The sequence below is a fragment of the Erinaceus europaeus genome, chromosome 4 (assembly GCF_950295315.1).
Source record: "Erinaceus europaeus chromosome 4, mEriEur2.1, whole genome shotgun sequence".
Classification (NCBI taxonomy): Eukaryota; Metazoa; Chordata; class Mammalia; order Eulipotyphla; family Erinaceidae; genus Erinaceus; species Erinaceus europaeus.
Genome location: NC_080165.1, coordinates 33,865,237 through 34,009,415, shown reverse-complemented (window position 1 = coordinate 34,009,415; position 144,179 = coordinate 33,865,237).

Genomic DNA, 144,179 nt, shown 5'->3' with positions numbered 1-144,179 from the left:
CTTATTGTATTTTTTTTAACTAGCATGAATAATGTAGCTAATGATTCCCTTTCTCTATGGCATAATTACTGCTATGATGCACCTATTTTTCTATTCCTTAGCACATTCTCATGTTCTTGTTTAAATTAAGTCAATTTCTGATATGTTGTATTTATATATACATATATACATATATGTATATATATATATATATTTTTTTTTCTGTGCTGTGCTGGATATGGATCCCAGGGTCTTGAGCATGTTACCACTGAGTAACCTACTTGGCCCAGTTTTTCATCCCATATTTTAACCTCTCTTTCTCCTCTCTCTCTCTCTCTCTCTCTCTCTCACACACACACACACACAAACACAAACACAAACACACACACACACACACACACTGATGTATCTCTCTATTGTCCATATCTTTTTATCTTTCTTTTTCAGAGATTTAACCTAGACCTTCACACAGATATGGCATGCACTCTACTTGCCAAGTCATTTTCTCAACTGCCCTGTTGTATTGCTAAAGTTGAGTTTTTATTCATCAAAATATTCTGTTGAGGTTTCTAGAACCTCTAAAAGAATAGGAAAATGTCTTTCTTACTAAATACATTTATGCTGCTTCTACTTTCACTACTGTGTTACCAATTTATTTGCTACATTTTTATCTGTATTGAGCAATGGATACTTCGGAGTATACTTTTTGTTTTGTATTTATTTAAATTGTTGTTTTTTGTTGTTGTTGTTGTTGTGGTAGTTGTTGTCGTCGTTGTTGGATAGGACGGAGAGAAATGGAGAGGGGAGGGGAAGACAGAGGGGGGAGAGAAAGATAGACACCTGCAAACCTGCTTCACCGCCTGTGAAGTGACTCCCCTGCAGGTGGGGAGCCAGGGGCTAGAACCGGGATCATTTCACAGATCCTTGCGCTTTGCACCACGTGCACTTAACCGCTGCGCTACCACCTGACTCCCGTTATTTGTTTTTAATAAAGGAATTCACATAACAAGTTCTACTGTCTTTTAAATAAACTGATAACATATTCCTAGTGAGCATTTGCTAATAAACAATGGAGGAAGTACAGAGGTTGCTTACTGATGATGATGCATATCTGTGGTTTACCTATTAATGTGTGAACTAAAAAGTTCATAGCAAAATTTTACTTGATACAGTTATTCATATTTTATATGATATGGTAACTGACATTATATCCATGTTGTTGGGGGGAATTTATGCTATTTAACTAACCATACTAATAATAGATGTGCCTTCTGGAGCCTTGTAAAGTGGAGGATGAGTAGTTAATTGTGAAATATTAAATAACAATGCAATAGAACTTTAGAGACCGGATTAATGAGAATTGGATAGGGATTAAAGCATTCTTTTAGTACAACAGCATGAATACAGACAGGAAGGAGAGAAGGGACACAGCACAAGTGGTTAGCAAGTTAATTGAAATTTACCAAAATTACACTCTCACCAATTATTAAGAAGGAAGGAGACAGAATGTGACATTTAGGCAAGATTATAAACTGGAAAAAATTCTAATGAACTGAAAAATTATGATCAACAGATGCAGAAAGCCCATAAGTCTTTAAACTTGGTTTTGTATTGCATGCAATGTCTAAGTCTTTAGCAGATTTTGGACATCAGTTTCCTATTTTGTAAAGTTAGAATAATGGAAAGACATATCTCAATGGGTGGAAAAAAAGCCAATGTATGACCCAGGTTTTTATTATCATTATTATTTCTTTATTGGGGAATTAATGTTTTACGTTCGACAGTAAATACAATAGTTTGTACATGCATAACATTTCTCAGTTTTCCATATAACAATACAACCCCCACTAGGTCCTCTGTCATCCTTCTTGGACCTGTATTCTCCCCCCACCTCACCACCCCAGAGTCTTACTTTGAAGCATTATGCCAATTCCAGTTCAGGTTCCACGTGTGTTTTCTCTTCTGATCCTGTTTTTCAACTTGTGCCTGAGAGTGAGATCATCCCATATTCATCCTTCTGTTTCTGACTTATTTCACTTAACATGAATTTTTCAAGTTCCATGCAAGATCAGCTGAAAATGGTGAAATCAACATTTTTTAAAGCTGAGTAGTATTCCATTGTGTATGTATACCACAACTTGCTCAGCTACTCATCTGCTGTTGGACACCTGATGATCCAGGTTTAACCATAGTACCAGGGCAAACTCCAGTGTTATGGTGAGTCTCCTTTCTCTGAATGAAACACTGGCCTAAACGTGGTACAGTCATGAGGTCCTAAGTCTGAAGTAAATAAATAAATACATAAATAAGTTAATTAAATTAAAATGAAGGTAATTGTACTTAGTCTATATGGTTGTGCTTAAAGGTTTTTGGATGAGAGAAAGTATATGGTTGTGTCTACTTTGATATAAGAATAGGGCTGAACATCCTGTCACAGAAATGATAGGAGATTATCTCACATTTCAAGGATTGGAAGGCAGGGAGAGTAAATCCATAATACACATAATATTACTGAACAACCTAGTGAAGTCTGTGAAAAAGGCAATAGAGGATGGGAACTAATACAGATAGACTAGCACAGCACTACAAGAATTCTTTGGTAACTTCCTACAGGATGAATTAAAGAAGATGAATGTCTAGTAGGTAAAGGCATACAGATTTTGTTTATTGATCTCAGATTCAGGTCAAATCATTAAAGGTCTAGAGGTAGCCTAGAGAAAACATTTGGAGTTAAGAAGGTAAACACTGTGGAAGTTCAGAGTGTTCCATGCACTATACATATCTAATATAGTTCCATGAGTGAGACAATGATTAATAGTCATTCAAAAAGATATCCCATATAGAAATGAGACCTTGATAATCACAGGGATTTTCTTCGATTCCTGGTTAGCTAGGATTCCTGGTTAGCTAGGAATTCCTGGTTCAGAAGACAAGAAGTAAGGACATGTTTGTTACCAAAAACATGCCATCACAATGCTTTTATTTTTTATTTTTATTTTATTTTATTTTTTTAATTTTTTTTTTTATTTAAGAAAGGATTAATTAAGAAAACCATAGGGTAGGAGGGGTACAACTCCACACAATTCCCACCACCCAATCTCCATATCCCACGCTCTCCCCTGATAGCTTTCCCACTCTCTATCCCTCTGGGAGCATGGACCCAGGGTCATTGTGGGCTGTAGAAGGTGGAAGGTCTGGCTCGGTAATTGCTTCCCTGCTGAACATGGGCATTGACTGGTCGGTCCATACTCCCAGTCTGCCTCTCTCTTTCCCTAATAGGGTGGGTCTCTGGGAAAGCAGAGCTCCAACACATTGGTGGGGTCTTCAGTCCAGGGAAGCCTGGCCGGGATCCTGATGACATCTGGAACATGTTGACTGAAAAGAGAGTTAACATACGAAACCAAACAAATTGTTGAGCAATCATGGACCCAAAGCTTGGAATAGTGGAGAGGAAGTGTTAGGGGGGGTACTCACTGCAAACTCTAGTGTACTTCTGCTTTCAGGTATATATATTGCAGTACTTTATGGATACGTGTGAACATATGCTCTCTCTCAACAGAAACGATCATCATCTCTGGCATTATGCTATTCCACTGCAGAATACTGTGCCCCAGTATGGTTCCGTAGCCCCCATGTCCACTTGGTCGATTCCAAATTATATTCCTCCATGAGGATAACTTCTGGAACCATCCGTTCCACCCCGGTTCCATGGATGCCAGTTCTTAGCAACATCACCCCGCCAGATATTCGTCGGGATGCGGCATCATCTAAGTTCATTTCCCACGTCTACGCTCGACCGGAACTGCCAATATACGCGGATATCTTGGCCCACCCTGTCTAACGCTTGATGTCTCGTCATCCAATCTGGTCCCCTACGCCTACACTGAACTTCTCTGTTCCAGACTCTTGGAGGCAGAGTTGGCAGTCAGCTGAGGTAAAGAACAAACACCTCATCACAGACCCCTGCAAGCGTCAACCCGGCTTTGACCTAGCATGTTATGATTGGGCCCTCCTCAATCGCTATCAAACAGGCCATGGCCGGTGCACCGCTATGTTCCATCGCTGGGGAGCCAGAGACGACCCGAACTGCCCCTGTGGCTACAGACAGACTATGACCCACATAGTCAACGACTACCACCTCTCCAGATTCAAAGGAGGTCTTGAAACTTTACATCAGGCTCAACCTGACACTGTTGACTGGCTACGGAAGAAGGGCAAACACTAGTAGTAGTAGTATCTAGGTTTTGGGACTTTGTTAGAAAGTGAATCACCTATCATGGAATTAGAGTATACTATGAAAGGAAAGGTCTCACCCGAGTAATGAAGATGAAGGGTTGTCATTCCACGCGTGAAGTCTCTGGACACAGTCTAAAGTGAAGCATGTTGAGGTGGCAATCGTTGTGTTGGTTAGGTTGTGATCAGCAGATGCAATATTATTTGATATGGATTGGGAGAGGCATATGGGAAAGTGGGCCCTATCTAAGGGTTCCAGAACTGGGGGAAGTAGAGGCTCTATAGTGGACATGTGAGGTTCCTGCTGTCTTAGGGTTCCAAAAGACAATCGATAGTTAATGTTATCATCACATTATTTGGTAATTGGGTTAACTTTGAAAAGTCCTTTTGTTAGGGTATGCTGTACAGTACCCAGTATCTTGTATATAGCTGTGCTATTGGTTGCTTCTGACCTACTTGGTCTAGGCTTTTGAGAGATTCTGCATATCAATTATACTGCCTATATATTAAAAAGACTCAGTTTGTGTTTTAAAAACTTTGAGACATACAATTAATTTTCCCCCTCTTGTATTAATTAACTAGTGATTTCTATGACTACATTTTACTAGGAGTGTACATAAACACCATTCCCACCACCAAAAGACTGTGACGCATCCCTCCCACCCGCTCCCACCCCCCACTGGCCCAGGAAGATGCATGTCTACCCCTCACCACAGGGTTTTTACTTTGGTGCCCTACTTACAATTTGGTCAGGTCCTGCTTTTAGTTTCCCTTTCAGATCTTCTTACTCAACTTCTGTTGATGAGTGGGACCATCCCATAATCATCTTTATCTTTCTGACTTATCTCACCTAACATAATTCCTTCTAGCTCTGTCCAAGATGGGTCAGAGAAAGTGGGTTCATTGTTCTTAATAGCTGCATAGTATTCCATTGTGTATATATACCACAGCTTTCTCAGCCACTCATCTGTTGTTGGGCACCTGGGTTGCTTCCAGGTTTTAGCTATTATGAATTGTGCTGCTATGAACATAGGAGTATACACCTCTTTTTGGTTGGGTGTTATGGAGTCCTTGGGGTATAACCCCAGGAGAGGAATTACTGGATCATATGGAAGGTCCATGTCTAGCCTTGTGAGAATTTTCCAGACTGCTCTCCACAGAGACTGTACCAATTTACATTCCCACCAGCAATGTAAAAGGGTTCCACTGTCCCCACAACCTCTCCAGCATTTTTTGCTGCTGTCCTTTTTGATGTATGCCATTCTTACAGGAGTGAGGAGGTATCTTAGTGTTGTCTTAATTTGCATTTCTCTGACAATCAGTGACCTAGAGGAGTTTTTCCTATGTTTGTTAGCCTTTTGGATCTCCTCTGAGGTGAATGTTTTGTTCATACCCTCTCCCCATTTTTGGATGGGGTCATTTGCTTTTTTGGTGCTAAGTTTGCTGAGCTCTTTATATATTCTGGTGATTAGTTTCTTGTCTGATGTCTGGCATGTGAAGATCTTCTCCCATTCTGTGAGGGGTCTCTTTGTTTGTTTAATAGTTTCTTTGGATGTGCAGAAGCTTTTCAATTTGATGTAGTCCCATTAGTTTGTTTCTGCTTTAGTCTTCCTTGCAATTGTGTTTGATTCATCAAAGATGTCCTTGAGGTGTAGGTGGGAAACTGTTTTACCAATGTTTTTCTCTAAGTATTTGATTGTTTCTGTTCTGACATCTAGGTCTTTCATCCATTTGGAGTTGATTTTTGTTTCTGGTGAGATAAAGTGGTTCAGTTTCATTCTTCTGCATGTTACAACCCAGTTTTCCCAGCACCACTTATTAAAGAGAGCCTCCTTCTTCCATTTAATCTTTTGGGCCCCCTTATCAAAGATTAGATGTCCATAGGTGTGGGGATATATTTCTGGGCTTTCAATTCTGTCCCACTGGTCTGTGTGCCAATTTTTGTTCCAGTACCATGCTCTTTTGATGATGATGGCTTTATAATATAGTTTAAGGTCTGGGAGTGTGATGCCTCCATTTCTCAAGAAGGTTTTGGCAATTCTAGGTGCTTTCAGGTTCCAGATAAATTATTGTAGTGTTTCTTCTATTCCCCTAAAGAAGCTTGGTGGAACTTTGATGGGTATTGCATTAAATTTGTATATGGCTCTGGGGAGAATATTCTCTGGATTTCTGTGGTGTCAGTTGTGATATCTCCTCCACTGTTTACAATTCTATTAATTTGAGTCTTCTCTCTTTTTTGTTTGGTGAGTCTGGCTAGGGGTTTGTCAATTTTGTTTAATCTTTCAAAGAACCAACATTTGGCTTCATTGATCTTTTGTATGGTTCTTTTATTTTCAATGTTGTTTATTTCTGCTCTAACTTTAGTGATTTCTGTCCTTCTGGTTGCTTTGGGGTTCCTTTATTCCTCTTCCTTTAAGTCCTTGAGGTGTGCAGTAAGGTTGTTCATTTGAGCTTTTTCTTTGTGTTTAATATGTGATTGTATGGCTATCAGTTTCCCTCTCAGTACTGCTTTAGCTGTGTTGCAAATATTTTGATAGGTGGTGTCTTCATTTTCATTTGTTTCCAGGAACATTTGAATTTCCTGTTTGAGTGAATCTCTGACCCAGTGGTTCTTAAGGAGTATGTTGTTTAGTTTCCAAATTCTGTGACTGTTAATAATTTTCTGTTTGTTGTTAAATGCTAGTTTTACTCCACTGTGGTCTGAGAAGATACTTGGGATGATTTCAATGCTCTTGAATTTATTGATGCTGTCTTTGTGGCCTAACATGTGGTCTATCCTTGAGTATGTGTTATGTGGATGTGAAAAGAAGTTGTATTCCAGTTTTTTGGGGTGAAAGACTCTGAAAATGTCCAAGAGGTCTAGTCTGTCAATCTCTTCATTCAATTCTCTTGTATCTTTGTTGGTTTTCAGCTTTGTTGATCTGTCTAAGTGTTAGAGTGGGGTATTGAAGTCTCCCACTATTATTGTATTACTATTGATGTATTTTTGAAATTCTTTCAAAAGAAAGAATAGGTGCTTGATGTATTTAGATGGTCCCTCATTGGGTGCATAGATGTTAATAATTGTTAAGTCTTCTTGGCTGATTGATCCTCTAATCATTATGTAATGTCCTTGCCTATCTTTTATTACTTTACTTAATTTAAAATCTATCGTGTCTGAGATGAGAATGGCTGTTCCTGCCCTTTTTTGTTGTCCGTTAGCCTGTATGATAGTTTTCCATCCTTTCACTTTATGTCTGTGTTTATCTTGTTGTGACAGATGGAATTCTTGCAAGCAGCATATAGTTGGGTTATGTTTTCTGATCCATCCCCCCACTCTGTGTCTTTTGATGGGTGAATTCAAGCCATTGACATTTATTGATATTATGGGTTTAAAGTATTGTAGTGCTATTGTTCAAAAAATGTTTTTGTTTGCTCTGATATATTGCAAGTATTATAGTGATGTTCTTGTTTATAAGAGGTCTTCTAGAACCTCTTTCAGTGCCGATTTGATGATGGTTGCCTCCTTTAACTGTTGTTTGTCTAAGAAGGTTTAGATCCCTCCATCTAGTTTGAATGAAAGTCTAGCAGGATATATTATCCTTGGTTGAAACCCTTTTTCATTCAGGGCTCGAAAGATATCTTGCCATTCTCTTCTGGCTTTTAGAGTTTGAGTGGAGAAGTCTGCAGATAATCTTATGGGTTTCCCCCTGTATGTGACTTTTTGTTTCTCTCTTACAACCTTTAGGATCCTTTCTTTATCCTTACTCCTTCTCATTGTGACTATGTGTCTTGGTGTCTTCAGGTCTGGGTTGATTCTGTTTGGTACTCTCTGGGCCTCTTGAATCTTGATGTCTTTTCTGTTATTCAGGTCTGGGAAGTTTTCTTGTATTATTTCCTCTAGAATGTTTGCTTCCCCTTCCTCTCTTTCTTCCTCTGGCAGGCCAATTATACGAATGTTACTTCTTTTGAGATCATCCCATATGTCTCTGTTGTTGGTTTCAGTGTCTCTCAATCTCTTTTTAAGCTCTTTCACCTCTTTCTTCATTTTCTCTAACTCATCCTCTGTCTGACTAATTCTGTTTTCTGCTTCTGTTAGTCTGCTTTCCCTTGCCTCAGCTTCTTTCTTCATTACAGCTATTTCAGCTTTCAGTTCTCTAATTGCCTCAAGATAATCAGTATTTTCCTTGGGGTTCTCATCTGCTGTTTCCCTAATACTGCCATTCCTTTCCTCCAATATTGTTTTCATTTCTGTGATTAATAAGTTTATTATTGCTTGCATACTTTTCTTATCTATGATTACTTCTGGCTGATTTGTAGTTTCTTGTGGGCTCTTGTCTTCATTCATTGGAGTAGCAGTTTTATTTGTTTTTGATCTACCCATTTTTTTTTATTTATGTGTTTATGTTTTATGCTCTGTTGTTCCTCAGTTGTTGTGTCTTGAGTACAAGCAACACTGTACTAAATACCTGTATGACCATTGTATTCACCAACCTCAGGAATTACAATAGCAACTGAAGCAAGTATTGGAGCAGTTTAATCACTACCAGTTAGCCAAACAATGTCTGCAGTCCATGAAAAAATAGTAACCAAATCCCAGTGAAGAAGAAAGAGAAAAGTAAGAAGGGATAGCAAGAATAGACAGTTATGCAAATCTACTATCCACTGTATATTCTAGGGGTAACAAGAGGGGAAAGGGAAGTAGAGTAGATATACACACATAGAGAGTCCACTCTGGGTCAGATTTCTTCCCCAAAATAATTCACAAATTCAGAAAGGCAAAGAAGAAGGATGGAAGAAGTGTATGACAAGATAAAAAAAAAAGAAAAAAAAAAGAAAAAAAAACAAGAGAGAGAAAAGCAAAAAGATAATAAAAAGAGCTGTAATTAAAGAGCAGTGAAAAGAGAGGTTTCTTTTTGATTACTTTATTTTTAATTTAATTTAATTTAATTTTTTTAATTAGCTAGGAGGAGGAGGAAGGGCAGAATCTGTAGAGGAGGTAGGAGTAACGAGACAATTTCCTCCCACAATAGATAAGATGCCCACTACCCTAACAATGCAAGATACCCTAAGAGTTAATTCTGATCAACCTCTGGGGGAAGATATATGCCTTTATATAATATTAATAATAAAATAGAGCAGGGTAAAAAAAAAACCCTGTCCCAGATTACCTCATACCTCGTGATCAGAGGCAGCTGATTGTTAAGAAAAAGAAAGAAAAAATTTAAAAAAAAAACCTCAGGACTAGACAAGGATAGCTGAAATAGACAGTTATGCAAATCTACTATCCACTGTATATTCTAGGGGTAGCTAAAGGAGGAAGGGAAGTTGAGCAGAGATACTCACAGTGAGAGTCCACTCTGAGTCAGAATTCTTCCCCAAAATAATTCCCAAATGTGTTTCAGTGAATTCAGTGAAAGCACACTGTTTGGTGGTGTGGGGATGGGGCCTGTGGCTTTGGAAGCTGTAGAATTAAGGAAGAAAGGATGATAAGAATGAGAAAAAGAAAAAAAAAGAGAGAGAGAAAAAAAAGATAAGAAAAGAACAGTAATAAAAGAGCAGTGAAAGAGTTATTTATTTATTTTTAATTATTTAATTAGTTATGCGGGGTGGGGTTGGGGGGTTGGCTACTTAGAAAAAAGGTCAAAGGTTTCAGTAGGGAATAGACTTAGAATGAATGATACTCCCTGGTGGGACAGCAATCTTGGTAAAGAAAGAAGCTCAGCAGGGGATCCTGCTAGGAGCTGGTCCCCAGGGATTGGTTATGTGGGGGTTTGGGGGGAAGGGGAAAGAGGTACGCTTTGGGATTAATAATTTAAATAAAAAAAATTTTTCCCATTTTTTTCTACTCTATTTTTTAAGCCAAATTAAGTTATAGTCACCTCCTTGGTGTCACTGCTAGGACCCCTTATTGACTGGCCTACTAAAGACAGAAAATCCTACTGTTTCCAGAAGATGTGTTCAGAGCTCAAGCCACTAACAGCTTCTCAGTCCGCCATCGTCCGGGAATCTCCCTTCCCCTATTTTTTAATTTTTATTTAGTTTTTTCACAGTGCTTTTATACTTCAATATACTTGGCATTAACCTGAAATCTTGTGAAAATGCAGGCTTTAAAGTGATGTCTTGGAGTCTATTTCTAAAATCTTCCCAGGTTGACTATCTTTGAATAACAAATTACTGACTCTTCATTAATACCTTCAAGTTGCATAACCTATTTTTCTTCAAGTTCTATGGTTGTAGCTACAATTTGGACAGTCAAGGAAGAGAAATTCTTTTCTTGCACTGTAGTGTGATAGTCATAATTGAGTGACTATTTCTTCTTTTTTACTTATTTATTCCCTTTTGTTGCCCTTGTTTTATTGTTGTGGTTATTATTGTTGTTATTGATGTTGTCATTGTTGGATAAGACAGAGAGAAATGTATAGAGGAGGGGAAGACAGAGAGGGGGAGAGAAAGATAGACACCTGTAGACCTGCTTCATTGCTTGTGAAGCGAGTACCCTGCAGGTGAGGAACAGGAGGCTGGAACCGGCATCCTTATGCAGGTCCTTGCGCTTTGCGCCACGTGATTTTAACCCACTGCGCTTCCACCAAACTCCTGATTATTTCTTCTTGAAGTTGTTGTAGCTTGCCCAAGTTTTGCTTTCAAAAATGTTGCTGAATAAATTAGGTAGTTTATTGGGTATTCTAACCTCTTAAACATTCACTAATTTAATAGTTGGTAAATTTTAACCATTTTAATTTGCTTATGTGAAGCACATGGAACAATTTCATAAGCAATGGAGATAGGTTACTTGAGTTCAAATCCTTATGCTGAAGTTACTGTATGGTGTTCTTGCTAGAACTAAAATTCTTATGATTATTCTGTCTCTGTTTTCAAAATCTAAAGATTGATAGAACCTATGGGATATAAATGCTCTGAGAAACAAGACATATAAACACGTTAGAATAATACTTAGAAATGGTTGGAGATCAATAGGTATTAGAAATTCTACTTGTAGCTGTGAACTTGCTATTTGTGACCTTTATGCTCATTTGTTATTAAAAATGTCAATACTAATAAATAATTAGATGTCAAGAATGAAAGTAATCATTTAGATTTAAGATATCTGCTACTGGAACAACTATATAATTAACTAGATTTAAAAGAAGAGATTTTTTTTTTCAGACATGATGACCGCATGCAAGTGGTTATTGTGTTGGATGTTGCAGATTTAGATATTTGGTTGTAGGATGCTGTGGTGTTTGTTATGTGACAGAATCTGATTTACTAGTAGATTCAGTTAATTTTAATAGTGTCACCTGGTAACTGTCTTAACTTCCAGGTGAAATACTAAATGTTCATTTTCAAAGATGCTGCCATGTGTACCTTATTTATAAGAGATGCACTTTGAACTGATTTCATAAAGATGTGCTCGCAAATGTTCCTATTTAATTTCTTATGCAGGAGAAATACATGGACATATATTTTTTGTAGTTAATAGAAAGTTTTTGGTATACTCTGTGATAAGAAAAGAAAAAGAAAGGAACTGTTCATTTTCAAAATCAAGTATATAAACAAAACTTAGCAGCATATTTGTTATTCTCTGCAAAGTAGGAAGTGCATTTTTTAGGGAAATGACTTTGATTGTTTTTAAATGTGTCAGTAAGAATTGTTATCTACTTGGTACACAATTCCTAACTCTTCTAACTAATTAAGCATAATGCCCATTTCTGTGAATTATGCATTTCATAGAAAACTGGACAAATCATTATTATTAAGAATGGATTTTGTCTTAACTGTCTGAGAATGTCTGTATCCAATAAGATTAGAATTTTTACCTTTCCACTTAGAATGCATAATCCATTATGACAACAATGCAAATGCTGAATGTCATCTTTATGAACAAAAATTTTTTTCCCTTAAATCTGACTTCTATGTATTATATGGATACTGTTCCAATTTTTACATTTTTTAGACATTTATTTCCTTTTGTTGCCCTTGTTGTTTTATTGTTACAGTCATTGTTGTTGTTGTTACTGATGTCGTTGTTGTAGGATAGGAAAGAGAGAAATGGAGAGGTGGGGGGAAGACTCTGGGGGAGAAAAATAGACACCTGCAGACCTGCTTCACCGCTTGTGAAGTGACTCCCCTGCAGGTCTGGAGCTGGGGGCTCTAACTGGGATGCTTAAGATGGTCCTTGGGCTTTGTGCCACGTGCACTTAACCTGCTGCACTACCGCCCTACTGTTCCAATTTTTGTACTTTATTTGGCTTTTCTTTTTTCTAATAATTGTTAATAATTATTTATTGAGTAGAGACAAAGAAATTGAGAGGGAAGTGGAAGATGAGAGAGAGACACACAGAGAGAGAGAGAGACAGAGAGAGAGAGAGAGAGAGAGAAAAGACCTGAAACACTGCTTAACAGCGTGTAAAACTTTGCCATTATAGATGGGGGCTGGGGGGTTGACCCCTAGTCTTTGTGCATTGTAACTTCTACTCATTTGGGTGTGCCACCACCTGGTCACTTTTATTTGACTTTTCACTAGCTCAATCACATGTATTCTGAGAGAATCCTAGCTATCAAAATTTATTCATAGGAAAGACAGCAGTTGTATATATATATTTCTTCAGCAGGAATATAAAATTCATTGAGAAAGGTGATGACCTGAGATATCTTTAAAAGTATCTGGTAATCCATGGGAACTCACAAAGGATATAAAATAAAATCGGGAATAGAGCTGTCTTCTTCTCCCACTCACTTTGCTCATTTCTCTTCCTTCAGTTTGTGCTGAAGCTGCTGGTGGGGTTAATTCCTTGACTGTTCTGTCAAATGTTAGGCTCCCGTACACATACTTGTATATATATATGAACAACTGTTTTTTAATAACCTGCCAAGAAGCTATAATCTTCCATTGCAGTCCCCCTGGGATTTAATTAGAATGGTTTTCCACAGCCTGACATGTTTATGGGGCATAGGTAAAGAGACAGTTCATAAAACTGTCAATTTTCTGAGAAATTAAAGAAAAATTGGGCTGCTTAGTGCTTTGGCAATTCTTTGCTGCTGATACTAGCATTGCAAGCAATGAAATCAAAGGGAACATAACAAGATACTGATGCATTAGATATGGATGGGTTAAAAATAATGTACAAGGACATTTGTCAATTTGAATGCATAAAGAATCAAGCAGAGAAAGCAAAACATAAACAGGAGTAGCCCAACTTGGGGTGTTTGGAAACTAGGAGTTGAACACTGGACAACGGCATATTTGCATCTGGAAGATTTATAATTTTTCCTAATAGACATGATCAAGAAATGAATTCTAGGGAGGTTGTAGAGACTCCCTAAGGGAATGATAATGTGAAGAGCAGTACTTTGGGGTTTTGTCATTTAAACTATCTCTTCCTCCTTTAGGTTTAAGTTATTAATCTAACATAGACTTTGTATTGAGAATCAAGTCTGTTGAAACAAATGAGTCAAATATAGCATTTCAGAACTCCTTTCATGTATTATCAAAGATGCCCACTGACTTTTTTTTTGTTTTACCAGTCTTTGTAGGTTTGAATTTACTCTGGTTCTTCTGTAGCTGTTGGAAACAGGTATATACAGTCACCTGAGCACAGGGCACAGCACTCATGTACTTAACATTGCTAGAGGGTGAACTAATATTTAAAGTGAGTCTAATTTATCTTGGGGGATGCACTCAGCCATTTTCATGCAGTGTTCCACATAAATCTCTTTCTACATCCTGAAGTATGTATTATTAATATCATTTTATACATGGGAAAAAAGGCACACAGAGATTAAGCAATGTGTTCATACAACCAATGAAAGTCAACTATAGGATCAAGAAATCATTATTTGTTATCTTATTTAACATCATGTCATCTTTGAAAGAGTCTATAGAATATGTCCAAAATATGTAAGTTTGGGAGAAGAGGAAATTCAATTTTCAGTACAGACAAATAGCAGTAATTTGAATAACAATAATCATACTGTGTGTTCTGAATGCTGTCATATCAGAAAACCTCTGGCTTGGGTCTTCTAGAGATGGTTAGCTTCTGGGACTTGTGAAATGGTTTAGGAGCATAGAAGCCAATGTAACTGTGAAGTTCTCTTTTGTTCACAGAAAGCACCATCACTACTCTCCCTACCACTTGGGAGAAGCTAGGAATATTTAATTTTTAATTTAAATTTTTAAAAATATTTATTTATTTATCGTCCCTTTTGTTGCCCTTGTGGTTTTCATTGTTGTAGTTATTATTGCTGCTGTTATTGATGTCATTGTTGTTGGATAAGACAGAGAGAAATGGAGAGAAGAGGGGAAGACAGAGAGGAGGGAGAGAAAGATAGACAACTGCAGACATGGCTCACTGCTTGTGAAATGAGTCCCCTGCAGGTGGGGAGCCAGGGGCCAAACCGGGATTCTTATACAGGTCCTTGTTCTTTGTGCCACGTATGCTTAACCTGCTGCACTACTGCCCAACTCCCTAATTTTTAATTTTTATATTGTTTTTGAGAGGTTCCAGAGGATGAACTCAGAACTTTGAATATATGTGATAGTGTTTAGTGGTATCTTGGGCCCAATTTTATCTTTAATTCAGAGAGAGTAAAAGAGAGAAGGAAAGACATTGAAAGTGAAGGAGAAAGAGGGTGAGAGAAGAGAGAGTGAAGGAGAGGGACAGGGAAGAAGAGGGAGAAGGAGAGGGACATAGGACTGCTCAGCTCTGGTTTATGGTGGTACTGAGGACTGAACCTTTTACTTGTAAGCCTCAGGCCTGGAAGTCTGGCGTGCTACCTTTCTTTTACACTAATTCTTTGTTATAATGAGATAATGATTTCAAAGAAGGGGTTTAACCAATATGGTTGGATGAAACTATGTGCTAGTTTCTCTGTTGCTTCACCAGATGTTTCTATACAATGATAGTTTAGTTCTGAGCCATTTCACTTATGTATTGATGCCCTTGTTATTGTAGACAGAAAACTCACACAGCATTGTAAATTTTAATATGAGAAACAAGTAAGTAGTGCTGACAAAAGACATAAAACCGTTGAAGTGTATTCATTAATTCTAAAGGTATTTCCTGTGACAGAAATCTAGTGAAAGATTAGGAAAAGAAGTTTCAGATCTACAGGGATGCAGAGGTTACAGAGGCTCCTAAGCTGAATATGGGCCCCAGATCAGATCAAATCGATGGGGTTTACAGTCAACAATATTTATACAACTTTCCCATATTTGGGAGCTACACTCTTCCCTGATCCAACTTTCTAGCCCTTTTTCCAGTCATGACATAATATTCCTAGACAATAACCCTGGGTCCATGCTCCCAGAGGGATAAAGAATAGGAAAGCTATCAGGGGAGGGGATGGGATATGGAATTGTGTGGCATTGTACCGCTCTTACCCTATGGTTTCCAGTGTTTCTTTTTTATAAATAAAAATTTTTTTAAAAAGTTTTTTTGAAGGAACATTTGTCAAATTCTATAGCAAAATATGGTTTTGCACAAAAGTCAACTAGAGTACTATATTGCATTAGGGCCGTGACTAATTCACTATGGCCATAGCATACATTTTTAGTATCAACAACTTTGCAAGACTTTACAATAAAAAATGTCAACATTGGTATCGTCTTCAGAGTTAAAATTTTAAATGCCATATAATTATAGTATATGTAAAATAACCATTAATGCAATGCTATACTTAAAATCTTGTGACAGTAATGATAGTTTAGTATGCAGTAACTCCTTCCATCAGAGAGTCTAAAAGTGATTCACAATAATTTGCTAATTAAAATTCTTGACAGTTCCCCAAGCATATGCTAGAAAAGATATTCAGAATTCAATCCTCAGTGAACAGTCTAGCCCTTAATTTAAACTATTGAAGAATCAATAAGTGATGGGGAGAGGGAAATTGAATGTGCTGAATGATAAAAAGTATTGTTACTTGGTCATTTCCAGCAAAAGTCAGAGAGTACACTTGTCCAGATGCTGAAGGACAAGTGGCAACTGCATTTAATGCTTTTAGATACTTACCTTTAGAGAATAAAGAATCAAATTCTTTCAATGAACTGTTTTGGCATTTATAAGTGATACAAGGGTGGAGGGTGTACAACTACCCTTTGTCATGATTCCTGAACAAAGCAGAATGTGATGCTAGATATACAATTGTATCTGACCCACTTACCGTTCTAAATTACAACACATTTTATTATTATATATAATACATACCCTCCCAAACCAGATTAGATTTACAGTGTCTATAACTAACTTGCTTCAAAGACAATATAGATATCTATGCAGAAGAAATGCTGCCATTGTTCCTTCACACCCTATAGACACTTCTCTTCCAGAAAAGTTGGTTAGCTTCTTAGAATTACTTAAGATGAAAAGCTGGTGAAAGTTATAAACTGGTCATATATTTTATTTACTAATTTTAATTATTTCCCTTTATTAGGGAGTTAGTGTATTACAGTACAGTTTTTGACACATGGGCAGAATTTCTCATCTCAGTTGACAGGTGTGTGCAAAACACTCCCCTCCTAACTTGGGTTATTTTATACCATCATTACCCAGAGCCCACAACTGAACCTCACCCATCCCCTCATTCTCCAGAGTTCTTTGCTTTGTTTTGGTGCAATACACCAAACCTATACCAATTTTACTTTCCATGTTCCTTTTCTGTTCTTGTTTCTCAATTTCCAATATTTTTGTTATTATTATTATTATTATTATTATTATTATTTTACCAGAGTACTGCTCAGTTCTGACTTATGGTGGTATGAAGGATTAAACCTAGGACTCTGGAGCCTCAGGCACGAGGGGGTCTTTTTGCATAACCATTATACTATCTACCTTCCACCCAAGTTCCAATACTTTAATTTGTTTTGAAAAAAGTAGTATAAAATCTTAGAAATCTTGCTTTTTCACATGTATTTTGACTAGAGCTATTATTATGGGAAACTAATGTCTTCCTGATTGCCTTTGTATTACCTTCAAGAAAATGATCATTGCGCTATTAGGTGTAAGGATACGATATTTTAAATTCTGCACTTGAAATTTTCTATAAGGTATAACTAAGTTATCTATAAGGCATAACTTTCAAAGAGTTGAATTTAGCATACTTACAATAAGCAATACTGGTCTTACACAGTAGTCATGGCATAAAAGTACACAGGTGTATTTCATATACTAGAATAACTATTACGTGAGCATATAGAAAATACACATTTGGTACACCCAATTAACATTTTGTTGCTTTGTTTTATTTCCTTTTCTAAAAGATGAGATTACAAAATTTGTCTTGTTGGGGACCAGGTGTTAGAACACCTGGTTCAAGCCCCTGGTCCTCACCTGCAGGGGGAAAGCTTCCTGAATGATGAAGTAGAGTTGTAGGGGTCTCTTCTTCTTCTTCTTCTCCTTCTCCTTCTCCTTCTCCTTCTCCTTCTCCTTCTCCTTCTCCTTCTCCTTCTCCTTCTCCTTCTCCTTCTCCTTCTCCTTCTCCTTCTCCTCCTCCTCCTCCTCCTCCTCCTCCTCCTCCTCCTCCTCCTTCTCCTTCTCCTTCTCCTTCTTCTTCTTCTCCTCCTCTCTATCGCCTCAATTTCTCTGTCTCTACCCAATGATAAATTAAATTAAATTTAAATTTAAATCATCTTGTCTTTCTACTTTCACTTTTATCTCAACTTTTTGTGTACCTGAGACTTCTAAAATATATCTCATCTCCTCAAAATATTACATTTATTTTCATGTTTTATTTTGTTGTTTTCCTTTATATTTGGTTTATCCATGCATTTTAATTTTTCAAAAACCAGTAACATTGTTACTACTAGGAAGAATATCAGAAGGATTTGATTCTGATTTTGTGAGATTTGTCTTTTGGAAATTATAATGTTAATCATTTTAGATTACTAAATTAGTGATTATTAAATCACGTTTTGGCATATATATATAGTCATAAATTAAGTAAATTAAGGAGCTACTCTGTCCTAGTCCAGGTTTCTAGTTATATTCTCCACTCTGAATACATCTTCAAAGACAATATTCTTAGTCTACATCCATGATAACTACCAAGCTCAAGCAAAAATTACAAAAGTCATGGGCCCCTAAGAATACTCCTAAAATAGACTTCCTAGCTTCTGACCATCCTAAAATACCTAGTCTAATCTGCTCTATTTGTACTTTCTAATTCTTGTTTGTTAAGCTTTTTGACCTGATTTATTTATTAGTTGCCTTTCAGACACCAAGTTGCAGATGTGACTATGATTCCATACTGACTTCCCTGGGTAGATGACCTCAACGTTGTGTCCTGGAACATACCTTCTCCAGAGTCCACTAGAGAAAGATAGAAACAGTCTGGGAGTATGGCTCAATCTGCCAATGCCCATGCCCAACAGAGAAACTATTATAGAAGCCAGAACAACCACCTTCTGCACCCCAAAAAGAACTTTGATCCATACTCCCAGAGGGGTAAAGGATAAGGGAAGAATACCAAAGGGCTCTAAATCCCAATCCCATCAAGACCGAGAAACAGAGGAAAAAGAAGACATACAGAAGTGGTAAGTATGACTTAGAAAAGAAGAGACGGCAGGCTCATAGAAAAAAAAATAGGTAAAAATATAGATAGTTACAGAAATAATAGTCAACCTATATCTGTGACCATCAGAGAATCAGTGCAGTTTCCAAAGGAGCGAATGGGGAATACAAGACTGGTGGTGGGAATGGTGTGTGATTGTATCCCTGTTATCTTGTAATTTTGTAAACCAATTTTAAGTCACTCGAAAAAAAGTAAAAGTATGTAAATGACTACACTTCCTTTCTTGTTATATGTACATGCATGCATGTATATTATTTAAATACTGTATTCTTGCTATTTACGTTGTCTCTTATAACACTATTATAGTCTATGTCGTACAGTGAAAGTGAAGAATGGATCATCATAGGCAGACAAAGAATAGAATGGAAAAGAATGAAGTTAAGCAGAGGTGTGCCAAAGGTCACCAAAGTAATACAGAATATTGATTCAGATCAAAGAATTCCGGGATTTATTTGACAGTGTTTAATAAGAAGCAGCTGCACAGAGAAGTTTTCCATAATAATTTACCCTTCTTTTGACTTGCATAGTGCTGATATCCAAAGGATTCTGATAATTGATAATTCCCCTTCCTGATTCCTTTATCCTGTTCAATTCAGGAGATATGATACAATACAATGTGTCACTAAAAGTGGATTGAAGTGTCATTCTCCATAAACTCTGGGCTTTAGGATCCTAGGTGAAAGCAGATTTTTGGTGGAGAAGAAATAGTGCTGCCTTTCCTTCACTTCCCACGGCTTTTGTAGATGGAAAACAATGAATTCAGAATTCTCAAGTCAGCCAGGCCATCTTCTGAGAGAGCTTTGCCTCAGGCACCTGTATATTGCCACATGAGAGCTATATTTCATCTGTTCTCAAAGGTTTGCAGCAAAATGGCCACATTTTAGACCTGAGACATTCACCAAATATCCAACCTTACCAGCTTCTACTATTCATAAGAAGAAATCTATCAAAAATTTCTAGAATTTATTGCTAAAATGACTTTCTGTTTCATGAGTTACTGATGATATGAAGCCTTGTTTTGTCAACTATCCAAGAAAAGTAATACATTTAAGTCATTATCTAGTAGTAAATAAAATCATTGACAGGTCATTGGAGGAACTCTAAATTACCAGAAGGTGATTCTTAGAGAATATAAGAAAACTTATGTCAGAGATTATAAGGAACAGGAAAACAAATGCTGTAGTTAACAAAAAGTAATTATTTGGCTTAACCATCACTACTGATTAATTATCTGAAATTTAAAAGCTGTAGATTCTGGTGATTGTCATTGACATACAGGGTAGAATTAAGCCATGACACTTGCTGATCATGGTGGACAACTCTTCCACATCACGAACCTCACTGACATTAAGAGAAAGATTAAGTGAACAGCTCAAACCCTTCAAATTCCCCACATTCCTTCTTTCCTAGAATGTCACTTATGTATTTTCTCCCACAGATTTTGTCTTCTCTCCTGTTTCAGAAACATATTGTCCTTTCTTTGCATTTAGTTGAGAATAAACATGCAAAGTGCCCTGGCCTTATCCTCTCCTTAGTGTTGGTGTCTGTCTCCAGAAGTAACTTTTTTCTGTATTTAATTTCTCTTCTGCTTCCCATGAAAGACTAGCAAACTTCACTCCATTTGAATCTCCTATCAACTTTGTGACCTTTGAAAAATAATTTTAACATAGTATTACATAGGAAATACCTTGTCTATCTCTTCTTATACACACTTATGTTCAAGTAGAATGGAATGATGAAGCCTCTGACACGTGATTTATCATGTTTGAAGATTCTAAGCTACGTTCCTACAAACTGGTGAATTTAGAGTCTCAGTTAAATCTGCTTGGTTTGGTTTTTTAAACGTTACCTTTTAGCCAGCTTTCTAAGTTCACTTAGGAGATAGATAGATACTGTCAAGTTTTCTTTGTAATGATATTGGAACTAACTGACCAGTGACGATGTAGGTACAGCACAATAGTTAAAGTCTAGGTATAGCCTACTCTAAAAAGCATAGAAAAAGAAAATTTTTTATAAAAAGCAAACACTGACAAAACCATAGGATAAGAGGGGTACAACTCCACACAATTCTCATCATCAGAACTCTGTACCCCCTCCCCTCCTCTCATATCTTTCCTAATCTTTATCCCTCTGGGAGTATGGGCCCAGGGTCATTATGGGGTACAGAAGGTGGATGGTCTGGCTTTGTAATTATTTCCCCGTTGGCAAGTCGATCCATACTCCCAGCCTGTCTCTCTTTTTCCCTAGTCAGGCAGAGGGCTCTGGGGAAGCAGGGCTCCAGGACACATTGGTGGGGTTGTCTGCCCAGGGAAGTCCAGCTGGCATCATGTTAGCATCTGGAACCTGGTGGCTGAAGGAAGAGTTTAGCATATAAAGCCAAATAATTTGTTGACTAATAGTTAGTAGTCCTATTTTAGTTATATTCCAAATGGCTCATGACTTTACTAGTTTTTTCCTGAGTCTGACCTCTGATATGCAGGTGAATCCAACTTATTGTCTAGGGAGATGATTTCTTGGCTGGAAAAGGGGCTAGGAAGCTGGGTCAGGGAAGAGAGTAGCTCTCAAATATGGGAAAGGTATATAAATACTGTTCACTGTAAGCCCCATCGATTTGATCTGGTCTGGGGCTTATATTCAGCTTAGGAGCCTATGTAACCTCTGCATCCCTGTAGGTTTGAGCTCACATTCTGTGGTCATGAGCAGCAACGGTCCAAATTGCCCCAATTTCAGGACCCATTTTCCTCAGATGGTAGATAGAGTATGTTGTCCATCCTCCCTTCACAGGATGGAACATTTTTTACCATTGTTGATCCACATTGAAGGCAAAGTTCTATGGGGATCCCCAAAGGGGTCTATTATGTTGTTCCTGATGGATATGACCACTGACAATGGAGAGAGGGAGCTATTCGCTGTCTAGACCCATCATCTCAGGGAACCTCAGGACTCCCTTACTAGGGCCCCAGCTGATGGGGTGGCCTGATAGTGACTAAAGATTTATCATTAACTTTGACAGTCTCTATTTAGCTTTTGTAGTCCTTACTTTGATAAGGCTAGCTTTGGAGTTACCGAAGGAAGTGTAATAGGAAGTAGGTGAGTTTTGTTTGCTTTTGACAGAATCTGGACTTCACACCTAATTTTTTCATTCAGATAGAGTTAGCAACTGGCTAGGAGTGGGTGAAAAGTGACCTAAAAGCACTAGCATCTTTGAATAGCAGTTCCCATATTTACCGCAAAGCATTCAAAAGAGTAAGGATTACAATCTGGACTTTCAAGACTTTTTAAAAGATTGAAAGTAAGTGATGATGTGAAATATTCTCACTGTTTTAACATAACGCTATAGTGATACAGTGAGGTACTTATATGTAGGTATACGGTTCATAAATTCTTCCAAACATGCAAGTGGGTGTTGAGGTAGATAATTTTAAAAAGAAGTCTTATCTAAGTGGATATAACTGGAGACTACTGTCATTTAATTCTTAGAAAGGTTTGACCCAGAATAGTTACCTCATTCAAATAGAAATAATAGAAAAGTTAACTACATAGGATTTAGGCAAGATACTGTGTGTTGAGAGAAAAATAACAACATTCTCTAAACTGAGAAGAAAATAAACTAGAATAAATTGTTGTTGAATTGATGAAATATAATACATAATATTCCAAAATGAATTTTTTATTGTATATATAGGTAAGACTGTAAATATTAATTAAACATTGACATGTTGGGGTAGTTTCAAATAGGTTCCCTCAGGTACCTGTTCATTTTCATCAGTGTTATTTTAATGCAGTGCAGGAGACTGACCTAGGACCTCACACATGTACTTGCTTCCTGAATCCCTACTTGCTTTCTATCACTGGTTTATTAAAACAATTTCTTTGAAAGCTAGCAATGGTTATAAAGGAAAGATAATTAAAAAAATATTTATTCATTTATTCCCTTTTGTTGCCCTTGTTTTATTGTTGTTGTTGATGTTGTTGTTGTTGGATAGAACAGAGAAATGGAGGGCTGACAGGAAGACAGAGAGGGGGAGAGAAAGACAGACACCTGCAGACTTGCTTCATCGGTTGTGAAGTGACTCTCCTGCAGGTGGGGAACCAAGGCCTTGAACCAGAATCCTTCGCTGGTACTTGCACTTTGCGCTACCTGGGCTTAACCAGCTATGCTATTGTTCAACTCCCAAAGAAAAGATAATTTTAATGAAAAGTTTAATTTTTTTCTTGGCAAATATCTATTTTATTACTATGAGCTGAGGAGACACACAGTTGGAATATTAATTCCACCCACTCATTTAGTCATCCAGTGGTCTACTCATCTATTCCAATATCCCTTTACCAAGAGTTCATAATTGTTTCACATAGTGGAAAGAAAATCAATCAGTCTTGGAGTCATACATCTAATAGTGAAATGACATTCTGACTCATGCTGGCTATGTGATCATGGAAAAAAAAAATTCCAGTTGACACCTATGAACCTTACAATTTTCAAGTGAGCTCTCACATCCTTTAGGTTGGCTGGCCAATTCACAAATGTATGAAGGACAATTAATACATTTTTCTCCAACAATATGCCATGAGAATAGTCAAACACAAAGATTGTCTGGATCACTTTCAACTCTGCATGGTTTGATTCACGATTTTGTCCTGACCTCAGTTGGAACATTGTGAGAATACAGAATTCAAAAGACCTTAGTCATAATCTGTCCAGCTTCTTTATGTTATAGATGAGAACATTTTCATCAAGAAAGAGTAAAAGAGACTTGTCTTCAAGTAAAACTGTCAAATTGTAATTCATTATGTTACTTGTACCTTTTTTTTGCACTTGGTCATTTTCTTTATTTCACAATAAAAATACATTCACTTATCTGTTTTTAGGAAATTGCCTTTCTTGACATTCAACATTCAAGACTAGTATATTTGTTACTAATCTGATTTTTCTTTCCTATTCTTTATCTCAAGATGCTGAAAAAAATCTCTTTTTAGTAAATGAATCAATTAATTTAAAGAAATGCCTATATAAATTTCCAAAGTAGACTCTATGGAACTTTATAAGTAATTATAAGTATTATTGAAGGACACAAAATATGAATAGCATATACTACCAGAAATTTTTATAATGGAAATAATTTACTAGAGAAATTGAGAAAAAAAAATTCCTGTACATTTAAAAATGCAACATAAAATTGTAATAAGAAATTGTTTTTGATTTTCAAATAGAGGAATACATCAGTAGGACAGACATATTCTAGAAAGATATCATGACTACAGTAAAAATTGCATTTTAAATAAGTGGAGGATATCAAAGTAAATGATATTACATATATGGATAACAATTCAGAACATTGGCATTGAATATACAAAAGATTGCTAATATACTATTAAAATAAAGAGAAAATAGTGCAAAAATCACTTCTGTATATATAATGAATATTCCAAGCATGTGTGCATTTAAAATGGTTTGTGTGTGTAAGTGTATATAAATATACGTGTGAGGTCAAGAAAATAATTCATCAAAGTGAGAGGAAAAGTTTTTTTTTAACTTTTACATATCTATTTTAAAATTTAAATAGTCCAATTGTTTTTATATTATAAAAATAGCAGTCTAAAATTTAAAAACAGTTAAAGCTTCTTCATATTATACATTTTCTAACAATTTTTGGCAGTTAGTGTTGTGCCATAAACTAAATCCTATTTAAATCAGGCAAGGAAACGTAGTTTTTGAAGAGTTGGATGTCTTCCGTTCAAAACAGTTGCAATCATTTCTTAGTCACTCTAATTCTTAGGTTTAGGACCTGGTACATCTGGCTTTCTTTATTTGCGCTTCTATCTGTTTACCCATGCTAGCTCCTAGGCCTGATGTAGATTAGCCTCATCATGCTGTCACGTTAACTTCTGAGGCATGCGCTTTGTTATGACTTTGTTAGCTGCTTCTGCTTAAACTTTGCAATGAAGGAAAGGTTACCACAGATAAAACAAATTCTGGAGATTAGAAGGCCAGTGATTTCCCTATGACCTAGTTAAACATTAGTTCTGATGTGTAAATATATTTATTTTCTGTCATGTTATATGTCTAAACTGCTATGGGTAAATAACACGGTAGCTTACAGAAACATAGCAATTAAAAGTTAAAGGAAACACTTGTGAAAGGCAGTATTTAAAATGCTTTTTGTGCATTTACTTAATCTTCACAATAATTCTATGATTTTGACTTACTCTTGAGGAAACAATAGCCTCAAAGGTGAGTAACTACCCCAAATTCATAGTGACCTATGGTCTCAAGCACTGGTATAAAGGGAGTAGGTGGTGGTGCACCTAATTGAGCACGTGTGTTGCAATGTACAAGGACCAAGATTCAAGCCTCCCGATTCCTAACCTGCCAGGGGAAAGTTTTCCAAGTGGTGAAGGTGTCTCTATCTCCCTTCTATCTTCCTCATTCCCCTCGATTTCTCTCTCTTCCTAGCCAATAAATAAATAAAATATTAAAAGATAAATACTGGTATTAAAATTGCAGCTCAAAACTCATATTTGTGACTTTTACCTAAAGTATATTCTTGTATATGCTTCCTCATGATCACATGTGCATGAGAAAAAGAGGGAGAAAATCAGAGTATAACTCTGACACATGTAATGCTAGGGATCAAACTTGGGACTTCATTTTTAAAAAATTTTTATTTATAAAAAGGAAACAATGACAAAACCACAGGATAAGAGGGGTACAACTCTACACAATCCCCACCACTAGAACCCCGTATTACATCCCCTCCCCTGATAACTTTCTTATTCCTTAACCCTCTGGGAGTATGGACCCAGGTTCATTATGGGGTATACAAGGTGGAAGGTCTGGCTTCTGTAATTGCTTCCCTGCTGAACATGGGTGTTGACAGGTTGATCCATACTCCCTGCCTGTCTCTCTCTTTCCCTGGTGGGGCAGGACTCTGGGGAAGCTGGGCTCTAGGACACAGTGGTGGGGTCATTTACACAGGGAAGTCTGGTTGGCATCATGCTAGCATCTGAAAAAAGGGTTAACATATAAAGCCAAACAAGTTGTTGACTAATCATGAACCTAAAGGCTGGAATAGTGCAGATGAAGAGTTGGGGGTTCTCCATTTTGTAGATAGTTAGTAGACCTACTTTTTTATATTTATTTTCCCTTTTGTTGCCCTTGTTGTTTTTTATTGTTGTTGTAGTTATTGTTGTTATTGATGTAGTCTTTGTATATGACAGAGAGAAATGGGGAAAGTAGGGTAAGACAGAGAGGAGGAGAGAAAGATAGATACTTGCAGACTTCCTTCACCGCCTGTGAAGTGATTCCCCTGAAAGTGGTGAGTAGGCCTACTTTTCAAAGATCCACACTCTAGTCATTGTGCCACCAACTAGGCCATTAATTTTCTAAACATACTGGAAGCTGTAAATAAATTAAGTGCTTGGACACCTTAAATATTTCTAATATCTTTACTGGTTTTTTTTTTTATTTGGTTGTCAAAAGAGATGCACTAAAGTAGCTACAAATAGGCGTGCCATCTGATTTATCAATTTTGTGAAATGTTATTGTGACTATTGTAAGTAATTTGAGGTCTTAATATTTGTTGTTTTAAATTGATATTGTTGTTATTTCTCTGGAAGAAAAAGCATGCACACACATACACACAAACAAAGAGAGTGAGAGTGAGAGAGAGAAAGAGAAAGTGAGAGGAAAGGGGAACTAAAGCAAGTACTAGTATTAGAATTGCAGCACAGCACTTTTAATTCTGAGACTTCTTTAATTAGAAACTTAATGAGGATGTGAGGGCTATCTGGCTGCGACATCTGTCACCCCACTGATCGCCAGGGTTGATTCAGCTGATTTGGCTGGCTAGGCGGGTGTCTCCTTCCTCCCTCACCGCTCCATGTGAGTTCCTCCTGAAGCTGCACGCTCGGTCGAAAGGACGACCTTCCCCGAATAGAGACGGACCAGTCTTCCGTCAAAGGTATACGAGTAGCTGTGCTCCCCTGCTAGAACCTCCAAACAAGCTCTCAAGAAACTTACTGAATAGTCCTGTATATACTTTATCAAATTTTTTATTTATAAAAAGGAAACACTTACAAAATCATAGGATAAGAGGGGTACAACTCCACACAATTCCCACCACCAGAACTCCATATCCGATCCCCTCTCCTGATAGCTTTCCTATTCTTTATCCCTCTGGGAGTATGGACCCAAGGTCATTGTGGGATACAGAAAGTGGAAGGTGTGGCTTCTGTAATTGCTTCCCCACTGAACATGGGCATTGACAGGTCGATCCATACCCCCAACCTGCCTCTCTCTTTCCCTAGTGGGGCGGGATTCTGGGGAAGCAGATCTCCAGGACACGTTGGTGGGTTTGTCTGCCCAGGGAAGTCTGTTTGGTATCATGGTAGCATCTGAAATCTGGTGGCTGAAAAGAGAGTCAACATACAAAGCCAAAGAAATTGTTGATTAATCATGAACTGAAAAGCTGGAATAGTGCAGATTCCTCACTCACTCCAAAGCTAACCTCATCAAAACATGGACTGCAAAAGCTGAATAAGGGCAAGAGACTGGCACACTTTAACTATAAATCTTTAGTCACTATCAGGCCACCCCATCAGCTGGGGCTCTAGTCTGGGAATCTGAGATTCCCAAACAGACATAATGGGCCTAGACCTCGAATAAATCTCTCTCTCCCTGTTACCAGTCATCTCTAATCAAGAACAACACAATAGACCCCTTTGTGGGCCCCCATAACCTTCAACTTGGATCAACAACAGTAGAGAATGTTCCATCCTTTGAAAGGAGGATGGACAACATACTCTTATACCTGAGGAAGATAGGCCTTGATTTGGGCAGCTTGGGAAGTTCCTACTCATGGCCACATAATGTGAGCTCAGATCTACAGGGGGATGCAGAGGTCACATAGGCTCCTAAGCTGTATACGGGCTCCAGACCAGATCAAATCGAGTGTGTTTACAGTCAATAATATTTATACATCTTTCCCATATCTGGGAGCTACTATCTTCCTTGATCCAGCTTTCTTAACCTTTTCCCAGCCATGATAGCATCTCCCCAGACAATAAGTTTGATCTACCTGAATATCAGATTTCAGGCTCTGGGGGAAAAAAAAATTAGTATAGCCATAAGCCCTTTGGAATATAACTAAAATATGTCTACTAGCTATCTACAAAACAGAGACCCCACAACTCTTTATCTGTACTTTATCATATCTTTATAAATGTTTTCTTATGCTCAGATATGCATATGTACTGTGAATCCACATTTGGTCACTGCTGACCACTATTTATTTTTTTAACTCAAGCCCGGGTGCTTTGGATTAGCTCATAGTTTAGTTGGCACTAATTTAAAAACCTTTAGGTGATTTTGAGCCAAGGGTCTACTGGTTTAGAATTAGATATCACAATGCATATTTCAAGCACTTTTTTATATTTAATGATTCTAACTTAGTGGTAGGAATGAGTTGTGGTATAAGTATTTTAAATTCATTTAAATTTAATCTATAATGCAAACTTAAATTTACTAGATTCCATTTCAGATGAACAAACTGAAAAATTCATTAAAAATATCTGTTGTTAGTTAATATAATTTGGCTTTGCTAACTTAAAAGATATATATATATATCTTATATATATATATATATATATATATATGAAAACATATATATATATATATATATGAAAACAAGTGATGGATTTTGGTATTTTTTTTGTTATCAATGCTCTTTTGAAAATTAATATAAGTACCTATGTAAAAGAACCAGAGGTAATATTGAAATAAATTCAGGAATTTTGAGAAAAGCTGTGTTTTTTTTCCATCCAGTATTCTGGGGGTTACTTGTATTTAAAAGGACAGATTCCTTTTTACTTTGTGAACTACAAAATGGAGACCCCCCACCTCAACTCTTCATCTGCACTATTCCAGCCTTAAGATTCATGACTAGTCAACAATTTGTTTGGCTCTGTATGTTAACTCTTCTTTTAGCCACCAGGTTACAAATCCTAATATGATGCCAATCAGACTTCCTTGAGCAGACGACCCCACCAATGTGTCCTGGAGCCCCACTTCCCCAGAACCCTTCCCCACTAGGCAAAGAGAGAGACAGGCTGGGAGCATGGATCAACCTGCCAATGCCCATGTTCATTGGGGAAGCAATTACAGAAGCCAGACCTTCCACCTTCTGTACCCCATAATGACCATGGGCCCATACTCCAGGAGGGATAAGGATTAGGAGTAGGAAAGCTATCAGGAGAGGGGATGTGATACTGAGTTCTGGTGGTGGAAATTGTGTGGAGTTGTACCCCTCTTATCCTATGGCTTTGTCAATGTTTCCTTTTTATAAATAAATTTTTTTAAAAAGTTAAGTAGCAATTAAACATGATGGTATGTATATCACACAAAGACTAGCAAGAGTAGTTGCTTATCATTATTTCCAGAAACATAGACCAGATTTAAAAATTATATATTTTTAATTTTCTTAGTATCTTTATTTATTTATTGGATAGAGACAGCCATAAATCTGGAGGGAAGGAGGTGACAGAGGAGAGAGACACCCAAAAACTTTCCCCCTGCAGTTGGGAGGGGGCTCAAACCTGGGTCCTTGTGCACTGTAACCTGTGCACGCAAACAGGTGTATCTCCACCTGGCCCCATATACCAGATTTTAATGAATTATGTATATTCTTATACAAATTTGAAATACCGAATACTGCTTCTCCACCATAATACAATCGGTGAAGTGGGAAAACCACTACATTTCTCTTTGTTTCCTAGCTGGAGACCAAAGAGATTATATGATGTGATTTAAACTCAACATTTTGGGGCTGGGTGGTGGTGTATTTAATTGAACATATATATTACAGTGCACAGGGACCTAGATTCAAGTCCCTACCCCCATCTGCCGGGCTAATGTTGCGGGCCGGAGAGATGATCCAGGAACCAAGCCATGGCAGTATTCATGCGGGAGCCCCAGAGTCAGGCGTGAGTGCAGCGGGTTAAGCCACATGGAGCCAGCCACAGTGGCCAGCATCCACCTCCTGGTCTGCATGCCTGACCGCCTCTAGGTTGGGACTCTGAAGAGAGAGAAACCAGAAACGGAAATGGCTTTTATAATACCATAAGTGGGAGGGGCTGGAAATGGTAGGGGCTTCCCTAGCAACCGTTGCCATGGATTCAGTTGGTGGGAATTTAGCTATACCCTGCGGGGACTTAGGAAGGAGACCTTTAGTTATACGTAAGACAAAGCAGAAGATTGGTATGTACATAATAATACTAGCATAGTAATAGGGTGGTGTGTGGGCCCTGTCAAGCTCGACCACATCTGCACAATTTCCCAGCATCTCCCCCTTTCCTTTTATCTAATGTCCATAGTATCAGGAAATTTAGGGAGAAGCAGGTTTAGCAAAGCTGTCAGCCCGAAAGGAAGATGTATTTTTGTGGGGCAGGGAAGACTCTCATGGCCACCAACCTTGTGAGATTTATGTGTCTCTCCTTTTGCTCAACCCCTCTGTAGAGAGAGAAAGAGACTTACCTGGAGGGACTCATCTCTCAGGTTAAGGTCTGCCAGGTTTCACCACTTCCCCACAAATTCTCTGCATCTTGCCCTATCTTCTTATCTAATTGCCATATTTAAATGGGTCAATGTCTGTAAAAGACTCTATCTCTGACAGGAATAGCAGTGCAAAGGTGAACAGAAACCTTTTGGGCAGAAACCTAAATGATATCATGCAGGTGTTTTCAAAAGAACTGGAACAAGACAGGGAGGAACAAGGAGCAGAGCAGCAAGAGCTTGTGTGGTGTCAAAGGGCAGGCCTGGTGGGCTGAGGGGTCTATCTGATGGGCAGAGAGGGTAGAGCCTAACAGCGAAGGGGCATTTCCTGCCTCTGAGGAGCAGGGTCTGATGGCAAGGGGGGGTTCTTGCTCCCAAGGAGCAGGGCCTGCAGGCGAGGGGGCTTGTGGCCTGCCAGGTGAAGGGGCTATTCAGCGTTGTAGAGTCCCAAGACAGCTGGCTTAAAATCCATGTACTGCTGCAGTCGGTCCTTGAGAAGCCCAGAAGCATAAAGGGAGTGTCCAAGAGGTGTACCACCAAGTCTGATAGAAGCGTCAGTCCAATGCCAACAACCAGGGGAAGAAATGCCACATGTCTATCTCAATGTGGGAGGATAGCCACTGGAATTTTGGTTTTCTGTAGAGAGTGAGCTTAAACTGCCAAAAGGTGACATGTGAAGTAGAAGCAGGAAGGGCAGACAGTGATGGGCGAGAGAAAGGCAGTAGGAAAGTTCTGTCCTTTGGAGTCTGTGAATCAGGTTCTCCAGATGGTGTCAGGTCACAACATGGGTTTTTGGGGGAGGGGGTGCTGTAGTCGTGCCATCTTGTGGGCGATGTCAGAGGGCAAGGGTCCAAATGGATTTCCGGGGATCCCTGTGAAAGAAACACATACAAATTTGCTTCCCATGGTTAGCAGGGTGTCTGGTTCAAATGTTTATAGATATTAAAAGAATTTGAATGTAGTTAGTGCCTTAGCCAACTGAATATTGTGGGGATGTATTCCCCTTTTTTCTTTACTTAATTGGGCCTAGGTGTTTGGTGGGCCTTCTCAACAACCGTTTGTCTTTGGGGGTTGTAAGAGATATCTGTGGTATGGGTGATGATATAAAGGGGAAAAGCCTTTAAATTGTTGGCTGAGAAAGGCAGGCCTATAGTGGCAAAACGAGATACACCAGTTAAGTGTAGAAAAAAATATGTGAATGTTGCTGTTAATTTACATAGGTTGTATATGGCAGGACTTCTATATAGTTTAATACCTTACTGTATGAGCAGATGCTTCTTCATGTGAAGGCTTAACATAGCTGTAAACATTTATTTGTAAAAAAAAAAAAAACTTGTAACAAATTAGAAGTTTACTGTAATTGATAACTCGATGATTGAGAAGGTATATTTTAAAAGGTGTATTCATCTTTAACACTTGACATATTTGTGAATATGAGTTTCATGATAACTTGCTGTTGGTACTCAATGTAGATTCTTTGATAAAGTGACTTCATATACACAGTCATAAAGAGTTTTATTTTTGTTAATGAAAAACATTCTCATCTGTGAGAAGATGAGAGTATGTTAAGATCTCAGATAAAATTAAGCCCACCTTCTCATAAGCAATATAATACCAAAAGGAAAATAAAATATAGACATTGAACAGAAGTGGAATAAACAAAATTTAATAAAAAATAGAAATAGTAAACATTTACAATTTTTGTTTAAAACTGCTTACTCAGCCTCATTCAGTCCATTAACAGAGAAAGAGAAAAAGCCATGTCTAGTCGTGTCTAATTCAATCATTCGTTTCATTAAGATGTGGAATGTTTGCATTTTCCACTTTGGAAGCATAAAGTTCAATGGGCATTCAACACACCAAAATGATTATTTAATATATCCTTAAATATCCTCCACCAACACAGATTTGAACATAGAAACCCTTATCCATGGGCAAGAGACTGGCATACTTTAATTATGACTCCTTAGTCACTATCAGGCCACTCCAACAGCTGAGGCTCTATTTTGGGAGTCCTGAGACTTTCTTCAAATATTAATAACTTCACATCTCTATTTTCTATGGCATTATTTCCTATCCATATGTACCTATAATGATTGACTATTGCTTAAAAGTGCTTGTATACTTAAAACATGTACCTTTAAGATTTGAAGGTATTATATATATATACATATATATATGAATTTTCAGGAAACAAATCTATATTAAATTAAATTTTTCCACATTGTTTCCATCTCTGTACAATATGCTATTTCTGTCTTTTCTAACCAAAACACACACACACACACGGTTTTGGCAATATAGCTATGATTTTAGTACCTGTGTTTTTTGCTTTTATTTATTTATTTATTTGCAGCTAGCTCACTCAGTACAACTTAATGTTTTGAACCATAGATTTCATAAATTGTATTTTCTTATCTTTTTCTAAGATCAATTCTAGATTTTTTTCTTTTCATGCTTTTAATATATTTATTTACTTGTATATTTAAAGAGAGAGAGAATACACAACCATAGCACTATTCAACTCTGATATGTATGGTGCTGAGAACTGAACCTGGGACCTCACACATGTAAGTCCTATAATTCTACAACTGAATTATACCCCCCACCACCAACCTATCTTTGTTTAACTTTTGGTTTTTCCTTCTTGTGCCGCTTGAATTTCTCTTCTCTATTCTTTAATTTCTGTTGTTGCAAGCTTTAAACAATGTTCTCTAGCTCTTACTCTCTGTCCAGATTTCCAAATGTGGCAGATACAGGAAGAGAAGTGTTGGGTGACTGAATTAATAGATTCATTGACAAGGAAGGGTTCCAAGGCCTGGTAATTCATCTGCTGCTTTTCTCCTTCCTGAGTGTGGTCTAGATAACTCTGTCAAATTTGGGGAGATACTTAGGAAATAGCTATTCTATTAAAGTTTATTTTATTCTATAGAACATAGATTTTGAGAGGGATGGTATTTGATAGAATCAGAGAGAGAGTCACCAACAGTCTTGCTTCACCACTCATGAAGGATCTCCTCTGCAGGTGGGGATCAAAGACTTAAACCTGGTTCCTCTTCACTTTTCAATCATTCTAAATCCACTGTGTCAGATAAAGTAAGGACTACAAAATCTGGATAAGGGCAAGAGACCAGTGTACTTTAATGAAGGTCTACCAGGCAAACCCATCATCCGAAGACCTAGTCAGGGAATCTTGGGTTTCCCACATAGATATGATTGGCCTAGACTCCTAACAGACCCTTCTCTACACCATCACTTGTTATTTACATCAGGAACAATGTCATAATCCCTCTTGTGAGCTTCTATTAAAGCAAATTAACTCTATACAAGGATAGATTTTTCAAGTCCTTAGGAACCTTGAAATGTGAATTTATTCAGGGATGGAATTTCAGATATCTCTCCTTCTCTGGCCCGATGACAGTTTTCTGAGGATGAGGGGATTGGAACTCATTCAGTGACTCTAGAATCATAGTCTAAGGAAGATATCAGAGTTACCTCAGCCTTATCTTTTCACAATTTTCAATCAAAATTAACCTCAAAACATATTATATGTGGGGTGCTACTTTTCTTAGAAGTTTCCTGATACTGTGGAAATAAGCAAGCTTATGCAATCTTGCTTATTTTCTTCTTAATTCTAAAGAGAAATCTTAGACTAAATCTGTGCTATTCTAATATCTTCTTCAAAAGACATCCCCCCTTAAAAAAAAAAAAAACTTCTGGTTCTCTGTGTAAGTGACCCTAATACAAAAGTCACAGGCACAAAAGAGACATAGATAAAAGACTAGGTTCCAAAGTTCCATTAATTACACTCATTTTTATAATGATGGATTTTTCAAACTTTGTTAATAAGAAAGCTGAGCATTGTGAGGTACGAAACACTTTTTTTTTCTGTTTGTTAACAAACAAATTCTCAAATTTTGGAATTAAGTGAGCACCAAGAAGTAGCTAGTGTTAGGGTGTTACCCTTATGAGTACCACATCCCATGGAACACAGTAGAATGTTCCATGTATATCTGACAAGGGGGCCAAGAATACTCTCCTGAGGAATTCAACTTCATATCAGAGGAGGTAAAGTGGATATAAGAAAAATACCATGTGTGTGGAGAGTATGAGGAAAGGTCATATATTTCAGAAAAGAATATTGTTTACAAGGAGTGTTAATAGGTTTCAGGGGAAATGTTAATTTTTTTTTCCTGGATGAAATAGCTACTGCTAGTTTTTAATGGTTAATCATTCATTCCTGAATTTTTATATTAAGCATTTTATATTACTTTATTGACTTAACTTTTATGCTCTTCTTCATCTTGACAGTAAAGAATGACCAGGCAATACGCCTTGAAAATTGGAGGCCATTTGCAGCTGCTCTCTGTTGGGGAAAGTGAATAATAGGGTGCCCTCAAGGAATTTCAAAGGTATCACTCAACAGAAACTTTTGTGTCTGAAGAAAACTAGATCATTTTATCATGGTAGGCATACTGATATGTTTGCTTTAATAAAATGCCATATTTCTGCCTTTAATCTCTTGTCAACCAGCTATTAAAAAGCCCCAAAGTGCATGCGTGCAGCACATGTAAACACTTGTGGTTTTGAGGTTCCCACAGAACATACTAATAAAGCATGTAATTTGTGTTTTGTGCACAGGCTGTAATAATTTATTGAGTGGTAGAAAGAAGCTAGAAAAAGATTTTCTTTAACTTTAGCCAGCAAGTCAATTTAATTTTAGGGCTCTACGCAGAGGTGCATGTATACACATGTTCATATAGCAAAATCATACTTAGCTTTATTACAGGAGAGGAACAGAATGGATACTTATTTTACATACACTAAATGCATATGTCAAATATTCTAATGGTGCTCCTTTAAGATAGTCAACAAAGAGGCTCAACTAGTTTTTGTGCACACAGACACTCGCATGTGTTTGTAACACACCAGCATTGCTTGGCAGAAGGCAGATAGAAACAAATAAAGTAAATTAAGATGAATATGCTACTAACAGCTTGTTTTAACTATGAATATTAACCCTTCATCCTCAGCACGAGAGGGGCAAAATAACCTTTTGCTCCTGTTTTAATATGTTAAAAAAAAAAAAGGTAGAGTCATCTATTAATGTAAGAAGCTCCTTGTGGAGGCTAGGCAGTGGTGCACCTAGTTAAGTGCAAATATTACAGTGCACAAGGAGTCAGGTTCAAGCCCTGCAGGTGGAAAACTTCACAGGTGGTGTAACAAGGTTACAGGTATCTCTGTATCTCTTTCTTACTCTATCGCCCCCCCACACACACTCAATTTCTGTCTCTGTCCAATCATAAATAAATAAAAATAAAAACTTTAAAAAGAAGCTCCTTGTGTGATGATAGTCTCTAACATCTTTGCTTCAGTTTCTGGTTTGTCTGTTTATGTGGTAGATCCTTGGGAGGTTCAGGACATGAGCTCATTTTTGCGGCCCTACAGCTTCCTCTGAGATACCAGCACACACATAATCAGTGCAGACCACTTGAATGACAGGACCTTGAGCATATGGAGGAAAGGAGGGTACTATTGTATGCATTTTTAAAAAACATTGTAGAAAAGTAGTTTGGTGGTTAAATCACAGTTTTTCTTTTATTATGTAATACAAACAAAAATAAATTCAGGTTAAGAGAAAAGTGCCTGAATCCAGGGTAAGTGAGTGTTAGGAACTTTATATTTCCAAAAGGTGCAAGACTGATCTCTTTTAAAAGAATTCATGTACCTTTTTTTTTTTGTGCTGTGCACATGCACACACTAGTGTGTGTGTGTGTGTGTGTGTGTGTGTGTGTGTGTGTGTGTGTGTGTGGAATGGAATTAGAGAATACTATGAAAGGAAAGGTCTCACCCAAGTGATGAAGATAAAGAGTTGTCATTCCACACCTGAAGTCTCTGGACACAGTCTGAAGTGAAGCATGCTGGGGTGGCACTCCTTGCATTGATTAGGTTGCGATCGGCAGATGCAATATTGTTTGATATGAATTGAGAAGCATGCAGGTAAGTGGGCCCCACCCTAAGGTTCCAGGACTGGGGGAAATATAGGCTCTATAGTGAGAATGTGAGGTTCTTGCTGACTTGGGGTTCAAGAAGATAATGGATAGTTACTATTATCATCACATTATTTGGTAATTGGGTTAACTTTGAAAAGTCCCTTTGTTAGGGTTTGCTGTATAATATCCAGCATCTTGTATATAGCTGTGCCACCGGTTGCTTCTGATCTCTAGGCTTTTGAGAGAGTCAACATATTAAAGACTCAGCCTATGTATTAAAAACGACTCAGTCTGTGTTTTAAAAAGTTCTAAACATAAGATCAATTTTTTCCCTCTCATATTAATTAAATAGTGGTTTACATGACTACACTTTAATAGGAGTGTACATAAACACCATTCCCACCACCAAAAGACTGTGTCCCATGCCACCCACTCCACCCTCCACCACCCCAGGAAGCTGAATGTCCACCCACCCCCTCACTACAGGGTTTTTACTTTGGTGCCCTACTCTTGATTTAATCAGATCCTGCTTTTAGTTTCCCTTTCTGATGTTCTTTCTCAACTTCTCTTGATGAGTGGGATCATCCCATACTCATCTTTATCTTTCTGACTTAGATCATTTAACATAATTACTTCTAGCTCCATCCAAGATGGGTCATATAAGGTGGGTTCATTGTTCTTAATAGCTGCATAGTATTCCATTGTGTATATATACCACAGCTTTCTCAGCCACTCAGTTGTTGTTGGGCACCTGGGTTGCTTCTAGGTTTGAGCTATTATGAATTGTGCTGCTATGAACATAGGTGTACACATATCTTTTTGATTGGGCATTAAGGAATCCTTGGGGTATATCCCCCGGAGAGGAATTACCAGGTCATATGGAAGGTCTATGTCTAGCTTTGTGAGAGTTCTCCAGACTGCTGTCCAGAGAGGCTGGACCAATTTACCTTCCCACCAGCAGTGAAGAAGGGTTCCTCTGTCCCCACAGCATCTCCAACATTTGTTACTGCTGTCCTTTTTGATGTATGCCATTCTCACAGGGGTGAGGTGATATCTCAATGTTGTCTTTATTTGCATTTCTCTGACAATCAGTAACCTAGAGCAGTTTTTCATATGTTTGTTAGCCTTTTGGATCACCTCTGAAGTGAATGTCTTGTTTATATCCTCTGCCATTTTTGGATGGGGTCATTTGCTTTTTTTGTTGCTAAGTTTGCTGAGCTCTTTATATATTTTGGTGATTAGTTTCTTGTCTGATGTATGGCATGTGAAGATCTTCTCCCATTCTGTGAGGGGTCTCTTTGTTAGATAGTTTCTTTGGCTGTGCAGAAGCTTTTCAATTTGATGTAGTCCCATTGGTTTGTTTCTGCTTTAGTCTTCCTTGCAATTGGGTTTGTTTCATCAAAGATACCCTTGAGGTTTAGGTGCAAAAGTGTTCCACCAATGTTTTCCTCTAGGTATTTGATAGTTTCTGGTCTAACATCCAGGTACTTGATTTGGAGTTGATTTTTGTTTCTGGTGAGATATGGTGGTTCAATTTCATGCTTCTGCATGTTTCAACCCAGTTTTCCCAGCACCATTTATTGAAGAGAGCCTACTTCCTCCATTTAATACTTTTGGCCCCGTTATCAAAGATTAGATGTCTATAGGTGTGGGGGGTTAGTTCTGGGCATTCAATTCTGTTCCACTGGTCGGTGTGCCAATTTTTGTTCTAGTACCAGGCAGTTTTGATGATGATGGCTTATTATAATATAGTTTGAAATTTGGGAGTGTGATGCCTCCATTTTTGTTTCTTTTCCTCAAGATGGTTTTGGCAATTCTAGGTGTTTTCTGGTCCCAGATAAATGATTGCGGTTTTTGTTCTATTCTCTTAAAGAAGCTTGGTGGAACGTTGATGGGTATCACATTAAATTTGTATATGGCTCTGGGGAGAATATTCATTTTGATGATATTTATTCTTCTGATCCATGAGCATGGGATGTCTTTCCATTTCTTGATAACAGTTTATATTTCCTTGAATAGTGACTCATAGTTTTCAGTATACAGGACTTTCACTTCTTTGGTCAGCTTTATTCCTAGGTATTTTATTTATTTTGCTGCAACAGTGAATGGGAGTAATTTCTGGATGTATTCTTCTTCAGATTTAGTGTTTGCATAAAGAAATGCCACTGATTTTTGTACATTGATTTTGTAGCCTGACACCTTGCTATATTGCCTAATAACTTCTAGTAGTTTTCTGCTGGATTCTTTAGCTTTTTTTTTTTTTATGTATACTATCATATCATCTGCAAATAGTGAGAGTTTGACTTCTTCCCTTTCAATTTGTATTCCTTTGATTTCTTTCTTTTGCCTGATTGCTATGGCAAGAACTTCCAATACTATGTTGAAGAGGAATGGTGATAGTGGGCAGCCCTGTCTAGTCCCTGATCTGAGGGGAAATGCTTTCAACTTCTGTCCATTGAGTATGATGTTGGCTGTTGGTTTGCTATATATGGATTCCACTATCTTTAGGAATTTTGCATATATTTCCATTTTTGTAGAGTTTTGAGCATGAATGGGTGTTGGACTTTGTCAAAGGCTTTCTCTGCATCTTTTGAGATAATCATGTGGTTTTTGGCTTTGCTTTTATTGATGTGGTGAATGATATTGATTGACTTATGGGTGTTGAACCAACCTTGCATTCCTGGGATAAATCCCACTTGGTTGTGTTGAACAATCTTTTTGATATACTGCTGTATCTGGTTGGCTAAGCTCTTGTTTAATATTTTGGCATCTATGTTCATCAGAGATATTGGTCTGTAGTTTTCCTTTTTTGTTGTGTCTCTATCTGCTTTTGGTATCAGGGTGATGTTGACTTCATAGAATGTGGAAGGGAGTGTTCCTGTTTCTTAGACTTTATGGAAAGAAAAACTTTAGAAGTATGGGTATTAACTGTTTCCTGAAGGTTTTGTAGAATTCGTTTGTGAAGCCATCTGGTCCAGGACTTTTGTTTTTGGGAAGAGTCTTAATAACTGTTTTGATTTCTTTGTCTGTGATTGATGTATTTAGGTTTTGTAGTTCTTCCTGGTTCAGTTTTGGAAGGGCACATGTTTCTAGAAATTCTTCCATTTCTTCCAGATGTTCTAGCTTGGTGGCATATAATTCTTCATAGAAGTTTCGCATGATTTACTGGATTTCTGTGGTATCAGTTGTGCTATCTCCTCTATCGTTTACAATTCTATTAATTTGAGTCTTCTCCCTCTTTTGTTTTGTGAGTCTGGATAGGGGTTTGTAATTTTTGTTTAATCTTTCAAAAGAACCAACATTTGGCTTCATTGATCTTTTGTATGGTTCTCTTATTTTCGATGTTGTTTATTTCTGCTCTAATTTTAGTGATTTCTGTCCTTCTGGTTGCTTTAGGGCTCCTCTTTCTCTAAGTCCTTAAGGTGTGCAGTAAGGTCATTTATTTGAGGTTTTTATTGTTGTTTAATATGTGATTGTATGGCTATGAGTTTCCCTCTCAATCCTGCTTCAGCTGTGTCCCAAATATTTTGATAGCTTGTGTCTTCATTTTCATTTTTATCCAGAAATATTTGAATTTCTTGCTTGTTTCTCTGATCCAGTGGTTCTTAAGTAGTATGTTGTTGAGTTTCCAAATTCTGGGACTTTTAGTAATTTTCTGTTTGTTGTTGAATGTTAGCTTTACTCCACTGTGGTGAAAGAAGATACTTGGGATGATTTCAATGCTCATGCATTTGTTGATACTGTCTTTGTGGCTTAATATGTGGTCTATCCTAAAGGATGTGCTGTGTGGATTTGAAAAGAATGTGTATTCCAGTATTTTGGGATGAAGGGCTCTGAAAATGTCCAGAAGATATAGTCTGTCCATCTCTTCATTTAATTCTCTTGTTTCTTTGTTTATTCTTTGATTTTTTGTTCTGTCTAAGTGTAAGAGTGGGGTGTTAGTCTCCCACTATTATTGTATTATTATTGATGTATTATTGGAATTCTTTGAGTAGGTTCTTGATGTATTTAGATGGTCCCTCATTGGGTGGATAGATGTTAATAATTGTTAAGTCTTCTTGGCAGATTGATCCTCTAATAATTATGTAATATCCTTGTCTATCTTTTATTACTTTATTTAATTTAAAATCTATTGTGTCAGAGATGAGAATGGCTGTTCATACCTTTTTTGTGTGGTCCATTAGCCTGTATGAAAGTTTTCCATCCTTTCACTTTAATTCTGTGTTTATCTTGTTGGGTCAAGCAGCATATGGTTGGGTTATGTTTTCTGATCCATCCTCCCACTCTGTGCCTTTTGATGGTTGAGTTTAAGCCATTGACATTTACTAATATTATGTATTTAATGTATTGTAGTGCCATTATTCAAAAATTTTTTATTTGCTTTGATATATTGCAAGTATTATAGTGATGTCCTTATTTATAAGAGGTCTTTTAGAACCTCTTTCAGGGAAAGTTTGGTGATGGTTGCCTCCATTAGCTGTTGTCTGTCTAAGAAGGTTTTGATCCCTCCATCTAGTTTGAATGAAAGTCTAGCAGGATATATTATCATTGGTTGAAACCCTTTTTCATTCAGGGCTCTATAGATACCTTGCCATTCTCTTCTGGCTTTTAGAGTTTGAGTGCAGAAGTCTCCTGATAGACTGACGGGTTTTCCCCTGTATGTGACTTTTTGTTTCTCTCTTGAAGCATTTAGGGTCCTTTCTTTATTCTTATTTATTTTCATTATAACTATGATGTGTGTTGGTGTCTTTAGGTCTGGACTGATTTTGTTTGGGACTCTCTGGGCCTCTTGAATCTTAATGTCCTTTCTGTTGTTCAGGTCTGGGAAGTTTTCTTCTATAATTTCCTCTAGAATGTTTACTTCCCCTTCCCCTCTTTCTTCTTCTTGCAGGCCAATAATATTAATGTTACTAATTTTGAGATCATCTCACATGTCTCTGTTGTTGTTTTCAGTGTCTCTCAATATCTTTTTGAGCTCTTTTACCTCTTTTTTAGTTTTCTATATCTCATCTTCTGTCTGGCTAATTCTGCTTTCTGCCTCTGTTAGTCTGCTTTCCCTTCCCTCAGCTTCTTTCTTCAGTTCAGTTATTTCAGCTTTCAATTCTCTAATATCCTTCAGGTAGTTATTATTTTCCTTGAGGGTCTCATATGTTGTTTCCATAATACTGCTAGCCCATTCCTCCAAAGTCTTTTTCTTTTCTGTGATTAATAAGTTTATTATTGCTTGCATACTTTTCTTATATATGGTTACTTCTGGCTGATTTGTAGTTTTTTCTGGGCTCTTGTCTTCATTTATTGTAGTAGCAGTTTTATTTGCTCTTGATCTAACCATTTTTTCTACTAATCTGTTCTTTTTTTATTTTTATGTACTGTTGTTCCTCAGTTGTTGTGTTTTGAGTACAAGACATGCTGTACTAAATACCTTTATAATAAATGCAATCACCAACCTCAGAAATTACAATAGTACCTGTATCAAGGATTGAACAGTTTAACCAATACCGTTTGGCCTAACAATGTCTGCAGTCCAAGAAAAAATAGCAACCAAATCAAATGAAAAAGAAAGAGAAAGGAAAAAAGGGATTGCAAGAACAATTATGCAAATCTACTGTCCACTGTCAATTCTAGGGGTAGTAATAGGAGAAAGGGAAGTACAGCAGAGACACACACAGAGGGAGTCCACTCTGAGTCAGATTTCTTCCCCCAAATAATTCACAAATCAGTATCAGTGAATTCAGAAAGCAGAGGAATAAGGAAGGAATAAAGGAAGACAGGGGGAAAAAAGAGAGAGAGATAGAAAAGAAAAAAGAAAATAAAAAAACAGTAAAAAAATAAGAGCAGTTAAAGGAGAGTTTATTTATTTATTTATTTAGCTAGGAGGAGTGAGAAGGTGGAGAGTGGATAGATGAGGTAGGAAGAGTGAAAAAGTTCCTCTCACAATGGATATGACGCCCAGTCACCTAGCAATGGAAAATAGACTAAGAGTTAATTTTGGTCAACCGGAGGGGGGGTTGGCAATGGGACCACGTGTATATATAATAGTAATAGTAAAATAGAACAGAGTAAAAAGCCCTGACACTGGGTCTGCAGCTTGGATGGCTCCTGATTAGCTCAGAAACCCTGAGCTGAGACAACCAATTTGAAAAAAAAAAAACTTCCAGGCAGTCTTTCCCAGGCGGGGTGAGGCTTTGCTTGGTCAGATATTTGTCACTCCAATTGGGCCTAAGTCACTTATGCAGAAAAAAAAAAGAGCCAAGGGATTCAGAAAGGAACAGGATTGGAATGACACCCCTGATAAGCCAGGAATCATGGTAAAGAAAAAAGGTCATCCGGGAGCCTGCTAGCAGCAGGTCCCCACCCCCGGGTCTCGTTGTGGGGGGGGGGGTTTGAGGTTCAGAAATAATCAAGAAATTTCCTTTCTTTTTTCTCTATTTTCTAACCCATCCTGTTGAAGGCCAGGATGCTACCCTTTCCAGCAATTTTTGTCAGAGTTCACCCCAGCAGCTGCTTCCAAGTTGTCCTCTTGGCTCCGCCCCCCATGAAGTGTCTTTTAATTGAGTCAACTTCTTTAAGCACACACTAAGTTAGAGAGGGTGACAAATAGATATAAGTATATCAGAATCAAAACAAAGAAATTTCCCAAGGCTCACCTAAAATTTGCAACTCTTTCAAATTTATTTTATTTAAAAGTGATCAAGACAACTATTGAAACATTTTTTATGAAGATGAGCAAATTTTAAGATGACAAAAGTTAATCAATTTAAATCATCAAGTATAGATTACAACTTAAATTATGATTAAAGTCAAATCAGTATTGAGGGTATTATTTTTTGGGGGACTGTCTTAAACAATAATATCAATCACTATGATTATAGTTATTTCAAGTAATTCATTTAAATTTATTATAATATGTTGATAACTAATGCAATGTTCACAACCCAGAAATCACAAGACACAACCTAAATTGAGAACATTAAATCTACTCATCTCTGCCTAAATGTAAGGCCAGCAGAAACTAAAGTTTTTTGCTCAATAAAATCAATAGAGGAAAGATAATACTTTCTTTTCTGATTCTCTCAAAATATGCAGGAATTTCTTTGTTATAAAAGCTAGAATTTGCTGGTGTATAAATCAGAGATACAGAAAGGTCACAAGCTCAGACTCTGTAAGAATTGGGGGTGTCAGGAGTTGTGAATCCCCTTTCAGTAACCTTTGATCTCTGGTAAGAACTTGTGAAATTGATATGTGTGTATGTGGGGGGGGGGGGGTCATGAGCTACTACAATTCTTAAAAGGTTGTGAACTATTTAGATAGTAATTGAAGAAGTCTCAGCTACATCTTGCTAAAAGTGACCTCTGAAATCAAAATTTAACTGTCCTCTATAGGCACATTGTAATTAACATTTATTCACTTGCCTCTCAAACTTGAAAGTAATCATGGTTTTCTGAATGAACATGTGAGAATCACCATCGGCTGCCAATATGGGGGATGTGACTGGTTCAAAAATATGAATACATTCAAGAGCAAGGTCCCCTACATTTGGATATTTAAAAATTTATTCATTGCTTTATATGCCCTTGGTTGGTTAAATAAATATTTGCTGAGGGGCAGAATGAGTGAATATGAATGAAGATCCAGAAATCTAGAGATTGTAGCATAAAAGAAGTAACCGTAGGGGCTGGGTGGTGGCACACCTGGTTGAATGAGCATATCACAATGTGCAAGGACCCAAGTGCAAGCCCCTGGGCTCTACCTGCAGGGACAAAGCTTTGTGAGTGGTGAAGCTTGGTGTCTGTCTGTCTCTCCCTCTCTATCTCTACATTCTTCTCAATTTCTGGCTGTCTCTATCCAATAAATAAATATAGACAATGAAAAATAAAATGGAAATATTAAGTTTGTTTGAACACTAAAGAAAAATTATTTTGGATAGTAGTGATTGTATAATGAACACATTAAATAAAAGCTTTGCCTTTGTGGCTATTATATTCTAATAACGAAACTTCATCATAATATTGATTTATTTCAAACTAAATTCCCAGGTAGCTGGGGAAAAAAAAAAACTTCTACTTTTTTTTTCTTTCTTTTAGATTCCGAGGTTACCTTTGCCCTTTATTAGAATGCTTTTAAGGTTAACTTTGGTGGGTGGTTCTCAGCTGGAGGCCTCTCCAAGTCTGATGTACACATTGTTCCTATTGTTAAGCATCTCTAGGCTACAACCTCAGAAAATGAGTTTTTCTTTTAGCACGAACAAGTTAAAGCTAAAGACAAAGAACACTCTTCAACTTTTTCTTTATTTTTTAATATTTTATTTGATTTGATAGAAGCAGAAGGAAAGGAGAGACAGAGAAGATGCAGAGAGAGAGAGAGAGAGAGAGAGAGAGAGAGAGAAACCTGTAGCACTATTTCACCACTAATGAAGCTTTTCAACAGGCTTGAACCTGGGTCATACACACACTGAAGCAGTTGAGCTCCAGCCCAGCGCCAACTGTTTTTAATTTAAAAAAAAATTTTTTTTATTAGCTTTACTTATTGGATAGAGACAGCCAGAAATTGAAAGGGAGGGGATTATAGAGAGGGAGAAAGACAGAGAGACATCTGCACCACAACTTAACCACTTGCAAAGCTTTTCCCCTGCAGGTGGGGCCCGGGGACTTGAACTGGGGTCCTTGCTCATTGTAACATGTGTGCACAACCAGGTGCACCCCCCCCCAACTATTTTTTCTTAAAGTTTTCTTTCTGAGTACAAATGTTCACAATTTAGCATAGCCCACTGGTCATTGTATGGGAACCTTGTGCTCTCACTGGCTTCCTGTGAAAATTTCTGAGAGTTATAGCAAGTACTAATTGCTTCCCCAAATCTTTTATTACTACTATTTTTAATTTTTTTATGGTGGGGCTGGGAATTTGACCTGAGGCCTTTGGTGCTTCAGGCATGAAAGTCTTTTGCATAATCATTTATGTTATTTGCCCAGCCATTTTCTTTCTTCCTTTTTTTCTTTCCTGCCAGGGCACTACTCAGCTCTACTCTTTAATGGTGATGCTTGGGTTTGAACCTGGAACCTTAGACAGCTTTTATTTTTCTATCAAGATATTTGCTGTCTCAAACTGGTGCTAGGGATTTCACTATTTGTATTACTAAGAGGGGATAAGTCAAGTGATCTGGATCTGGGGTTCAAACTTAAAGGGAAAGATTCCAGAAAAGCATCCATATTAAATATTGGTCTTCGACAAAAACACCTTCAGGATGAGAGAAATCAAGGTGTAGTATTGGAATTAGGACATGCCATATGGTGGGAAGGGGGACTTCTGACCTCAGAGGAGTACTTCATCTACATCAGGCCCTAAGCTGCTAAACAAATCCTACAGAGTAGGGACTGAGCATTAGGATATGTCAGAGAGAAAACCAACAAAACTGGAGAATTGTAAAACAGCTGTGAACTGTACGAGGTAACAGGAAACCCATCTCAAAGGGTCCTAATGAACACAACTCTGACTCCAGGCACCTGTGCTAAAAAGTTTGAAGTTACACAAAGTTTAGTACAGGGTTATTTTGTCTGTGCATCAACCTAAAGAAAAAACTGGATTAACAGCCCCGGGCGCTGGACCAAAATACTGATGATGGTTAGTATCTGAGCATGGATTGTATCCTGGAAATGTTCTCAGAGATGTATCTGCATCAACTTTTGTCATCCTAAAAATAACTAAGAGTTGAGTCTTTTTACCAGAACACAGCTCACTCTATTCTAGTTTATGCCAGTGGGTGTAGGGAGACTGAACCTGGAACCTGGAGCCTCAGACATGAAAGTCCTTTTGTATTTTTTTTTCTTACAAGATCTCTGTTTAACTCTGGATATGGTGGTATTGGGGTTTGAACTTGGAACCCTTGGTGCCACAGGCATGAAGGTCTTTCTGTAAAACTGCTGTGTTATCTCCCAGAGAGCTGGGTTTTCTTAGGACTTCTATTTTATAAACAAGGCAATAGAAATACAGAGAGGATAAGTAATTTACCTAGGGCCACACAGCTTAACATGGCAGACATGATTTGCAATACTTAATGTAATATTAATAGTTATTGAGTTCATAAGATTTTAAGATCACAGGGGTATAGTTCCACACAGCACCCAAAAATATGTGTCCACCCCCAACTCCTAATAACCATTATGTGTCCCAAAAGTCTTAGAGACAGCTTGACTACTCACCCTCCTCTCCACTCTCTCCCCGACACTGCCCCTCCCCCAACCTTTTCTTAGGTAGACGTAATTTTAATCTGGGGGGAAGAGAGAAATGACATGTTTTGCTAGAATCTGAGAAACATGGTGGTGGGTGTAAAGGATTTTTTTTTTTTCTTCTTTTTTTGCTCTGAAACTAGCTTCAGGGGATATTGAAATGGCTTGCAATTCAGAGCAACTTTACTCCTTTACTGATAGGTAAATGGCTTCACATTGTTCTGTAAACAAAGGAGTAACAAAATTGGAAGCTGCTTATCAGTGAATTTCAGAAGAGGATGAGGAGCAAGGAGACCACCTTGAAAGAAGTCCTCAAGAAGATCAAACAGTAGCACTGCCCAAGTGTTGCCACTTAGCACTTCAGGAGATAATTCTCTTTGTTGTATAATTTCGGAAACTAACTCAGAGAAGCTTAGCATTTTTCATAAGGTCACACAGTGACACAGAAAATTCCAGTGTATTTCTGATAAATTTCAAAGGCTCTACTTTTCTCCAAATAATAGACTAGAAAAAGGAGGTGAGGGGTGGATTTGAAGCATCACTCATGTTTATTATTATTATTATTATTATTATTATTATTATTATTATTAATTTAATAAAGGAGACATTAACAAAACCATAGGATAAGAGGGGTACAATTCTATACAGTTCCCACCACCAGATCTCTGTATCCCCTCCTCTCCCCTGATAGCTGTCCTATTCTTTATCCCTCTGGGAGTATGGACCCAAGGTGATTATGGGATGCAGAAGGTGGAAGGTCTGCTTCTGTAATTGCTTCACCACATAGGACCTTGCCCTCAACTTGGATCAAGAATAGTAGAGAATGTTCCATCCTCCTAAGGGAGGATGAACAACATACTCTATGCTACACCTGAGGAAGATGGGTCCTGAAATTGGGGCAGCTTGGAATGTTCCTACTCATGACCACAGAATGTGAGCTCACATCTACAAGGATGAAGAGGTCACATAGGCTCCTAAGCTGAATATGGGTCCCCAGACCAGATCAAATCAATGGGGTTTACAGTCAACAATATTTATACCCCTTCTCCATATTAGGGAGCTACTCTCTTCCCTGATCCAGCTTTCTGGTCCTTCTCCAGCCATGACATCACCTCCCCAGATAATAACTTGGATCCACCTGCATATCAGATTTCAGGCTCAGAAAAAAAAAAAAAACTAGTATAGCTACAGGCCCTTTTAAATGTAACTAAAATATGCCTACTAGCTATCTACAAAATAGAGGACCCCCCAACACTTCATCTGCACAATTCCAGCGTTTAGATACATGATTGTTCAACAATTTGTTTGTCTTTGTATGTTAACTCTCTTTTCAGCCACCAGGTTCCAGATGCTATTAGGATGCGACCAGATTTCCCTGGACAGACAACTCCACCAATCTGTCCTGGAGCTCTGCTTTCCCAGAGCTCCAACCCACTATGGAAAGAGAGAGACATGGATCTATCACCCATGTTTTTTTAAAAAGGAACATCTATAGAAAATGTTAAATTCTTAAAATGGTATTCTCTTGAATAATTTGAATTAAATACTTTTCAGAACACGGTTACCTGACATTCCATCTATCATTTTACAACTACAAAGTAGTATGTCAGAGATCCAGTTGTTAAACTGTGATTTGTTTTAGATAGAGATAGAAAAGGGGGAGAAAGAGACAGAGATACAGAGAGAGTTGGGGAGAAAGAATAGCATCAATGCTTTCATCAATTCAGTGGGGGCTGGGCTTGAATTTTGGACAGGAATATGGAAGAATGGAACACTATTTTGAACTATTTTGCTAGCACTATTCAGATATTTTAACTTTATGTCTTTGCCATTAAAAAAAAAAATAGGGCAGGGACCAGGCTTTGGCACACATGGTTAAGTGTACACATTACAACATGCAAGGACCAGGGTTCAAGTCTCTGGTTCACACCTGCAGGGGCAAATCTTCACTAGTGGTAAAACAGGGTTTTAGGTGTTTCTCTGTCTCTTTCCTTATCTGTCTCCCCCAACCCTCTCAATTTCTACTTATCTGTATCAAATGATGAATAAATAAAAATTTTAAAAAATCAGGCCAGAGGAAAATCCTAAGTGAGCAAACTATCCCAAATTCTTAGAAGTACTTTGAAAACAGACTTTTATTCCTATAGATTCACTATAACAGTAGCATGAACCCCTGCTGCATGAACATAGTCTTGGTACCTCACACACAACTGGAAATGTGTCATCTGTGAGACTATTGGAAGTCTAGTCTTGCCAGATGTAAAAACGGAGTGATGATCTGGGAAAGTAGACTAATAAATTTGATTAAGTCAAGCAAAGGAGAACACATGGCATCTGATGCCCTGAACTTGCTGCTCAAAGCATATTATGAAAGTTTCCCTAAAGGTACATAAGCTTCTGATAGAAATGTATATATCTGTGGCTATCCCAAAAGGCCCTCCTGAATTAACCACTGATGTGCAATGGGATTGCTATTCAAAGCCATGAATCTGAGAGGCCAAGAACGTAGTGTAGTCATGAACACGATAAAGCCATAATGCTCCCATTCAGGGTGAACTTGAGCCTGCAGAAACTCTACACACTTGCCTGTATTTTATGGGGCACGAATTCATTATGGCATAAAGACTGTAGAAGGTTTCTATAAATAGAGTTCAATTCTCCTTCCCTCCTGTCTCCCAATAGTTGGAACTTTAAGGCGACTCCTTTCTCATTGCAGCTCTATGAAAGGTAAAAGGTAGATTCTTATCTTTCACCAGGGAACATTTGGGGGTATATAAATACCATCCAAGTGTGTTGCTTGATGCTGGAGCTGTGGTAGCATTCTGTATTTAATTGGTGCTTGGGGTGTAAGTGTTGTGTGATTTCTGGTGGAGCTATTACATTGTTTTAAGGTCAATTTTTATAAATCTCCCCCACCCTATATTATAGCAGAAAAGCGAGCTGCAGAAATGAGAGAACACCTGTGGTGCTATCGTTCAGACAATCTGAAGAGGGTCATGAGAGCATTTCCAGTACCAACAGAGGAATGTCAGAGAGCAGAGTAGCTTCCTTTGACTAAGCAGAGTCCCAAGCACAAGGACTTGGTCCTGTAACCTAGAGCACACAGCTACATATGAACAAGCCCATTCACCTAACTATAAGCACCTGATGAGTTGAAAACTTAGGTTACAGAAATATCTCCACATGCATGTTTAAAGCAATTTTACTCATAATTGATAAAAGCTTTCAAGCAGCCAGGTTGTCCTCCATCAGGTATGCGGACAAATAATCTGCAGTACATTAGGCAATGGACTGTTATTCAGCACTAGAATAGTGTAAACTATTAAGCCATGCAGATACATGGAGAAAGTTAAATCCCCTAATTGAGTGGAAGAGGCTACATCATTCTAAAAACTGCCAAAGCTATGGAGAGAGAAAAGGCATAAGTAAGTAGATGTCAGGGGTGGGGTGCAGAGGAAATAAACAGCACATAGAAGATTTTAATGTGAGTGAAAAGTGTTCTTTGTGTAGTTGCAATAGTGAACACTGTTGACAAAAAATACACCACCAAGAAGCAAACCTATTTCCAGCTATGCATTTTTGGAACTAATGATGATGTGCATTGAATGCAGCAAATGCACCCTTCTGGTGAGGGGTACTGAAATGGTGAAGGCCCTACTTCTGCAGGGGCAGGGCATATATAGATACTTCTTTCTGCTCAGTTTTGCTATAAATCTGAAATGCCTCTAAAAATGAAGTTTATGACTTACTAAACTTACTAAAAACTGAGGGGGGAAATCACAGGAGAATGAACTAGTGATACACTTAACCACCAGGATGGATCTCCAGGGCATTGTTCTGAGTGGAAAAGGTAATTTCAAAAGGTCACAGACTTCAGGGTTTCATTTATATAACGATATGCAGTATGCTTGAAAAGTTGGAGTTACAAAAATAAGTATTAAGGGCTGTCCAGAATTAGGGATATTGGTATGAGATCTGGCTACAACTATAAACAGTACAGGAAGACTGACTTTGGTGAGTGAACAATTCTGCCTGTTGACTGCACTTGTCATAGGAATCTACACTCATAACGGAACAACACACACATACACAATGTCAATTTCCTGATTTCAATCTTGTATAATACTTAGACATTCTTATGTAAAAAACAAAAAGGGTGACATGCACATGGTAATGTATAGCATTGGTTCTGCTGACTCTATAATTAATTCAAAATAAAAGAAATAAAATAGTAAAGCAAAACTGTTCTAAGTTTTACATGGAGGTGAGTTGTGTAGGAAAGAATGGCTTTCATCTTTTCTAGGTTTTTTGAATTGTCTAATAAGATAGCTATAAGATAGATTAATGAGAGTAAAATATAATTTTAATTTTATAAGTATGGGTGACCCTAGTGAAGGGAGTAAGCAGTACATTTAACATTTACATCATTTTTAGACAAAGAAGAATTTAAAAGAAAAAACTTGTTTGGATTTGTAGCATGGTGAAGAAATAACCAAGTCTGCTTAGACATCCTTTTTTGCCCTGTATCTCCCTATAAAAGTGCCTTCTGCCCTTCCTTTAGGATAAGTTGGGGGTGATACTTCCTGTCACACACAAGTTTCATCTTTTGCTTCCAAGGGTAAAGGGTTGTTGCAGTGTTCCTTTTGATTGGCTGCTTTTAAAAGTAACTTTAGTTTAAAATAATCAATATGCCAAGATGGCATTTGGCATGGGTGTCACCCTGCTCTGCATCCCATCATTCAGAAAAGTTTCTGGAATTGTGGTGGGCATCTGAGGGCATGTTTAGAGGAGGAAAATTTGGTACCCTGGTGTGTGTGGGGGGGTCTTAGGTAACTCTAGTAAACTGCACATTAAGCCAAGTCTAGGTGTCTTTTTAGTGGAATGTGTTACATTCATACCACTCCTAGAGGCATCATATTCTCAGACTGGCCCTACTTGTGGGTAGATTGCTATTTGAAATAGTGGTGGCTACAACCCTATGTTTTCTCCCTATTCAAAGGGCTGCTTCTTTATACCCTTCCTTTCTCTCTTTCTTTCCTTCTTTCTTTTTTCTTCCATCACTCTCCTCCCTTCACTCCTCTATCCTCCTTTATCTCCTCCTACTCTTTTGTCTTTGAAGAGGCTAGTTTTATCTCATTTTCACAGATAATCAAATATGAAGTTCATTTTACCGGATAATAACGATGAACTTCAAAAGGCAATTGTTTCTGGTTGGGATTCCCAGAATGGCATAAATCCAACTGGATATTAAAAATTTGAAGAAGAAACTAAAAATGAAATGTCAGCACCCATTACACAGAAAGCAAATGAAGGCATCTTATAGACATAATTATTAACTAAACAAAGAAAGGCCAGAGCAGTGCTCAGAGAGTTTATGTTTGAAGTAGTAGATAATCCTTTAATTGCCACTTCTCAAGAAAGTTCTGTGTGTATGTGGGAGAAAGCGTTATTTAAATCATAGAACATTACACATCAAAGCTGTTCCTGTCAAGAATGTTTAGCTGCTTTAAACATATTCAAAAAGGAAAAAAAAAAAAAGACTTGGAACTAGGAATTCAGCCAAAGTCGGAAGAAAGAAAAAGAAACTTTATCTTTGTGTTTTCAAGTCCATCCTTTTCCCGTCAAGAGAAAACATAGTCCTTTGTTGAGTTAAAACACAAGGGCACCTGTATTGCAGCTGTCTCATTGTTGATCTCTCTGACATAATTCAGTTCTACCATTTGCCTCCCAAAAATCTCACACGATTCCACATCAGACATTTTTAAATGACAAGCTTCTGAACGTGAAATACGTCAAAATGTGTTCTCTGCTTCTCCACCTCCCAATCTGGTGCTTGAACAGTTCTGAATGGATTGGTCTTCCTGAAGACACCCTATACAAGCTGTGAGCACTCACATGTGCAAGTGTGTGCAGAATCTTCATACTGTATGTAGTTTTCCTTCCCTGCTAGTCATTTTTCTCCTGACATATGTATCTACTCCTCCACTCCACTGTATCCAGGCTCTTAGTTCTCTTGTTTTGGCAATAACAAAATTCCACTGATGGAACAACTTGTTAAGAATGACTTCATTAATTCTTTTAATAAGAAAGTGCCTGCTGCTTCCTTTTTTAAAAAATAAATTGAAAGACAGAGTGGCAGAATGATGGCACACCCAGTTAAGTGCCCATGTTACAAAGTGCAATCATCAGGGTAAAGTTTCTGGTTCTCATCTTCGGGGTGGGGGTGGGGGGGATGGAGAAGCTTCAAATGTGGTGAAATTTAATCATAATTTAAAAAAAAAAACTTTAAAAGTAAGTAAGAGAAGCTGAAATTAAAATGTAGCAAGCTTAGCTTTCATTCTCAAATGAAATGGTCATATTCAAGGTGAGGATAAAATTTGACAGCTTCACATAACCGGCACATAGAAATCCCTGAGAGGAAAGGGAAGAGTGGCAAACTCCATTAATTGGAAAGGAAATCGATCCTACATGAACGGCCATTAAAATTCACTGCTGGAAATAATAGCTAATTTTCAAGATTTTGACGTTCAGAAGGAAAACTGCAGCACTGTAGAAATGCTGTGTTGCCTGACACATGGAGGACATTTATCAGGCTACTGTTTGATGGAATGCAGCTTTGGATATTTTACCGAGGGATCTAATTTATTGGATTTACATATATGTCAGTCACATAAGGGAGATATATAAAAGCATGTTTAGCAAATATTCCTGGAGTTAGTACCTTGATTTGCTGTCTTGTAAAGGATCAGGGATGGCATGGCATGGCATGGCATGTCTTTGAACGTTGCGATTTGACATGCATTTTTAATATGATATGTTTCATAAAGGTCTTGCAGAGTGGTTACATTTTGTTAGTAATGGTCCTCTTTCTCAACCCCCCCAGAGGAGTCTTTATTCTGGGAAAAGAGAATCTAGGCATCCCTGGGTACTATTTAGGAGAGATGACTGCATGAACATCTACTCCATTGTCAGTTCAAGTTAAGATATTTTATGGTGCTGTCAAATTTTGGTCAATAGCAAATAACTTATTGTCATAGTCTATTACAATAACAAGTAAATATTTGTCAATAACAATTCAAAGAATAGCTTATCCATCCTGAGTTTCTGTGTGAGTGAAGCTAAATCAAATGTCTATAAAGAGAAGAAACGGAGAGAATGTCCTCAGATTCAGTCTGGTTATGGAAGGCATTTGATATCTCCATCAATGAGAAGATTCATGCTTCTTTCTTTCTTTTTTTATTTATGAAATGGAAATATTTCATTATTCAAAGTTCTTTTTTGATGTTATGCAAAAACAAAAAAAGCATGAAGTACAATGGAGTAAATATTTTGTCAAATAACATAAAGGAGAAAAAATTTTACAGCACATTTTTAATATTTATCCTACGTAGAGACTTTTCATAGTATGATTATTTTTTCAAAGTAAATTTTATGAAGTTTACATTGCTTTTAGTTTAGTTGTAAGGGATAGAGTAGGCAGTTCACTGACACTAATATTTTAAGTGTTGATTTGATTTCTTTCTTTCCATTTGCCATAATTATATCAATATGCTCTCTTCTATGACTACCTTTTATAGTAGTGATAAGCTCTCCCCATCATTTCTTCCAATTTCCTTTACAATGACTCCTTTTATAGTGTCATTTTAAGACCTTTGCTCATCTGAGCATTCTCCTATGAATAAAATTCTCCTATGAAAATAATCATAGTTTCTATTTGCACCAGAACATCATATTCCAAATGTATTTTGGCCACTGTAAACTTTACTTACTCAAGTATTAAAATTGTAAAATAAAATTGCCCTATTTTTTGTTCATGATATTTAACATAGATTCCGGAGCACTAATGATGTGAACACTAGACAGAGTCAAGGCCAGGGGGTGGTGGACCAGGTTAAGGAAGTGCAAGGACCCGTGAAAAGATTTCGGTTTGAGCCCCCTGGTCCCCACCTGTGTGTATGGGGGTTACTTCAGGGTCAGTGAAGCAGATCTGCAGGTGTGTCTTTCTCTCTCCCTCTCTATCTTCCCCTATCCCTTCAATTTCTCCTAGTCCTGTCCAAAAAATAAATAAATAAATAAATGGTGCAGGAGCAGTAGATTCCTAGTGCAGAAACTGAGCCCCAGCAATAACCTTGGAGGCGAGAGAGAGAGAGAGAGAGAGAGAGAGAGAGATGCAAGCCATGTATCTTTTTCTTCCTTCTTTCCTCTTTCTTTCTTTCTTTCTTTCTTTCTTTCTTTCTTTCTTTCCTTCTCTCTCTCTCTCTTTCTTTCATTCATTCATTCATTCATTCATTCATTCATTCATTCATTCACCCTTTCTTTTAATGTCTGGACCATAGGCCAGCAAGAAACTCTAGAATATGGAGTCAAGCAAAAGTTCTATTATGAGAACCAGCATGTGGGTGCAGGGGATAAGTGGAACTCATAAACCAGGCGAAATTATTGTTGAGGACATCCTAAATCTGAAAATAGAACTCTGTGAGTCGGGGGTAACTAAAGAGACTATAAAGAGCTAGGACACATGAAGCCTGAAGTTTACTCAGTACCTGCAAGATAACTATTACCAAATTCTTAACCACTCTTTACTTTTCTCACTACTTTGCTGATGGTGAGCATAAATGTAGATTGTAAATGAAATTTTGGCACAAGAAAGTCTCTTCTCCACTCACATACAAAAGGATTGGCCAAATACTTGTAATTGTGAACACAAAGATTTTTCAAAAAACAGTATTGAGAACTGATAGCATGCCACTGCTTTTTTTTTTTTTTTTTTTTTTCCTTCCAGGGTTATTGCTGGGCTCGGTGCCTGCACCATGAATCCACCGCTCCTGGAGGCCATTTTTTCCCCTTTTTTTTGTTGTAGCTTCGTTGTGGTTATTATTATTGCCATAGTTGATGTCGTTCGTTGTTGGATAGGACAGAGAGAAATGGAGAGAGGAGGGGAAGACAGAGAGGGGGAGAGAAAGACAGACACCTGCAGACCTGCTTCACCGCCTGTGAAGCGACTCCCCTGCAGGTGGGGAGCCGGGGGCTCGAACCGGGATCCTTACGCCGGTCCCTGCGCTTTGCGCCACATGCGCTTAACCCACTGCACCACCGCCCGACCCCCCGCCACTGCTTTCTATAGTTAATGTTTAGAATGCTTATTATTAAAACCAGCCATTATGATGTATTTTCTATTCTTTTGAATGTTCATCTTCCTTTTAATTTTTCATTATTGGTGCTGAAGCTTCACCACTACAAACCAGTTTTTTCACCTAAAAAAAGAGACAGGAAGAGGTGGGAGGATACCACAGCATCAACTGCTGTAATATTCCTAATAGTGATATGCTGAGGGCCCAACCATGGTTGCACACATAACACTGCAAGTGCCACCCCAGGTGAGGTACCTCTCCAACTTGTGGGTGTCAATGTATTTAATCCTGCTAGTAAATCTATGAACTAAGTATCTTATGATCTTTAGCTAAAGTGTGGTTGGTCACGTGAAGCTCAGAGGAGTTAAGTTGCTGTCAATGTCCAATGTCCAGTAGTTACTCAGTCTTGGATCTGAAACCTAGAGCATTTTTCATTACAGATACCTCTATTTTGAAAGGTAGTCTTCTTCTATCTCTTGCTGGGTGTTTCTTTGAAAACCTGATCCTTTAAGGCAATAGGTAAGTCCATCTTCACAGTGGAGATAAGCCTACTCTTTCAACAACAGGTTCAGGTTCTGCTAGATAAAGTTGAGTCTCTCAGAATAGTTGTGAGGGTTTTTTTTTTTTTTCTTCTGCTATTGTTTTTTTAGAAAACAACCTTTTCTGGATGGCTTGATACTTGCAGGTATGGTTCCTACAGAAGAGGAATGTCAGGTTTGAGACCAGAATGTGGTTAATATATTATCACTTTAATGTTTGCTTCTTATAGTAGTTTAAGAGAAATAACTGATGCTCGAACGGTCTATTTCTTTTAAAGTTATTTATTTACGGCTAGTAAAATATCTCACTTGGACAGTGTTCTGTTTTGCCTTGTGTACAATCCACCCCCCAATGGAGGAAGATTTGATGCTGTGGTCTCTCTCTCTCTGACTCTTCTGTCTCTATAAAAATATCTTCTAACCAGAGAGAGTGTGACAGAACTGGAATACCACTCTGGCATATGTGAAGTTAGCTATGGAACTTTGTAACTGATGCAAGCAAGTATCAAGCACTACCCATCATCCACCCCTCATACTGCTTGTCTGTTTCTTTAAGAAGTTTGTTTTAGAGAGGGCTAGAGAGAAAAGTGATTTTGCAAAGAAAATCTCACGCGTGAAGCTCCAAAAGAAGTATTTTTAGGGGCCACGTGGTAGCACACTGGGTTAAGGGCAATGGTTCAAAGCAAGGACCAGAGTAAGGATCCTGGTTAGAGCCCCTGGCTTCCCACCTGCATGGGGACCGGCTTCACAGGTGGTAAAGCAGGTCTTCAGGTGTCTTTCTCTCCCCCTCTCTGTCTTCCCTTTCTTTCTCAATTTCTCTCTGTCTTATCCAACAACAACAACAACAGCAATAACAACAACGACAATAGCAACAACAACAACAAAATGGAAAAAATGGCTGCCAGGAGCAGTGGATTCATAGTGCAGGCATCGAGCCCCAGCAATAAACCTGGAGGCAAAAAAAAAACAAACAACGTTGTTCTAAAGTAGTTATCATCATTGTCTTCTTTAGGGATTTGATTTTTCCTGTAACTGACTTATATCAAATATATTTTTTTAAGTAAAAAGAAATGCTAAACTTAAAATAGAATTCTTTATGCCAAACTTCATTGAGACTTTAAATATAAACTAGACAGGCTTTCAACCCCTTTCATAGTGGAATTTTAAACTGGTCTTTCCAGGGCAGCACTAGTAAAGCATGCTCATGTTGAGGCACTCCAGAAGGAAAGAATTTACCTAAAACATATATATTTTTTCTATTTGCTAGTAGCCTTCTCTCTCTCTTTTTCTGACTATAAAAACCTGCCATTTGTACAGCTCCCTGCAGCTCCTTTCAAATTCCCAAATGGGCTGCTTTTTTCAAATTCAGGAATCACTTAATAAAGTCAACTAATATATATATATATATATATATATATATATATATATATATATATATATATACACATACATATATATCTAGGGAGATAGCGTAATGGTTATGCAAAAGGACCTTCACGCCTTAGGCACCAAAGGTCTCAGGTTCAAAGCCTAGCATTACCATAAATCAGAGCTGAGCAGTACTCTGTTAAGAAACAATAATGATATAAGTAATAATGCATTTTAAATAAAAAATAATAACATCAGTTAGATTTTAAAAAGAAACTTAGATCTTCACTATTTATCACACCCCCTTTTTATCTTTATAGACTTTAATTTACATGACAAATTTTCCCCACAAAAATAACTTATCCACTGATTTGAATGTCTTATTACTCAAGAAGCTCTTAAAAGAAGGCATGATAGTAATGATTGTTAATGATAAAACTAATAGGAATTAATAATAGCGCTATTTTTTTCAGAAGAAATGAGTAGGCAAAGAGTCTAAACTTTTGTTGTGCTTGCTCTTTTCTTTCTTTTGACTCTGTGACTCTGCCTGTGCCCATGTTTATTGAGCTGCATAGAATGCCAGGACAGCATTTGTGAAGAGGGATTTATTTAACTCTGGGTGAGTGGTACAAATGCAATAATGTGGTCCAACTCTTGTTTAATTTTGAAGGCTTTCTCCTAGACAACATTGCTCATAATGGACGGTTCAAGCCAAATTATCCATTATTGTTCCCAAAGTTTACAATTAAACTATCGATCAAAACTGGCAGTGATTCCTCCAGCAGTCTGCGCATGGAAGCCACTGAATTGCCTCTGAACCTCTGTATGCAGTCAGGAGGGACTGATGCAAACAGAGGGCTGACAGATGACAGACAGACATACACTCACATACACATACACATCAACCCCTAACACACACACACACACACACACACACACACACACACACACACACACACACACACACACACACGCTTCCCAGAGATAAAGACTTCTTCAGTAATTTTCCTGGAGCTGAGAAGCTGACTGCCACTGAGGGTCCATGGTGCTAGTGTGGGGCTTAATAGTCAGAGGTCCCCGCAATTTGTGACCCCAATCCCTGGCTGTAAAAATTGGAGTTGAACAGGTTTGGCTCCATGGGGAACTAACCACAGCTTTTAGATTCCTTCAGACACCGCTGAATGCATCTTTTCTGGGTAATTCCACAATAAAATGACTGTTATTTATCATTACAAACCTCTTTATCATTTAGTCAATAACAGGCCTCTCTCTTTCACACACACACACACACACACACACACACACACACACACACACACACACACTCCCTTTCTCTCTGTCTCTCCCCCTTTTTCCTGCAGTGTGCTCAGAGTCAGAAATCGGTATTAGTCTCCCCAGGCCTGAGGGCAGGAGATGTCAAAACGGAATCATGATCCACCCTGGCTTCCTGGCTAAATTGTGTATGAAGGCCCCAGGCGAAGGTGCACATGCTCATTATTTGAAGCAGAGATTTTTTTTTTTGCACCTTCTTTTTCAGTTTTGCTTTTCTTTATTTCTTCTCCATATTGAAGTATGTAATACATACACGCATGACTCAGAAGACATGGATGAGACACAAGTCAATGAGTGCTTAGCATGATGTCTACATGTGTTTTACAGTCAGGAAATAAAACATGGATTGTCTTGAAAACAAAAAAAGAACAGTGGATACCTTCTATGTTTTTTGATTGCAGGAAACATAAAAGAGCCTTCCTTATTCATGACCAGGTGTCAGAAAGAGATGACACAGAAAGGAGAGTCAACCTCCATGGCAAGAGATTTTGTTCAGACTGGTCATTCTGTTGTGCTTGCAGGGAAGAAGAAAGAAGTTCCTGCACTGGACAGGTTAGAGGGTTTCCCTTTAGTGTCTTGAGTGTAGGATTCCCAGAGGATCCCCCTCCTTTACAGCAGCACTTTAATCAGGAGGGATGTGGAGGGAAAGTTTTATAAACCTAAACTTAACATATGCTATTGGTGAGTGGGTAGGTGGGTGAGTGGGTTGGATTGGGAACTTGTGTCTTTCAAAACCACCTGTCCCAAGCAGGGTCTGAAGCATGGTATGGTCACACAAAGTACAAATTGGTGACCTTGGATCTCCTTTCCACTCAAGTGCTTGGTCTCGGTCTCTCTCTCTCTCTCTCTCTCTCTCTCTTTTTCTCTCTCTGCACCAGATAGAAATAGCATATTGAAAGCTATGAACTTGCTCATCTTGTGCTCAGATAACTTATTCACTGCACTTTCTGAGTGCCTGTGACAGTCTCTATTCTTCAGATGTAAGGACTAGCAGCAAGGCAAGATGGACTCAGGAGAAACTTGTAATGACTGCACTTGCAGAGACTCATGTCCAACAGTTTCATTTACAATGGGTCAATTTATAAATGAAGAAACACAATTTCATGTATCTACGTTGCTAAACTTGATTATTTCCCCCCTGTATATCTAATTCCTGGAGGAAATAACATCCAAAGCATAGAGACTGATATTTTTAGATCTGAAAACATGTTAGAGAGAAAGTATTCAATAAATACTCCTATTTTACAGGGAAAAGATTAAAAACTTTAAAAAAGAATGCAAAGAGTGAAAAACAAAGAAAGAATCATATTATAGGCACACTCAGATAGGCATTGCAGTGTAGGGACTGAAGCTTGGATTCATGCTCATACTTCCTGCACTTTTGACATAGAATTTTTTTTTTCCTCCAGGGACATCACTAGAGCTCAGTGCCTGTACTACGAATCCATTGCTCCTGTGGACATATTTCCCTCCCCCCAATTTACTGGATAGTACAGAGATAAATGGAGAGAGAAGGGGAAGACAGAGAGGGGGAGAGAAAGATAGACACCTGCAGACCTGCTTCACCACTTGTGAAGCAACACCCCTGCAGGTGGGGAGCTGGAGGCTCCAATTGGGATTTTGCTCAGGTCACTTACCTGGTGTGACACCACCCAGCTCCTATCATTCTTATCTTTTCTACAGATAAAACTATAATTTTTAATGATTTACTGTCATCATTTATTCATATGTGCTCTTAAAAATGAGGAAGATTCAGGGAGTCCTGCAATTCCCACACAGACATGATGGGCCTAGACTTCAAATAGATCCCTCTTGCCACCATCACTGGTCATCTCCATCAGGAACAACATAATGGATCCCTTTGGTGGCCCCTATAAGACCTTGCCCTAATGTGGATCAACAATGGTAGGGAATATTCCATTCTCCGAAGGGGGGGTTGGACGCATACTCTACTTACTTCCTGAGGAAGATGGGTCCTGAAATAAGTGCATCTGGAATGTTCCTAGCCATGACCACAGAATGCAAGCTTAGACCTACAGGGATGCAGAGGTTACATAGGCTTATGTGATGAATATGAACCCCAGATCAGATCGATGGGGTTTACAGTTAACAATATTTATATATTTCCCCATATTTGGGAGCTACTCTCTTCCCTGATCCAGTTTTCTAGTCCGTTCTCCAACTATAACACCATCTTCCCAGACAATAACCCGGGTCCATCTTTATATTAGGTGTTGGGCACAGGCAAAAACTAGTAAAGTCATGGGCCATTGGAATATACCTATAATAGACCTACTAGCTTTTTCCAAAGTGAAGACCTCAAATCTTCATCTACAATATTCTAGTCTTTACATTAATGATTAGTCAACAACCTGTTATGTCATTTATTGCCTCCAAGGTTATTTCTGGGGCTGGATGCCTGCATTATGAATCCACTCCCCTGGATGCCATATTTTCCTTTTTATTGCCCTTGTTATCATTGTTCTTGTTATTGCTCTCATTGTTGTTGGATAGGACAGAAAGAAATTGAGAGAGAAGGGAAGACAGAAAGGGGAAAGAAGGATAGACACCTGCAGAACTGCTTCACTACTTGTGAAGCGAACACTCTGCAGGTGGGGAGCTGGGGCCTAGATCCCAGATCCTTATGCTGGTCCTTGCAATTTGTGCCATGTGCACTTAACCTACTTCTCTACCGCATGGCCCCCTCTGCTTTATATCTTAATTCTTTTTCAGCCACCAGGTTCCAGATGATACCATGATTCCAACCTGACTTCCTTGGGCAGAATACCCAAGGAAGTCAGGTTGTTCTGGAGCCCTGCCTCCCCAAAGCCCTGCTTTAGTAGGCAAAGAGAGAGACAGACTGGGAGTATGGATTGAGCTACCAATGCCCATGTTCAGTGGAGAAGCAATTACTGAAGTCAGACTTTCCACTTCCTGCACCCCACAATGATCCTGGGTCCACATTCTCAGAGGGAGAAAGAATAGGGAAGCTATCAAGGGAGGGGATTGGATACAGTGGTCTGGTGGTGGGACTTGTGTGGTAATATACCTCTTTTATCCTAAGTTCTTGTCAGTGTTTCCATTTTATAAATAAAAATAAAAAACTGAGGCTAAGAGAGGTTCTGGAGTGAGAGCAAGGTCAAATAATTCCTCTAATTTGAGGGGCCAGGCAGTAGTGCACCTGGTTTGGGACACACGTTACAGTGCACAATGACCTGGTTTCAAGCCCCTAGTCCCCATCTGCCAGGGGAAAGCTTCACGTGTGATGAGAAAGGGATGCAGTTGTCTCTTTGTCTCTTTCCCTCTCTATCTCCCCCTCTCCTCTCAAGTTTTAAAAATATTTATTTATTATTTATTTCCTTTTGTTTCCCTTGTTGTTTTATTGTTGTTGTAGTTATTGTTGTTGTTATTGATGTCATTGTTGGATAAAACAGAGAAAAATGGAGAGAGAAGGGGAAGACAGAGAGGGGGAGAGAAAGATAGACACCTGCAGACCTGCTTCACCACTTGTGAAGAGACTCCTTTCCAGGTGGGGAGCCTGGGGCTCGAACTGGGATCCTTACGCTGGTCCTTGCACTTTGCGCCACCTGCGCTTAACCCACTGCGTTACCACCCGACTCCCTCTCCTCCCAATTTTTCTATGTCTCTACCCAATAATAAATAAAAATATAAAAATGTTTTTTAAAATATGAGGAAGTTGCAAAGGTTTATGATGACTCAGTTGAGTTCAACTAAGCGATGGGATATACTTATATATGTATATTTGTATATCTATAATCTACTATGTATATAAACATTTGATATAAAACTGCTTCTACACAGCATCCTACTCCCAAATATTTCTGTTAAGAACATGAACAGAGTTGAAATAGTCACATTAATTTTGCTCTTGCTTGATGTATTTGTGAATTATTCTGTGAAAACTCCAGGTCAGAGCAAGAGTTCTGAATTTTAGTTTGCAAGGCAGAAGAATCAGTTTTGAAAAACATTGCTCTTACACTAGATCTTATGAATCTTTAAGTTTATACCAACAAGGAACTTCCAGTTTCTTAGAAAATGGTGTGAAGTCAAACATATCTTCCCCCGCCCCCACTTTTTCATCAGACTACAAAATAGCCCACTATAAGCATATTCATCCATCCCAGGAAAGAGCTCAACACATTTTTCAACTGGACATCTGAAGTCACAGAAGTGGGCATGAAATCTGAGAAAGAAATTAAGGAGTAGGATTTCACATTCTTCTTCAGAGTTAAAGGTTACTTAGATTCTTCATGATTTTAAAATGTTTGCATGTAGATTTTACATTACATACATATATAAAAGATTTATATATGTTTACTAAAGCTGGAAATTTCCCAGAATGGAATAATTATATGCTTTAGTAGGTACAGCTACTGTACTTATGATCATTGTTTTAGGAAAAATATATATAGTCACTTGTTGCAAAATCTATGTCTCCTCTGGGTTCTAGAAGTTGGGCTTGGCCATCTGAATTTTTGAAAAATGATTAATTAACAGTCATAAGATGCATGCACTAGACATTTGAGAACACACTGTATATTTTTGGTAATTCTCTTGCATGTTCTTTCTGCCATGAAAACAGTGTGTCCCAAATAGGAACTATTCCTTCAGCCTAGAGCCTTAAGCTGCTTGGAGATGAACCACAAAAACCTCAGCTTCAACATCTGACATGAAAAACAAATAGTTGCTAAAGATAGCTCAAGTTACGAGTTCATTTTTTTTTCTTGTAGCAAAGATTATTAACATACTTATTAGTATTTATTTTTCAAAAGGATAACTAGATTTGTAAGGAACAGAGACACACACTAAAACATTTTAAAGGTCATTATCACCCAAACACAGGTGACCTTTGCTAATGTGTTTATGCAGTTTGGAAAATTCACACTGACCAGAGGAATATAATCTCAGCTTATAACTTAATTATAATATGTCAATAGGTCCATGTTATAGTATTTCTTTACATATGTTATGTGACAGATTTATATCACTGGAAAATAGGCTCTCTTGCTTTTATATATGATTTGCTTGACAACTCTAGGTGTGGTCAATATTTGAAGTAGTAAGTTATGAAGGATAATTATTCACAAATGGATATTTTATAATATTTATTATTAACTTTTTAAAACTGAGTATGCCTCCAATGCTTTTAATATCTATATTGGGAAACATGTTTCTTTACAGAGAAGCCGAAACTTGCTATGTTGATGTTGTCTTGACTTAACTTCCTATAAACTAAAATAAATTTCCATTCCACCATGAATGGAATGACATTGCTTGCTTTGTTTTTGGCCTTAAACTTTATTCCAAAAGATGGATATCTTTAGAAAACTTTCACTAAGCTTCCAAAACTAACTCATACATACAGATCTTTGTGATAGGCTTGAAAATGTCAGACTAATAGAAAATCTTTCCCTTTTTCCTGCATTACTTTCTTTCACTCTTTGTATCTTGATTTATATGAGATATGCAATTACTGAGGATTAATTTTCCTTCTCCATATATGTTGCTATATGCATACAAAGAGTTATATTCATGATTCATCACATAATATATGTGAAGAACCCAGTGCCTGGTGCTGGTGTGCAAAAATAACTGAGGACTGTTTAAGAACCAAACTGTGCATTTTTGAAACTGGGCCTGGTTTACAAGCATTCTACATACAAGACTAACTAGCTTGCTAGATACCTAACAATCTACCTAGTCATACTAACAGACAAATAGATGATATATAGAAATATATTTATGTATAAAATAAGCATGTATTTATTTGTACTTTCATATAGGTAAATAGAGTTTTAGACATAAATAGGTAGAATTTTAAATGAGAAAAAAATGTCTCCCCTTGTCTTTGGCTGTGTTAAGTCCAGATCTTATACTTACTTCCAAGTGTCATCATAATTGATAAAAGATTCTTCCTAGTATAGACTATTGTAATTTTAGACATATAGTTCAGTTTATATCATTGGCAACATACAGTTTTGTATGCATATAACATCACTCTATGTTCACTGTAACATCTTTAAGGAAAATAGCTATGTCTTAATATATATGAATCTAAATTTTTAAAAAATATTTATTTTATTTATTTATTCCCTTTGTTGCCCTTGTTGTTTTATTGTTGCAGTTATTATTGTTGTTGTTGTCATTGTTGTTGGATAGGACAGAGAGAAATGGAGAGAGGAGGGGAGGACAGAGAGGAGGAGAGAAAGCTAGACACCTGCAGACCTGCTTCACCGCCTGTGAAGCGACTCCCCTGCAGGTGGGGAGCCGGGGTTCGAACCGGGATCCTTATGCCAGTCCTTGTGCTTTGCGCCACCTGCGCTTAACGCGCTGCGCTACAGCCCGACTCCCGAATCTAAATTTTTGTACATTTCTTGGCTACAACTGGGATTTAATTGATAATTCATTACAATATTGTATAGTTATTATATTTGGCCAATCACAGATACAAAGAAATTAGGAAACAACTATAGGAACTAGCAACTTGATTATTTGAAGTTTTAAAGAAAAACAGATCAATGAAATGATTGAGTTTATAATTTGTTGCTTTAGGAGACAAATACAAAGGTATAGTTTAGCCAGGTATATAAAAACAGAGTTTTCTAAAATAAAGACTTTCTATTTACTCTTTAAGTATTGGCAATAACCAAGCTCAATTCAGAAAGTGGATTCCTAGACTGTTGCAGATCAAACTATGTCCCTCATATCATTTCCCCACATGATTTGAGCTGCCATTTTCTAACTGAAGAGATTACAAATTATAAATTCACTTAGATGAATCATGTTTTATATGACTTGGAGTCACTCATTCCTAGAGTCTCCCTTACTTGGCAACTGTTCATACATATTTGTGAGATAAAAGGATAGAAAACACTTTAAGAATAAAGAAAGATCTGTAACATGACTCACATGTGTAACCGGAAGGAGCTTAATATCATAAGATCATGAGAAGGTAATGTCTTCCAAAAAAAAAAAAAGGTCATAGAAGTGCTTGAATATAAAGGTGTAGATTTAGTGAGAGGAAGGTTCTGAGTTTGATTATGAACTTTAGTTGCTAAGGGAGAAGATGAATGATAGACATTTACGGTATGGGTATGGAGTTAGAAGAGTGTTTTGGGTCATAAATATACTGCAACACTCACTGGTTCTGTTATTATTAAGTTATTTTACTACCTTAAATCTTAGAGTCTTATTTGTAAAATGAAAATATGTAAGTATATCTAGCTTTTAGATATAAAAACCAACTATCTCTTAAAGATTATATATTCTCATAATCCCACAATACTATGGGGATGTTCTCAAAGTCCCACAAGTTCCTTTTACTACTAGTTTCTTTGTCATTAAAATTGTTTTCATTATTAGTTTTTATTCTAGTGAGAATTGTTTCAGTAAGGTATGTGTAGGGTTATGTCATAGTGGTTAAATTGATTAGGACTTGTGACTAAAATGTTCTATAACTTCTGGAAAATTGAGAAATTATCATTTTTATTAATGTTACCAAAGTAAAGTATTTTTCTTTCTTTTAGGTGAGAATAATGATTATTTTGATACACTGAGAAGATGGAACCAGAAAAGTAGAAGGTGACATTCAGGGATAAGATTCACTGAAAGAAGTATGTAGGGTGGGGGCTATGAAGGAAGGAAATAACTCAAGTACATCTCAAGGGAGATGTTTTATATAGGAAGGAAGGTGTTCTTCTCTGTGATAGTGGGTTAAAGAGGTTGAGATTGGGGTAAGGAAATAAGGACAACTTAACTTCATGTACTCAACAATTAAAAAAGTGATTCAAACTTTCTTACTTATCAGTGTTGCAAATATAGATTATTTTCATTACTAATGTAGGAAATTAGTCATGCTTTGCTTTTTAAAAAGACTTGAACACAGTTGATAATCTAAATAAATATGAAGCAAAAGGAACACCAGTTGATATTTTTACCTTTTATTAGTGAGGTACCTGAGAGACTTAAAGAAAGAATAAAATATTCCACTAGATGGAGAAAAAAGATTTGACTTGCCCTTGACGATGAAAAGCTTATGCAGGCACTGTGTCTGCTTTATAAATCCATTATGTTTCTGGACTAGATAGTTTCTAACACTGGGTTCTTTCATTACTTGGTCTAAGTCACTTTGGCATCTATATAGTCTCTGACTTTTAGATTTTGTATATTACTTTTCTCTCCTCTAATAGGAATTTTATTTCTTCAAAAATCTTTCCTGAGCTTCTGGACTTTATCTATTGGCAATGTGTAGTGATCTTGGATTCATTTCTAAAGAACCTAAACCTTGACTGCTCATATGACTAGAACTTGATGGACTGGCCTTCAGTCTCTTTGGAAGAGTGGGGTCAGTTTTAATGACAGTTATCTTATTTTATTCACAGTTAAGTAATTTTGGAAACTGAATTAGGATCTAAGTCTCCTAAGGCCACTGGGAACTGAGATATATATCACCTTAAATTGCACAGATACGTTCTTGTATCAGTCAGGTTGAAGGGAAAGAACAATGAAAAACACGGTCATTTAAAAATTCTCCAGTTTGAGTAGGACTTGGGTGAACCTGAGTAGAATGGTCTGAGCAATTATCCAGTCTCTCTGGATTCATTTACAATTTGCTTCTTCTAAAGAGAAACAGTCTTTACCGACTTGTCCTTTTAAATTTTGACTTCCTTGCTGACATCATCATGAGAGATTTGTACTCTCTGAGAAGTGCAGACTTATTGCAGCTGTTGCCCTGTAAAGGTTTTTTTAAGGGAAGCCAGGCAGTGGCACACCCAGTTAATCAGATATATCACCATCCACAAGGACCAGGGTTCAAGCCCTCGCTCCCCACCTGCAGGGGTACACTTCATTTCAGTGAGGCAGGTCTGAAGGTGTCTTTCTCTTGTCTATCTCCCCTCCCCTCTCAACTTCTTTCTGTCCTGTCATATAAAAATAGGAAGAAAAATAATAATGAAAAAAAAAATGGCCACCGGGAGCAGTGGATTCGTCATGTAGGCACCGAGTCCCAGAAATAAATCTGAGGGCAATAAATAAATAAATAAATAAATATTTGACAAGTACTACTCTAGAAGACACATTAGCTCACACTCAGGTACCGCTTGAAGCAACTCAGAGGCTCCATGATCAAAGTGGCACCACTTCAATCCTACCCTTGATATTCTCAGTGGGCATTGGAATCACTGCAAAAATCAGATACTATTGGTCACACAACATTTTATACTGCTTATCTATAAAAATTATTCATTTATCAGGATCATCTAGAACAAGACAGAAGAAGGTTAAACAGATTTTGGAATCAAATGCACACCATGACAGCTTTCTTCCACTGGAGTTTTAATTAAATCCCATAGGAGTTAGAAGCCTGGGAACAGAATCTAGTCTAAAAGCTGAAACAAAATACCCTCATGCACAAGTAGAGTTAGAGCAAGGAGGAACTCAGGATTTTATAAGCATTATAACAAAACCAAGAAATTGTAAGTTTGCATTTATGTGGCAAAAGCTCTATATGCACTCTAGAGTAGCACGTTTCCTCATGCCTAGAGATGGTGTCCACATTTTAGGATACCTACTTGTATTGAACTGTGTGTGTGTGTGTGTGTGTGTGTGTGTGTTTCAGGTATGACTTAGATAACCAGTCCCATCCAAGATCAGAGTTCCTGGAAAAAGAAAAAAACTAAAAAAATCCGTAAATCTATTTGAGTATTTTGCTAAAACAAAAGTTCATTTGTAGTTCAGATTTGACTCTGCTCCAAATGCTCTTTTCACTCCTACATTCAAAGTCATTTCTTGTTTCTTTCCCAGCAAAGTTAGAACAAGGGCTTTTAAAATACTTTTTATGTTTATTTATTTATTTTCCCTTTTGTTGCCGTTGTTATTTTCATTGTTGTTGTAGTTATTATTGTTGTAGTTATTATTGATGTCGTTGTTGTTGGATAGGACAAAGAGAAATGGAGAGAGGAGGGGAAGACAGAAAGGGGGAGAGAAAAACAGACACCTGCAGACCTGCTTCACCGCCTGTGAAGCAATGGCCCTGCAGGTGGGGAGCTGGGGGCTCAAACTGGGATTCTTACGCTGTTCCTTGCCCTTTGTGCCACGTGCGCTTAACACGCTGCACTACTGCCCGACTCCCTGAGCAAGAATTTTTATATTGCTAAGTCCATATTCTTTTGTTTGATCAAATTTGTAAAATAAATGTTTATATATCTTTTCTGCTTAGAAAATTATGTTGGAAAACTTAGAAAATTTGATAATCCCAAGAACTACTTAAAATAAATAAGAATCCCACATTCGAAATAGCAAATTTATTATACACTTGGAGATAAATACGATACATTTTTCTTATGAAAACAATCTGAGTTAATTTCATTTTAATCCATTGTTTTAAGTGCTGACAGTATCTTATCCATGTACGATCTTCAGTTTCTTCAATAAATTGATTACTAGTGACTATTTAGAAACTTTAATATCTTTACATTAACTATGGTGAATACCCTAGTAAATTAATCTTATTTACATATCTGATTAGTTTCTTAAGTCATTCAAGTTGCTACATATGTATGACAGCTTATTTTTTTATTTAATTTTTTGTATGACTGTTTTTTAAACAATGTAATGGCTAAGATTTGGAATTTAAAATCAAACCATTACAGTAAACATGTGTACCAAAAGATAAACTCAGAAATATTTATATTAATATGAGAAACCTGCTCAAATTCAAATTGTTTGAGATTCTGATGGGTCATCTTTAGAAACACTTCATAATTAATAAAGTGTAGATATTATTCAATTGTATTATATATAACATACCGATGCATAATTACAATTAATAACAAGGTTATTATTATTTAATTAATACTCTTTAAAAACATAGGGAACTTAAATTTTTTCATAGATATGTCATTCAAAAATCTATCACTTCGTTTATCAGGGGCTCCTAATTTATGTCATTCTTTTTTATCTATTGGCTTAAGCTACTATTTTATTGGTTGATTTTATATTATTTGGTACACAACTCTGAAGCAGAGATGCTAGATTTTACCAGTAGAAATTCACACTTACCAGTGAAATTAGAATTTCAGAAACAAACAACTACCATGTTGAAGCCTTAATATGCTGTATTTTAGACATTTTTTTTTAACTGCTGTGGTTTCATTGAAACTTCTTCCCATCTGTGTGATTATACTGCTTCTGAAAGATTCATTTCTGTGTTTTTCTTCAGCTAGTGATTGAAACATTGAAGTGAGAGTCAGAAAAAATTTAGTTGTTCCAACACTTGTGAACTCTCACTCTTGAATGGTGCCCCTGTGTGGTAACCTAGGGCTCAAACCTGGGTACTTGAGCACGGTAAAGTGTTCATTGGACACTGGACATTGTGAACAAATAACTACCCATCAACATTTTAGACTTTTAGTACAAAAAAAATTTTTTTTATTTTAAACTTTAAATGTAATCAGACAGAATTGATTTCACATGATAATCTTTTTGGGATTTGCACACTTTAATTGAGACTGTGCTCAGCCAGCTTTTAGAATGATGTCCTAGAGATACAGCAGGCCTAGAGAATGTGCTGTAATGCAGAACAGTGCTCTATTTTAACCTCCTTTTTAAAAAAATTATTTGCCCCTTTTTTTGTTGCCCTGTTTTTTTTATTGTTGTTGTAGTTATTGTTGTTGATGTTGTCGCTGTTGGATAGGACAGAGAAATGGAGAGAGGAGGGGAAGACAGAAAGGGGGAGAGAAAGACACCTACAGACCTGCTTCACCACCTGTGAAGCTACCCCCTTGCAGGTGGGGAGCCGCGTGCTCGAGCCTGGATCCTTACGCAGGTCCTTGTACTTCTCTCCACATATATGCTTAACCCGCTGCACTACTGCCCGAACCCCCCTCTAACCTCCTTTTTACTCATTGACATTTATCTATCACATTTTCCGAGTTATTGATATTGTTACTTTTTAATGTGGAGGGTACACTCATTCATTTTTGTTTGCCTTCCCTTGCTTTAAAATTTTTCCTCCTCCTTCTTCCCCTTCTCCTTGTCTTCATCATCATCGTCTTCTTTTTTTTTTTTTTGTTTGATAGGACAGAGAGGATTGAGATGGAAGCAGGAGGCAGAAATAAGGAAAGAAATATAGACACTTGCAGACCTAGTTCACTGCTTATGAAACAACTCTCCCCACAGGTGGGGAGCCTGGGGACTGGAATCAGGTTCCTTGAGCAATTCCTTGTGCTTCATACTATGTAAGCTTTACCCAGCCTAACAATGCGCTACCCCTAACTTTCTACTTCTTTACCTCACCATACTGCAAAAATCTTTCTAAACCTGTCTTAAAATAGTGAATAATTTCCAAGAAAAAATTAGTTAAAATATGTATGTGTAGGTCTCAACTTACAGGTATGCTTTGCTAATACACACAAAATGTTACAATGATAGAAAAAGCAAAGACTGCTGGAGAGGGTAAGTAGTGCCTATTGTGGAATAGTCAGAAGAATGAAACAATATATTTATTATAAAAGTATCTGAGGTCAACAAACATTTCTCCTCCTTCACTGGCATAACTATAAATGGAATGTGCACTGTTTCATGGGTTATATTTATCACATACACTTTAATACCAATACCAACAAGATCTTCTCTGGCAGCAATACCATGCTAGATCCACTGGAAATCTATAGCTCCTATGATGTCTCCATATGATCTTCCCAGCATCTCTCCATCAAAGACAGGATGTGCTTCTAAGTTAGAAACTGTATTGGAGCCAACGTCACTATAATCACCCAGACTATTGTTCCACTCACTGAACCTAGAGAATTGTTAAAAGAAAGCTACTTTTTTTTTTTTTTTAATCTTTGGCATCATATGATTGATAGTACTGCTTTGGATATGGAAATCTTGCTTCCAACTGGAAGATTTTTTCTTTTGTCTGAAGCAAAATAATGAAGTGATAAACATTCAAGAGAAGCAGGACTCAAATAGATGACTAGATGTAATTCAAATTGAATGATTGGAATTTCTCAGCTTATAAATCAATTGATCTGATAATAAAAAAGTTACCTGATAACATGAACAAAAGGTCAACAGGAATTTATTAAATTTAGAAACCAATGGAGAATTTTAAACTACTTAAAGGTAACAGATAAAGAAAATATAATAGGCATCAATTTATAATTTTAATGGCATTTAATATTTTTCTGGTTATATATTTTATACATTAACATTTTAAAATAAAAAAGTACAAATGTCAGGGGATTGGGCAGTAGTGCACCAGGTTAAGCGAACATAGCACATAGCACAAGGAGGAGATGGGAAACAGAGCTCTGGTGGTGGGAGTTGTGTAGAATTGTACCCCTATTATCCTATGGTCTTGTCAGTGTTTCCATTTTATAAATAACAAAAATTAAATGGTATCATATGCCTCTTACAGTAATGTATAGAGAATACAATATCAAAACACTTCCTATTTCATTGATCTTTCATTTTATAATTATAGGACATAAGAATACATTAAATTTTGTTCTAGCTTCATGGGTAAATTTCTTTAGTATATAAATATACACAGTGTCACTGAAATAGCTCACTTGATAGTATACTGCTTTGCCATGTGCACAGCCGAAGTTTGAACCTGACACCTACAACATTGAAGGAAACTTTCGGTCTGTGGTCTCTCTCTCTCTCTCTGCCTTTCTTCTTCTCTGTCTCTGTGTCTTCATCTCAGTAATAAGCAAGCAAACAAAAATATACATAAATATACAAAATTGTTATTGACTATACTTATTATGTGAGCTGCCTTTTATGATGCTTGGTCTTTCACTTTGAAAACACCAGTGATTTTTAATTTCTTAAAATGTAATTTTAAGATGGTTGCAAAGAAACAATTTGCATTCTTATAGAATTCAACCTGCTTTTACTCCTGTTGTGTGTGACAAAAAAAAAAGTTCTGACCAAAGAGCCACTTCTTTTTCTGCTTTCAATGATGAAAAGATGCAAGTATTAACTCCTTAATTTATGATAGGTAAAAAACAAAACAAGCAAACAAACAAAAAAAAAACCACCCATTCAAGAGGTATCTGTTATATAAAAGCTAATGAGGAAGCATACTTTTTATTTTCCTTTCTATTTGGAAGGAAATTTCCTAGACAAATAAGTAAATAGGAGAAAACAAACAAACCACCTAACTAAACATACAATAACAATACATACAATAATACACCTCGCCATTGCAACTGGCAACTTGGGGTCCCCAAGTAGTATGGCGATGCGTTTTGTTTAATTTTAGTTTTAAAGTTGATTTACATGTATTGGTAAATAGTTTACAGAATTGCAAAACCAGGCCATATATATATATATATATATGTTTCCCAACACCTACTGCCTAGCATATCTGAGGTACTCAGTGATGAATGAGTTGAAAAATTGAGAGAAAAATTGAAACCATGGTTTCAGAGAAATGGAAAAAAACATTTGGGAGATCTAAGAATCTGAAAAGGAAGAGGAACAAAAAAGAGAAGCAGAAAGGTGACAGGGAATCTTCACAGTTTCGCCTAAAGCCAACTCTATTCTCAAGTTTTAACAAGATTTTCTTTCATTGTCCAAATTCTTAGGATTCTACTTCTAATATTTTTTTTTGTTTTGTTTTGTGTAAATAGTTTCCACTTGGGAGAGGGAGGAAATTCACTTGAATAACAATGAAGAGACTGTAATAGAAGATGGTTTGGCTCAGGCTCTACTCTGTAATGTACTTATTCTCCCATGGGATCATCCTTATAAATTATTCCATATCTTTCCTCTGTCCTGTTTATAATATAACTTTTGTCACAAATAAACAGTTTTTAAACATCAAAGATTTCCATCTCTATCAGTCTGTTTACTTATTTATTTATTTTGACAAAAAGTAGCTATGTGAAGGTTGTATTCACTGCTACAGAGCTTAAAAAATTGGAAAGAGTCCTCACATGAGAAATGCGATATCAAATCTAAAAAAAAAAAAATCAGAATTGACGTTACAAGTCAGTTCTGAGGGAAGGTAAAAAAAAAAAAAAAAAAAAAAAAAGGCCTAGCTATTACAGGCCAGTATCTCAGAATGCTTCTGGGAGAACTCTCCTCTTCTCTCTCCTTCTCTCTCTCTCCCTCTCTCTCTCTTTCTCTCTCTCTCCCTCCCTCCATCTCTCTCTTTATTTTTCTTATTAGTGATTTAATAATGATTGCTAATAATGAGGGATAAAAGGTATACAATTCCCACCACCAGAGTTTTGTATTCCTTCCCCTCCATTGGAAGCTTCCCTATTCTTTATTCCTCTAGGAATATGGACCAAAGATCTTCATGGGGTGCAGGAGGTGAGAAATCTGGCTTCTATAATTGCTTCTCCTCTGAATATGAGCATTGACAGGTTGATCCATACCCCCAGCTTGCTTCTATCTTTCTCTACTGGGGCAGAGCTCTGGGGAGGTGGGGTTCAAGGAGATGAAGCTGTCTGTCCAAGGAAGTCAGTTTGGCATCTTGGTAGCATTTGCAACTTGGTGGCTAAAAAACATTAAGATATGAAGGAGATCAACTTATTTAATAATCAGGAACCTAAAGGTAAGAAAGAGTATATAGTAGATGTGATTTGGTGTCTTCGTGTTGGAAGAAGCCAGCAAGTCTATTTTAGGTATATCATGATGGGCCCATGACTTCACTAATTTTTGCCTGAGCTTGACAGCTAATGAGCAGGTGGGCTAGAAGTATTGTCTGGGAGGACTGTGACAGTTAAGAATAGGACTAGAAAGCTGGATCACAGTAGAGAGTAGCTCCCAAATACGGGAAAAGTATATAAAGACTGTTAACTGTAGACCCTATTGATCTGACCCAAGGTCCATGCCTATTCATATTTAGCACAGGAGCCTTTGTAACCTCTGCACCCCTGTCAGTCTGAGCTCATATTCCATAGTCACAGCTTAGGAACATTCTAGGCTGCACTCACTTCAGGATCTGTCTTCCTAGAGTGGCAAAATATGTTTACCCAGCCTCCCTTTGGAGAGTAGGGCAGTTTCTACCATTGTTGTTCTACATTGAGGGCAAGGTCCTGTAAGGCCCACAGAGGGTTTATGATGTTGTTCCTGTTGTAGATGACTAGTGATGACAAAGAGAAGGACCTGTTAGAGGTCTAGGTCAATAATATCTATGTAGAAGTCCCAGGATTCCCTGACTAGGGCCTCGGATGATGGGATGACTTGGTAGTGACCAATAAAGCCATCATTAAAGTGTGCTGGTCTCTTGTCCTTATCCACCCTTTGTAGTCCTTGCTTTATCTAACAGGGTTAAACTTACAGTAATTGAGGAAAGTAAAATTGTTTTGGAAAACACTTTGTTGGAATTAAAGGCTATGGAGAAACAACCTTTCCTAGCACAACCCCACTCGTATGTGTATATCATGAAAGAACCTAAGCTATTCCTTATCTACATGAGAGGAACTTTGGATAAGACTGGGATGTGTGAGGAAATTGCCCTCAGAACACAAACGGAAAAGGACCCTATTAAAATCTAAGGTCTAGTGTTTGAAGGAAATAGGAACTAGGAAGCCTGAGAACACTAGACCTTTCACTGAGTACTGATTCTGTTCCAGTACATTTTGAATGTATTACTATTTTTAATCCTCTACTAATCCTTTGATTTTTGTTTCCATTTTATAAACAAAGTAAGGCACACAAAGCATAAGCAAGTTATTGCACATGGTATATTTGAAATTGTGTATTATGGGTTCAAACAAACCATAATCTAGCAACTTGTTTTTAAACCACTATACTTACTGTATTGCAGTGAGTCAGCAATAAAAATCTTGGAACAACATCCATTCTCCCATTTTGCCTGTGCTGGTCATTTCAACTCTTTTACTTGTTTATGTATTTATTTATCATCTTTAACTTTTTTATTGAGGGGAGCTTTACAGTGTAATCACTGTCACATGCATATAATTTCATTATGTACCCAATCCCCTCTTCTACCCCTTCCTACAACCCTTTCCCTAGAGTTCCTTGCTTTGATGCCCAGTTCATGTTTCACTTTGTTTTCTTCTTCCCTGTTCTTAATTATTAGATTCCACTTATAATTGAGATCCGTCCTTCTCTTTCTGGCTCATCTCACTTAGCATGATGTCTTCCAATTTAATACAAAATGATGCAAAGGAGATGGTTTCACCATTTTTAACAGTGCAATAGTATTCCATCCTATATATATGCCATATTTTTTAGTCACTCATCTGTTGTTGGACATCTGGGTTGCTTCCAAATTTTGGCAATTACAAATTGTGTTGCTGTGAACATGAATATACAGAGATCTCTTCTGATAGGTGTTTCCTTTGGATAAATCCCTAGGAAAGAATTTGCTGAGTCATATGGAAGGTCTATTTCTAGTGTTCTGAGAAATCTCCAGACTATCTTTCACAAGGGTTGTACCAATTTACACTCCCACCAGCAATGCAGGAGTATATCTTTTACTCCACATCCTCTCTTAATACTTGTTACTGGCTTTTCTAATATTCTAATTATATTCTCACAGGTGTAAGGTGGTATCTCATTCTTGTCTTTGAATTTCTCTGATAATAAGTGACTTTGGGCACTTTTTCATGTGTCTGTTGACCCTCTGAATCTCTACTTAAAAAAATTTTTTTTTGACTCAAAGGTTATTCCTGGGGCCCAGTGCCTGCATTATGAATTCACTGCTCTTGGAGGCCATTTTTCCCATTTTTGTTTTAGGTGGGGAGTTGAGGGCTGGAAACGGGATTTTTATACCAGTCTTTGTGCTTTGTTCCATGAAGGCTTAACCCAGTGCTACCACCTGGTCCCCTAGATCTCTTCTCATGTAACACTTAAGTACCTGTCCTCACCCCATTTTCTTTTTTAAAAAAATTATTATTATTATTTTAATTTGTAAAATGGAAACATTGGCAAGACCATAGGACATGAAGATGGACCCAGGTTATTGTCTGGGGAGATGGTGTCATAGTTGGAAAAAGGACTAGAAAGCTGGATCAGGGAAGAGAGTAGATCCCAAATATGGGAAATTATATAAATATTGTTAACTGTAAACCCCATAAACTTGATCTGGGGCCCATATTCAGCACAGGAGCCTATGTAACTTCTGCATTCCAGTAGGTCTGGGCTTACATTCTGTGGTCACAGCTAGGAACATTCCAGGCTACACTAATTTCAGGACCCATCTTCCTTGGGTAGTAGGTAGAGTATGTTGTCCAACCTCCCTTCAGAGAATGAAGCATTCCCTACCACTGTTGATCCACATTGAGGACAATGTCCTGTAGGGGTCTCCAAAGGTGTACATTATGTTGTTCCTGATGGAGATGACCAGTGACAGTGGCAAGAGGGATCTGTTAGAGGTCTAGGCCCATCATGTCTATGTGGAAACTCCAGGGCTCCCTGAATAGGGCCACAGGTGATTTTTATGAGATTGTTAGTTTTATTGGTGTTAATTTTACTGAATTTTTAAATGAATTTTGGTTATTAGCCCCTTCTTTGAAGTATGCTATATAAAGATCTCCCATGGTGTAGGATATCTTTATGTTAGTTTGGTGATGCCCTTTGCTATGCAGAAGATTTCAGTTTGATGAAGTCCCATTGATTTGATTTTGTTTTTGTTTTCTTTGCTGCTGGATTTGAATCTCTGAAGATCTTCTTGAAGCATAGGTCATAAAGTGTTCTGCCAATGTTTTCTTCTAAGTATTTGATAGTTTCTGGTCTAATATCCATGTCAACTCCACTTGGAGTTGACTTTTGTACTTGGTCATATGTGGTGGTCCAATTTCATTGATTTTCATATTTAATTTTTTATATATTTTTAAATATTTATTTATTTATTCCCTTTTGTTGCCCTTGTTGTTTTATCATTGTAGTTATTATTGATGCCATTGTTGTTGGATAGGACAAAGAGAAATGGAGAGAAGAGGGAAAGACAGAGAGGGGGAGAGAAAGATAGTCACCTGCAGACCTGATTCACCACTTGTGAAGAGACTCCCCTGCAAGTGGGGAGCTGGGGGCTCGAACAGGGGTTCTTAACACTGGTCCTTGTGCTTTGTGCCACATGTGCTTACCCCGCTGCGCTACCACCTGACTCCCTCATTTTCATATTTCAATTCAGTTTCCCCTCATCACTTGTTGAAGAGACTCATGTTCTGGGCCCCTTAGTAAAACATGAGTTGCCCATAGACATAGGGACTTAATTCTCAGCTTTCAATTCTGTTTCACTGATCTGTGTGTCTGTTTTGATTATAGAAGCTTTGTAGTGTAGTTGAGTTCAATAAATGTGATGCTTTCAGTCTTGTTCTTTTCCCTCAAGATTGATTGATTTCGCAATACTATGACTTTTCTCTCTCTCTCTCACTGGCTCCAGATAAACTTTTGTGGTTTTGCTCTATCTTTTTGAAGAAATTTGGTTATATCTTGATGGGGATAGCATTAATTATGTATATAGCACAGGGTAGGACAGTAATTTTGATGATAATTCTTTCAATCCACAAGCATGGACTATATTTTCTGTTTTTAATATTTATTTATTTCCTTTTTTTGCCCTTGTTTTTTTTATTGTTGTAGTTATTGTTATTGTTGTTGTTGTTATTGGGTAGGACAGAGAGAAATGGAGAAAGGAGGGGAAGATAGAGGGGGAGAGAAAGAGAGACACCTGCAGACCTACTTCACCACCTGTGAAGTGACTCCCCTGCAGGTGGGGAGACAGGGGCTGGAACAGGGATCCTTGCTCTGGTCCTTGCGCTTTGCACCATGTGTGCTTAACCTACTGCTCTACCATTTGACTCCCGGAATATACTTTCATTTCTTTGTATTTCTTTCACCTTTCTTAGAGAATGATTCACAGTTTTCAATATATAAGTCTTTGGCATCCTTTGTTAACATTATTCTTAAGTATCTCATGGTTTTTGCTGCTATAGTAAAGAGGATAATTTCTGGATGCCTTCCTCTAATTTAGTGTTCACATAGAGGAATACCACTGATTTTTGTATATTGATTCTATAGCCTGTTCCCTTACTGAATTGTTCAGTAATTCCCAGGAAGCTTTTTTTCTGTAATCTTTAGGTTCTCTCTCTCTCTCTCTCTCTCTCTCTATATATATATATATATATATGTATATTTATATATATATAGTCATATAATCTGCAAATATTGACAGTTCAACTTCGTCATGTCTGATCTGAATGCCTTTAATTCTTTTCTCTTGCTGAATTGTTCTAACACTGTATCTAATAAGAATGGTGCCTTGTATTTGACTGAAGAGGAAACGTTTTTAGCTTCTCATCTTTGAGTATGATGTTAGCTGTAGGTTGCTGTATACAGACTCAATGAGTTTGAGGAATTTCCCATCTATTCTCATTTTTTTAAAAATTTCTTGATCATGGATGCGTGTTGGATCTTGTCTAAAGATTTTTCTGCATCTATTGAAATAGACATGTAGTTTTTGTTTTTCACTTGTTGATATGGTGAATCACATTTATTGATTTACATATGTTGAACCAGTCTTGCGTCCTTGAAATAAAGCCTACTTGGCTATGGTGTACAATCTTCTGATTGTATTGCTCTATCTAATTAGCCAGATTCTTGATACATATCTTAATGTCTATGTTCATCAAGGATATTGATCTGTAGTTCTTTTTTCAACTATTTTATTTTTAAAATAATGTTTATTTGACCTGTGAGATATCTCACCTGGAACTCTGTCTGCTTTATCATGCTTGTGATCCATGCTTGAATTTGGTCACCACTAAATGGGTGTGAGGGGGCTTTAGGGCTGTGGTCTCTCTCTGTCTCTCTCTCTCTCTGAGAAATGAAAAATTTGGTATAGAGTGATGAATTTCTGCTGACAAGACAATAATTACCTTGTAAAGTATACTGATTATACACCTTGAAGTATAACCTCTAGAAAATATTTATACAAGATTAAATTTCTATAAAGTATATAGCACAATATTTAATACCTTTATTCTAATGTTGACAGTGATTCAATGATAGCATTATTCATGCTGATTATGATGTTGATAGTGGTAATGATGGTGGGGGTGGAGGTTTTGATAGCATGAATGATGGGTGTAGTGCTAATATTTGATATTTTTGGTAGTGCTGCTGGTGGTACTGACTATGATAGTGATAATGATGATAATTTTAGTGATAATAGTGATAGCACTTTCTATAACTTCTCTTAAGAAGAATTTTCTTACCTTGGGGACAATAAGCAGGTCTGCCTATGTCTACCTTTGTCTCCCCCATCTCAGTTTCTCTGTGTTCTATCAAATAAAAAGTGGCTGCTTGGAGTGGTGGATCTATAGTGCTGACACAGAGCTATAGCAATAATGCTGGTGGCAATTAAAAAAAAAAAGAAGCAAAGAAAGAATGAAGGAAAGAGGGAAGAAAAGTGAGGAGAAAAGAAGGGAGGAAAATTAAATTTCTTATCCCAAGGGCTAGTACACCATTCTCTGTGCTCCTTCACCTATCTCAGTCAGAATATCACATCCTTAGGGAAGCAAATCTGATCTCTCAAACTAGATGAAGTGTCACTATTACAATTGCTGTTTACAAACACCATGTACTATTCATGTATGATATTTCTAGAAAATATAGCACAGTTTGTATTTATAGAATATTTTGCAAAAATTTTCCCAAGCTCGACTGTGGTCCAGTACATTCAGCATTACTTCTGTGTGCCAACAGCTTAGTGCTATGCCTGGCTAGATTGCAGTCCTTGGAAAGATAACTTGTTGCATGAACAAATTGATAACAAAAATAGCCATGTCTATCCAACTGAAATAATCCTAGTTAATGGCAGACATGGTCTTTCGCACTTAATTCATCAAATTGGAACAAGTGCCATTTATTTATTTATTTATTGCAATTTAAACAGCAGCCTCAATGCAACAGTCATTTTAAATAAAAGACAGCACATCTTGCCAAGTCTATGTAAATAGTCTCAGATGAAATCAAGTACATTGTAAAAAGATACTTGAGAAAAAGTTTATTGTAAAAGAAAAACAAAACAATGATGGAATGAAGAAAAATAACTCAAACATCTTTTGATTTTGCTCTTTTGGGTTTGTTTCTGCAGAAGGAAGGGTCTCTGGGTAATGAGGGTGTCTGAGTGATGGTGGGGCTTTGCTGGGCATCACTGAATTCGTAGATGCCTTACTGTCTTAGGCCACCGTTCTGTGTAGGACAAGAAAGGCCCATAAAGATGACATGTTTGTTTGGTGGCTCCCTGTTGGGCTCCAATGTATTACCTGGATCTAATTATCTCATCTCCAGCTGACAGAGGGGTTTCCATGGAACCTTTCCATCACTACTGCCTCAGTCCAGCTTCCAGGGGGCTGTCTAATAGCTTGATATATTTTTGGATCCCCTGCTCATTGGATGAACAAGCTGAAGCAAATCATGTATTGACCTCAAAGCATTTATAAACTATAGAACATTATATTCTCATCAGAGCCATAGGGGAAGTAAACCATAGTTTCTCTGCTGTGAAACATGGTTTTGCTTATGCACTGTGTTACCGGGGTTGTACCTAAACAATAATACATCATTTGTGGCACATGTCGCCTTCTTTATTGAAAGGCAAAACAAAGAGTTGAGGACAAAAATCATTACTTCTTTAGCAATTTTTCACAAAATGCTTTTCTTTTGTACTTGACACACAGATGGGACATTGTACTGCAAGGAAAATGATGTATGGCAGCGTGACAAATTTCATTTCCTTTCTAAAACCAGAATCAGAAGGATGCACAAATTTTGGAAAGTTGGATTCCTTCCTTCCTTCCTTCCATCCTTCCATCCTTCCATCCTTCTATCTTTCTTTCATCCTTCCTTTCTTTCTTTCTTTCTTTCTTTCTTTCCTCCTCTTTCTTTCTTTCTTTCTTTCCTCCTCTTTCTTTTTTTCTTTCCTCGTCTTTCTTTCTTTCTTTCTTTCTTTCTTTCTTTCTTTCTTTCTTTCTTTCTCTCCTTCCTTTCTTCTTGTCTTTCCTTGATAATTAAACTTTTAAAAGATATTTCATGGTGAAAAGAACTATAACGTTTCTCCCTGAGAAAGCATTTGTAGACTTTAATAATCTTTACAGACATTATCCAAAATGTTTAAATGAAAATTTTCTTACTGCTAAACTGGCACACAAAGGGTTTCTGTATCATCTTGAAAATTGTCACCCACAGCAGAGACTGGAGTTCACAGAGTGAAGCAATCCCAGTAAGAACTAAAGAGCAAACAATGGGGCTGAGTAAGTTTCTCAGAGCCCAGGAAGTTTTCTGCATGCACGTTTTGCATGACTAAACAGTAACACACTTGCTTTCAGTTCTTGCTCTCACTTCTCTGTTCTTCCATAAATTTTTGCTCCATACTATCCTTAAACACAGTCTCAAAATTTCCTCTCACTGCTTGCTTCTGAGTCATGGTACAACTCCTACAATGTGAAGAAGCTCTCAGCCTCATCTCAATGACATGGGATGCAAAGATCCAAGTCTTGGGGAGCACTCTTTGGTTCATACATCCTCATGAACTTTCTACTATTATTAGAAATCCTGACTAACATCTGCCAGTGACTGAACTACTGATTTGCTCCCTCTCAAGGTCTCCCTCATTGTCTTATTATGTGACTTTAAAGCATCTATAGCTGCGATAATATATAGAATCATTCTTTCTGAAGACATATTTGAATGTTACTAGGATCTTTGTGCTCTTTACCCATTGTTTCCTATATAGTGCTAGACATTTTTTTAGTATTTTATTTATTTATTTAGAGCAGAGACTGATACTGATAAATTGATTTTAAAAAGTGAAATTGATAAAAAAAAAAAACAGGGCAATAAAAAGGGAGTGGGAAAGAAACACCTGCAGCATTGTGTCACCACTGGTAAAACGTTCCCCCCCATGAAGGAATGCACTGCGGCCTTGAGGTTCAACCGTTGTGCACTTTAATGTGTGTGTTCTTCCAGGTGTGCCAGTACTCAACCCCTAGACATTTCTTTGAAAATAAATGGGTAACTTTTTATATAGATTTAAGTAACATCTGGTTATATTTAGTTAAATGTCTAAACTCTGGGATGTGTCAGTACCTTTATCTTTAGAATATTTATTTCTTTGCTTATTCACTTATTATGAGACAATACAGAGAAGGCAGAGAGAGAGAGATTAGATTAGAGCGAGGGAGGGGGAGAGAGACTAATCAGCTCTGGCTTAAGGTGATGCTGAGGAGTATACATACAGATTGGTTGTATGGGGAGGTGGGATGGTTTTTGGTTAACAGAAGATTATTTTTGGACTTTATAGCAATGTGCTAGCATTCATGGATCTCCATGTGGTGCTGTGGTTTGATCCCAGGTTCTAATACATTCTCATGGTGCATCCCGTGAGTACCCATTCACTGGGGAAACTGACGATCCTTCCTAGCAGACTGAATCCACATGGATCCCAGTCACTTTCAAAGCCAGCAACAAGCAGCTCCTGACAGCTTTCAACCTGATGCTGTTGACTGGCTACGGAAGAAGGGCCAACGCTAGAAGAAGAAGAATACATTACAAGCTAAGTATTCTACCACATAGAAGACTATGGGATTGCCGGGATAGCCTGAGGGTGCTTCTTCCCGAGAAAGTGCTCTCTGGGTTGGAGAGAACTCGACTGGAGCCAACCTAGGCTGCTGCATGGGAGAGGGATCAGGAACTCGTGCCGGGCTAGCATCGCAGGAAAGAGACTCTGGGACTCTTGGAGCCGGAAAGCAATTCCAAGTGTGTTTAATCAGAAGAGCAGCTATATTTATACTCTCTAAGTAGGGTGGAAACAGGATGTGAAGTAGAGAGGGTGGAGCAAAAAGAGAGTGGTGGAAAATGGTGTGACTTGGAGAGAGGGCGGAGCAAAAAGACAGAGTGAACCAGTGGGGATTAAACCAACGCCCTGCAGGCAGGGCAGTTCTTAGGTAACTGGTTATGTAAATAGACCACAGAGTTAAGCATGGGGAAGCTGCCCAACATGGGATGGGAGTCAATGTTATCAGGTATCAACTGTTGGCAACTAGTGATCTTCCTTGAGCTGAGTGAGTAGTGACTATCCAAAATCCTGGCTAAAACTGACTTGGGATAACCTTAGACTTATAAAAAGAAAATATATGCCTGCAATGGGGACACTTCATAAGTGGTGAAGCAGGTCTTCAGGTGTCTATCTTTCTCTCCCCTTTTCTATCTCCCTCTCCCCTCTCAATTTCTCTCTGTCCTATCCAATTAAAAAAAAGATAAAAAGAACAAAAATAGTCAGCAGCCATGGATTCATAGTGCTGGCACCAAGCTGCAGCAATAACCCTGGAAGCAAAAAAAAAAAAAAAAGAAAAGAAAATGTCTGGTGAAAAACAACAAACAAAACCATATATATAATCTATTTTTATCTGTGTTCTGACGAATATTTCTAGATGATATGTTTTAGGCATTGAAGATACATTGACCACCTAAACATTCTGTATTATCTTTCTCAAGATTTTTTGTTCAAGTATGCAAAGTTTATCTTCCATGTCTATTTATTCTGGTGTCACAGACCATTGAGGTCAGGCATCTTGCCTCCTCTGCTCATTAAAGCTCTCAAGCCCTTATCAGCACAAGTTGGAATGCATTATTTTCTTGGCTCAGTTATTTGGAAGTGCCTCTAGCACCTGAGTGGTCAATTGTGCTAAATATAGCCTCTACTTAATTCCTCCAGGAAGATGCCTATAAAGTCACTGCAACTTTTCTCCTTCTTCTTCCCCTCCTCCTCCTCCTCCTCCTCCTCCTCCTCCTCCTCCTCCTTTTTCTTCTTCTTTTTCTGTTTCAAGGTCCCAAATCCAATTTTATCTTTGTCATCTAGATTTATTGCTTCCAAATGTTGCTTTCAGTACAACATCATTGGTTAAAATAAATAAATACTATGATTAAGAGTATATTTATAGATTAATCTGAATTTTTACCTTGGATAAACCAACTATTATATTTATAAAGTAGATGAAAATGCTAAGAACCTTGATCAAGAAACACATGCAGTAGAAACTGTTGCTTCATCTCTTCTTTGAGATATTAAATGTGAACTTTTCTTGCCTTGCTCGTGGTCCAGTTCTGGAGCAGTACATGGTTCAGTTAAAACAAAATATATGGCTATTGTTCTTTTATTTATCAGTTAGTAAAAAATTAAACCCATTAGGACTATAGCATTTAGATGAGAAAATTATATTTTTTTAATGTCACACTCAAAACCACTTCTCTTTTAATCAACATCTGCTCTGTGTTTAGCTGCCTATAAAATCTGGTGCCCTGTTGACAGTGGAAGATGAAAACAAACAAACAGGAAAACTACAAAAGACATGGCATTAACATCAAAGTCAAATGTCCCTGCTCTCTTTCTTTGGCATTTGAAAAACGTCTTTATTTTGACCCTAAACAATTGGATTTTCTCTCCACCGATCTTGATCTTGGAACACTGGATTAAGAAGACTTGCATGTGAGCTGAATTTTGAGAGTAAAAAGAGATGGGAAGGGAAAATGTAACTGTCTGAACACATGAAATTATTTGCAATTGTAAACAGTCCTTTATAGTTTGTAACAATCAGAGAAAAATGCCATGTTTGCTTGTGGATTAACCCACACCCATTCCCTGGAATGACAGATAAGAAGTAGAAGGCAGACTGACACTACCATAGTTCAATAATCTTGCAAATAGAGTATTTAAAGTGTGGGATTTATAAAGAGTGGAGAGGTTTTTTTTTTCTATAATTACTGAATTTAGGAAAATTATTACGTTTTTAACTGAAAATGGAGATCTAGATATTTCAAAATATTTTATGACTAATTCTGGGTATACACACAAAAAAACAAAATGAAAGGAATATGTGTGATGATTCAATTTAGAAGACTACTAATTATTAGTGGATTATTGATATAACTTTGTTACAAGGGAGGGCATCTCCTAATGCTTCTTGAAATGATTTGTTACGTGTTTGTTAAATAACCAAACATCATCTACTATTAGCCAGATAGTATGAGATCTGCTGTCAGTAAAAAGAGGACAAAGAATAGCTTCTGGTCTAGTGGTGGGAACTGCAAAGCTGTAACCCCTCTTAGCCTATGGTTTTGTCAGTGTTTCCTTTTCATAAATAAAAAATTGAAGAAAAAAAAAAGAATAGCTTCTGACATGAATGAAGCTAGTGAGAGAAAATCAACTCATCAGTATTACTAAAGATAATGGCAACAAAAAGGTTGTCATGCAGGCTAGGGAACACCTTCTTTCCTAGGTGAGAGAGTTCACAGAAGGTGAACTCACCACATGATTGGGAGAACTCACCACATGATTCTTCTCACCATATGATTGGGAGGCACATATATGAGGTATGGCATAATAAGTTAGCTAATACTGACAATGAAACATTTATTTATTTATTTATTTATTTATTTATTTAGGTCACCATTGGGGACTTATTGCTCTGGGCCAACTTTTCAAATCAAGAGAGAGAAATACAACAAAGGTGGACACCACTGCACCAAACCTTCCTCCTTTGTGATAAGGATCAGACTTGATACTGGGTCTCATGAATGACAAAGCAGGAACACTATGCAAATGAGTTAGCCAGCGGGTCAACCAGAGAATAAGACATTTTGATCACACATTTTATTTATAACTTATCTCTCAAAACACTTAAAAATAAATATTGATAACACTTTCTGTACTCAGAGTTTTGCATTTTATTGATCAAATTTTATCCAACTATAAATGTTTGTGATATATTTACTAAGTTATACCTAATTGATTGTCTTCAGGATCACTAAATTCTAATATGATTCTTTCTCCCTTTTAACTTTAAAAACCCCTTTAGTAAAAAGACTTCTATAGATTGGCAGAAGGAAAGTTGTGGTAAAATTGTTATTTTTTTAGCATATTATTGGCTCAGAGATATCCAGGAAGACTTTCTGGATGAAAACTGGAAATGTCCATTAAAATTTGAGAATATGAGATTATTGTGGATTTTAAAACACTATTTTCAAGGCACTTTTTCACCAGTCATCCCTGTTTCTGTCTCTTCTGAAGTATAGTTTGCTTTTTTTCCTATCCATGTCTCTGGATTTTTTACTTTAAGCATGGCTTTTAGAGAAAATCTTGAGAAAGGACAATTTTTAAGGCTATGATCTGAGATCAAGAGGAAATAAATAGGGAATTGGTGCTTTATAGAAAAAGGACAGTAGTCAGGTGGTAATGCAGGGGGTTAAGCTCACGTGGCGCAAAGTGCAAGGACCAGCGTAAAAATCCTGGTTTGAGCCCCTGGCTCCCCATCTACAAGGGAGTCCCTTCACAAGAGGTGAAGCAGGTCTGCAGGTGTCTATCTTTCTCTCTCCCTCTCTGTCTTCTCTCCTCTCGCCGTCCTATCCAACAACAACAGCAATAATAACAATAACAAGGGCAACAAAAGGAAATAAATAAATATTTAAAACAATTTTAAAAAGGGAGTCCAGCGGTAGCACAGCGGGTTAAGCGCACGTGGCGCCAAGCGCAAGGACGGCATAAGGATCCTGGTTCGAGTACCCGGCTCCCCACCTGCAGGCGAGTCCCTTCACAGGTGGTGAGGCAGGTCTGCAGGTGTCTTTCTTTCCCCCTCTATGTCTTCCCCTCCTTTCTGCATTTCTCTCTGTCCTAACAATGACGACATCAATAATAACTACAATAATAACCACAATAATAAAACAACAAGGGCAACAAAAGGGAAAATAAATAAATATTAAAAAATTTTAAAAAATTAAAGAAAAAGAAAAGGAATAGGACACAACTATGATAGATAAAACAGAGGTATCCTGTGCTGTTTTATTCATGCATTTCTTGGATTTTAACCAGGAGTTAGGTCACTAATAGACCAATCACATGAATTAAGTAATACCCTTGGCAAATGCATGATTTTGAGTCCAGTGTGTGTGCAAATTAAAGAAGCTTTTAGGGGACTCTGTGGTAGGGCACATGGTTGAGTGAACACATTACTGGGCTCAACAATCTGGTCCCCCTGCAGGGAAGGAATCTTCATGAGTGGGGAAGCAGTGCTGCAGGTGCCTCTTTTTTATCTCTCCCTGTTTCTACTCACCACTTCCCTCTCAATTTCTCTTTGTTTCTATCACAAAATGAAAGAATAAAATAAAAATAAAAATGGCTTCTTGGAGCAGTGGGTTTGTTATGCAGATACCAAGTTTTGCCAGTAACCAACCCTGGTGGCTGGTAGGTTATATGCATTGCTGTGTGTGTGTGTGTGTGTGTGTGTGTGTGTGTGTGTGTGTGTGTGTGTGTGTGTGTGTGTGTGTGTGTGTGTGTGTGTGTGTGTGTGTGTGTGTGTGTGAGTGTGTGTGTGTGTGTGTGTGTGTGTGTGTGTGTTCCTTATGGGAATGCTTCAGTACCAATGGCTATCTGGAGCTCTGATATCTCTCCTCTTTCTCTGTATCTTTATCTGAATGAAAAAAAAATTACTGTGAGTAGTGAAATCATGGATATGTAAGATTAGACTTGTAACAAAACAACTTAAAAAGTAAAAGACTTCGTTTGTATAGGTGTTATGAGAAAAGTGAAACAAGAGGAGGTAGCATTTTCAGACCTGCAGAGTCACTGATGTGGGGGCCCACAAAAATCACTCCCTTTGGGGAGTAGCTATATCTGAAATATTTTACCAGTGCTCTTGGATTTTTCCGTTACTTTTTAAAGCCACTAACATCTGAGTTTATTGATAGGGGAACACTGTAGTCACACTTGGGTGACTGCTCTATATTGTTAAGGAGTGGGATTCTCAGGGATCACTCAGCAACAGAAAGAATGATTCTTTGTGAGATGTTTATTCTCAAATCTTGTTTATTCATGCAAATCCCCATGTCTGGAAACACAGTTCTTTTTCTCCTACCTCTTTTTTTTTATCATAGAGGAGAGAGATTTACTCCTAAAACTACAGATACATATAAAGATTCAGAATAAACAAATATACACAAAAATCATGTATACTAAATATGAAACATAGGAAATCCATTTAACCACTTCTACATAAAGATCAACATATTAATGAATTATTCCCAAAATTATTTATGATATATAATTTCTGGTTAATAAAGCTTCAATAATATGTAAGCTCTGAATGAGTAACAGTAAAATCATCATGTGTAACAAAGACCTCTAAGTAGTATGAAATCTTTTTTTCTCACTTATAAAACCAATTTGATCTTAAACCAGTATTTCCTTTCATTTATTTATCTTTTATGCCTGCCTAAATCTCAGCCTTTATTCTTTTTCTTGATATTTCTTCCCACTTTTCTTTGTTCTCATTAATTAAACAATTACTATTCAGCAGTTTCACAGTGTGCAAAGTCCACATCAAGTTTTGTAATTCCTATAAAGAAGGTATAAAACAGTGATTTTATAAGCAAATATTGTACTGACATATTATATGTGTAGTGAAGCAGATTGTAAACTATTATAGGTTTCTCTTTTCCCTGCCACTCAGTTTATATCTGTGTATCTATATATCTAAGGGTGTGGATACAAGCATATTGAGATGTGCATGCTTTGTATATGTAAATGAAATATGCCAACAAGCCTAAGTAAGATTATAGCATTCAATGGATAGGAATACCCAAGAGTTTTCCCAGCTTAATGATACTAGAATAAGCTCTTTCTAAGGTAATCCATTTTCCTTCATGCTATTTAAAAATAAAACAAGTGCATTTTTAAATTATGCACATGGAGGCAATATTCAGCAGGCTGTTTAACATTCTGCATGGTGTCTGTGATCCACCCTGTGGTTGCCCTCTTTGCCGTACAAGGAAACACTGTTATTTACCCTGGGACGCAGGTGACTGAACTTATAAAAATCACTACAAGACAAGATGTATGGAGGCCTGGCATGGAATGACAAATTCTGGTGAGGTTCACCAAGAAGAGACATATTGATTCTTAAATGATTAATAAGGAGAATATAATTGTATTTCATTAAGATGGATGGGATTTCATTTAGTCTGTCTTCTCCCTTTCCACTTCAGATGCGAGAGGAAATCAAGTCATCATCAATGGCACCTCGTGTTAGCCTGCCATGGCAACAAGCTCATTGATTGAGTCAAAGAACTTTCAGATGTACTAGCTAGGCTTTAATGGGTTGCTGAAAGCACAGATAACACAACCAGAAATCTGACTGAGTTTTTGTGGATATATAAACAAAGAATAGAAATTCACAAGGAGATTTCTCAATAGTTCCTGGCTGAGTAAAGCCCTTTTAAATTCCAAGATTGGAGAACAAATCTTCATTTGTTTGCTTGTAGGTATTAAGAATGGAAGGGAGGAGGATTTGTTCTTGCAGTGTTTTTAAGTATTAGTAGAGGACTTGACACCGGGATTTTATTCTATTAAATTACAATTGTACAACACCAATAATAACTGAAATATTTAGTGTGTGTTGGACTATTTTTTACATAATTACAATTAATTTTCCAAAGAGTCCATAGAGCTGGGTACTATTAATTTTTTTTTCATGTTGAGGGTCAGATTGACTTCATAGTATAAAAGGGTAGCATTAAGGCTGAACCTATCATGCTTTGATCCTGATTTTAAAGTATCTCTTGGTTGTTTTCTAAATGTTTCTATTATTATTATTTTTTCTTCTGATAGAGAAAACAAACCCAAGGAAAGTGACAATATAATTAAATGTATGTGATTGGTAGCATGACTTTCTGAGACTAAGGAAGGTCCTTATTTCATAACTATACAAACTAGTTAGTTACCTTACTATGCCTCCTTTTGCTTGCTTGTAAGATGGAATTTTGTGAGGTATTTATGATTAATACATGTAAAATGGTGTTAATGCATCATTTTGCTGTACAAAACAGTTAGTTACAATCCAAAGTACAACACACTTGATCACACATTGACAGGTACTCAGACATTACCTATTGCAATGAAAGACTTGTACAGGCAAACTTCTCTGTGAATACACTTGCCACTATAGCTTCTCCTGCTCCCAGGCATGCGCTGAAGATACCTGCTTCCATTCATGTGCTGAGGGATACCAGACTCCCTGGGAGAGGCTCTTTTTTCCCATTAAAAAGGAGGTAAGAACATTTTCTGAACAGTACATCCAACCACTTGATTAATCACTTAACAAGACTTGCTTTTGTTTCCTTGGGGAAAAAAGTTAAGAACCAGGAACTGTCACCACCTGCTGTGAGAGATAAATGACATAAAACACAAAAACGATCCAGTTCAATCTGTGAACATGGTGAGCAACCATAGGTCTCACTGCTGTTATTATTATCATTGTTATTATTAAGCAAACAATGGTAAAAATATGTTAGAAAGATCTGCCAAACCTATAATTCTATTTAGTAGAAGTACTTATCATACAGAGGCTCTATAGTTTTAGTCTCATAGAATTAAAATTTAATAAAGTTCTATTTGGCTAAAGATAATAATTTGATGATATGATATTTCTGACTCCTCAAATGCCACTTTATGTCACAAATTGAAAGTACTACTTGATAGGATTATTTAGTAAATATACTGCTGACTAGCTCAGTTTATAGAAGAAACTGTTTTCAGATTCTCTTAAATTACAGGGTATTAACACATATAGATACTTTAATGAAAAAAAAACACAGACTAGCATTATAAAGCTATTTAAAATGAGAAAAACTCAGTCTGGGTAGTGATGCAGTCAGTAAACTGCACATGTTTTGATGTGCGAAGATCTGGGTTCAAGTCCTCAGTTCCTAGCTGCAGGATAGAGGCTTCACAAGAAGTGAAGCAATGCTGCAGGTATCTTTTTCTCTCAGTCCAGCTTCTCATTCCTCTTCAATTTCTCTCTGTCCTATCAAAAAAAAGAAAGAAAATAAAAAAGAAGGGGGGGGGAAAGGCTGCCTGGGGCAGAGGATTTGTCATCCAGGCACTGAGTCCCATCAATTATTCTGGTGGCATAAAAAACAAACAAAAAATAAATAAACAATAAAATGAAATGATTCTAGTGGCTTGTGGGGGGTGGCTCAGCAAAACAAAAGAAAGACATGAATGGGTAAGGCCCTGGTTTGATTCCTGGCACTGCACATACTGACACCATCCTCTGGTGTCTCTATTATCAAATAAATAAATAAATAAATACCTAAACGGAGACAGATACAATAGTAAGGGAGTGTACAGATCTTTTACTAGTAGGAAAAAACAGCAGGGAATAATACAATGTTCTGGCTGGTGATGATTCCTTTTAATTTCTGTGTTTGAAATGTCACTGTATCCAGAGTAGACTCCCATATACTAGAGTGGGCATGCAGTTCTGATTTTGTTTTATGTATAAATAGCTTTAGAGAGATCTAATCCATCACTAAGTCTTGACCTGGTGGAGGATAAGGAGGAGGAGGAAGGACAGAGTAATGGGTTGCTTGCTTTCTCTCTCTCTCTCTCTCTCTTTTCTCTTTCTCTTAGACAAAAAAAGAGAGGTAGGGGTAGGGTTAAAGGTAGAGAGAAAGGTAGTGGGAGAGATAAAAAGAGAAACATACTCAGAGAGATATCACAGCACTGAAGTCTCTTTCATTGTGGTGAGGGCTGGGTTTATACCTCTGTTGTGAATATGCCAAAGCTATATATTATTCAAGTGAGATAACTCACCAGCTGAGTTCTAAGATCAGCAACTTAAGGACTGGGACAACTGGATAGCACCTGCAGTTCTTCTTATTCTCTGTTACACAATCTAGAAGGCATAAGAAACCCCTGGGTAGCTCAGAGGCCAGCAGTTGTTTGCCTAGTACAGGTAAAGGGATGAAAAGATAGCAACTGCTTATCAGAGAAAGCATTATGTATCCATGTTCAAGTATCTTTCAAATGAAGATGGAGTTCACAATTAAGTCTTGTTCCTATATTTGCAAGAGGCATTATTCACCAAATGAGGTAAAAGTGCACCCCAGTTAAGTTGGTATGTGTTTGATGGCTCTGGGACTCCTCAAGATACCAGGAGTATCCGCAGTTCAGAATGTATTTGGGCAATGGAAAAGGACGTGCCCCCAAACTTCAGGATACATTTATATTAGGCAACAGAGAGTGCACCTTCCAATAAAAATAAAATAAAGCTTAAATGGCATAGGAGTCTCCTTAGATTTCAAATGGCTCCTATGAAGCAACATTTTGATGATTTAAATGGAAATGAATCAGAACAGATAGATTAAATTTCCTTAAGAAACACATTGGCTTTTGTATATTGTTATTAAATTTTCATCTGCAATATCCTGAGGTAGGCTGTGGAAAAAATTAAAAGGGAAGGAAAGGTACCAGAGACACATATACAGTACTGAGCATGATGTAGTTTTATAATATTTTCATCAAATAAGAAAAAAATGTAAAAATAAAGCTACTGTGAAGTGCTTGTTTTGGAATACATAGCAGGGACTTTATTCTTGAAAACAAGATGGATGTGAAATATAACAGCAAAAGAACTGATCAAACTATAAAATTCCTTTTACATTAAATACATAAACAGCCCTCTCATTAAAGAAACGTGTGTGTATGTGTGTGTGTGAGAGAGAGAGATAAATTTTTCTCATAAAAGGAAATTTTTTGATATTAAGCACATGATAGGCTGAGATATAATTTCAGTGTTAAATCAGAAAATGATCATACTTAGCAAGATACATTTTCCTAATAAAATAATGAAGAGAACTAAATGAGAATTTATGAAAAAAGAAGAATGTATTAGGATCTTTGATGTGAACAATTTACTCAATAAAGGACTGAGTTCCTTTTATCCTCAATACATGACAGTGGTGTGTTTTCATTCTTCTCTGTTGGAAGGAAAGAGATGTCACACAAACACACTGATAGTCTATGGACACATACACACACACACACACACACACACACACACACACACACACGTCAGATAGTCCATAGAGGAAAATGAAAGAGAAGTCCAGGAGTAAAAATGGTGGATACTTGGTTCCCCCAGATTTACAGACTCAATAGGGAGTAGGCTGCCCAATGCTTGCCTGCCTCATGCTCTGACCTTCCCCTTCAGTCGTCCTAATCCCATCTCATCCCTCTGCTTGGGTAAAGTACACGCACTTGTACTTCCTTCAGGAAGGGGCCATGGTAGACAAGTCTTGCATATACTACACATAAAAATAGTTCTCATTTATTCTGAATGTAGAATTTCAGTTTGGAGGTCTGGGCAGTGATGCATTAGATGAGCACACAAGGTAAAGTGCACAAGGACCCAGGTCCAAACATTGTCTCCACTGTAAGGGGTGAGGGTGGAGGAAAATGGGGTAGGAGATAGGGAAGCAGGTGTATCTCTTTTACTTCTTCTCTATCTTTATCTTGTCTTTATATAATAAATAAAAAATTTAAAAAATACTTTAGATTGGAAACCATTTTAGGACTTTGAAAACAGTGGTGTCCTATTGGTTTCTAGCTTCTAAATAGAGTGCCAGAGAATTACAGGGTCATTTCTATATTTTTTATTTTTATTTCTTATCCATTCTGTATAACCTTTTACTTTTCCCTATATGAAATATTTTGACAGTTAATTTTCCTCCACAGTTATAATGCAGCAAATCATTTCTCCTTTTAGTCTTCCTGCTGTGACCTTTGTAGGCTCTTTTTTAAATCTGACTATTTGTGATATTCACATCTTCAAAATATAATTTAATTGTTTATATTAACATAATTTTTGAATTAATTAATAATTTATTGCTAATTACTTGCCATCTATCTTTTTCTTTCCCTTATGTTTTTAAGCTCTATTTGGGGGTATTGATTTTCCAGAGATGGTTCTCAGATAGTTGTTCTTTCTCATGTTCCTATTTTTCATCTCTTTTTTCCACTTTGCAAGACACTATAGCCATTTTGTTGCATTTATTCTTCTAATTAGTTTATATAGACATGAAAACTTTCTGAAACCTTTTTATTTGTTATTCTTTTCTTGATTCCTTTTGTTGTAGTTGATTTTTTTTCTTTTAAACTCTTTCTGAAGATATTAGCAGTAGCACTGGGGAAAGATTTCTTCTGCTTGCATATGCTCTGTTCCACAATATACTATTACTTCAGGGATTGTTTAGTCTTCAACATTTCTGCCAGTGATTCTCCTCTACTCCTTGCTGAATGTTAATTTTTAAAATACCTTTAAATATGGGAATGCAATTTGGAAGTTGTACTCATAGGGTAGAACTGCTAGCTTTGAAACTTGCTCTCTGGTGTTTTGACTCTTCAGTTCAGATACAGCCTCATGGGATGACTACATCCTCATGGCTCCATCCTCCATACTTTCTCCTGGACACCACCAACTCCACTGCTAACTATGCCATTGTCACTCAGGTGGAGGTCTAACCTCAACTCTCAGTACCAGTCACCAACATTTTGTTACATTAGCATCTGGGAGAAAAGTCTAGCAAAATTGAGGAGAGAGAGTGGTGCTTGGATATGGAATGAGTGTGTGAAGAATAGTCAGTTAATTAAAAAAATAAATAAAAATAAAAATAGATCATCCCAACTTCCTCCAAAGGTACTTCACACTAAAATCCAACCAGTTCTCAACTTGTCTTATTGCTAGTTTGGATCAAGTTAAGTCAAATTACTCATCATCTGATTTTAGCTCCCACTTATTTTCTTTTATTCTTCTTACTTCCTAATCTATCTGTCTGTACACAAACATCCCCATATTATGTTTTTTGTGGAATTTCAAAAGATGATAATATAATCATATTTGTTCAGTCACTAATCTTTAACTGTAATGCTATGGAAATGTATCAATTATCATCTAGTTTAAAGAAATCTTGAAAACAGAAAGTCATTTTTAATATTTTTATTTATTACAGGAGAGAGATAGTGAAATTGAGAGCAGGGGAGATAGAGAGACACTTGCAACCCTGCTTCACCACTTCTGAGGCTTCCCCCCTGCAGGTGGGGACTAAGGGCTTGAACCTGTGTCCTCGTACTCTGTAATGTGTGCACTAAATGAGGTGTGTTACTGCCTTGCTGGGCTAGCGTGGGGGTGCCTCTCCCATGGCACGTACTCTCTGGGCTGGAGAGAATTCGACCAGAGCCAGCCTGGGCTACTACTCACTCAGTGACGTGAAAGAGATGACTCAGGAACCAAACATGTGGCAAAACAATGCAGTATATCTCTATTGATAGAGAGTCATGGCTTTTGAAAGACAGACCCAGAAGTGGCAAGTCAGAAAAGGAAATGGCTAGGAAAGGGGTGAAGAAAAGAAAAATGGTAGGAACTTCCTTAGCAACTGTTGCGAGGGTTTTAACTGATGAGATTAACATTACCCTGGAGGCAGGGAGGGTAGAAAGAAGATAGATCAAAGGAATGGAATGGGTGGGGATCTTTCAGGCAAAATAATGATTACATAGATATGCCATAGTATCAGGAATGCAGGGTGGAGCAGGGGGAGCTGCTTAATGCTTTGTGAGGCTCCTCACAATTTCCCTACACTGCCTGAGACCCCAAAACAAAGTCTTTATGTATTAATCCACCAGTCAATTTTTGAACATGGAGGATTTTATTTACTTGCTTTGTTTTTGTCATTGTGACTTCCCCCTCTCCAGTCCAAGTTTTTCAGATAGAAAGACAGAGCCATAAAGACAGAGGAAGGAGACCATTTGGTGTTGCACTCAGTTGAGCACACACATTACCATATGCAAGGACCTTGTGTTCAAGTCCTTACTCCTCACCTGCAGGGAAAAAGCTTAATGAGTAGTGATGCAGTGCTGCAGGTATCTCTCTCTCCATCTCTCTCAATTTCTCTCTGTTCTATCAAAAATAAATGAATGGAATTTTAAAAATTAAATTAGATTAAGGGAGAGAGGGAAAGACTTCACAGTACTGAATTTTTTGTCAACGTAGTGGAGGATTGGAGTTCAAACCTCAGTAATAAACATGCCAGTATAGATACCCTCCTGGGTGAGCTATCTTGGTGGTCCCAAACATAGAGACTTGAACATAGTTGGTACTCAGTGTCTGCTTAATGTATTGAGTTGAATTCTAAAAATACTCAGATTAAGTCTCCATCTAAATGGAGATTTGACAAAGATGAAACAAAGTGAATAAATTAGACTAAGTAAAACATTTGTATGACTCATATATACCACATACTTATTAGGGGTTCTTTTTTGAATAAACAATACATCTAAAATAGTGTAAAAGGAAAAAAAAATCTATGGTCATGAAACTAGGCAATTAAAATTTCATTCTTTTTAATTTTATTTTTCTATATAATTTTTTATTTTTATTAATTTTTAAATTTCTTTATTGGGGGACTAATGGTTTACAGTAGACAGTAAAATATAATAGTTTGTGCATGTATTACATTTCCACATAACAATACAATCCCCACTAGGTCCTCCTTTGCCAAGATCTTCCAGGATCTAAGCCCTCCCCCCTGCCCCAGAGTCTTTTACTTTGGTACAGTATACCAACTACAGTCCAAGTTCTGTTTAGTGTTTTCTTGCTTTTCAGTTTCTGTCTATGAGTGAGATCATCCTATATTTATCCTTCTTTTTCTAACTTATCACACTTAACATGATGTCTTCAGGCTACATTCAAGACAGGGTAAAGAAAGTGAAGTCACTATTTTTAGTAGCTAAGTAGTATTCCATTGTGTATATATACCACAACTTACTCAGCCACTCATCTGTTGTTGGATACCTGGGTTGCTTACAGGTTTTGGCTGTTACAAATTGTGCTGCTATAAACATAGGTATACACAGATCTTTTTGGATAGATGTGTTTGGTTCCTTAAGATACACCTCCAGGAGAGAAATTGAAAGGTCATTGGGTAGGTCCACTTCTCACTTTCTGAGAGTTCTCCAGTACTCTCCACAGGGATTGGACTAATCCACTTTCCCATCAGCAGTGCAGGAGGATTCCTTTGTCCTCACAACCTCTCCAGCATTTGTTGCTGCTATCTTTTCTAAGACATTTTCATAGGAGTGTAGTGGTATCTCATTGTTTTCTTTATTTGCATTTCTCTGACAATCAATCACTTGGAACATATTTTCATATATTTATTGGCCTTTTGGATCTCTTCTATGGAGAATATTCTTTTCATATTTTTTCTTATATTTGATAGGACAAAGATACACTGAGAGAGGTAAGGGAGATACAGTGGGAGCGAGAAAGAAAGCACTTGAAGCACTACTTCACTATTCATCAACCCCCCTCCCAATATATAGGTGGAAACTGGGCGGCTTGAACAAGGGTCCTTGAGAATGGTACTGTGTTCACTCAATCAGGCTGAATCACTGCCTGGCCCCTGACAATTGAAAAGTCTATGAATAATAAACTATTTGGGGGAGGGAATAGTTCAGGCACAGATAATTTTATTTCAAAATATTCAACTATTTTTATTAAGTTAGTGACTGTAAGGGTTTTTAATAAAAAAAATAATAATAAATAAATGAAGGAGCCAGGCAGTGAGATCCCAAGAGAACCCTGGAGGGATTTTTTTTTTTTATGAAATGTGCAGTCCCTACCATTCAATATTGCACACTTGTAGAACCCACACACAGATTGATATCAGGCATAGTAATTATAAGTTTCCATACATTTTAACCACTAATTTTTGAGTTTTATAGATCATTGACCTGCACTTCATCCATATTTGTAACTGTATCATCACATATGCACCAATTTCTTGAGTGAAACAAAGGACATGTGTGTAATCTGTCTTTGATCAGTAAGTAGTACAATAGTTTTTCATAGTAACTAGGTGTCCTGTTTCACAAAGTACTTAGGATGCATTGAACTCCATTACAGAAATTCCTCAGAAAAGGACAACATTATAGCACATTTGAAAGTTCTGGATAACTTGAAATTTTCAATTAAAGAATGTTATAGTGAATATCATAAAAATCTTTCCAGTTGCCTTGGATAAGGAAGATTCAAGGATCACCTTATAGGATCTTGTTGTATGCTTTACATTGGGTTGTTCTAGTTCTCCCCCGCCAAGAGAATTGGATCAGTCCAGTTAGTTTCGCGGGCCCGCTTGGCCCCACCCCAAGGAACCCGGAGAGAAGCCAGAGTTCCTGAGTTCCAGAGTTCGGGAGTTCCAGAGTAAGAGAGAGTGCTTGCGCCGTGGCAAAGAGGCAGCAGAGTTCTGTTTGGTGATTAGTTTGGTTTAGTTTTTGAATCGTTGTTCCTGAATAAAGAAATACAGCTTCCCTGCCCAGCCGTTGTCTCTGGTCGTCTCTGTTATCTGCCCGTGAAGCTAGCCTGGCCAGCTGGAGCAGCCGAATTTTTAACAACAGGATCTACTTTATAGTTACTGTTGATATAAGTTAGACAGCAAAGTATTACTGATATCAATGTTCACTGTTCTTGTAGTTTTAGTATTTTTCCTAATGCCTCTAGAAGAATAGTGTGCTATGTTTGTATGTAAATATTATGAATGTGCAAATTACTTTTATTTTATTCCTGGAATCACAGGGACCTGATACATGTGTTATTTTACTACTCAGAGTATTTACTATTTTTTCATTCAGATATATAGACAGTGTGACTTACAAACAGAGAAGGAGAGGCACTCCATCAACTTAGAGAGGGAATGATTTTGTATTTTTCGTTATTGAATTTAGTTCATGGCATAGCGATCTTTCTGGTAGTATCCTGATCTCAATTTATTTTATAGATGAATTAACTAGCATAGTGTGCACTATAACATACTAGGTGGGCTAGTTTTAGCTTACATAATACCATATGGTTTAGAATACCATCACTTAGGATATGTATAAAAGAAGAAATTAATTTTTCACAGATCTGGAAGCTGGCTATGCAAGGGCAAGGCACTGGTATAGACTCTGTATGCTGAGAATCTCTTTCTGGTTGATAGATCTCATATTTGCACTGTAAATTCACATGGGGGAAAGGAGCAAGAGGCTCTCTGAACTCCTTATTTAAGGGTACTGATTCCATTCCTGAGGGCACTATCATCAGGGTCAAATCAACTCTCAGAAAGCCCAGTTTTCTAAGATTGGTGGTGAAGATTCAAACTATGAATCTGGGGAGACACATATAGTCAATCTGTTACAGAAGGAAGTGTAAAATTTATTTCAAAAAAGCAAAGTAGGAGGTATGCAGAAACGGATTTACAGTGCAAAGACAGCTCATGTAGTAGTTATGCAAGGGCAATGAGTAATGGCCCCTCCGTGTGCATCCTTTTTTATTTTACTTTTTATTTTTCTTACCACCAGGTTTCTTTCTGAGGATAGGTGCCTGTAATACAAATCCACCATTCCAGGTAGCCATTCCCTTCCCCCTCCCTTTTTTGTTTATTCTCATTTTATTCAACAGAACAGAGAGAAATTGAGAGGGCATGGGGTGATAGAGACAGACACCTGAAGTCCTGCTTCACTATCCATGAGCCTCCCTTTGCAGGTGGGGAGCAGGGGCTGGAACCCAGGACCTTGTGTTTGGTAATATGTGCACTTAACTGGGTGTGCCAACACTCGACCCCCCTCCATGTGCATTTTTATCTTTTATAGTGACAAACATCCACCTGGAGCTAATTTTTCATTGGTCCATTGAGATGATCTGCTTTTCTACTGGGCTTGGCTTTTGTTTTACAGGTATGGTTACCTTTATAAAGCTCCTCTTATGGTAAATAGTGTTCCCCATGTGCATTTGGAAACTCTTACTACTACTTCCTCGGTACTACCTTAAAACTCTTCCCTGCTCAGAGGGGAAGCAATGATAGAAACAAAACAATATTGCTATAGTCTCAGACAATCCTGGCTCCTTTTAGAGCTTCCCCTGAACAGATCTATAACTCTAATATTTTTATAGTTGAAAAACAATTTCTTACACTTATATTATGTGTGTGTGTGTGTGTGTGTGTGTTTCCAAAATGAACAGAATATCAACAGAAATGTCATGAAATTGTCTAGGGGCATGCATTGTCTTTAGTGGGTCTTGAAAACTCAATGAAAAATGCCCATATGGAGAGCAAATAACTATTCAGACTTAACTTTCTCTGTATCTCACTCTCCATTATAAGATATTAATGATAATAACAATAATCTATCACATATCAAAGAGAGAAATGAAAAATATGGCATAGGCCTTTTGTGGATCTATTATTATTACATCCTTGGAAAATCATCTGGACAGTTTTGTTCCAAATTACCAGGACAACATCCACATCAGCACAACCTTCTGTTCTGGTGTGCTCATTTTCCTAGACAGCAACAAAAATATGTTGCATAACAAAGGGTAATATCTTGTGAAAATTAAAATAAGCATTCTTACCTGTAACAGCAAAGCTGGACCACATCTAGCATTTTACAGAGGCCCCCAAAACCATACATAATGTGTTTCTAGGACAATAAGAATCTAGTGCCGCTGATTAGGATTTTGATTGTGACTTCAACTTCTTCTGATTTGTAGCTTGATGGCTATATTTTACTTTGCTGTGAAATTACGTAGATGTTCTGTGCTCTAGCCTCAGACATGGGCAATGAAGAGAAATTAAATGCAAACAAACTTGCTGAATGGACAGAGGAAAGGAGAGATTCAATTATTTATTTTTTAACAGCCTGATTACTGATTTGCTGGTATTTAGGATTTTGGGACTTATGAGATCCTTTGCTGATAGCTCTGGGCAAGAAATCAATAGAAAATTGTTGGTGAGATCAAGGTGTCCTCACACATAGATATGATTACATCCTCAGACTCCTACAGAGCATTTATTTATTTATTTATTGCCTTTAGTGCTATCGCTGAGGCCTGCACTATGTATCCACTACTCCTGATGGCCATTGTTTCCATTTTTTTTTTTTTTTTGTGGTGTTGAATAGAATAGAGAGAAATTAAGAGGGGAGGAGAATGTAGAGAGGGGGAGAGAAAGATAGACGCCTGTAGAACTGCTTCACCATTTTCGTAGAGACCCCCTCCCCCACCCCGTGGGTGGCTAGCCAGAGGCTCAAACCCAGATCCTTATGTTTCATACTATGTGTAGCCCTGTGTGTCACTGAGTTTTTAAAAGCAAGTGTAGCATTTTCTGCTTAGTTGAGCAAAGTATCAGTTTTGTTTTTTTAAAAAAAGAAAGAAAATGTACTTCTCACTTGAACAAGAGTTCTCAGCTAGAGAACTTAGGAGTCTCTCTAAGAAGGCATAGTACCCTATGAAGTCACAGAACACACACTCCTAGTCATTGAAGGCATTTAAAATACTTTTGAAGCTTTCTATATTTCTACTTGCTGCATTAGTACATTTACCCAATAATTTAGAGGTATTATTTCTATTTTATAGATGGTAAAATGAAGGGATTTAGTAAGCTATTTTTGGTATTATACTATACATTAGTAGGCAACAAACACATAAGAAATAGAATATAAACCACTTTATTACCAAATGAATGTTTGTGTGAATAAGTAAAACACATAAGACTAGTGTATTATTTTGGCAGCACCAATAAGAGCATTTTTCTTCCTGTACTACCGTGTGTCAAGTCTGAACTCTTTTTTAAAAAAACATATATATATATATATATATATATATTTCCATTCTTTATCACAACTTCTTTTTTCCCATTATGTTTAACATTAGGATATTTCATAACATCTTAGAAGCTCTTGTGCATAGTAGACGAAGTCTGGGATGCCTGGCATGTAAGCAAAGCCTCAATAAGTTTAAGTCTGATTTTGGGCAGGGGAAGTGTTCTCCCTGCTGGGGATCTTGGGGACCAACATGAACCACATGCCACAGCTCCACACCTTCTCCACAGCATGAGCTCTTCTGTTTCCACTGTCAATCAAAAAGAAATCATGACACAGTTTGTTTCCTTACTCTGTTTCTTGAGAGTAAATGCAGCTCTTAATCCTGCTTCAGAGGCCCTCTTCACACACATGCCTTCTCTGTCAGTCAATAATTTGTTTTATTGGTTACAGTGTGACTCCACTATTTCAGGCTTTTCCACAGTCGAGTACAGCTGCTCATGTTAGCTATTGATTCCATATGTTAGCTCAAAATTGTATAATAGTCTCTTCTAATAGTTGCCTGTGGCTTTTCCTCTCCCCACTCTGAAAAGTGCCCTCTGCCCCTGGTCTGGCATGCCAATAACTAAGAATGGATCCTAATTATATCAACCATTCTTCACCAAAAAGCCAAGCAGCTGTCATATGTTGGAATAACATCACCGTGGCTTTGGTTTACATGACTTCATGCTTTTCAGCAGAAATGATTTCTAAGAAACTCACGCAAAGTATGATGGTAAGAAGAAAAGATTGCAGATATGGAAGGCTTAATTAGCTCTAACTTCAAGGACAGTTGTCTCATCTTTATGCGAAATCAAGTTGATGTCTGCCTAGTTCTCCCTTTTCCTATTTTCCTTCAACCTGCTTGATTTATTTAAAGTTTAAGGGTCATACTGAGAGGCTGGAAGGCAGCTCAAAGGATAGAGTATATGCCTTGTCACAAATGTGATCTGGATTCAGATCTTGGTACATCATAGGAATGCTGCAACATTATGGGAAATTGCTTTGGTGCAGTGTCTGCCCTCTCTCTGTGTCTCCCTCTCTATGGAATAAAAAAAAAAAAAGAATTAAAAAGATAGCTTTAGAGAGATTAAGTCTATATATGTAAGACCAAGGCACTTCAAAATAAATAGATGAATAAGTTACTAAATTTAACAAAATAAATAATATTTAAATTTCACAGTAAGTTTAAAGTTTATCCCACTGAAGATAACTGGAATGTCACTTAGCCAGGGTCACATCTGGAAGCTTTAAAGAAGTTATATAAGCCAGTTAGTATAGCTGGAGAATTCTGAGTCCAGAGGTGAGACATCACCTAAAATCTCTTGAGTGTCTAAGGGAACCATCAACTTATAGTCTAGATTACAATAATTTGATGAAATCATCCAGTAGCCTAAAACACCTTGTGCTACTTTGAGAAATAGAATGGCAGCAGCTTCCTCTTGCCCTCTGACAGAGTTTGTTAAAGAAACAGATGTGAATGGCCTGACAGTGGCTCATCAGCTTGAGCACATCTGTTATAACGCACAAGGGCCTGGGGTCAAGCCCCCAGTTCCCTCTTGCAGGAAGAAATCTTCAAAAGTGGTGAAGTGGTACTGCAGTAGTACTGCAAATATCTATCTATCTATCTATCTATCTATCTATCTATCTATCTATCTATCTATTATTTATCTATCATCTATCTATCTATCATTTATCTTCATCATCATCTGTCATCTATCTACCCCTTACTTCTCAATTTCTCTCTTTATCTAATAAACGGATAAATGCAATATTAAAAAAGGAAATGCCCATGGAATCTAAGGAGGATCTATTCATTTTACATTAAAAAAAGTTCTACTCTTTCATGACAACTTTCAAAAATGTTATTTCAGTGAACAGAGCACCTTGTCATTTTCCTAGACAGGTCGCCAAGTCAAAGTCAATGCTCTGAAAGGGGGTGGGACATAATATATTTTTTTTTCTTGCTAGAAAATGTACAGGAGCCTGTAATATTCTCAAGGGTTCCCAAGGCTGAAAAAAGCAGGTTTAAAAGCTGCTAAGTAATTTTAACTTTCTTCAACCTCCTTCAGTATTTTAATATAAACCTGCAAAAGCTTCCATTGCTATAATCATTGTTATATCTCACAGCCAGATTACTGAATAATTGCATGCATGTTCTTTTACCTAGTTTTATTTCTTTTCAGTTCCTTTTAGTGGTGTTTAGTCAAATTGAGTTTCCCAATATACTCCATTGACAATGGCATTAAACCCCTCAAACTTTTCATTACTGACCATATTAGATGGATAGGTATAGTTTGCATGTGTGTGAGGGGTAAAGAGTAAGAGTGGGAGTGGGAGAGGGAGAAAGGCAGTGTGAGAATGTTCAAGGATGTCATAGGTTAAGTAAAATTTCCAAAGAGACTGTGTTAAGTGTAAAATGCATTTACGTCTCATAGTTTATCTGAGTCATGCTAACGTGAATAACACTTAACTTTCTCTTAATCTTTGGGTAAGTTGATAGTGCCTGGAAATATATACACTGAACTGCATAAATCATTCCAAGCATGTTTTCTCCCTGCACAAAAAGAAAGCAAAATCTTTTTACTTTTTCAGAGGTTCCCCAGAGCTACCAGCTATTTCACTTGCTATATCCCCATCATTCTCAACAATATACTCTATTATCTTTGTCCATTTCTTTTTCTTTGATGGCTGACCACTATCATCAACTTAAACAAAAACTGGGCCTGACTACCAACTCAATTTTTTTTCTGTTCATTGACGTTCATTTTCTTAAGAATATTTACCAGTCAACATAATGTGTTGCTTTGCCATGTTCAAAATGCAGATTCAAACCTGGCCTAGACTTCACTGAAAGAAATTTCAGTGCTATGGTCTCTTTCACTCTCTCTCTCTGCCTTTCTGTCTCTGTCTTTGCAAAATACATACAAAGAATATTACTTATCAAACATAAATTATTGGTCAAATACTCCAAAGTGAACCAAAGTATAGAAGACCCAGATTCTCAAAAAGACAGCAAAGATTTGACAGAAAAAAATATATACTATCATGCAATTGTAATCCCCAAGGACAATATCTCCATGATGTATTTTCAATACTGCCACAAGTGATTTTTAAACTTTCAGTTCTCTTTTATTATTATCCCTTCCTGGACATAAACAGATTAATTACTCAATCAATGGAATGGAATAGGTGTTTAACAAAGACTTCACAAAAATAGATCGAATGAATAATAACTAAAGAGATAATTATAGGAAAACATTTCAAATCTTTAGAATGTTTCAAAATTCAGATGTTCCTAAACTCCACCTGTTTTTGGAATCGTGAAACTAACAATTCTCCCCCACAAGAACACTTTGCAATTCTATGAAATAGAAGACCATTGTAGATGGGATGAGAAACCATTAGCTACCACTGTTAAATGACAGTGTATCAAGCTTCCAAAGACAGAAAAGCATCAAAGGCTTTTATAAGAATGACAAGGAAAAAAGCTTTTAGGATACACTTTCCTATATATATGTTGAGTTAAAAAATGCTACTTTTGACCTTCCTACTTCATTATCTTCATGTCAGAAATATAATTTGCTTGGGTTTTATACAGGTTTTTCCATAAGATAATTAAAGATCATGCCATTTCTATTTCAGAGAAATTTGAATAAAGCATTTAATGGGGCCATGTGGATAAAGTTTGAATCTACAAGCAAAGGAAATTGAACATTAAGCATTAACACCTTGTTCTTGCTAGCTCCCCTTCCTTTCAAGGGCTCACACAAGGCAAGCATTTGTGAGGGGTGCCAGCTTTTGTGTCGCTTTGTAAAGCCAGCTTCCATTCTGGGCTCCTATTAACTTGAAAGAGAGTTCCAGGTGCATTCACGTTCTGCTGAAGAAATGGAAAGTTGGAAGCTTTATTATTAACTTAGGCTATTTTCAACTCACATGAATAAGAGATGGAGAAAAGTTGTTAGAACTTAACTCTTTCTTCCTTTTTACAGCTGCTGCTTTTAAGACTGATGGAAAACTCAGCATCATTGTAGGTGCTTGGACTTTTTCTTTTTGTGTGTCAAATGATGTGGGCCTTTCATTACTTCATCAACACAGGCTTCCACAAGATTTTTTAAATGAATATTAAGACAGGCATACAATTTTAGCAATTTGGCTCCCATATAAAATATAACAAGAATGCTTTCGCATTCAGCAGTAGAAAAGTAGTCTAATAAGTACAAGTAGAGAAAATGCTAGAAGTCTACAAGCATAACTCTCAGAAATTAAGGGAAGAACTGGAAGCAGTAGCAGGAACCATATGGCTGCTGAAGTATGTACTTCTAAATATGCATGGACTTCCTTTCCTCTCACCATATATAGTTGTTTCCTTAGTTGTTTCTTGACACACACCATCAGCCTAGTGGTATCATGAGTATCAAGTTTACTAGTCCTCTTAGTTCAAGAGAGCAGAAAAAACACCTGCTATTTCTTTGTTTCCAATCCAACCTTGTGATTTCTGTGAAGTATAACTTGAATTGGTCTAGTGCAATGTTCAAACCAAATACCTACCCCCTTATCAAATGCAAGAGAGGATCATGAGATAAAGGCATGGTTATGAAAACTTCTATCATTTTTTTCTTCCTTCCTTCTCTTTTTTTCCCCTTTCATCAAAGTATATACACTTTAATCAAGAATGCTACGGATATAAATTGACTACTACTGAGGTCCACTTACATTCAAAGGGGGAGGGGTGTTTTTACTTGATGGCCTGTACCTCCCTTTTGTTTTTTTGTACCCTCTGGCATCCATGTATACTGACATCTGCATTTCCAGCCAGTCATTCTTAACTTTTTTTTTTTTTTTTTTACAATCCTGCTCACCCTTTTCTTCTATTTTATTCTTGTCAAGTGACATTAAGTTGAACAAGTTCAGTATTCTCTAATTTGAGACTCCATCTGATTCTCCCTGAGGGATTGAGAAATGCATATTGCTGAGTCCCACTCCCAAAGATTTTTGACTTACTAGGTTAGAAGTAGGACCTGAGAATTTGCTTTTCTAGAAGTTCCCAGGAGATGCTCATATTCCTAGTCCAGAAATCACACTTCAAGATTTTTTGGTCTTCATTGTAGAAAGGAGTTTCTGTACTCCATCAAAGATAGTCCCAACCTGATCTGTTTCTCAGGTGCATTGCCAACAACAACTACTGAATGAGAGCAAGTTCTGTCAAAGTTGGTGGTTCTATCTGAAGAAATAAGATGCACTCAGCAGTTTAGTAGGAGAAGAATCTCTACTTTTGGATGGCCATATTGTTGGGTTATTTCTTTTCCCATCTTGTGTGTTATATTTCTATTAAATAATTTGTTTTGTATATATAAGAAAGAATGGACCATTATATCCCTAGTAAAGAGAAAAACTAAAGAATGATAATCATGATTCTACTTTATAAGGTTGTTGTTTGGATCTGAAATATACGTAAATTTTTAAGTCTCCTAAAATATTAGCGAGCACTGCTCTTTTTCTGATGTGCTTGGAGCATCTGTTTTTCTATGGCCCATGACTATTTCCCTATAGACTATGGACAAGCCCCAAGGTCATTTTATTTTTTTATCATAGCGGTAGTTACACTTCGGAAAATTTCTGACAATTATTAGCATTTTCCAAAGTTGCTATCATCCTGTACTCTGATCACATTCACCCTTCTACTCAACTTTTGGTCCTTTGAAGTCTTAGTATTTATATTAACACTTCTGTCATACATGTATTTCATCTCTTTGTTGGGCTATGATTGTGCTTTCTTCTTTGAGCAATCATTTTATGACAGGTTGTGTATGTTACTCCCATGTCCATTCTCCTTTTCTTTTTCCTTCCTTCCTTCCTTCCTTCCTTCCTTCCTTCCTTCCTTCCTTCCTTCCTTCCTTCCTTCTTCTCTTCCTTCTTTTATTTATTTCTTCTTTTCTTTGCCATCAAGCTTGTCTCTTATACTTGATGTCTGGTTGAATGCTGCCGTTTCTATGGGTGTGTGTGTGTGTGTGTGTGTGTGTGTGTGTGTGTGTGTACTATATGTGAGTGTGCCATCAGAGAATTTGAGAGACAGGGTTAAGTGAAGAAACAATAGTTGTGATCTACTGTTCCTCTCTGTTATTGCTCCAGGGCTTGAAAGTGGGGAAAAAAAAGTCTCCATCACATTAAGCAGACTCTTTTATGGAGGCATCCAACATTACAACCTATTTTCTTCCTCATCCAGGGTCCATGTAAGCCACGTTCCACAGCAGCATTCCCTTTCTGTAAAAGGTGAAGTCCATTTACACTCATTTAGCTGAATGAGAGAAAATGAGTCCTTTGCTGAATGGATAATTTTAACTTAGTTTCAAATAGATTAAGTAATTGAGGAACTTCAACATAGTTGAATATTTGTTACAACATTTGGAAAAGAGATCAAGGTCAGGTCTGCAGCAGCTGGAGACGGAAAATTCCTATTAGTCAACCTATCAATAAGGCTTCATTATTAAGCAACAGTCTAGGCTTGGCCTCTGTGCTGACATGTTGTGGCATTTGCAGTGTAACACCAAGGTTGCAGGCTATCCTGATAGGCCCCACGCTGTTAGTCCACTTTGCTAAATAGAAGTTGATTTTATATTTAGCTGTGCATGGAGTGTACAGATGAAACAAATCACTTCTATAAGCTCAACAAGATGAATAGTTGCTGTTGAAATCTAGCAAGGAGCTATACGCAAGATTAATATGCAGTCCCAAGTTTCACTTCCTACAATTTTTATTGATTGTGTGAAAAAGTACTAAAATTCATGATTTCTTAGGTGAGTTAGATTGAAACTCTTGCATAGCTATAGTAGATGTAATTTCTCTGAAATGTACCATTTGTCTACAAATACAGTTTTTCATTTTTAACCACGTGCACTGAATTCTATAATGGGAGTAAAGCCTTTCTGATGACATCTTTGCCAGAGTAGATCCCTGCTTCCCAGGCTAGCATCTTTGCAGTCTTTTGGTCTTTGCCAAATTGCCTCCTTGGGAGAGTTTTCTAAATGTCCCCTACTGCTGTGGTCCAAATACCAGGACTTATTTGGTGTTTGTTTTTCCATTCCCACAAACCACAAAAGATTGAACATTGATGTATCTTAGCATTAAGACCTTTCTATGAACATCTGAATGGCATTCCAACTAATTTGACACAGCATTCCATCTTCTTTCAGTAGGTTAGAGTAAAAAAGAGACTATTATAGTCTGCCCTTAATTATTCTGTTTTTATAGTTTGTTCCTAGATTTTGGTATAAGAGAGAAGATTTGGTCAGGCATGGTTCAGGGCATATATGCCAATCCTGTTACTATTTAAGGATTTTATGGAATATATGGCTACATTATTTTATGTATCAGCAATTGTTCTTATCTATTGAAATTCATTGTTTCAGTAAATCATTGAGTTCAATTATAATGGTAAAATATTGGTATGAGTATGTTAATGATTACATTTTTAAAATTATTTTAACAGAGCTGGAAACTTGCATGTTAAACGATTGTATTGTTTCTGAGCCAACGTTTTTTTAATTCAGAAAGAGAGAAACAGAAAGAGACACCTCAGTACCCAAGCTTCACCTTGGACATCTTGCCATAGAAGTCCCCTGTCACACAATAGCACAGCCCAAACTTGGGCCACACACATGGCAGACATCCTACCTTGCGAGATCTTTCTCTAGTCCCATGTTTACATTATAGTCTAAGCCCTGGCTTTTTCCTATGAATTGGACATAATGGTGAAACATGATAAATGAAAATGTTTCTCCATAGTTATCATATATATATTCATATTTAACAGAACTTTGTTTCATCAATAAAAGTTCAAACTTACTAATATTTTTGATGGGATAGAGAGAAATTAAGATGGGAGGGGAGATAGAAAGAAAGACAGCTGCAGGCCTGTTTCACAGAAAATGAGGCCTATTCCCTGCAGGTGGGGTCTGGGGGCTTGAACCAGGGTCCTTGCATACAGTAGTATGTTTGTTTAACTCAGTGCACCCACAGCTCCCACCCAGGAGCCACTCAAGGGTCCACCAAGCAGCCCTTCTCCTATTAATATCTATGGAGCCTTGATTCTTAAAATGAGTTCAGTTTGGAGCTAGATTTGGGATTTGATTTTTCTCAAAATGTTGATTCACATATAGTAGTACATTTGTAACTCAAACTAGTTCTTTGAGTCAGAAATCCATCAAAAGTTTTTTCCTTCAGTTTCAACTTTTGACTAGGTAAAGTAACAATTTTATTAGCAGACTTGACTTAGAGGGGCTGGGGAGAAACATAATGGTTAGGCAAAAGGCTGTTATAACTGAGGCTCCAGTTTCCCAGACTCAAGCTCCAGCATCATCAAAACTCTGTTTTTTTTTTTTTTTTCTGTGATTTTTTTTCTCTCTGTGTGTCTCATTAAAATAAAGTCAATTATTATATAAAATAAAAATAAAATAATTCAAATAAAAGACCCAACCAATGAAGTGGCCACCTAGATATACTCCAGGCTCTCTACATCTAGTTGTTTTCCTTTATTATGGAATTGTAGGCCTCTTAATCTTGTCAATCATTATTAAATCACTATTAAAAAATAAGTCTTCTAATTGCAGGGCACATGTATCTTTGCTTAGAGTCTCAATAGTAACTCAAATTTCAATGAAAGCTGTAATGAGTTTGAAACTGATATAGTTTACTTTGAAATAAGATGAAAAGATACTTGTGTAATATCAGTGGATGGTGTTTCCAAACTCATTCTCTTTGTAAGAGGGCAATGAGTGCTTCCTTGACTGAGTAGGAGAAATTGTCAAAATGAGAACTGTTATCATCTGCATGCTATGCAGCCGATAAGATTAGCTACTTAATGGCTCCTGGGTTTCCTGATCTGTCCTAGAGGCTTACAAAATTCTTGAGTGAATGGAGGCTCAGGTGATGTACATGTGCTCTAAACCTGCCCTGAAGACTGCTACTTTCTCTGACTGAGTGAACTAACCTCTGTTATCTGGACTTTCTTGGTCTTCAGTCTTCAGACAATCATTTAAAGTGTGTTTATCACTCTGTTTCCAAAAAAAAAAAAAAAAAAAGCCTTATAGCTGATTTTCCAACTCACACATACAAAAAAAGTATTTATTTTACTTGATCGAGGATAATAGCCCCACAATAGACAGAAATTAATGCACAGTAGAATGAATAGCACTCCATTGAATGTAATTACTTAAGGAACAATAATGAAAGTATTTCATGTGGCACTTTTTGATATTGAATGATGAACATGCTATAATACTGTCACTTGTATGGAGAGACTGACAAGATTGAATTGTGCACCAGAAGATAAAGCAAATAAAACACTGCTTCATGTACACTACAGATTGAATTATGCCTGACAACTAAATGGTAACTAGTGAGGATTTCCATGTGTCCATATAGAGATTTGAAAGCCACTGGGAAAGGTGTAAATCATTAAAAACTACTTATTTTCCACATTTTCTCCAATGAGTATTATTGCAGAGTTTTCAAATGACTTGTTTGTATGGTGGGAAGACTAATCACATTTGTTTTAGACATTCATTAAAGAAATGAAAAGGGCCTCATATACACAGAATAGGTGTGCTTTTGCAACAGATACATAATACAAATATAAAATGCCTGAGGTAAATCTGTCCCCAAGTTCTAATTTTTTCCAATACATTTAAGCACAAATACCATATTGAATTATCTTTAGCAGTATCAAGTTAATGTTGCTATTAAAAATATGTTACTTTGTTATTCCATTTAATGAAGATTACTGCTTTAGTTGATTAGATATTTATCTGCTTACATTAATGTCACAGCACAATAATAAAACTTTTTTTTGCTATGTTTTAGATATGTAGAACATTCCTGATTAATGCTGAACCTATCATGACACTGGAAATTTAGGCAAATACAAAACACTAATGGAAAGTTTATATTTTATGTATAAATTTTGTGTTCTATCCTATTAAAGAGAAATCAGCTACAAATTGAGTTATTTTATATCCCTGGCCTCCTCGTGTAGCTTAACTTTGCAGCATCTGGTGCAATCACAGAAAAAGAGTGACCTCTTGTAAACCCATTGATGCTACCTTATTATCAAGAGTGAGAGTTTGGGACAAATTCAAGTTATTCTGACTCTGAGTTGGAGAAAAATGGTACAGAATGTTGGTTTGAATCCCACTAAAAATTGCCTGATGACTAGAAGTGCACTTGTATGCACAACTACACACAAACTTGCACACAGCACATGTACAAACAAGTACTGCCCACAACCCCATATATGAAGAAAAGTGCACACAAGCATATTAAAACACAGGAAGGCACACATGAACCCACAAACACACAAGTATATCCTCCTACACATTTGTGTGCATACTCACACATATACACCAGAACATATGCACAAGCAAGGAGAGAGAACAGTGGAAAGAAATCAAGTTTGAGTCCTTTTGCTTCCTAAAATCTGGCATCTATTGGACACAGTCACTTTGTTTTAGAAGCTTATTCTAATTAACATTATTCACACCCTATCTCTTGGCTATTGCTTCCTGTGTTAAAAATCACTGTCTTAAAAGGCTCACTTTTCGCATTCTATAATTGCAACAAAAAAGTTCCAAGAATACCCTGTTTTACTATACTGTAGCTTTTAAAAAAGAAGAAAAAATATGTATGTATACATATGTCTTTGTGTGTGTAGATGCATACATTTATATCTAAGAAGATGCATGATCATATATCACAAAATTTTTATAGTCATATTCCAAAAAATCGTGAGGGAATGGAGAGGAAATGTGTGATTCTGGGGGAAGAGAGACCGGAGAAAGGAAAACAATAGGTACAAATTTCTACCAGTTTCCTCGGGCATCCATAGCAGCTGCTTAATGATACATGTATCATTATATCCTGGAGTAGTTGCAGGGCAGAAACAGACTTGATTACACTACAGACAATTGTTTCACAATAATTCTAGGCCATTTTTCATTAGCTGTCTCCCCTCACAGCAAAACACAGGGTAATTTTTTAAGTAACAAAACAAAACACTCTTATACCCCAGGAAGGTTGTCCAGCAGTTAAAGATTTTTAATAATTCATCATGCGAAACATTTTAGGTTAAACACTAAATTTCTCAACAATGACAGCAAAGATGAGTGGAAAAAAAGAGCTTAACTTGATTTTATAAAAACAAAAGGGTAAATGAAATAAATTACAAACTCACTTCATGATTTCTCTATACATTTTTTTTATTATTATCTTGCCTTTTTCCAGCAGGCTTTGTCACTAGTTGGTGGGGTAAATCGGGTTTGCTTTGAGCAAATTGATTAAGAAACTGATTTCTTTATAAAAAGATGCATAGACAACAATCACCTGGTTATTTCTCAAGTGTCTGCGCAGACTGACTGACACTGTGCCAAAATTCCCTTTAATTTTTTTTTTTCTCTAAGGGAGATGGAGAATTTTAGTTAGGATGTGTAGTTTCCAAATAGTTGTGTTAGGAATACTTAGGCTTTCTTTCTTTTTTCTTTTTTTCCCTGAGATGATGGTATGCAATTAAGTGACAGTCCTAAGGAGCAGTGTCTCAAGCAGCTACTCAGAGTACCTGTACATATTAACTTCCCTCATCAGCACAACCTACCTATGTGGAAAGCAACCCTGTTAGTCCTAGATCTCACCTCAATCAGGGGCCCTCAACTCATCTTCTGTATGATTCCCAGGCAATCTAAAAAGGCACTCACAGTCTTTTGGAGACCAGACTTAAAAATGCATAAAATGAGGGGTTAGGCCTGGCTCCCTATCTGCAGGGGAGTCACTTCACAGGCAGTTAAGCAGGTCTTCAGGTGTCTCTTTTTCTCTCCCCCTCTATGTTTTCCCCTCCTATCTCCATTTCTCTCTGTCCTATTCAACAACAACAACAATAATAACTGTAACAACAATAAAACAAGGGAAAATAAATAATTAAAAATTAAAAATGCATAAAATAAAATTCACAGACTATCAAATAACTCACATTTCAGCTGCAAATATTACAACTGTTATGTCATTGCATGTATTTTTCATTAATATGTCCACTAAGACTATCTTTGAAGGGAATCTAATAATAAATACAACTTCAAAGAAGTGGTATGTATGGATAAAAGCAGTTTCAAAGAAGTGGTGAAGATATTTTAAGATAACTTCAATAGTTGTACTTTGATAGACTCTCCATGGCTTAGGCTGGTGACACAGGCATTGCATTGGTAATATTATTGTAATTTGTTTCCTATCTTCACAGTCCTGATGGTTTTTTTCTAGCCGCCAAGGTTATCACTGGGGCTCAGTATCTGCACAACTCCGTTGTTCCTAGTGGTCATTTTTCTTTCTTTTCCTTTTTCTTGTCTTCTCTTTTCTTTTTTAAAAGTAATTTTATGTTTTTCTTTAAGTTATTTTTTTGTCATACGTGCTAGGACAGAGAGAAAGTGAGAGGGAAGGAGAGATGAAAAGGGAGAGTCTGACACAGAGACACCTTCTAAGGATTATCAAGGAGTAATAATACTGTGGATATTGTCAAAAAAAAGATTAGGAGATAAAGCTTACTTTCTTTTGTGTGGTTAGTTGAATAGATAGAGTGACTGAAGAAAGTGAGGTAGGGGGTAGGAGAGGAGGATGACAAGGCCTAAGTAGTAATTATTTGATTAGAAAATTTACAGTGCCTGCTTTAGGGCATTCTGCTATATTGCTGAGCTTATTACGTCTAAATTAATCATAGAAGACTATTAAGCACTTTTACTTTGAGGTATATAGTTGCCTCTAAATTATGTACATGTGTATACATGTTCAGTCCACTAGACCCTAGCCTATATCTAGGATCTGTAATTTTGTTGGAGAATGTGCCATATGAAATGGAACTGGATAATTCCGTGTGTTAGGAAAAGTCTCACCAGATTATTGAAATTGAAAGGTTGACATCTCGGATTTGCTGTCTCTGGATACAATCCACAGGAGAAAAGGTAATGGCAGGATAAGGTGACACAGTGACATTGGTTGTCTTGATTTAGTTTAGTTCAGTAGAGGCAGTATAACAGGGTAAGGGGGCGCCAAGTGGACTTGGAGAAGTACAGACTTAAAGAGAATGGGTAAAGTTCCTTATGGTCTCAGACTAAAAAGGCAATTGGTGATGATGATGATGATGATGACCAAGTTAGTGAGATCTTTGAAAACCCCATGGTTAGATTTACCTTGCTATGCTTGATTTCACCATGCTTTATGTCATTTAATGATATCAGCTTGGCGATACGAGAATCCGGCATGAAGCCCAGCCAGTCTATCTTGGCATTACTCTCGATCGCACTCTGTCATTTCACGAACATCTCATAAAAGGTGGGCGCGAGGAATCACATCATTGCAAGACTGGCCAGCTCCTCATGGGGCGCTAGCGCTTTCACACTACGATCATCCTCTCTGGCATTATGCTATTCCACTGCAGAATACTGTGCCCCAGTATGGTTCCGTAGCCCCCATGTCCACTTGGTCGATTCCAAATTATATTCCTCCATGAGGATAACTTCTGGAACCATCCGTTCCACCCCGGTTCCATGGCTGCCATTTCTTAGCAACATTGCCCCTCCAGATATTCGTCGGGATGCGGCATCATCTAAGTTCATTTCCCACGTCTACGCTCGACCAGACCTGCCAATATACGCAGATATCTTTGCCCACCCTGTCCAACGCTTGACATCTCGTCACCCAGTCTGGTCCCCTAGGCCTACACTGAACTTCTCTGTTCCAGTCTCTTGGAAACAGAGTTGGCAGTCAGCTGAGGTAAAGAACAAACACCTCATCACAGACCCCTGCAAGCATCAACCCGGCTTTGACCTAGCACGTTATGATTGGGCCCTCCTCAATCGCTATGGAACAGGCCATGGCCGGTGCGCCGCTATGTTCCATCGCTGGGGAGCCAGAGACGACCTGAACTGCCCCTGCGGCTCCAGACAGACCATGACCCACATAGTCAACGACTGCCACCTCTCCAGATTCAAAGGAGGTCTCGAAACTTTACATCAGGCTCAACCTGACGCTGTTGACTGGCTACGGAAGAAGGGCAAACGCTAGAAGAAGAAGTTAATAACAGTATGTTAGCTATTGATAGGAGCAAATGATTCTGATCCAAGGTTTTAAGTAACTTAGTACTTTAAAAGAGTTATTTATGTTTTTAGAAATGCCTTAACAATTTAAGCCCAGTGTCAGAATTTAATCAGTTTATAAATTAGAAACATTGAATGCTTAGACTAAAGGAACTATCTTCAGAACTAAACTCTAGGCAGTTAAAGAACTTGAAATATTCAATCTATTTTCCCTAACATATTGAATTAATAGTGGGTTATAAAGATTATGGAATGATATGAGTGTAATTTTACACCATTCCCACAACTAAAGGTCTGTGTCCCCACTCCCACCCCAATATAGCGGACCTGAAAACTCCCCCTACCCCCAGAGTCTTATACTTCTGTGTAATACGCCAAACCCAATCCAAGTTCTGCTTTGTATTTCCCTTTATTCTCTTTATGAGTGGGATTATCCCATATTCATCTTTCTCTTTCTGGCTTAACTCAACACGATTCTTTCAAATTCTGTCCAAGTTTAAGAGAAGGTAAATTTATTATTAATAGTTGAGTATATATACCACAACTTTCTCAGCCATTCATCTGTTGTTGGACACCTAGGTTGTTTCCAGGTTTTGACTTACAGATTGTGTTGCTATGAACATAGGTATACACAGATATTTTTGGATGGGTGTGTTTGGTTCCTTAGGATATAGTCCCGAAAGAGAGATTGGTGAGTCATAAAGTAGCACCATTTCTAGCCTTCTGAGAGTTCTCCAGACTGTTCTGCACAGGGTTTGGATCAATTTACATCCCCACCAGGAGAGCAAGAGGGTCCCCCTTTGCCCTCACAGCCTCTCCAGTATTTGTTGTTGCTAGTTTCTGATATATGACATTATGGAAATATTTTAGCTACTATGTATTCAAGCAAAAGAAAAGTATGTCTTGGATGTATTTTCTTCAATTTTTCAACTTAAGTATGTTCTATTTTCTTTCACCTAACAGCACCTATTTTCACCTTCCAGAGCCAACAGCACAGTGAACACCACAATAGAGGCCAAGTCATTATCTTGCCAGTGAAAAGCAATTTTATATTGTCCCTGCTTTTGAGCCCACTGCTTTTTCACTCTGAATTATGACCCACGATCAGGTCAGCAGCTGTCAGCTGAACAACCACCTCTATCTATTTTGTGCAGCCTGACACTGTCAAAAAGCCTTCTAGGTTGGCTAATAGATTTGGGTGAAGCTTTCTTGTCAGTGGAATAGGGAGGAATTTCAGAAACCTGAGACAATGTCGGTGTTCCCAAGTATCATACTTGGAAATAAATTCCTCACAAAAGATAACTACTAGTAAATTTTTGATACAAGAAATTAGACCAGAAAAATACCTCAGAGAAACAGTTCTTAAAGGTTTCATACAAAAAGCCAATTTTATGGAAGAAAATTGGAAAAGAATTTAAGCTGAGTCAGAGGATTTAGAATGCAAAAGATGACAGGATAAGAAAAATAACATCTTTCCTAACTTTATTCATTAATTTATGACATCTTTGTCCACATGCTTAAGATACTGAGTCTACTTTCTCTCAAAATAAAATTAGAAATATTAGAACTACTCGGACTAAGCCACATATTCAGAATATATATTTAGATAGACTAAAGATTGTAGAGTATGAGCCTAGACAATAGTTTGCCCTCAGTTTACCTCAGAATGTTTGTTAACAATTACCCTTCCTGCCAATTAGACCCTTCTTCTTCTAGCGTTTGCTCTTCTTCCGTAGCCAGTCAACAGCGTCAGGTTGAGCCTGATGTAAAGTTTCGAGACCTCCTTTGAATCTGGAGAGGTGGCAGTCATTGACTATGTGGGTCATAGTCTGTCTGTAGCCGCAGGGGCAGTTCGGGTCATCTTTGGCTCCCCAGCGATGGAACATAGCGGCGCACCGGCCATGGCCTGTTCCATAGCGGCGCACCGGCCATGGCCTGTTCCATAGCAATTGAGGAGGGCCCAATCATAACGTGCTAGGTCAAAGCCGGGTTGACGCTTGCAGGGGTCTGTGATGAGGTGTTTGTTCTTTACCTCAGCTGACTGCCAACTCTGTTTCCAAGAGACTGGAACAGAGAAGTTCAGTGTAGGCCTAGGGGACCAGATTGGGTGACGAGACGTCAAGCGTTGGACAGGGTGGGCGAAGATATCCGCGTATATTGGCAGGTCCGGTCGAGCGTAGATGTGGGAAATGAACTTAGATGATGCCACATCCTGATGAAAAGTAACAATAAAATGAGGAAAGTTTGAAGTTAGCCTATGCCCTTGAGCAGAGAGTGGTGATGATGAGGACCTGATAGCCACCTTATCTTTCATGAGTGTCCTCTGCCCCATCTTTGTAGGAATAGGATTTCCATTCTAAAATGAAGTCAAGAGAACAGGGACCATCAAAGTCTGGCCTTTAATAATCTAGGGGCCACATCTAAGAAATAAGAATCTGGGAACACAACAATTGGAGCATGACCATGGTAGAGTTAGATATGTCTGCATGTTCATCTCACAAGGGTCATAGTGTGAATGAGGCTCATGAACCAAGAAAATACACACACACACACACACACACACACACACACACACACACACACACACACACGGTCAGGTGAGCACATGTAGCTAACACTAATACTGGACACTATGTCAGAACTAAATGTTGGGGCCTGACAAGATAACTCACTTGGATAAGTGTACCTACTTTACTATGCACGTGAACCAGGTTTGAGCCTGGTTTCCATCACACTGGGAAAACCTTGGCACTGTGGTATTTTTCTTTCTTTCCTTCTATTTCTCTGTCTCAGTTTCTCTTTACATGCAAAAAGTCAGCTCTAAGGGATGAAGCTCCAAGAATTACAGATAGAAAAATAAAATAACTACATTTCAGATACATAACAAACAATGTTTTCACTTATATGAACCCTGAATATTATCTGGGAAGATTTCAAGGGCTTTGCTTTTGCACATGATGGATGCTCATCTGTAAGCAAGGATGCCTCAGCACCCAAGTCTGAGCTTGGGAAAGAGGATTTATTGCCAGTGAGGAGCAGTAATGACTATGAGAAGTAGATATGTCCAGTTCTGCCTGCCTTGTGACCTTGCCAGTGATTTAAGCCTCAATTTCCTAAGGTATGGAGTAGAGATAACATTTTTAGAGTTTTACTAAGAGGTGAGCACTACTATAAAGACTGTGTATTGAATATTTTTTCCTTGAATCATTATTGGGGCTAAATATGAGTGTCATACCAATTTGACATTTGCCAAACCTCGGTAACCTGCCCAAAGATGGAAGGAACTTATATCAAAGAAAAAAGTTAATGCTAATTCTTAATACAATAAAATGGGAAAGAAAAAATACATATATATATAAGTACTGAACCATGAGAGGTTGGATCAATGCTGACCTCAGCTTCAACATTGTCCTGGAAAAAAACAAGCTGAAACTCAAGCAGATGGAATTCCTAAAAGAATTCTTGTGAGTCTGCTTACTCCCACGAGCCCTTGCCAGCTAGGGCTGAACAATACAGGAAGGTGGAGACTTTGCTGGCTGTCTCTCTGAGAAGCTCTGACCTGCTATTGTGGACTACAGCTTGAGTCCCTTAGGTTCTGGAAATAGAAAAGCCTTAATGGGTTCAAGAGCCAAGATTCATCTTTTATCTTTTTGTTGCTAGTCATATGTTCCTGCAAAAATACTAAACTTAGTATTCTTTATGTTATTCTTTTATGTTATGTGTTGGCCGAGGTTACCAGAATGTAGCAGAATGCACTGTGGACCTCATATCACTATTATGGCTTGTGAGAAGATGGAGCCAATGCCCATGTCCAGAGGAGAAGCAATCACAGAAACCAGACCTCTCAGCTTCTGCACCCCATAAATATCTTTGTTCCATACACCCAGAAGGAAAAGGAATAGGGAACTTTCCAATGGAAGGGATGGAATACAGAATTCTAGTGCTAGGAATTGTATGGAATTGTACCCCTCTTATCCTCCAATCATTATTCAATCACTAATAACAAAAGAAAGCAAACAAAAGTAGAGTTTTTAATGAACAAATTTGCTTTTTGCAACAGTATAGATAGTGGTGGTGAGGGTCATGTTAAGTAAAATAAAAGAGAGAACAGCAACAAACTAGATTGAACTGCTCATATGGGATGATTACATTTAAAAAGAAACACAGTCAGACAAAAATAAATCCTAAAACTGTGATGTAGAACTGAGCCTACCAAAGTTAGGGAGTAGTAGAAGGGAAGGTTAGGAAAGAGAGGGTTCAATGGACTTAAATGTAGAATGACTGACACCTTGGTGGCTGTGGGTATAATGTGACAATACGGATATGAACAGTAGTGATATTGTAGCTTGAATTATACAAGTGGTTAACCAACAGTACTTCAATGAAAGAACAGGATGACTTTTAAAAATAGATAATGTGTGGACTGGGGAATAGCATAATGGTTTACAACAACAGACTTACATGTCTGAGACACCAAAAGTTCCAGGCTCAATTTCCAGCACCACAATATAAGCCAGAGCTGAGCAGTGATGTGGCAAAATTAATTAACTAATTAATTAATTCAAACAAATTGTTTTAAGGTGATCAATGAAGGTGATCAATGAAGGTACAATGTGTTCTCTAATCTTTGGGTAGGGAGGGATAAAAGATGGATAATTTCCTTGTCTCTCACTCAACTTTCTAACACTCTTTTATATGTAATGTACATTTAATTATTTTTTCCAGAGATATGCTCTTGTAGATGTGTGAGTTCACTGCTTTCATGCTGACTTTTTCATTCAGATAGATACCAAAAGGGAGAGATGCCACATCACTGGGTCCTCCCCACTGACTTGGCACTCTTGTGTGTTGAAAGAGTTTGAAACTGGGCCACATGCATGGTCATACTTGAATAAAAGTGGGAAAACAGAAACTAAATATTATATTCAAGTCATCTAGGTTATAGGTTTCTAAAATGGAATAATCACTGAAACTAGTAATTTTGCTCTTTAATATTTATATTGATTTTACTCAATCAATAAGAAATTGTGAAGGACCTGGGTATAGTTAGCACAGCTGAATGAGCCAGCATGTAACCATGTGCAAAGATCTGGGTTTGAATCCCTGTTCCTCACCTGTAGTAAGGGTTAGAGGTGAAGGGGGAATGCTTTATGGTGAAGCAGGTCTGCAGGTATCTCTGTTTCTCTCTTCCTTTCTGTGCCACCATTCTCTCTCAATTTCTCTCTGTCTAATAGAACATAAAAGAGTTAAAAAGCAAACAGAAAGTGGCCACCTGATGTAGTGGATTCATGGTACAGACACAGAGCCCCAGTGATAGATAACCCTGGTGGTAAAAAATAAAACAAGAAAGACAGAAAGAGATAAAGAAAGAATGAGAGAAACGAACAAACAAGTTATGACTGGTCTGGAATAGGTAGTGTGGATCGTGGATAGAAACAATGGGCTGAAACTTAAAATTCTTATTCTTGGCATTTTCATCAACAATTTTAATTTATTTTATGACAGCTGCTATTTTACTTGAAAATAAACATAGCTATAATCTTACTATTTTCCATATGGAAAAAATCATGCAAATATTTAAATTTCTGTAATACACGGTGCAGCAACTAATATTTTCTTTTTGTTTCAGAGAAGCTATCATGATTCAAAGTTACTCTGTTTCAAGGAAAAATTAGAATTGGTTACTGACATGCAATCACTCATTTCTTATTTTACCAACAGTAATTAAATTGCCCGGAACTGTTGTCATTTAACAGCCTATTAATTGACTAATGTGCATTACTTGCATTCAGAGTATAGGTAAAAATCCAGGGATTAAGAAAGAAAAGATGTTTGGAAGCTCTGTCATCTTGAAAGGGGTACATTTATACCATGTTTCAAGGAAATTTGTAAATGCATCAAGAGCTTATGTTTCAGAACAGACTGCACTAATTTTAAGTTGTAGGACTCTGAGAAATCCCTTGAAAGTTCCTATAGAGGTTGACTGCCTGAAACTTTCCTCATAAATAGGAAGACTGGGCTGGCAAAATAGCTCACTTGCATAGTGCTCTTATTCCACAACGTATGTGACTCAGTTTCCACAATGTCAGAAAAAGCTTTGGTGCTGCAGTATTGTTCCCCTTCTCTTCCACTTCAGTTCAGCCTGAAAAATATGACCTGGAGGGATTCGGGAGTTAGCACAGTGGGTTAAGCACAGGTGGCACAAAGTGCAAGGAATAAGGATCCCGGTTCGAGTGCCCGGCTCCCCACCTGCAGGCGTGTCCATTTACAGGTAGTGAAGCAGGTCTGCAGGTGTCTGCTTTCTCTCCCCCTCTCTGTCTTCCCCTCCTCTCTCCATTTCTCTCTGTCCTATCCAACAACAACAACATCAATAACAACAATAACTACAACAATAAAAACAAGGGCAACAAAGGAAATAAATATTTTTAAAAATCTTTAAAAATATATATAACCTGGAGCCATGAAGTCCTGGCAATGATAACTAACTAGATAAATGAATGAATGGATAAATAAATAAATCCATGTCCCAGAAAGTATCACCCGTTAGATGATACTTTCATTTTCTGTGACTTCTTAGGAAAGCATTCATTTACCATTTCTTATTTCTCAGGTCACTTTTAAGACACTTTATTTTGCTGCCCTTGTTATAGACATTCCTATTTTTCTTACACAAAAGTAGAGCTTTTCTGTGTATTCATTTATCTTTTCTTTTCTAGTTTTAGAATTTCAAACATAAATGTTTTACTGGAACCTGGTAGCAAACCTTGAGGCTGCTTGTTTGTCAAAGGTCTTTGTGCCTTTGAATCTCAAGTGTATTGGGCAGGTCTGGAACACGGAAGATGTCAGAAGCTGTTTGAGGAATTAAACTGGAACAGGGCATGGCTTTTTTTTTTTTTTTTTTGTAAGTGAGGTTTAAAAGGAAATCACAAAATTGACATTTCCTAGCTTTATTAGAATTCGAAGTTCTGGGACCTCATAATCTGAAATCACTAGCAACTCAAAAGCAGCCATATCATTTATAATTTTTCTTCAAAGGATCTAGTTTCTTTTTTTTAAATTTTTTATTTAAGAAAGGATTAGTGAACAAAAACATAAGGTAGGAGGGGTACAACTCCACACAATTCCCACCACCCAATCCCCATAACCCACCCCCTCCCATGGTAGCTTTCCCATTCTCTAGCCCTCTGGGAGCATGGACCCAGGGTCGTTGAGGGTTGCAGAAGGTAGAAGGTCTGGCTTCTGTAATTGCTTCCCCGCTGAACATGGGCGTTGACTGGTCGGTCCATACTCCCAGTCTGCCTCTCTCTTTCCCTAGTAAGGTGTGTCTCTGGGGAAGCTGAGCTCCAGGACACATTGGTGGGGTCTTCAATCCAGGGAAGCCTAGCCAGCATCCTGGTGGCATCTGGAACCTGGTGATTGAAAAGGGAGTTAACATATGAAGCCAAACAATTTGTTGAGCAATCATGGATCCCAAGCTTGGAATAGTGGAGAGGAAGTGTTAGGGAGGTACTCACTACAAACTCTAGTGTACTTCTGCTTTCAGGTATATATTTTGCAGTAGTTTATGGATACGTGTGCACATAAGCTCTCTCTCACAGAAACTGGAAGATCTGAAAGGGAAACTAAAAGCAGGACCTGATCAAATTGTAAGTAGGGCACCAAAGTAAAAACCCAGTGGTGAGGGGTAGACATGTAGCTTCCTGGGCCAGTGGGGGGTGGGAGTGGGCGGGAGGGATGGGTCACAGTCCTTTGGTGGTGGGAATGGTGTTTATGTACACTCCTAGCAAAATGTAGACATATAAATCAGTAGTTAATTAATATGAGAGGGGGAAAATCAATTGTATGTCTCAAAGTTTCTCAAAAGACAAACTGAATCTTTTTAATATATAGGCTATGTATTTGATATGCGGACTCTCTCAAAAACCTAGACCAAGTAGATTAGAAGCATCCAATAGCACAGCTATATACAAGATACTGGGTACTGTACAGCAAACCATAACAAAGGGACTTTTCAAAGTTAACCCAATTAACAAATAATGTGATGATAATATTAACTATTGATTGTCTTTTTGAACCCTAAGACAGCAGGAACCTCACATCTTCACTATAGAGCCCCTACTTCCCCCAGTCCAGGATCTAGTTTCTAAATAGCATTCCTTTTAGTTGTCAGAGAGCACAAAGCTCCTGTGTCTCTTTCCTGAAGCCAGAAGATTCTTTTACTCCCTCTTGAACTGCAGGGGGAAAAGTAGCTTTTAGGATCTTATTACTTTTGTCAGGAAAGTTTTGTGCAGGGTTTGCATAGCCCAGTAAGCATGGAGACTCCCTCCTGTTGAGGGCAGTGTGATCTCTGACCAGTATGAGTGATGTCTCCCCAGAGGTAAATCATCTTGCAGTTCAAATCTTGGTTTGCTCTGTAAAATGGAGATGATATGCTTTGTTTTTTTCCCCTTGGGGATGGATGAAGTTCAGTCATCTTACTTCATTACACAGTATAATTAAACCAAAGAATAGTCCCTGGTGACTTGTTTCTAATAATTGATTTATTGGTGATAATGTGTAAGACAAAAAGCATAAAATTAGATTGCTCAAACAAAATTTTACCAGAGTTGGCATATTATCTTTGCTTAATTGTCATTCTCTTGCAGGTGGAAATATTCTTTATAAGTGGGCAACTTGGTTGTGATGATAGCTGTGAAATTAATAAGGGGAGATTAAAATTGATCTGTGTCACTTTATACAGACGTGATAATTGATAAGTCTGAATTTGAGTCTATTCCTTCATGAAATGATAGATATGGGGCAAGAGATCACTAGAGTTTCTTTGTAATTTTGACTTTTAAGGAGTCTTTATAAATTAACTATAACTGTTTGCAAATAAAAGGGAGTTCAGTTGGGTTGGTTCATTTCTCTGAGATAAAAAGATCTTTAGTCATACTTTCCCCATTCCTTTCTTTCCCTTTCTCTCCTCTTGTCTCCTCTCCTCTTCTTTTCTTTCATTTCATTCTCTTTTCTCTTCTTCCTGTCATTACCAGGACTCTGCCACTCTGGGTTGAAATTTTTAGCTAGACTGAGAAAAACAGAAGCATGACTTCTGGAGGCGGGGCTATGAGCAGCAGCAGCTGTCTTTCTCTTCTCTTCTCTCCTCTCCCAGATCAATGAGGAATACCAAAGGAGAGCACCTGGGACCAAAACAAGACAGGACTAGAAAGACTTCAGGAACCCACCAAATCACCAGCTTCAGATGCTAGCATGATGCCGACCAGACTTACCTGAACAGAGGACCCTACAAATATGTCCTGGAGCTCCGCTTCCCCAGAGGCCTTCCCAACTAGGGAAAGAGAAAGACAGGCTGGCTGGAAGTATGGATCTACCTGTCAATGCCCATGTTCAGCTGGGAAGCAGTTACAGAAGCCAGACCTTCCACCTTCTGCATCCCATAATGACCTTGGGTCAATACTCCCAGAGTGTTAAAGAATAGGGAAACTATCAGGGGAGGGTGTGGGATACAGAGTTCTGGTGGTGGGAATTGTGCGAAGTTGTACCCTTCTTATCTATGGTTTTGTCAATGTTTCCTTTTTTTTTTTTTAAAAAAAGAGAGAGAATAAATAGGATCTCTTACTCCTGACTATTGGCATAAAAAGAAAGAAAGAAAGAAAAACAGAAGCACAGGGAGAAAGGGATAAACCACAGGATTAAAGCTTCCCCCAGAGGGGTGAGGATTGGTAGAATCTGTATAAAACACATGGAATGGGAAAGCTATTGGGGAGGGGATGGGATATGGAGATTCAGTGGTGGGAATTGTGTGGAGTTGTACCCCCTATCCTATGATTTTGTTAATGTCTCCTTTCTTAAATAAAAAATAAAATAAATAAAATAAAATAACACATGGAAAAAGCAGGCACTCTTACTGTGAGCTACATTTCTGGTCCCAGACTTTTATTAAAATAGTAAAACAAATATTTGCTTCTTTTTTTTTTTTATTTAAGAAAGGATTAATTAACAAAACCATAGGGTAGGAGGGGTACAACTCCACACAATTCCCACCGCCCAATCTCCATATCCCACCCCCTCCCCCGATAGCTTTCCCATTCTCTATCCCTCTGGGAGCATGGACCCAGGGTCATTGTGGGTTGCAGAAGGTAGAAGGTCTGGCTTCTGTAATTGCTTCCCCACTGAACATGGGCGTTGACTGGTCGGTCCATACTCCCAGTCTGCCTCTCTTTTTCCCTAGTAGGGTGTGTCTCTGGGGAAGCTGAGCTCCAGGACATCTTGGTGGGGTCTTCAATCCAGGGAAGTCTGGCCGGCATCCTGATGACACCTGGAACCTGGTGACTGAAAAGAGAGTTAACATACAAAGCCAAACAAATTGTTGAGCAATCATGGACCCAAAGCTTGGAAAAGTGGAGAGGAAGTATTAGGGAGGTACTCACTGCAAACTCTAGTGTACTTCTGCTTTCTTACTTTGGTGCCATACTCCAAACTCAGTCAATTTCTGAGTTCAGTGAAATTCAGTCAATGAAATAGTGGGGGTTGTATTGTTAAATGGGAATCTGGGGAATGTTATGTATGTAAAAAAAAAAAAGAAGTAGAAACGCAAAGCACAAATATTTGCTTCTGTAGAGCCTATAGAAATATAGGCTTTCTATATTTAATATATAAAATGATCTTTTTATATCTAAAATTCTATTTATATAAAACTATATAAATATATAAAATATTCTTCTCTCCCTCTGAACAAAATCAGCCATATAATTAACTTTGTCAAGTTTTCTGTCTATATGTCCAACCTGTTAATGCTTTCTTTTAAGGTCATATTTGTCACAAGGTAGAATCCTTAGTATCTGCCTATGAAAGTTTAGTGTAGGGAGTCGGGCAGTAGAGCAAAGGGTTAAGCACACATAGTGCAAAGCGCAAGGGCCCGCCTAAGTTCGATCCTGGTTCGAGCCCCTGGCTCCCCACCTGCAGAAGGTTGCTTCGCAAGTGGTGAAGCAGGTCTGCAGGTGTCTTCCTTTCTCTCCTCCTCTCTGTCTTCCCCTCCTCTCTCCATTTCTCTGTCCTGTCCAACAACAACAACAACTATGACAACAATAACAACTACAACAGGCACAAGGGCAACAAAATGGGGAAAATAGCCTCCAGGAGCAGCAGATTCGTAGTGTATGCACCAAGCTCCAGCAATAACCCTGGAGCAAAAAAAAAAAAAAAAGTTTAGTGTAATAAAGAACAAGAACAATGATGAAATAGCCCATTTTAGCATGTGGATCCTTCAAAATGCATGATAGCATAACACTAATGGACTACTAAGTATAGATAAACAGTGACATGTAATGAATTCTTGCTCAGTAGCAATTTTCCATTAAACAATGTTTTTCACATGTAGGTTTTCAACCAACGTGAATATTCAGAGTGAGCAGTCATGTCTCCATGCTACCTCAAAGGTATGTTTCTTCTCTGATGCAGCTTTCTGGTCCTTTATGCAGCCATGACATCATCTCCCCAGACGATTACTTGGATCCACCTGCATATCAAATGTCAGGCTCAGGGGAAAAAATAGTGTAGTCACAGGTCCTTTGGAATAGAACTAAAATAGGCCTACTGGGTTATCTATAAAACAGAGACCCCCCTTTATCTGCATTATTCCAGCCTTTAGGTTCATGATTAGTCAACAACTTTTTTGGCTTTATATTTAAACTCTTTTTTTAGCCACCAGGTTCCAGATGCTACCATGACACCAACCAGACATCCCTGGACAGATAAGCCACCAAAGTGTCCTGGATTCCTGCTTCCCCTGCCCTACTAGGGGAAGAAGAGAGATAGGCTGGGAGTATGGATTGACCTGCCAATGCCCATGTTAAGGGCAAAAGAAGTTACAGAAGCTAGACCTTCCACTTTCTGCATCCCACAATGACCTTGGGTCCATACTCCCAGAGGGATAAAGAATAAGAAAGCTATCAGGGGAGGGGCTGGGATATGGAGTTTTGGTGGTGGAAATTATGTGGAGCTAAACCCCTCTTATCTTAGGTTTTTTGTCAGTGTTTCTTTTTTATAAATAAAAATAAATTTAAAAAGGCATGTTTCTTTTCTAAGAAATATTCTATTCTGAACTTTCTATGTAATTTGAAGTGAAAAGCCTCCTTTTGTAATAAAGAGATGGTTGTCACCTAGAGCAAATCAGGGAGTTCTGGAAGGACTGAGAGGCCTTTACTAATGTTCTGGGTACAGAGCAGACTAGATCTTTCCATTTGCCAAAAGCAAAGTAACGTTCAGAATCGGCATCATACAACCCCACTAAAAACATTAAATAAACTCATTTGGCAGACATCTGGGCAGTGCTCTCAAATATGAATGCAAAGCACAACACGGTGCATTTTAATAAAAGATTTCTGATTCGAAATTTTTCTAGGAGTCTCCATTGTGTATCATAAATTGATGGTTCAAATAATGTCTCTATGGAAATCAGACAGAGCACCAGACGGCCCAGTTTACAAATTGCAATATTATTTTTCCTAAGTCTCCAACATTCATGATTTCATTTCAGTAAAACAGTAATTTAAACAATGACTAAATGTGTAAGAAAAATACATTGAAGGCTATGGAACTATTTATTAATAATAGTAAAACATTTTCTGCAGTACTGTTAATGCATCACTTAGGATCGTATTGATTCAGCATCAGAGTTCTTGGAAACAAGCCTCTTACCAATATCTAAAACCCTGATGTTGTAATTGAAGTAGAAAATGTAAGATTTCCACTGCTTCTTTGGAGAATTCTTCCCAATAAATGTATGTTTTCCACTGGGGGTAAAACCACAGCTACTTGTGTTTTTAATTTTTCTGCCTATTTCTTTTTCATACTATTCAGTTTTCTTTTTTTTTCCTTCTCTACCAGAAAAGCAGACATATTAGATGCTATTTATTCCTCTAAGACAACTTGCACTATAGGGGGCCATTTGAATGATAAACTTTGTTATAACTTATAGTCAGAAAATCACCAGTGTGCCGCATGAAAGAGCTGAGAGATATATTAATGCTTAGCTCTACAAGGTGGTTCAGTGTAAACTTATTTGAGATGAGCTTCCCTGCTTCCTCATTGACTTACATGTTTTTCTATAAAAAGTCTAAGAAATGTTTCCATCTGGAACCTTGTTATGCACTCAGGGCATCTACCTACAAGTTTAACGAGCTGATATTCTAATATTTCAGCATTGTTTTCTGGGAGAATAAAGAAAATTCAACATGCATATAAGGGACATAAACTTATAGAGCCAAGCAGATAGAAAGATGCTTGGAAACCTAGAGGGCCTGGACAAAAATGACCTCTCAGCCTACTCACTGGTTGACATCTTGTGTTTTCAGGAGTCTGAGAAAAAAAAAATCATACAGCACTGTTTGAAAAGGGACCAGCAGATAACCCACCCAGGATCTAGCCCACCTGGTAGAGCATGTGCTTTCTTTACCTTGATTGATTTCTTGAGTTCAAGCCCTGGCACTATGTGGGGTTTGTGTATAGCACCTGGGGGCTTCCATTAGTAGAAAAAAACTTCTCTCTCTCTCTTTCTCTCTATTTCTCTCTCTCTTTCTTTCTCTCTCTCTTTCTTTCTCTCTCTCTCCTATCACTTTCCCTCTCTCGCTTTTCTTCTCAAATATAAAGTTGAGAAAGTTGATCCTGAGAAGGCCACTCAGCATTGAGATCACACATGCTCAAGGTTCCAATACTACATTAAAAATCAAAGCAATGAGGGGCCAGGCCACACACCTGGTTGAGTGTTACAATGCTCAAAGACCCAGGTTCCCCCAATCCCCACCTGCAAGTGGAAAGCTTTGCAAGTGGTGAAGCAGTGTTGCAGATCTCTCTCTCTCTCTTTCTCCCACTTCCTTCTTGATTTCTGGCTGTCTCTATCCAATAAATAAATAAATAAAAGATAATTTAAAAAATAAAAAGCAAGTCGTTGAAAAAAATCAATGGATCTAGGAAGTGATATACCCAATAGACATTACCAAGCACAAGGACCTGGGTTCAAGTCCCCAGTCCCCACCTGCAAGGGGGAAACTTCATGATTGGTGAAGTCGTGCTGTAAGTTTGTCTCTCTCCATCTCTGTCTCCTCATTCCCCCTCAATTTCTCTCTGTCTCTACCAACAAAAAGAAAAAAAAAAGAAGTTTCTGAAAGCAATGGATCCATTGTACAGGCACCAAGCCCCAGCAACAACCACGGTGGTAATAAAAAAAATTAAAACATCTTAAAGATAAAATATATGCCCCTCAATGAAAATGAAAAAAAGAAAAGTAAAGTAACAATAAAGAACTTCTTGAAGAAAGAAGACTAGATTGTTCAAAATTAGGAGAGTTAAACAATCTCCAAGGGAAGAGTTTCATTCTAATTAGAGGAATGCTTTGGGTAAATGGCATAAAGAGCTTCATTACAGTGGGAAGTATTTTGACCTACTCATCATCCTAATGATGGTCGGACTAAGTTCCCATCTGGGTATTTGTACTGCATCTGCCAGTGTAGTGCATGCTATGGTGTGCTACACTGATAGCCCCTTCAGGATCAAGACATCACTCAGCATGAAATTTGGCTCCTGTTACCTCATAAACTAATTCTTTTTTAAATTTAATATTTATTTATTCCTTTTTGTTGTTTTATTGTTGTAGCTATTGTTACTGATGTCATTGTTGTTGGGTAAGACAGAGAGAAATGGAGAGAAGAGAGGGGGAGAGAAAGATAGACTACTGCAGACCTGCTTCACCGCCTGTGAAGTGACTCCCCTGTAGGTAGGGAGCGGGGGCTCAAACAGGGATCCTTAAGTCAGTCCTTGCACTTTGTGCCACATGCACTTAACCCACTGCGCTACCACCCAACTCCCTCATAAACTAATTCTATTCTTGGGATTTCTTTAAGCTGAAGATGGCTATTTAATAAAAGTTATTTTCTCTTCCTGTTTCTTTTTTAGTTAGTGATTTAATAATGATTGACAAGATTATTGGATAAGAGAGATACAATTCCATACAATTTCCACACCAGAGTTCCATATCTAGGCTGCTCTCATTTTAGGACTTGTCTTCCTCAAGTTGCATAGTATGTTGGCCCATATTTCCTTTGGAGAGTGGGGCAGTTTCTACCATTGTTGTTTTACACTGAGGGCAAAGTCCTGAGGAAGCCCACAAGAGGGTTTATTATGTTGTTCCTGATGGAGATCACCTATGATATAGCTACCCTATTAAGTTCAGACAATTCTTGAGAACTCTCCCATGTTCAGAGCCGATGAATGTGTGAATTCCCTTGAGATCTCTATTGCAAATGAATTACATTTTCTTTCTTGTTGTGAAAGATTTCCTACCCTCATTCCCTTTTGGATGATGTATAAGTTAGCATTCCCATAAACCTCATATACACAATGCCAGTATAACTCACTCAGTACATCAAATGAAGGGAACAAAAGTTTCAGTATTCAGTATTTTTAGAGAAATGAGATGTGATGACAATGGTGGAGGTAATTTATTGTCATAAATTACTCCCTCTGTCAAGACAGAAATAAACAGGTAGTTTGAGAATAAACAAGTAGTAGTGGGGAGACTAGGGGCTGGAAAGACAGCATAATTATTATGCAAACAACTTTTATGCCTGAGGCATTGAGGCCCCATGTTCAATCCCCAGCTCCACCAGAGGTGAGCAGAGCTCTAGTAAAAAGAAAAAAAAGAGAAAGAGAGAGAGAGAGAGAGAGAGAAAAAGAGAGAGAGAGAGAGAGAGGGAGAGAGAGAGAGACCAGCAGCACTGCTTCACTCTCACTCGCAAATTTAAAGATGAGAGGGACAGATAGAAATAAGCACATTAAGATGTAAAAAAAAAATCACACATGTGCAACAAAGATAAATTGTGCATAAGAGCTTCAGAAATCAGATAAAGAGATATCACAGTGGTTTGTGCACCAGATTTTCACACCTGAGACCCAAAGTGTCCCAGGCTCAATCCCCAGCATTACCATAAACCAGAATTGAGCAGTCTTCCAGTGCCCAACTCTCTCTCTCTCTCTCTCTCTCTCTCTCACACACACACACACACACACACACACACAAACAAATTAAAATAAAATAGTTTACTGTGCCTTTTTTACTTTAAAGTATACATTTTTTCCTAACTTATGGATATATGTGCCCTAACTCATGGGCCCTGGTCTATATCTAGGTTCTGTAACTTTGTTAGTGTGCACCCGAAATGATACTAAGGTGTCCTATGAGCTAGGAAAGGTCTCACCAGAGTATTGGAGCCAGAGGGTTGACATCCTAGGCCTAGTATCTCTGGACACATGTTGAGGAGCAACTGGTTGCATTGATTTGGTTGAGATCAGCAGATGTAAAATCAAATGGTATGGATCAAGAGAAGCATGAAGGAAAATGAACAAAGCCTCAGAATTCCATACAAGAACTTACCATGATTTATGCCATTTAGTGCTCTTTACAAATATCTATATCCTATATACTGACAAGACCAGTTGCTTCTGGTCTCCCTGATCTAAGATTGCAGATGATTTAACGTTTCAAAATTAAAGCCATTATTAGAATTGTATTGCAACTTAAGGCAAGTGTTGAAATTCAATCAGTTTACTAATTTGAAACCTAAAGTACTTAAAGCAATTTATACTCAGAGCTGAAGTCTATGTATTAAAATTGCTGAGACATTCAATCTAAAGTCATGAGTCCATTGGAATATACTTAAAATAGACTTCCTGGCTTCTTCCAACATGAAAACTCCAATTTTATCTGCTATATTTTTACCTTTAGGTTCTTGATTATTAAACAGTTTGTGTTGCTTCATATATTTAAAAAATTTATTCATAAAAAAGAAACACCCGGGATTGGGGCGGGGTAGCACAGTGGGTTAAGTGCAGGTGGCACAAAGTGCAAGGGATCGACCTTCTCGTGGGGTATCCCGTGAGTACCCATTCATTGGGGAAACTGACGATCCTTCCTAGCTGACTGAATCCACATGGATCCCAGTCACTTTCAAAGCCAGCAACAAGCAGCTCCTGACAGCTTTCAACCTGACGCTGTTGACTGGCTACGGAAGAAGGGCAAACGCTAGAAGAAGAAGAAGTGCAAGGACAGGGGTAAGGATCCTGGTTCGAGCCCCCGGCTCCCTGCCTGCAGGGGAGTCACTTCACAGGTGGTGAAGCAGGTCTGCAGGTGTCTGTCTTTCTCTCCCCCTCTCTGTTTTCCCCCTCCTCTCTCCATTTCTCTCTGTCCTATCCAACAACAACGACATCAATAGCAGCAACAATAATAACTACAAGAGTAAAACAACAAGGGCAACAAAAGGGAATAAATAAATAAAATAATAATAATAATAATTAAGAAAAAGAAACACTGACAAAAACCATAGATTAAGAGGGGTACAACTCCACACAATTCCCACCATAAGAACTCCATATCCCATCCCTTCCCCTGATAGCTTTCTTATTCTTTATCACTGTAGAAGTATGGACCCAGGGTCATTATGGGGTGCAGAAGTTAGAAATTCTGGCTTCTAATTGCTTCCCTGCTGAACATGGGCATTGACAGTTCAGTCCATACTCCCAGCCTGTTTCTCTCTTTCCCTAGTGGGGCAAGGCTCTGAGGAAGTAAGGCTGATCCCAACCTAATCAATGCAATGAGTACCACCTCAGCATGCTTCACCTCAGACTGTGTCCAGAGATTTCAGGCGTGGAATGTCAACCCTTCAGCTTCATTACTCCAGTGAGTCCTTTCCTTTCTCATAGAATTCTCTAATTCCATTTTGGCTGATTCGCTTCCAAACAAAGTCCCAAAATCTAGATATAGACCAGGTTCCATGAGATAGGGCATATGTTCACATGTATCCATAAATAAGGGCAAAATATATATCTGAAAGAAAATGTGCACAATAGTCTACAGTGAGTCAGTATATGCAGCAAGCAAGTAGAAGGACCTAAAAAGACACCATAAAGTTCCTAATTAAATAGTCTCTACTTAGACCTAGACTCCCTCCTCACCTACTTCCTACTACACTTCCCTCAGTCACTCCAAAGCTAACCTTATCAAAGAAAGGACTGCAAAAGCTGAATAAAGGCAAGAGACTGGCATACTTTAATGATGACTCTTTAGTCACTATCAGACCAACCCATCATTTGGGGCACTAGTCAGGGAGTCCTGGGATTCCCACACAGACATGATGGGCCTAGACCTCGAATAGATCCCTCTCTCCATTGTCACTGGTCATCTCCATCAGGAACAGCAAAATGGACCCTTTGTACCCCCATAGGACCTTGCCCTCAATGTGGACAAACAATGGTAGAGAATGTTCCATCCTCCGAAGGGATTCTGGACAATATACTCTATGTTCCGCCTGAGGAAGATGGATCTGAAATTGGGGCAGCGTGGAACATTCCTACTCATGACCAAAGAATGTGAGCTCAGATATACAGAGATTCAGAGGTCATACAGGCTCCTATGCTCATATCTTAATAGTTTTCAGCCATGAAGTTGCAAATGTTACCATGACATCAACCTGACTTCCTTGGGCAGAAAACCTCACCAATATACCCTGTAACCCCACCTCTCCAGAGCCCCATCCCACCAGGGAAAGATAATAACAGGCTGGAGGTACAGACTTACCTGCTAATACCCATGTCCCATGGAGAAGCAATTGCAGAAGCCAGTCCTCCCACCTTCTGCACTACATGAAGATCTTTGGTCCATACTCTCAGAGGCATAAAGAATAGGGATAAAGAATAGGGATAAGATACACAACTCTAGTGGTGTGAATTATACAGAATTGTACCCTCTTATTCCAAAATCTTGCCAATCATAATTAAATCACAAATAAAATAAAATGTAAAATAAAATAGTTAAAATAGAGATCCAGAAGTTATGGCTAATGAATAATGAACCACTGCTATTATTTATCACTTTCCTTTTCTACAACCAATTTATAATATATTCCCTCTCCCTCTGCATTAGGAATCTGATCAAATTTCTTACTCAGTGTGAAAACTCAAATTTTGGCAATCCTTTCTAAATGGGATGAAAGAGGTTCATTATCTCTGCACATTGACAGGATGGATTGATGAGGTACTCCCCCAAACTCCTTTGGATTCTCTTTACATACTCTCCATATACTTATACAGTCATACAGTCATCATGGATTTCCTTAGCAATCAAAAACAGCAAAAAAAAAAAAAAAAACCTACCAAAATGTTTCAGAATGGCTATTGATGAATTAGACCATACCTGAAATAGCTAATATTGCCTCAGATTATAATTTAGTAAAAATATTGTCTTGTATCAGTGGAAGAAGTTCAGTATTGATTACTAAAACCTCTTAACTTAGAAGATTTCAGAATCAAACCCATAGAATGAAATGATTTGTAAGTAGTTCATTTTCTTTCTCTCTTTATTCTTTTCTTTCTTTCTTCCTCTCTCTCTCTCTCCTTCTGAGTGGTGGGGAAATAAGCATATATGCTTCCTTTTTGATTATATAAGAAACTATGTTATCTTTCACAATGATTCTCACAACAGAATTCCTCCAACATTGTACTGAGTTTACCTGCTACACAGACCCAAAGAACTAATGTCCACTTTGTGTACAAATGGTATTAAAAAGATAAGTGTCTGGGGCCAGGTGGTGGTGCACCCAATAGAGTAGACATATTACAGTGCACAAAGACCTGAGTTCAAGTTCCTGTTCTCCACCAGCAGGAGGAAAGCTTCACAAGTGGTGAAGCAGTGCTACACCACTTATCTCTGTTATCCTTATGTCCTGTCTCCTCTCAATTTATCACTGTTTCTACCAAGTAAATAAAACATTTAAAAAGATAAGCAATATTAATCAGTCATTTCTATAGAGAACACAGTAGTGACTACATTTAATTTATAGTGAAGCTATGCCTTGTTTAATTGCCAGACAGGAAATATACTATAACTTTGAGAAAGTAAGTCCAATAATCAGAGACTACCAGGTCCTGAATTTGCCCTATGTTCTACCACCATCTATCTAGTCATAGTAATGGGGCTAGATCTTTGAACTGCCTGAACTCTATGGTGCTAACATTCTGAATTTCTGTTTTGACTCTCTTCCTCTTCCCACTGAAATTCAATATGATTTTTGCATTGTGAAGAATACTAGTCTTCTTACTCTGTATACAGACCATAGTCAGTGAATCTAAGCTCACTTCATAAGGTTACCAAAGCCCACAGACTGATTTTAGTACCTCAAATTGAAGACCTGTACATCAAACATGAGGCTTTAATATGACCTTCCACCATTCTTCCAAGATGTGGAGCACTAGTGAAAAATCTACATGTGATGAAAGAGGGGCAGTGATTTACTTAGCTGTAAACACATCAAGATGGGGGGTCGGGGAAAGAAGCTTTGAAAGCAAATTCTTATAGTGGGAAAGAGTACATGCCATAAAAATTCAGTTTTACCAAGGGTTAAATGAGCATTGTGCTTCTTTTTTCCCCCTTATTCTGAATTAAGTTTGTTCTGAAATAGAAATACTTTTTTTTTTCTTTTACTTCACTTCCATTCTCAGTTCTTATCTAGGGACCCTATTTAGGATTAAAATAAATGGACCATTTCAGCATAAATGTAGCAGTGCAAGAAAGAGTGTAGAAAGTGCTTACTGCATAAAACACATCCCTTTCTGATTCATTACACCACTTTTCTGCTGTGTATAAGTGGACACCTTCCACTAACTCACAACAGGGTAGCTGTGCATATATTTTGAAGGCAGGAGGAATTCTTTTCCAAAATACATAGGAAAAAGCATCAATCAAATGTATTTAGCAAGACATTCAATTAACAAAGAGCGTTTGAATCCCAAACTTGGAATCTTATTTTCCTGTTAAGCCCCAGGAATTCTGGAAGATTAACATCCTTCATACACAAAAGATGGTGCTGATTAGAAACTAGGTGATACAGGGAAAACTAATTATTGATAGTAATTAGCTTCCCCAAAGAGTAAAACTTAAAAAGAAAATTAGAAACTAAAATATAAGATGGAGCTGTATTTAGTGAGATTGTCATTAGAATAGGTTACTACATTTTTAAATTGCAGTTTCAAAAAATTCTTTGTGTGCAATTAAAAGGAACAATATCAGTACAAGCACTCATAAAATGTTAATATCAAATTATTTTACTGAATGGCTTTAAAGATAAGAATAAAAATAGATTACATTTACAACAGAAAAATACACAGTTCAGAAAGCAGGGAGGTAAAATAATACTAACAAAAATATATGTGACATTCTGTATGTAGCTTTCTAATATATATGATCACATGTTATCTTCAATGATAATTCCTGGAAGCAGTAATTATTAAAGAAAACTGGATATATATTTAGCCAGGTAAGAAAAGTGAGTAAAAAAAGGGCCTACCATATGTAAATCTCAACTAGCCAGTTGATTATATCTATCAATATATTGTTTAAAGTCAGCAATTTTACTTGCAACTAGTAAGGAAAAAAAGATTATAAATATATATATGAAACTTTGAAGGATGTCAGTTATATTATATTCTCATGAGCAATGGAGGATTTCAGGATCTGGCACTGATATTTACTTTGAAAAACAGAACATAGATAGACTAGATTTTCTTCTGAATAAGAGTTTGATATTCTTCTAATTCTAGAGTAGTATATGTTCATGGTATACTATTTTATAAGTACCATATGTACAAATATATTTCAATGTATACAGTCCTTAACACTTGTAATAGTCCCACTGGTATCCAAGTAAGCTGTGTGAATTCTGAACTTCTCAAGTGATGGATCCCATAAGAAGATTATAACCCATTTATAAGGACAGATGAAATAGCTCACCTGGGTAGTGAACTGCCTTGCCATGTGCATGACCCATGTTCAAGCCTGACCCCCACAACATTGAAGGAAGCTTGGTGCTGTGGTTTCTTTCGATTTATCCATCTCTCTACCTTTCTATCTTAAAACAAACAAACAAACAAGCAAACAAAACAAAAATATACATAAGTGACAACATCCCAACATCATTGGTAACTTTGAAGTTTGAACTACCCTTCACAGAGTAAACATAGTAATTACAATTCCTACTTCATTACTAAATACCTTTCTGGAAGTCTCCAAATATGTAAATATATCAATATAAAAATATTTTAAATTTGATAATTTTAATATCAGTATTGGACTTAAAAAAACACCATAGTCTTGATAATACATGCATTCACTATACTGTTCATTTTTGTTCTGTGACAATTATATATTTCTTTTTTAATTATAATTATCTTTATTTTTGGATAGAGACAGCCAAAAATTAAGAGGTGGGTGAGGTAGAGAGAGAGAGAAACAGAGAGACATCTGCATCACTGCTTCACCATTCATGAAATTTTCCCCCTTTAGGCAGGAACCTGGGCCTCAAACCAGGGTCCTTATGCATTGTAACATGTGTGCTTAATCAGGGGCACCACCAGTCTTAATCCCACCTGGAATTAATTTTTCACTGGTCCTTTGAGATTACCTGCATTTTCTGCTTCTTTTCTTCTTATTTTTATTTATACAGTGGAAATGTTGACAAGACTATAAGATAAGTGGGGTACATTTCCAAACAATTCCCAACACCAGAACTCCTTATCCAGTCCCTTCTCTTGATAGCTTCCCTATACTTTATCCCTTTGTGAGTATGAATCCAGGAACATTATGGGGTGCAGAAGGTGGAAGGTCTGGCTTCTGTCAATGCTTCTCCACTGAACATGGACGTTGGCAGGTCGATCCATATTCCCAGCCTGTCTCTCTCTTCCTAGTAGAGCAGGAATTGGGGAGGTGAAGCTCCAGGACATATTGGTGGGGTTGTTCTGCCCTGGGAGGTCTTGTTGGTATCATGGTACCATGTGGAACCTGGTGGCTAAAAAAGAGTTAAGCTAGAAAGCAGAGCAAATTGTTGACTAATCATGAACCTAAAGGCTGGAATACTGTGGATGAAGATTTGGGGTCTTTGTTTTGGAAAAAGCTAGTAGGTCTATTTTAGGTATATGCCAAAGGGCCCATGGCCCAACTAATTTTTGTCTGCACCAGACATCTAATATGCAGGTGACCTAAGTTATTTTCTGGGGGGATGGTGTCATAGTTGGAAAAAGAACCAAAAAGCTGGATCAGGGAAGAGAGTAGTTCCCCAAAATTGGGAAAGTATATAGATATAGTTAACTGTAAACCCCATAGATTTGATCTGGGGCCCATATTCAGCACAGGACCCTATGTAACCTCTGTAAATATGTAGGTCTGAGCTCACATTCTGTGATCACTGCTAGGAACATTCCAGGCTGCACCAATTTCAGGCCACATCATATATTTCTTAATGATGGTAAAATTCTTTGTTCTGTCTTACTTTAAAAGTCAGCGAGTTTGGGAGTCAGGTGGTAGTGCAGTGGGTTAAGCGCAGGTGGCACAAAGTGCAAGGACTGGTGTAAGGATCCCGGTTGGAGCTCCTAGCTCCCCACCTGCAAGGGAGTAGGTTTACAACTGGTGAAGCAGGTCTGCAGGTGTCTATCTTTCTATTCATCTCCTCTCACCATTTCTCTCTACGACATCAGTAACAACAACAATAATAACTACAGCAATAAAACAACAAGAGCAACAAAAGGGAATACATTTTTTTAAAAAAGTCAGTGAGTTCTAGTGAGTGGATCATTCTAAAATGAGAGATTATTATTACCTGGTATGATCTTAGACTTTATACCATCCTACAATGATAGATTATTCTTTCCTGATGTGAATACTATATATCAGACAAATAATATACATCCCTGCTATTTGTCATTTTTATCATTGTTTTATACATGCTTTTCTGTTATTCCACTTCTTAGAATTTATATTAATAACTTAACATCTTTGTGCTTCATGACATCTAAATGATTTATTTCATTATGAAGGAAACATGCTGAACAAATTTACATACATTTTAATCCTGTACCTCTATACTGCTGATGAAATTACAACTTCCAAAAAGAAATGCTAAATTCTCGTTTTGATATTTTTGAATAAAACTTTATTTGGAAATCTGATATAATAAAGTTAAGATGAAATTATGCTTGGTCATGTCTTATAGGCCCTAATTTTTTATAACTGGTGTTTCTATAAGGAGAGAAAAAATACCATATAAGATGGAGACACACAAAGATATTCCTGTGTAATATCAATGGCGAGTTACCAGGGTGAGTCAGGAGCAACCAACAAAATATCAAGAACTGGCATTTCAGAAGCTGGGAAAATAGAAGGCTGAGGTCTGTGGGGGGGCATGGAGTGTGTGTGTGTGGGAGGGTGGTGACATGTGGGGGTAGGTGCTACTCAGAGTGTCTAGACAGTAGAGTTGTACTTAGGATATCTAGCCTACAGAACTGTGAAAGAATAAATTTTCATTTTATTAAGCCTCAAAGTTTGTGATGGTTTGTTACAGTAATCTTAGAGGCAAACGCTAGAAGAAGAAGTAATCTTAGAGATGAATAAAGCATGCAAGTCACAACTCATAACAGGTGTTCAATAAATAATTTCTAAAAGAATGTGTCTGTGATTAAATAGTGAGTTGATGATTATAACTACTTATGTGATGTTCCACAGAGCAGTCTATGAGTGCAGACATATCTGAATGAGTTCATGTACACAGTGCTTTAGAGTGAAGTATTTAGGAAGAGAGAAAGGCTAAGTACTGACCAACTCTTAATTTGGTGGGTTATAGTAAATGTATCTTAAATTTCAGGGCTATCTCCCTGCCAGTCTGACAAGATTTACTGGAAGATAAGTAGATAATAATGTTTGGCTAGGAAAAATAAATTGTCTAGTTCAGTAATCATTGGACTATCACATATTATTTCCACTTAAATAAAAATAGGAATGCATGATTAACAAACAGAAATACATATGCTCTTTGGAAGACTGAGTGCATAAACAAATAAAAATTGAATTACCTTATGATCCAACAATACCACTGTTAAAGCATTTATCAAAAGTTCCCTCAAACACTAATTAGAAGGAACATATGGACCCCCTTCGTTCAGAACTGCATTTTTCACAATAATCAGAGTGGAAGAAACCAAAATGCCCATCAACAGATAACTTGTAAAAGAAGCTATGAGGTGTATACTCCATGTAATACTACTCTGCAGTAAAAAAGATGACCAGTCAACACCCATATTCAGCTGTTCAGCGGAAAGCAATTACAGAAGCCAGACCTCCCACCTTCTGCAACCCACAAAGACACTGGGTCCATGCTCCCAGAGGGATAGAGAAAGGGAAAGCTATCAGGGGAGGGGATGGGATATGGAGATTGGGTGGTGGGAATTGTGTGGAGTTGTACCCCACATCCTATGATTTTGTTAGTCTCCTTCCTTAAATAAATAAATTAATTAGTTTAAAAAAAAAGATGATATTGTGTCGTCTGGGATAAAATGTGTGAAACTGGAAGTGATTATGCTCAGTGAAATAAGTTAGAGTTGAAAGACTACTGGATGGTTTCACCTATCTGTGGGATTTAGAGAAATGATGCACATGAACTTGTAAAACACACACACACACACACACTGTTTCTAAAATTTTGTGAGAACTATGGTGGTTATCTTTTGGAGGTGGGATGGCGGGGTCAGAGAACTTTGGTGGTGGGTGTGTTGTGGAAATATAACCTGTAAGATTATAATTTTATAACCCACTATTAGTCACAAATAAAAAATGATCAAAGGAAATATGTACTGTTTCCCATTTGAAAATGGAAAAAAGTCAGACATACAACTGAATTGGGTGATGCATGCTTATTATTGTTACATATCTGTCTATGATTATTTAAAATATTTCATTCAATAAACTATTATGAAAAACTTTAGAATATTACCATTTTGCATGTATACAACCATGATAGTTTGGTTTTTAATTTAAGAACTAAAAGTGTCAAAACTAGGTCATATTTATCTTCTGATTTGAGTCTCTATACTACTATAGAGACTTAATTCATGCTTCAATATTATTAAATTTCCTCAAATCACAATTTTAACTAATAGACAATACATATTAGCACAATTAACCTCTGCTATAGGAGAGAAACATGACATAAAAGTAGAGTTGAAAAAAATAAATATAGATAATTTATGTTTTGAATTCTATATGCACATATAGGCACATGTGCATGAGATAAAGTCACTAGCATAGTGATAAAAATGGTCAGATAAAGACAGTGCAGTGAGTGTACAAAGGAGTATCATGTCTATAGCTTGGAGCTTCTAGGTTCAGTCCTTAGCACTAGAAAATTCCAGAGCTCAGCAATGCTCTGTTCTCTTGCTTTCTCTCATTAAAATGAATAAGTAATTTTAAAAAAATACAAGAATTGAATTTGCATGATAAAATATGTTTCCATGAGTACTAACACTATCTGGGAATGGCTGCGCATAAAAAGAAGTTTTGGTACTTCCTCTTTCTATTTCTCTTTATCTGAATTTAAAAAAGTAGCCCAGAGTGGTGGAAACATGAATGCACAAAGCCTCAGTTCCATAAATAAATTATGAATAAGTAACAAAAAGAAAACAAGTTTCTAGAAAGCATGGCCTAGGTTGAAATTTATAGATTCTATAATATTCTGTCAGGAATATTGAGCTCATCAAGGGCTATCTCATTATGATATTCTGGTATATGAAAGTTCTTGTCTTCTTACCTTTGGACCCTGAGTAATGGCTGGGTCATTCTGAGGTACTGTGTGCCTCTTTTTTTTTTTCTTCAATATTTCAATAAGCATAAGAAGTCTACTGCTTGTAAATAAACTATAAATTTCCTAATAGCAATAGAAATTCTACAGCCTGTTTTCTTGCATGATAGGCCTTGAAAATACATTTCCCTAAAAGGTAGCATTACTTTGGCAATAGCATGGATAACTAAGCTGCATTAGATCGACCTTCTCGCGGTACATCCCGTGAGTATCCATTCATTGGGGAAACTGACGATCCTTCCTAGCTGACTGAATCCACATGGATCCCAGTCACTTTCAAAGCCAGCAACAAGCAGCTCCTGACAGCTTTCAACCTGACGCTGTTGACTGGCTACGGAAGAAGGGCAAACGCTAGAAGAAGAACTAAGCTGCAGGTACTGAAATTAACTGAGTGATGTAGACAGTCTGTCTTTGAGGTTATTCTTTGGGCTTTGACAAAAGCTCAATCTTACGATGTACAGAAGTGGTTTTATTAAAAATTTTACCATCTGTAATTTTCATATGCAAATACTCAATAATTGCAGATATTTGACAGCTAATTAAAAACAATGCCTATGTTACCTACAGGATGAATTTAAAACAATGCTTTTGTAGAAAGCAGTAGTAGCATCAGTATCATCTAAAAATAATTTCCCTAAGGCTAATTTCAAGCTTAGTAGCCAAGACAAGGAAGAATCTTTTTGTTTTCACACATACACACACTGAGATAGAGAGGAGAGAGAGAGAAAAAGAGAGTGAGGGAGAGAGGGAGAGATCACAACAAAGTTTCCTTCAATGCCGTGAGGGTGGTGCCTTACTCTGGTTCATGCATATAGCAAAGCATCCCACCATCCAAGTGAGCTATTTTGCCAGACCAACAAGAAAGGATCTTACTTTCACTCTTTTGATGCAAAGGGAACCTTGTCTCTCCAG